At 38.7% G+C, this 144179-nt stretch overlaps 7 protein-coding genes, 1 long non-coding RNA gene and 1 pseudogene across 8 annotated transcripts in view; 7 read left to right on the top strand and 2 right to left on the bottom strand.

The window, feature by feature from the left end:
• Positions 1 to 25787: 25787 nt before the first annotated feature.
• LOC104455933 (subtilisin-like protease SBT4.15) lies at positions 25788 to 29870 on the top strand. The gene is made up of 11 exons (XM_039318331.1): positions 25788 to 25871; positions 26309 to 26415; positions 26503 to 26600; positions 26685 to 26831; positions 26946 to 27051; positions 27267 to 27771; positions 27877 to 27977; positions 28151 to 28378; positions 28568 to 28676; positions 28746 to 28959; positions 29163 to 29870. Exons 1-11 carry the CDS (start codon positions 25788 to 25790, stop codon positions 29717 to 29719), a joined length of 2256 nt encoding a protein of 751 aa, XP_039174265.1. The 3' UTR covers positions 29720 to 29870.
• A 195-nt stretch (positions 29871 to 30065) lies between these two features.
• LOC104438270 (IQ domain-containing protein IQM3) lies at positions 30066 to 37143 on the bottom strand. Its single transcript, XM_039318328.1, has 10 exons — positions 37138 to 37143; positions 34644 to 35203; positions 34431 to 34539; positions 34225 to 34290; positions 34004 to 34092; positions 32938 to 33025; positions 32651 to 32797; positions 32465 to 32557; positions 31308 to 31409; positions 30066 to 31003 (listed from the first exon to the last, which is right to left on the bottom strand). The coding sequence occupies exons 1-10, from the start codon at positions 37141 to 37143 to the stop codon at positions 30530 to 30532; spliced, it is 1734 nt and encodes a 577-aa protein (XP_039174262.1). The 3' UTR covers positions 30066 to 30529.
• A 13457-nt stretch (positions 37144 to 50600) lies between these two features.
• Positions 50601 to 68417, bottom strand: LOC120291125. Its single transcript, XR_005548983.1, has 3 exons — positions 68278 to 68417; positions 58452 to 58453; positions 50601 to 50611 (listed from the first exon to the last, which is right to left on the bottom strand). It is a non-coding gene; the product is annotated as an uncharacterized LOC120291125 (long non-coding RNA).
• An 11954-nt stretch (positions 68418 to 80371) lies between these two features.
• LOC104438277 (protein kinase G11A) lies at positions 80372 to 85175 on the top strand. Its single transcript, XM_010051388.3, has 3 exons — positions 80372 to 80591; positions 81275 to 83450; positions 84138 to 85175. The coding sequence occupies exons 2-3, from the start codon at positions 81442 to 81444 to the stop codon at positions 84979 to 84981; spliced, it is 2853 nt and encodes a 950-aa protein (XP_010049690.1). The 5' UTR covers positions 80372 to 80591; positions 81275 to 81441; the 3' UTR covers positions 84982 to 85175.
• Positions 85176 to 88099: 2924 nt separating this feature from the next.
• LOC104438285 (protein BUD31 homolog 2) lies at positions 88100 to 91279 on the top strand. Its single transcript, XM_039302826.1, has 5 exons — positions 88100 to 88262; positions 89500 to 89601; positions 89807 to 89994; positions 90565 to 90746; positions 91036 to 91279. Exons 2-4 carry the CDS (start codon positions 89508 to 89510, stop codon positions 90718 to 90720), a joined length of 438 nt encoding a protein of 145 aa, XP_039158760.1. The 5' UTR covers positions 88100 to 88262; positions 89500 to 89507; the 3' UTR covers positions 90721 to 90746; positions 91036 to 91279.
• Positions 91280 to 105950: 14671 nt separating this feature from the next.
• Positions 105951 to 113669, top strand: LOC104438307 (pleiotropic drug resistance protein 2). The gene is made up of 20 exons (XM_010051424.3): positions 105951 to 106330; positions 106481 to 106601; positions 106879 to 106967; positions 107232 to 107316; positions 107410 to 107700; positions 107790 to 107880; positions 108103 to 109003; positions 109148 to 109308; positions 109482 to 109585; positions 109679 to 109844; positions 109939 to 110025; positions 110248 to 110384; positions 110625 to 110957; positions 111090 to 111380; positions 111470 to 111553; positions 111660 to 111793; positions 111899 to 112126; positions 112278 to 112449; positions 112565 to 112819; positions 113152 to 113669. The coding sequence occupies exons 1-20, from the start codon at positions 105951 to 105953 to the stop codon at positions 113419 to 113421; spliced, it is 4380 nt and encodes a 1459-aa protein (XP_010049726.2). The 3' UTR covers positions 113422 to 113669.
• A 2121-nt stretch (positions 113670 to 115790) lies between these two features.
• Positions 115791 to 116368, top strand: LOC120296393 (annotated as a pseudogene).
• A 12214-nt stretch (positions 116369 to 128582) lies between these two features.
• Positions 128583 to 130746, top strand: LOC104438316 (tyrosine-protein phosphatase RLPH2). Its single transcript, XM_010051438.3, has 4 exons — positions 128583 to 129203; positions 129742 to 129809; positions 129956 to 130132; positions 130354 to 130746. The coding sequence occupies exons 1-4, from the start codon at positions 128636 to 128638 to the stop codon at positions 130525 to 130527; spliced, it is 987 nt and encodes a 328-aa protein (XP_010049740.2). The 5' UTR covers positions 128583 to 128635; the 3' UTR covers positions 130528 to 130746.
• Positions 130747 to 136870: 6124 nt separating this feature from the next.
• The window catches only part of LOC104438323 (1,4-alpha-glucan-branching enzyme 2-2, chloroplastic/amyloplastic), a 27359-nt gene continuing 20050 nt past the window's right edge, over positions 136871 to 144179 (top strand). Inside the window, 7 exon segments of the mRNA XM_010051450.3 lie at positions 136871 to 137252; positions 138205 to 138359; positions 140033 to 140283; positions 141232 to 141330; positions 141684 to 141726; positions 142191 to 142250; positions 142980 to 143060. Of these exon segments, the coding sequence (XP_010049752.2) occupies positions 137114 to 137252; positions 138205 to 138359; positions 140033 to 140283; positions 141232 to 141330; positions 141684 to 141726; positions 142191 to 142250; positions 142980 to 143060 (828 nt within the window). The 5' untranslated portion in view covers positions 136871 to 137113.

The raw sequence follows: 144179 nt of genomic DNA, 5'->3' as shown, positions 1-144179 counted from the left end.
TGCTTAGATTCAAGCCTGGTATTTATCAATGTCACAAGAAAATATAATGAATCCAAATGTAAGTATATAGTATATACTTTCATGTGCAACAAACATTTTGGAAAATGGTCACTTACATACATCAAAATGACCCCCCAAAAAGTGGCCCATACAGATGGTCTACATTGGCCAGCCATGCACCGGTGTGGATTGGCTCAACTTTTGGTTCAAGTTCTAAGCACTCTCATGGTTTACAAGAGATTTAAAGACCAAACCAAGTTGACCTAATAATATACTCCATATAACACTAATGAAGCTCATGAAGATAGATAACACATGTAAAAGAGCATAGCAAGTTAAACATGCACGACTCTTGAAGCTAGTTCAACATTTAGAAAAAAATTAGCTTCAGAAATTTTTTTGTTTTGCTGGTTTTCCCTAATTTTTAATAGTCAAACCATGGTCGAACTTGAATAAAATTACATCTAGGGTCCTTATCTTGCTTCCTAGTTGTTATATCACGCATTTCTTGGCCAAAGGAATCAAGAAATTACCTCCCAAAATCTCACAAATTTGGTCTCCTTGACTCTGGAAAAGGAAACCTCCTAATAAGAGAGTTTACCACGAGTGTGTTTTGTTAGAATCGAGACGCCTACGCCTGGACCTCTTTTGTCCATTCCCCTGCCACCTACTTCAACTATATGTATCGTAGTTTTATAACCTCCTCTTGTTGGACATCTGCATTCTCTCATTTCTTTCCAAATCTCATCCCTTCTCCCACTTTTTGGACCAACTGAGCTCTCAATACTTACAAAAAGATTTTTGGGTTTTTTATTATTTAAATTTTCCTTATTTATGGTTTGGAGAAGATAAGGGCTTTCTTCAAATAAAAGGTGGAAGATGGATATCACTATTCCCACTCTTATACATATCAAGAGCTACCTATTTTGGGAAGACAAAAGTTAATACTGCATTTAGTCTTCAAAGTCTTAGCATTTTCCAATGATATAAGATAACCTAATTTAAACCCCCGTACAAATGGTGCGGTTCAAAATCTCCTAAATTTTTGGTGCGGTTCTCGAAATGTCTTTCTTTCCCTTGTTCCCAACCAACCCCAACCTAGAACCCTCGCCAGCTGGTGACGTCAATTTCGAGGGGACTTTGCCTTCCCGACCTCCGTTTGGGACAAATTACTTACAATTAGAAAGATCTTGGAGTCTACTTTAACTCTTAATTGAAAGTTTTGGCTAATTTTAGCTTGAAGGTTGTGAAATTTTCGTTCTTTCTGGATAAGTCACTTTGAAACTCTCTAAGATGAAATTGGTTTTTTTTTTTTTTATTATTTGGTTTGTCCTTATTTTGATTTCTACATTGGCCACGGTGCCCTAACTTTGCTCTTCAACTTTCACCTGCAAGCTCTAGAGGATATTTTTAGAAGAAAATGGCCTCCCCCAAAACTCACACCCACAGTCCTATATTTAGTCCAATTGCAGCGTTTCTCTGCCTAGTGATTTTCCTCTATGTCTAATGGGCTTTTCTCTTGAATTTGTCACTTTAATCGACCCTGGAGAGACCTACCCAAGATTCAGCGCTCCACCTCTGCCATGGCCTCTTCCGCATAGTTTCTCGGTTTTATAGCTGCTCCAATTGCAACGGAGCAGGGAGAGGCAGCATCCAGTTAGACCAACCGATCTTTAGGCTCTAATTCTAGTTCTCTTCGAATTTGAACCAGATGGTGACTGGATTTAATGGTATAAAGATGTGAATAAAGTGCAAGATTAAGCGGGTAACTAGAGAGATGAAAATGGAAGATGTGCATCTTGAGTCTGGTAGGAGCAAACTATGTAGTGGCGTGGAAACGGTGATTTACGCACTCATTGTTCGTTGAATTGAGTTGAAATTTTGTGGGGATGAGCTAATATATCATCCTAGCTTGTTAGAAATTTTAGGCCAAACAAATAACAGGAAGTCCACTTCCAAAGCCCATATATCACCAATTTTCATTAGGCATCAATCAACACTGGCTCAGAAAAAGGCAAACCTGATAACGTAGCTCTTCAATGCAAAAACATACAATAGGATCTTTAACCTTCATGATTTTCACAATGAGTGGAATAAAGACATACCTTTATCCATAGCGAAACTTTCAAAGTATTTGCCAAAGAAAACTGAGAGAAACAAAGAAATTTTATTTCTCTCCCTTAACCCACTTTTTCTTAACGTATTTTGTTTGATGGAGGATAGAATACAATGTTCTTCTATCAACAGGTGCCTTCAATCGAAGTACCTTTAACTTCCATGAGAGTTGCACATCTTCAAAAGAATGGTAACTTCTTAATGAGAATTGTATCATTTCATTAGTCATAACTTCTCATAGTCAATATATTTTAGCATTAAATATTTATTAAATCATTAAATTATAAAATTATTAATAAAATCACGTGGGCCACAATCATTCTTACATTCTCTCACTTGACTCATATGACATTCTTTTTAGGATTTAATAAAGATTGTAATGTGCACAATAACATTATGCTAAAAATTTCTTAAATTGGGTATCACATAATAATCATAATTAGGTAAAGAAAACTAATGTAAGTCATAGGGTTATATGTAATTAATCGACATAGTCCCTTCCATGTACTACAACTATAACTCTCTACTTAACATAACCCATAAATGAGAAGTACAATAATTGTCCGACCATAATGTCTCTATTAGAGTCTATTCTGTTTAACATTCATGTATTTCCATAATATATATTAAAATATATATCATAAACACATAATTGAGCTCCGAGTATCAAATACATAAACTTAATACAATCATAATACAATCATTAATGACGTCTAATTATACCCATTATTTCAATATATTCATTAAATGTTTTGGACAGTAATCCTTTTGTTAAGGGATCTGCTATTATAAAGTTGGTGCTAATGTGCTCAATTGATACTCTATATTTATGAACTTCTTCTTTAATCGATAAATATTTGATTTTTATATGCTTAGCACCCTTAAAGTACTTGTCATTCTTAAAGAAAAAAAATACTATAGAATTATCACAATAAATTTTTAGCAGCCTAACAATACTGTGAATAATCACAAGTCCTGAGATAAAATTCCGATGTTCTAATCAATGAACAGTGACCTCAAAGCATGCCACAAACTCAGCCTCCATAGTAGATGCAGTAATAATTGACTACTTTACACTTTTCCATGATATTGCCCCTTCAGCTAAAAAAAAGAAAATAGTAACAAAACGTTAATTTTCTCGTATCAACACATTTGACTAAATTTGAATCTAAATATCCAGTCACCTCAAGATGATCGAATCTTTTATAAGTGAGCAAATAATTCTCTGTTCCTTGCAAGTATTTGAGAACTTTCTTTACAAATTTCGAGTGATCCAATCCAAAATCACTTTGATACCTACCCAAAGATTCCAACAACAAAACTAATTTATGATCTAGTGCAAGTTTGAGCATACATTAAGCTCTCAACAATAGATACATAAGGAATACTCTTCATTTGTTCTTTCCAATTCACTTTTTGGACATTGCATAAAGTTAAATTTATCACATTTCTAAATTAGAACTATTCCTACTGAACATTTATCGATATTGAATCTCTCTAAAATTTTCTCAATATAAGCTTTTTGAGAAAACCCTAAAAAAATTTGTGATCTATCACAAAATATTTCTATAGATCACAAAATATTTCTATTCTTATACGTTACCCCTCTCATATCTTTCATTTCAAAATTCTTAGAGAGAAACTTCTTGATTTCGTGTAACAAATCAAGATCATTAGCAACAATCAAAATATCATCAACATATAAAACTATAAAAATAAACTTACTCACACTGACCTTCATATATATACACCAATCAATGGTGTTTTCCTTAAACCTAAATGAAGTTATGATATCATTAATCTTAAGATACCGTTGTTGGAAAGCTTGTTTAAGTTCATATATTAATTTATTTAATTTATACACCATACATTCATTTTCTTAAAGACCGGTGAAAATGTCTCCTTATAATCAATACATTCTTTCTAAGTAAAACCTTTTAGTAACAAGTCTAGCTTTATACCGTTCCATATCGCCTTTTAAGTCGTGCTTGGTTTTTAAGATCCATTTACACGCGACCTTTTTACATCCTTAGACAATTTAACAGGGTCTCAAATTTGATTTTCATGCATAGATTTTAACTCTTCTTTCAAAGCATTAAACCATTTATTAAAATCATTACATTCTATGACTTGTGAAAACAAATTTAAATTATTTCCAATTCTTAAGTCAATTTTTAACTCCTGTAGGTAAACCACATAGTCATTAAAAATAGCTGACCTCCTTTCTTGTTGAGATCTTTTTAATGCTCTTTCTTTTGGCTCAATTACTATAGATTCAATATTGACATATTCATTATGGAATGCTTGATCATTTATTTGTTATTCTTGATTATTGTCGGGTTGAACTATAATAGCAAGAGCAACAACGTTAAAAGTTTTGGATATACAAACTTTCACCCTTTCTTCTTAAATGCAAGCATCACACATTCTTTAACTCCCATTGATATCACCATTTTAGTAAACCTAGCATTTCCAAATTTAACGATTCTCATACCATGATTAGGATAGTAAAATCTATATCCTTTGGATTTCTTTGCATAACCAATGAAGTAATTACCGGTCGTTCTTAAATCCAATTTCTTTTCATATGGATTGTAAATTTTTACTTTTGTTTAACCCCAGTTATGCAGGTATCATAAACTAGGTTTTCTTCCCGTCTGCAGTTCAAAGAGACTTTTTGGAATTGCCTTACTAAGAACCCTATTTAATAAGTATATAGAAATCTTTAATGCATGCATCCATAAAAATAGGGGTAAAGATGAATACACATTTCCATCAAAGTACAATTACGTATTTCTGCTATACCATTTTATTGCAGTGTACCCGACATTGTGTATTGGGCACAAGTGTTATGCCTTTCAAGAAATTTAGCAAATGCATCTAGACATTGTCCTGATGCATCATACTTTCTATTATATTCACCACCTCTATCTGACCTTACTTTTTTCACAATAAAAGTGATTGAGATTTATTATGCAATAGATAGATATACTGTAAGGTGAAAAATCAACAATAAAAGTGATAAAATAGCTTTCTCCACCAAAATATAGAACATTAAAAGGATCACATATATCAATATGTATAATATCAAGAAGTTTTGTGCTTCTTGTGACACATTTCTTAGTGCGCTTTGTTTGTTTATCTTCAATACAATCAATACATACTCCAAGGTTAGTAAAATCTAAATTCGGAAGAATTTCATTCTTCACTAATCTTTGCATTCTTGTCTTGGATATATGACTCAAACATTTATGTCACAAGTAAGCAAAATTCTCATCCACTAAATCTCATTCAATGCCAACATTATGATGTAAGGTCATTATGGTCTTAACAAAAACATTATCAAGTTTAAACTTGCAGAGACCATCACATGAAATTCTAGTTCCAATAAGATTATTATTTTTAAATAAACTGAAAGATCCATAATCAAACTTACAAGAAAATCCCGTTACATCAAATTTTGGCAAAGAAACCAAATTGAGGTCAAATGTAGGCACATAAAGGGTTCAAAATAAATCCAAATAATAACTAGTATCTAGGATCAAACAATAAGTCTCAATGCCTACAACTAGAGCTTTGTTTCTATTCCCCATGATTACATAACTTTCATTTGGCTTTGTGGTTTGGACCGTAAGTGTGGCACCCCTCGAACGGCCCCGATCTGTCAGGGTCGCCATAGTTCGCTTACCTTACTCGTTCGTGACCTGAAGGTCCATCAATCCTGGGGGTTTATATCTTTTAGGTCAATCCCTGCGCAATTTATATGGCGGAAGCATATCCAACAACTGCCTTCCCTATATTCAGAAAACAGTGGACACCAACTAAACATTTTATGTAAGTTAAAGCTGTACACTTTTATTTACATAACTTGATGGACATCATTTGTCGGTACATCAAAATGCCAAGGTTTTCTATACTCGGCTATATTTCAGAAGATGACCCACATCTCTTCCAACAGTCATATACTTAAAGACCATCGATCAGTGTCGGCGTCCAAAAATTCCTTCTTTTGATGTCCTCCTCGTCGCGGCCATATCCAACCACTCGGTCCATCTTCTGATGGTGGTGGCACCAGAGGTATCTTGTCTAGTCTAAAATGTTAGTCCCCAAACGAGGTGAGTACAACCACTCAGCAGCAAAAGATTCAACAAGATATATCGAGCTTAACAATCAGCATCTAATTTCATACAAGATAGACAAGGCAGGGAGATAAGAGATAAATGGATATCAATATCATGGAATTCTTCAATACTAAAGCAATTGCAATTCAATAAGAATCATATGCCACATAATCAGATCACAATCATGAAACCCTTCAATGTGATGACAACCTATTCAGACCCCACACATTTATAGTCGAATCATTCATTTTATCTTTCAAAAGGTTTCATCCTCGGAGGACCAATGTTTGCGTCCCTCCGGCATTCGCATCCTTCCAGGCATCGCGAAAGCCTCTAGCATTCAGCCATTTAAGGCCACCGGGCATCTGGAGTGAATCACGTCTCCAGGCATCTCGTACCCCACTTGGCATCACGAGGAACCTTGAGGGCCTCCCATGAAAATGGTTACCCTGGCCATCCGGATTTACGTACCGACTAGCATACTACCGGGCATCCACAAGGCATCGACTCACTCGATCCTTTGGGCATCTCGACTGCCGGGGCATCATTAATCCGAGGGTTCAATGGGTGACAAATCGCATTTTAATTTCACAAATGCATCATCATATGTCAAACAAGATATCTCATGAACCCTTTTATCAAACAAATTGCATTTTAATTCACAAATGCATCATCATATGTCAAACAAGACATCTCACAAAATTTTTATCAATCACAATATCCCACCATCAGCATCATCAAGTCACAAACCTCCCACCATCAGCATCACTAAGTCACATGGCAATTCGAGAACTATACTTCATATAGGACAATTCTATAGAAATCTCGAAACAGTAACTTAATTTCTACAATTGTGCAGTTTTAGCAAAACTTCCTAATTAATTACTAAACGAGCTCATAAAATTACGAAATTTTTACATGTTATCGATAAGACCTAGAGTAACAAATCTCAAGAAGAACACTAAGTCAGATTCCATAGGAACCGAGGGTAAAAACTTCGATTTTCTTCCTACCCAACATTCTGTAAAATTCCAGATTTCATATTTTTGTAGGAAAATTATTTCGAGGGTCATAATTTGTTTTTTTTCTCTGAATTTTTTATATGTTATTCATGAAGATGTGCTCTAAAACTTTCATCAAGGGTTAGAAATCAAATTGTGGTCAGATAATTACAGAAAATTTAAAATGTTGCCTGAGGTCACACTGATTTTCACAAAACAGTTCACAAGTTCACAAAACTCCTCCTATATATTAGATTTCGACCTCCCGTCATTATACTCTTTGTCCATACACACAATACACCTTACCACAACATGATTATCACTAAGATTCCTCATGATCAGAATCTCAAATTCATTTGGTTTCACTTGCAAGTTCAAAAATCCAGCACTCACACTTCATGAAATTTGAAATCCAGCACATGCACCTCATCCACAACCAGTTTCCTTGATCTAACACCCTCGTACATATCAAAGACTCCACATGCAGCTCAAGTACTCCATTCTCCTCACCTATTTCACTTCTTTTCTAGGCAAAACAGCTTGCAACAACATAGATTGAAGAACAATTGCTTGCCTTAAACTCTCTCACTCGGTAGCTGTCCGAAAATGGAGGTTCGGGGGTCGCGGCTTGGCCGGTCGGCGACGGGAACCGGTGGCGTCGATGGTGGCTGCACGGACACGGTGAGAGGCGGCCCTTCCTTCTCTTTCCCTCGCTGCCCACACCCACGATCAACCCTCCTTTTCTCCTTGCTTGGTTTCCTCTCAAACTCTCTCTCGTCTCTCTCTCCTGCCTTCGTACGAAACCCTCCCTCCCCCTTTGTTTTGCTCTTTTATTAATCAATAAGTTTAAAATGGACAGATGGCACAAGAGGAAGGACATGTGTAGGTACAACAAGGACAAGTGTAATTGTGGAGGAGACAAGTGTGTGGGGGGGGGGGATGCGATTTCCTCCCCCTCCTCTTGCTTCGTACAACGCCCATGGGGTGTCCTTGGGCTTGCTTGGGTTCAAATCCTTGGGCCCAAGAGTCCATAAAATAAAGCCCAAATTTTCCCCTTTTTTTTTTTACATATATATAATATTTTATCTCTATCAAATTTAATTTAATAAAAAAATTTCAGATTGCTTTATATACAAGTATATACACACATAAAATATACTCCAAATTCTTGCAGCCCGCTCAATAACCTCAAGTTCTAATTCTTTAAATTTTTAACGCATAAAATTCTTATGCAAGATCAAATCCCATCCTTTTGGTTCAAAGGATAAAATTGAAATACTATTCCAAATTAACAAATACAAATTAATGCCTATAAAATAAAGACAAAGTCACGGTTCGGTGACTGTCACCTATCCGAGAGTTGTCTAAAATTTTGGATGTCATAGTAAGAAATCCCTACATCGTATTTGTTACATGAGTAGTGACACAAGAATCAATTCACCAAGTATTATAAAGAATTTAAATTTGATTTAAAACATACTAAAGCAAAAAGCTTATCATTTTTTTCAAACCAAACTTTACGTTTCAAACAATCTTTCTTTAGGTGTCCAATTAATTACAAAAGTGACACTTAATAAGATCATATTCCTTTGTGTGGATTTAATAAGCCTTAAAATATTCATTTAGGATTTGTAATCCTTTCTTCTTACTTCTTCCATCTTTCCTTTTAGAATTCTTTTCAGCTTCTTGATGACTTTAGAGATAAACAGAATGAGCCTTTTAATTTTTTATCCTTGTTCCCTCGTGAACAAGTATACTGGCCAATTCATGTACATTCTACTTATCATTTATAGTATTATAATTTATCTGAAATGACCCATATTGTTCATGAGGTAATGAATTTAAGTATGAATTATACTAAAAAGTAACCATCCATGTTCATTTCTAAGGTCCTTAATTATGGCTGCTAAGTTCGTCATCTCAAGAGCATGACTGTGTTAGAGAAAACTTCCGTATTTATTTTGAAGCTAACAAAACATTTTCATCAGTCTAGTCTGAAGACTTGCAGACTCTTTCGTCAAAGTATGAAAACCTTCAAACCACCAGACTCAAGATTTAAAATTTACATTCATTGACAATTTCTAGACCGTCGAATAAGACTTATCCAAAGTTGAGTATTTCTTTAAGGATTTGATTCTATCGATGAAGAAGATCTCTCGGCTGGATATAGCATCTTGGATTCTATTATTTGCTTTAATTTCAATTCGGGTAATTTAGATCCGTTGATTGGTGAAGTATACTTGGAAGGTTTTACTTATGGAAACCTAGATTCTGATTGTATGGGCGAGCAGGATTGGTGGGCTATTGTCATATTCCTTAAATAACTCAAGATCTCCCTGATTGATTCTGTTCAACGGGTAGATTGGAAGAGCTCCTTTGGAAAGTGCCAACGGTTATGAAGGCATGGAAGAGTATATAAGGAAGATGTTCTAGTTATTCGAGAGTGTGCGCGATAGATAAATTGCAAAGTCTGAATCTCATTGTTCTTTGTCAATTCAATTGTTAATCGTAAACCTGTACTCAAAAGAGAGTTCATACATTTGTGAGACCTTGAGGAAGTGTAGCGAGTCTCTACACTGTGGAATCAAGGAAGTGATCTTATAACGACTTTTTTTGATTTATAGTGAAATCCAGTCGGTGGGCTGTCAGTGTGGGAGAGTGGACATAGGCTTGGATTAAGCTAAACCACTATAAACCTTGTGTTCTTATTCTCTTCCCTAAACTCTTTTACTTTACTCCTAACTTTATTTAATTGTTAGAGTCTCGGTTCTATTTTAAAGTCTACTGTTAAACAAACTCAGGTTAAAAGTAAAGTTTTATTCTGTCCTTCGCAAAAGTTTGTTTTCACACCTATTCACCCCCTCTAGGTGCTCATACTAGCATTCACAAACTGAACCATCATACTTCATGATGGTTAAAGTGTTTATTAACATACCGACAAGTGACTTATCAATAGTATGAGAACTATTTTCCATAAATTTCATAAATTCCTTAGCACTGTCAGTTTTGGGAAGCGTGATTTTTAAGTTGTTTGTAGTTGTCATTTATAGGAACCTTAAGCTTAGTCTATTTGATCTTTCCCAAGCTTTATGAAAAGACTTTTCATATCGCTACTCTCATCAGTAATAGCAGCCGGTTTCTCAACTTGAAGTGTTAAATCAAGGTCTAGGAAAGCTCGGTGAAACTTAACTTATTCACTCTAATCAGAGAAATTCATTCCATTGAATAAAAAAATAGAAGCATGTGAAATAAGTGAAACAGGTATAGATTCTTCAAATTTGCAAGGAAATACTCATACATTAATGCTTTAAGAACATCACCTAATCAAATTCAAACTAAATAATTCATGTACATCACAATTCTCCTTTTGCGATCCCAAGATATACAAAAATACATTAAACTATAATGATGCAAATAACTTTTATTTAATAATTATAAATATATCTTATTAAAATTTATTTACTATCTTGGGACTTACAAACAAATCTAATAATACATATTAATTATTGTTAAACAGACTCAGGTTAAAAGTAAAGTTTTACTCTGTCATTCACAAAAGTTTGTTTTCGCACCTATTCACCCCCTCTAGATGCTCATACTACCCTTCACAATTGGTATCAGAGCCTTTGTACTCATTTAAATTGAAGTGTTTTTACTTCAGAATTAACGATTCATGGCTAGTATGTTGGCTCCAGGCTTGGTTGAAAGGCAAAGCAACACCAGACCGCCTTACTTTGATGGGAAGGAATACAACATATGGAAAAACAAAATGAAAGCATTCCTAAGATCGAAAGACCCTTTTGAATGAGATGTGGTAGATAAAGGAATTATTCCTAAAACTACAATAGTCTCAGAAAGGGGAAAAGAAGCTATTGAGTCCAGCGATATAACTTAAGAAGAGATAACCAAGAGATAAGCTCTTGATGTAAAAGCAATTTATTCTTTATACTGTGCATTATCTCATACTGAATATAACATAATATCTTCTCGTGAAACAGCTAAAGAAGTCTGGGATAGATTGCACATCACCTATGAAGGAACCGATCGAGTGAAAGAAACCAGAATCAATATTCTGCTCGGTCAATATAAAGCATTTAGGATGAAACCAGAATAATCTATCACTGACATGTTTAGTCATTTTACAGAAATCGTGAATGGTCTTGAGTATCAAGGTCAACCAATCTCTGGACCCATGAAGGTTAATAAGTTATTGCGTGGACTTTCCAAAAGTTGGAATCACGTAAAGACCTCAATAAGGGAGACACAAAGAATCATGCCACTCTTTGTTGACGAATTGGTTGGCACTCTTCAGTCTTATGAAGTGGAGCAAATTAATGAAGATGAAGATCCCAAAGGTAAAAAATCAATTGCATTAAAATCTAATGATGATTCTGATGTTACAGATTCTGAAGATAATATGGACGATGAATAGCTTGCTCTCATGATAAGAAGGTTCAGAAAACTGAACAAAAATGGAAGAAGATTCAATTCGAAAAAACAAAGTTCTCAAAAGTTTCAAAACAAATCAGCTGAGGATGATGATTCAAATAAAGATATGATTTGTTTTGAATGCAAGAAAAAAATGGACACATTAGACCCAACTGTCCCATATTAAAGAAAAAGAAATGAAAAGTTGAGAAATACATAAAAGCTCTCAAAGCATAAACCTAGAGTGATACCGAATGTGAAGAGAGTGATGATGATTATGCTAATATTTATCTAATGGCACAATCAGACTCAGATTCAAACTTTGAGACATACACAGACTCAGATAGTGAAATCGAGATCACTATCAAGAAAAATGTTAAATGGTACTTGGATAGTGGATGCTCAAGACTTATGATAGGAGACTCAAATTGTTTCATAAAGCTAATGCAAGTTAATGGTGAAAAAGATTCTTTTGGAGGAAATAACAAAGGCAGAATTGTGGGATACGAAACCGTAAAGATTGGAAGTCTCACAATCAGTAATGTTTCTTTAGTGGAAGGACTCAATTACAACTTGTTGAGTATCAGCCAATTGTGCGACACAGGTTACAAAATCAACTTTCAAGAAGGAATATGTTCAAGAACTAGTAAAGACTCATCGTAGACATTCACAGGGCGAAGACATGGGAATATATATCTCTTGGATATTAAACCAGAAAAATCCAAATGTCTAATTTCAATTCAAGAGGAAGCTAATCTCTAGCATAGAAAACTTGGGCACATCAACATGAAGCAAATAGCCAAGATCTCTACAAAGAAACTTGTTTGTGGACTACCCAACCTGACATATCAAAAATATGATCTATGCACACCATGCGTGTTGGGAAAACATAACCCAGAGCATTGGAGGTAAGAAATATTACCTAGTAATAGTGGATGATTATTCACGATCCACTTGGGTATATTTCCTGACAAGTTTGTCTGAAACATTTTCTTATTTTATAAAATTTGCTAAGAGAGTTCAAAATGAGAAAGGGTATGTTATTTCAAGTATACGGACAGACCATGGAGGTGAGTTTGAAAATCAAGACTTTGCTAAATTTTATGATGAATCTGGTTTTCAGCATGTGTTCTCCTCACCATACACTCCAGAACATAATGGAGTTATGGAAAGGAAGAATAGATCGTTGCAAGAAATGGCTAGAATATTATTAATTGAAAGTAACATTTCTTCTCGTTTTTAGGCTGAAACAGTTTCTACAACGTGTTATATTATCAATAGAGTCTTCTTAAGGCTTATTCTGGAGAAAACTCCCTATGAGTTGTTCAAAGGAAAGAAGTCAATTGTTTCCTATTTTCATGTGTTTTGATGCAAAAGTTTTATATTGAAAAATGCAAATGATCGAATTGGTAAGTTTGAAGAAAAATCAGACGAAGGCATCTTCCTCGGATATTCAACCACAAGCAAAGCTTACAGAGTTTACCACAAAAAGACTCAATTTGTGGAAGAATCGATGAATGTCAAATTTCAAGACTTCATACAAAATTCAATGATCCAAACTCAACCTGAAGAATCTGAACCTGCTCTAGACTCTACAAAGTCTAAATCTCCAGAAACAGCTCAGACTTCAGAAGACCGGCAATGAATGATTGTTGACGAATCAAATAAATAAAAAGATCAACAGTCTGATAAACCAACCAGCAATTGGAAGCACAAGTCTAGTCATCCCAAAGAACTCATTATTAGTGACATTAATAAAGGAATTCGTATAAGATCCAAAAGGCGTGAAAAGTCTAATGATGTGGCTCTTATTTCTGAAATAGAACCCAAAAGTATAGAATAAGCTTTGACTGATGAAAGCTGGATTGAAGCAATACAAGAAAAACTCAAGCAATTCAGTATTAATGATGTCTGGGAATTGACTCCTAAACCGAAAGGTAAATCTATCATTGGAGCTAAATGGGTTTTCAAGAACAAGATGAACGAGAAAGGAAAAGTTATAAGGAACAAAGCAAGACTCGTGGCCAAAGGATATACACAAGAAGAAGGGATAGACTATGATAAGACTTACGCACCAGTAGCAAGGTTAGAAGCAATTAGATTATTACTTGCTTTTGCGTGTTATAAGAATTTCAGGTTATTCCAAATGGACGTCAAAAGTGCTTTCCTAAATGTATTTATCCAAGAGGAAGTTTATGTGGAACAACCTCTTGGTTTTGAAGACTCAAGGAAACTAAACTCTGTATTCAAACTAAAAAATGCACTATATGGTTTAAAGCAAGCACCTTGAGCTTGGTATGATAGATTAAGTAAGTTTTTAATCCAAAATTGCTTTGTTAAAGGTAAAGTAGATAATACATTGTTTATCAAAAGAGAAAGCAAAAACTTTTTACTTATTCAAATTTATGTTGATGATATCATTTTTGGATCACCTAACGAAAATCTGTGCAAGAAATTCTCTAAGACTATGCATGATAAGTTTGAAATGAGCATAATGGGTGAACTATCTTTCTTTCTCGGACTTCAAGTAAAACAATTGAAGGAAGGAATTTTCATTCACCAAGAAAAATATGCTAGAGAACTTATTAAAAAGTTCGGCTTGGAGAATTGCAAAAAGACTGACATACCAATGTCAAGTTCCTCGAAGCTGGACAAAGATGAAGGAGGAAAGAAAGTTGACCAGAAGTTATACAGGAGTATCATTGATGCAGACCTAGCAAGATGCAGAGTTGATAGAAAGAGTACTCCGGGCACCTATCAATTGCTTGGTAACAGGACAGTATCTTGGTTCTCAAGAAAGCAAAGTACTGTAGCTTTTTCAATTGTAGAAGCAGAGTATGTGGCTCTTGAAAGTTGTTGTTCACAAATTTTGTGGATAAAGCAACAGTTAAGAGACTTTGGAATCGAAGACTCATACACTGAGATCAAATGTGACAACACCAATGCGATTAATCTCACCAAGAATCCAATTCTTCATTCAATAGCAAAGCATATAGAGATTCGACATCATTTTATTAGAGACCATGTTCAAAATGGAGAAGTTTTGATTCAATTCATTGACTCAAAGAATCAACTAGTGGACATTTTTACAAAACCTTTGGAGAAAAGTCAATTCGAGCTTATTCGTTTCAGACTCAATATCTTAAAGTCTGAAGAAATTCAAACTCAGTGATAAAAGTCTAAAGATACTCAAACTTAGAAGATAAAACAACTGTAAGTTACTTTTGTTTTAGAATTTTATCTGTTGGATAAAATCTTGAAAAGGTACGTACATCTATTAATCTATAATTGATTGATGTTATCTTCCCCAGTTTTCGTGATTATTGCAATCATTCCTTTTCAAAAAAGAAGTTATCTTTTGAAATGACGGTTATCTATTTTTTTCAAAAAGGCAGTTATTTTTTGAAAAGGCATTTTCTATTTTTCCTTTTACGTCATTCCGTATACCTCGTTTCGACTGCCTTATATATTGATCGTCTTCCTCTCAAACCCTAAAAGCACAAAACATCACTTTCTTACTTTTACTCTCTAGTTTAATCTTCAAAGCTCTCGCCTTTTTCACGAATCAAGTTTCAAATCTCTTAAAAACTGTGAGAATGGCTTCCCAAAGAAAGTCTTCAAGGATCGCGAATAGGGGACCACAACACATGCGTGAGGGTCCTATGCATTTTGACCTCACCGAGGAAGAAGAATCTCCAAGACAGCAGCAAAGCCCACAACATTCTCAACCGTGTCAATCTCCTCAAGCTAGACCTCAGGATATTGATCAAAGAGTGGAGGAAGAAATCATTTAAGGAGAAGAACCAGTAAGAACTCAAAGGCCCGCTTTTATCTTTAAACTTTATTCTGTTTTGAAGAAGGGAGGCACTCCCTTGAACTATATTGATGAATTTTTGAAAGAGAAATGATATCAAAATGAAACCCACTTTTTGCGAACAATGGAACGATTGGGGATTGCTCCTAAGGGGTCGGCAAAACGAGCATTTGCGAATATTCCAAGCGATCCATGTATTGGAGGTCTTAGTTAGACTGATGAGAATGATGATGACAAAATGTACACTCATTTTAAGCCGAGAATGGGTGTTGCGGCGAATATTCGAAGCAACAGGACAGATTTGTTTCGCTCGGAGGAACACAAGCGACTTTACTCTAAGTTGCTAAAGCAATGGGTGATCAACCCAAGAAGTGTGGACTTTGATTTCCTTGTTTCTCTGAATGTGAAGCTGCGAGAGAAATTCACTCTTCTTCAACTTGAACAACTTTGCTCTGAATCAATGGTGGCTCATCCAGAACTTACTACTTACTTCTATTCTAATCTAAGTTTCTTGGATGCGAATAGATTTTCCTTTAGTGTTCAAGACCAGGACTATATCGTTGATATGGATAATTGGAGGATGTGATTGGAGTAGAGCGAGGGGCATTCCGATCAATTAATGTGTCTATTGGTCGTGCGACGGTAGAGCTTGTTCGAGATGGAATGGCAAAGGACGAATTTCATACTTGAGGATGAATGCCTCAAACATTTTGCTTCACAAGATCATGATCAATTGCCTTAGACCAAAATCAACTTCGAAGACCGACGTCTCCAACTCATAAGCAAAGTTGATGTATGCTATCAATGCTGGGAAAAATTTCTCTCTGCCTCATACTATCATGTTTCACATGTATAGAATGATGGTGAAAGACAAGAGACAACTTCCTTACTCAGCGCTTGTTACAAAGCTATTCAGACATTTGAATATTCAGCCTCCCAAGATTCTATGTGTTCATACCTGTGATCAAATGGTGGTGGAACTGAAAATGGTTTCCAAAATGCGTCTAACGGAGCTTAACAAAGCTTTGGAGCGATTTAAGGAGAAAACCCCTGTCAAGACTCACCAAGTTTCTCTGGCTGCAAAACGGAAAGGGAAAGAGCCAATGACTGCTCCATCCAGGAAAAGAAGAGCCCTCATCTTGGAGGATGAAGATGATGAGGACGATATCACCATTTCCACTCTTGCATTAAGAAACTTACATCGTTCTATTCCAGTGATAGAAGAGAGAGAGAATCAAGACAGAGAAGAAGAAGAGCAGAGGAGTGGAGAGAGAGAATCGATGGGAAAAGAAGCAGAGGAAGAAAGGACTGCAGAAGAAGAAGAGGGCAGAGATGAACAAGAGGAAACAGAGCATGAAGAATACTTCTCACCACCTGAAGGCAATGAAACAGGAGGAGTAACTAAGAAAAAGGTACATCTTCAATTGCTTTTACTAGTAAAAATGTTAGTCGTTCACCTGCAAATCCAGAAGATATATATGCCTCTCAATTTCCAAAGGAATGTCATGAGGCTTCATCTCCAAATCTAAGTGCCCATGCTGAAATGCCATCATCTGCAAATTCTCCTCCAACAAATGCCAAGGGTGAAGAAGTGGCTCAACTGAAGAAGGATTTGAAGAAGCTAGAAGAGATTGTCCAGTCGATGGGAGATTTCCAGCTCATTCACGTTCCAAAGCAATCCTAATTTCATTATCTTTTCGTCTCTACCTTTTTTACTGTTGACAAAAAGGGGGAGATGGTGCAGATTTGACTATTTGACTTAACTTTTGATTGATTTTACTTTTGTTTGGATGTTTGGTTGTGACTGGATTTGGATTTGGATTGTTTGATCGATTAAATGTTTGCTACATTATCTTAAGTATTGTTGGTATTTCATGGCAAAGATAGATTGTTTAATTACCGGATTAACTTTCTTATTTCTTGTGAATGCAAATTTAATGCTAAGCCAATTATCTTTTGTGAAATATTCATGTTTGCTTGAGTATTGTCTTGCAGGTCAAATATATCCAAATATGCAGGAAAGTTTTGTCACTATCAAAAATGGGGAGATTGTTGGAGAAAACTTCCGTATTTATTTTGAAATTGACAAAATGTTTCCATTAGTCTAGTCTGAAGACTTGCAAACTCTTTCGTCAAAGTCTGAAGACCTTTGAACCACCAGACTCAAGATTTAAAGTCTACCTTCATTGACAGTTTCTAGACCGTCAAAGAAGACTTATCCAGAGTTGAGTATTTCTTTAAGGATTTGATTCTATCGACTGAAGAAGATCTCTCGGCTGGATATAGCATCTTGGATTCTATTATTCGCTTTAATTTCAATTCGAGTAATTTAGATCCATTGATTGGCGAAATATACTTGAAAGGTTTTACTTATGAAAACCTAGATCCTGATTTTATGGGCGAGCAGGATTGGTGGGCTATCGTCATATTCCTTAAATAACTCGAGATCTCCCTAATTGATTATGTCCAACGGGTAGATTGGAAGAGCTCATTTGGAAAGTGCCAACGGTTATGAAGGCATGGAAGAGTATATAAGGAAGATGTTCTAGTTATTCGAGAGTGTGCACGATAGATAAATTCCAAAATCTGAAACTCATTGTTTTGTCAATTCAATTGTTAAGCGTAAACCTGTACTCAAAAGAGAGAGTTCATACATTTGTGAGACCTTGAGGAAGTGTAGCAGAATCTCTACACTGTGGAATCAAGGAAGTGATCCTGTAACGACTTTTTTTATTTATAGTGAAATCCAGCCGGTGGGCTATCAGTGCGGGAGAGTGAACGTAGGCTTGGATTAAGCCGAACCACTATAAACCTTGTGTTCTTATTCTCTTCCCCAAACTCTTTTACTTTACTCTTAACTTTATTTAATTGTTAGAGTCTCGGTTCTATTTTAAAGTCTACTGTTAAACAGACTCAGGTTAAAAGTAAAGTTTTACTCTGTCCTTTGCAAAATTTTGTTTTCGCACCTATTCACCCCCTCTAGGTGCTCATACTAGCATTCACAAACAAAACCATCATACTTCATGATGGTTAAAGTGTTTATTAACATACCAACAAGTGACTTATCAATAGTATGAGAACTATCTTCCACAAATTTCATAAATTCCTTAGCACTGTCAATTTTGGGAAGTGTGATTTTTAAGTTGTTTGCAGTTGTCATTCACATGAACCTTAAGCTTAGTCTATTTGATCTTTCCCAAGCTTTATGAAAAGACTTTTCATATCGCTACTCTCATTAATAATAGCAGCCGGTTTCTCAACTTGAAGTGTTAAATCAAGGTCTAGGAAAGCTCAGTGAAACTTAACTTATTCACTCTAATTAGAGAAATTCATTCCATTGAATAAAGAAATAGAAGCATGTGAAATAAGTAAAACATGTATAGATTCTTCAAATTTGCAAGGAAATACTCATACATTAATGCTTTAAGAACATCACCTAATCAAATTCAAACTAAATAATTCATGTACATCACAGTTCTCCTTTTGCGATCCCAAGATATACAAACATACATTAAACTATAATGATGCAAATAATTTTTATTTAATAATTATAAATATATCTTATTAAAATTTATTTACTATCTTGGGACATACAAACAAATCTAATAATACATATTAATTACCAATTATTATGTCCATGAATTATAATAAATTAATTAACCTTTGGGCTAATTTATAAATTCTTATAATAAATGAACTTCAACATACTCATAACATCAATAAAGATATGTAACATATCAATTTCAGTCATAGCATCAATTAATCATGGGTGATTGCATAAAACAACTTACAATAGCAAAAATTCAAAAGACCTTAAAATTTGACCATTTTGGTGACTAACAAACCGTTCTTAATTGAATTTTTAATATTGTAAAGCATAAACATTCATCAAATTGCACCTAAGGGCAAAACCATAATCAAAGCATAGGGGTAAAATTGTAAAATCATAATTCTAGAGGGGCAAAACCATAAATTTAGCATCCAAGAGCAAAATGGTAAATAACCAGCCAAGACAAAATCATAATTTTTCAATAGATAGGGGTAGAAATGCAAATAACCATCAAAGAGGGTAGAACCATAATTATACAGCAAAGAGATTGGTAGAAACATAAATAATGGCACAATGGCAAAGCTATAATTTTGTATAATGGAGCCCACTGGCACGTGCCGCACATGCACCAAAGTACCATGCTAGCGTGTGTCTTACATGCGCCTAGCTCTACAGACGCATGGCTCCCACACGTCTCACTAGCCAACGCGCGCGTGGAGGTGCATGGAGCATGAAATCCATGCGCCTAACCCTTCAGCATGCATGGGGGACATGTAATCCACACACCTTCTTCCCCTCCATGCCTGTTCATCGTTTTTCTTCATTTTTCTGCCCCGTTTCTACCGCGCCTTTCACCATTCGAATTTCCTTTGACAAAATCCCTCCAAAATCATTTCAACAACATCAATAACATGAAAGGATCAATGTCATTCCACCAATCTTTATCCATAAACATAATATTTTAATAACTGAAAAAATCATGAGATCCTAAACCATGCTCTAATACCAACTATAAGTGATAACGTAATTCTTCAATGTGAAAAATACATAATAGGATATTAAATCTTAATGATTTTCACAATGAGAGGAATGAAGACATACATTTACCCATAGTGAAACCTTGAAAATATTTGTCGTGGAAAACCATGAAAAACAAAGAAATCTAATTTCTCTCCCTTAACCAACTTTTTTTTTTTTTAACGTATTATGTCTGATAGAGGATAGAATACAACATTCTTTTTTCACATTGTGGGTGGAGAGATAACCAAACTCTTATTTATGCATGCTATCAATAGGTTCATTCCATCAAAATGCCTTTTAACTTCCACGAGAGTCACACCTTTTCGGAAGAACAATAACTTTTCAATGAGGATTATACCATTTCATTGAAATTGTAACTACTCATAACCAATACATTTTAGCATTAAATATTTAGTAAACCATTGATTAACAAAATCATGTTGGCCATAATAATTCTTACAAGCTACGCTTGGAGTTAGCACACGAGTCATAAACCATTAGAAAATAAACTTGAAGATGCTCGTTGTGACACCTAGTTTGCAAATTTCTAAGTTCGTTTGTGCCTCCAATTGATAAGGGAAGACAAGTCAAAATTGTTGGGGAGAAAGTTTGAGTCCAATTGTGGACTAGGTCGATCAAGGCTCTCCGAGATAGCCATTGACCAAAATTTAGCCATAAGCCTGAAGTTCTAATGCTACAATGCTCCTTGCTTAATCTAGGGTAAAAAATGAATGTAGAATGATGCAATATAGACGTTTTCAGTTTGGTGCCAAATGGCACTTATATTGGTGCAAATCGAGGCTAAGCTTTACAAGATGCACAGATGGCCTACATAAAATGAACCCTAGCTATTAATGAACTCTCGTGTTTATATTATATACGTGCAGAAGGGACACAGCGAGAACTTTTGGGAAAATCCTTTATGTTGTTATGACGATGACAAAGACAATCAAAGACTACATATGTGTTTATTGGTTGAGTTAACACCAAGTGATGTATACACAAGCAACAATATAGATGATGTTGTAGTCAATATCAAGTATGATCTCATTACTCTACCACAGTCGGGTATGCTCTACCAACATGGAAGGATTATTGCTAATATCTGACATGAACAAGGAACTTGATGTCGAGATTTCTACAAGTTGGAATGATTTCTACAAAGTGAACAAGTTAGAAAGACCTTAATCAAAGGTGAATGAGCTGAGAGAACAGGGATATTCATGATGGCTTAGAAAACCAAGATAAAGTGAACACTTGGATGAACCTTGGTAATGGTGAACAAGCCTAAAACAGTAATATTCGTTGAAGCTCGAATGGACCACTTTTGTGAAGGTGAATGACTTTGGTAGAATCACAATTGTCAATATGCTTGGAAGGACTATAAGATAAAATAGGCGAATCATCACTCGAACAACAGACTGTTGGCTAGAGTAGTCCTCTTCAAATGAGGTGGAAAGACAATGACATGCAATGGTCCAATGAGGTAAGCAAAGACTAGGAATTAACGGTGATGCCAATGTCCTTGAAGGTCTTTGGATGCTGACTCAGCTAATCAATGAAGACGAGGAATCAATGGGGATACTGATGTCCTTGGAAGTCTTTGGAAGCTAATGAAACCAAGAGAATAATCAGATGATTGATCGAAAGTCATTCCACACGAATTCGTCAAGGGACAGCATCAATAGACTACTAATAATCTGCACTCTTGATTACATGAGTTTGACAGTGCAGATATCAATTCCTAAAAGGTGCTGGCCATCTGCTCAACTAATAGGAACGTTGATCAACACCAATGAAGCCGTTACAAAGGCTTGGAGTTCACATCAGGAGCACCGGAGATGTATCAAAGTAGTTATGGCAATTCTAACTGGAACAATCACACTGGTTTGAGAAAATTGCCACGGTCATTAGCCGTTCTGATGTTGGCAAGCAACAAAGAGCCATTTAAAGACTGATTATGGTAGAACCAACAACTACTCCATGGAGATGAATTGCAAACAATCATCTAAGGATTGGAAGGCTATATATACTCAATCTAAGAGAAATATTGAGTTTGGGTGGAAATGAACAAACTAAATCTATAGCTCTTGAGTTTTCTTCTCTATTTTGCTTTTGTTTATAGCAACGGCATTGCTAATCATGTCTCTATGAGGTGCTACTGAGTTGTAATCATAGAAAGTCAAGTGTACAAGTGTAAGAGTAGTACTTGTGTCATGACAGTGTGTGATCTATCATATGAAAGGAACAACATTTATCAGTTGTAACTTGCAGTGTTAATCACTAATGGATTCCTGCCTTGTTGTAGATGTTAGTCTTGAGAGTGGATGTAGGTTTAAAGATAAAGCCAAACCATTATAAAACACAATGTGCAATCTTTTATTTCTTTATTATCAGCACACTTGATTACATTAATCTGTTTATAAGCATCGCTCCTGATTATGTATTTGTTCATCAGTAGCACTCTTGCTTACATTAAATTTATTATGCTTCTAATGAAGTTTCAACTTGTTATATTCTGCAAAAGATCTTCATAGCTTCTAATTCAATCTATTCACCTCCCCTCTAAACTATATTGTTAGCGTCAATAAGAACAAGGAATCTAAGGTCATTTTTACAAAGATTAACTCTTGCCATTACCGTTGAACTTGATTCCTGAATTGATTTTCTATAGAGGATGCATAATAAATTCATTAGTGAAATTTAGGTGCCAATAGCAAGGATCACATTGAATAAATTGAAAGTTCGGAAAACAAATTGCAATCAAGCCAAAGTTTTTAGACCATTTATGTAATTATCACATTTTACAATTATGGATTGAAGACCCAATCTATTTACCACGTTGGTTTAAATCTACATTGTCGCTTAATAGTTTTTTTTAGGCTTTGTGATCCACACCAGTCGACTTGGAGAAGGTCGGAACAATTTTTTTTCATTTTTGTTTAATAGAAGAAAGTTACCCTAAAGTTAACTTTCTTGGCTTTAGACAGAAAAAGTTAAGAACAAAGAAAACGATTTCTTATAAAAGAAATACTTCAATTAATGTCGTTTCTTGATTGTCTAATTCAAGATTCAAATATAATTGTTAAATAATTAACACGAGATTATTGTTAAAAGTTTATCAATTTCATCTAAAGAAAGAATATTGACAACCCCGACCTTTACGCAAAACACTTTTGAACTGAGGTGATTTACCATCCCTATACTACCAATGGGAAAAGCTTGTTGAGAGTATTATGCTAACGGCTAAATTTAGGAACCTTTTTTAGGTCACTTTTTGACTGTTTTTTGGCACATTTCTGGCCTTCTTTCTAATTCTAACCTAACATGGTGTTATTTTCGGCCTCATTTGATTTTTGCTTAGTTCTTATGGTTATATTAGGATTCCCAAGAAAATTTTATTTTTTTCTTTTTTTATTTATGAAATTCGAGTATATCTGGAATTCAAGATTATTTTGGCCCGTTCAAGACTAAATCGGGCTTCTCATGCTAACGTCTAAGAAAGTCTTGAGAAAATTTTGAAATAGGACTGAAATACTGATCAAGCTTCATTCAAGTTGGCGTCCACTAATAAGCTCACTTACACATCTCTCATCTCTCATCTTCATTTCACTTGTAAAAGGAAATAAAAACCTCATCGCTCAAGGTGAAGCTCTTGAGAAAGCACGAATGGATGGTGGGTTGAGGTGAATTGAAGTCCCATATCAAATACGCAAATCTGAGTTAAGTGACTCAAAACCGGGTTCCGCAGTTCCTAAGGTAAGCCCTTTTTAAACTGGCTTGCCAAACTCTATAAGCTCTTAACCCATTTCATATTCTCAAGTGGGATTCCACCTATAGATCTATTTATACTTATATCTTCTCTCTTCTTCACTTTACTTTCTAAAGTTGACCCTTTTAGGATCAGTGTGCTAGACCTTATGAGCTATTGGCCCATCTTGTATACTTGAATGGGCTTTCATCAACAAATCTACTGACAACTCTATCATTTCTCATTTTGCACTTTACTTACAAACAAAGAACTCACTTTCTGCATCATTCTTGAGATGGCTTAGAAATATCTATTCTTGACACTGAGAGGATGGCGAGTATAATAACTATTTGGGTGTTTTCAAACTGAATGATGGAATACATGTTTTATTAAAAAAAATGGAACGAGAATAAAATTGCTATTTCTTCAAATCAAATATCTGATAGTGAGATTTCTTTTGTTATAAATTATGTGACGATACATTTATCTCCACAAAGGCTAAAGAACATAGATGGTACTTTTTGCCCCTGAAGTTAGGCATGTTTTTTTCCTTTTCCCAATCAATTGCTTAAACTTTAGATTTGTTAACCAAATCCTTGAACTAAAACAATTTTCTAATCAGGTTCCTTAAGCAGCAAGTCCGGCTAGTTCGAGTATCGCAACATGCCGTAGTTTCACATGGAAAAAGCTCTTTCCACCGTGGGCTGGGGCTTGTCCATGGAGGCAAAATTTTCTGTGGCAATGGCTTGTTCATGAAGGCAAATTTTATTACAACGTCGTACTCTAGCATGGTCCAATGGCCACGTTAGCTCGAATTGTTCAGCAATGTTGTTGAAGGGATTTGACTAGAAAATTATATTAAATGTTCAAGAACTTGATTAGAAAAGATGCGCATATTCAGGACCAAAACAAGAACCTTAGCAAGAAAATATCAGTGAAGTCGTCCATTTCGACATTTCCAAATGAAGACAGGAACCCAAAAAGGGTCTCCAAATCATCTTCGAAAGATGGAGAGCTCTTATTGTGGACTCGTGTCTATGGTTGTGCAACTTGTCCGATTTTACTTAGGAACCAGATCGACTACTTATGGAACAGGTTTGATTCATAATTCTAACCCTTTATAACTGGTATATGAGGGTATGTTTCGGATTCTGGATAATGAGCCACTCATCCATCTGAAAAAATAAGTTAGAATTTCTTTTATGGAGTTGAAAGAAATTGATTTATCTAATCTTAAATGAGCTTAACTTCCTTATTACATTATATTCCTACTTGTTTTGTATTGATATTTTATTTTGAGTTATTTTGTTGCTCATTGTATTGTGATTCTATTTGTATTGATTTTTCAAAAAATAAATAAATAAATAAAAACCCGTTCCCAGTAGACCCTAGAACTAGACTCCGAAACAGATCACCCTTACTCCTGGCCGTGCAACTTGAAGCCCAAGCCCATCATCGTTCACGTGGGATTCCAAGTTTCTCGCACATGGTGTGACATTAATCCAATTCAGACAGATTTTCACATAGTTCAAAAGAAGCGAAACAGCGTCAAGACAATGCGTGCCCAGGGGCTTCAGTAACCACGAATTCACAAAACGCAACCTTATCAAACCTCTGGAGAGATCACCATTAAATTTCCACGTCAATTGGGCTTTTATATTGGAACAAAACCAACTGGCATTATTCTTGTGAAGGTGATCTCCTACATGATCGCTCAGCTACACGCTCGAGAATCAATCTAGTAGTTTCAGTAACGATCCAAATTACGTGCCTCTTAATTCTCTTGTTTCGAGAGGAAAATTTCTGTGTGGTTGTGCGCGTTGGAGAGTGAATCTTTTGACCGTCCAGGGCGTGGTTTTCCGCTCGCCTTCGAGCCCGCCTTCGAGCCCGCCTTTTTCTATATAAAACCGCGAACTTGTCTAGTTTTCTTAGTCGAGCAAACAGTGAAATTTGCGCTTTTGAACAAGCTTGAAGAGTTAAAGCGAGGATGTCGAGGGTATCAGCCGCGTTCCTGTTCAAGCTCTGTCTTTTTGCCACTCTCGTCCAAGGATTGCAGGGCGATAAGAGGAAGGTAGGTTTCGATGGTTGGTGCATCCGGGGCTTGAAAATCGACTCAGAAATGTTGAAAGTCTTGTTTCATGCAATCCACTATTTGGTTTCAACTTTCATTAACATGGTTAGCGCGTTTGGTCAAAGCTAGTCACCCTTAGAAAATCAATCTCGTTGCCCCGATATGTAAATCGAACTATTATATATATGGCCTAAGCAATTAGTACCACTCACATGCATGAGGTAAGTGATCCTATTTATGATAGATTAGGTGGGCGCAACAAATATGTAATTGTAGGCCATTAGTAAGCAAGTGCCTGTGTCCAGAAAATACATATGGTCAATTGAATCAATGCCATTGGCAAATCTAAACAATAATTCATACTAGAACTTTGTTATATGCAATGTCCATATGATTGTATTTCTAGCAAATTCCTATCTGATTCATGATTTTGTTTCTTACCTGTCGAAATGCAGCCATACATTATATACATGGGAGAACTGCCGGAGGCCAGAACCAGCATCGAGGACAAACACCACAGCCTGCTCATGGCAGCAATTGGAGAGTAATGATTCTTCTCGTAGCAATTAGAATGTTTTGATTGAGTCGTCGCTGATCTTACCTAGTGTAATTTCATATTTTCCTTTTTCAGTGAGGAAATAGCAAGACAGGCCAAGATCTACAGTTATGGTAAGAGCTTTAATGGGTTTGCAGCCAGGCTCTTGCCGCATGAAGTTCAGAAATTGTCAGGTACAAAAGCAACAAAAAAAATTGCTCCTTGATTTTTAGTATTGTAGTCTTCTAGATTACTCCACTTGCTAAATTCATCTCCAGATGAAGACGCGGTTGTGTCGGTGTTTGCCAACAAAAAACGGAAGCTTCACACGACTCGATCATGGGACTTCCTAGGAATGCCAGGGACCTCAGGGAGCAGGAACTCCAAGGTTGAGAGTGACATTATCATAGGCATTCTAGACACTGGTAAGGACAAAGTTGTATCAAATGTACACTTAAACAAATTATATTGCAAGGAAGTCAATTTTTGTTTGTATTTTTTGTCTTTTGGTGATGTTTCTAAGGATTTGAATGATGCAGGCATCTATGTAAACGCCCCAAGTTTTGATGACAAGGGCTTTGGACCTGCCCCAGCCAAATGGAAAGGCAAATGTGTGAAGGGTGCCAACTTCACTGGCTGCAACAAGTGGCTTCTCTCTCTCTCTCTCTCTCTCTCTCTCTCTCTCTGTGATAACAAGTTCCTTCTTTTGTCAAAATTGAATATGTAATGTGACAGCACTTTGTTATGCACAAGATCCTCGGGATTCTACTCCTAAAGATCAATGTTTCGGGCTAAAATATGTCCCTGCAGTTTGGTTTTCCCTAGGATTTTCATGTCCTGTCCTATTGTGATATGAACAGCAAGGTGATCGGTGCAAAGTACTTCAACCTGGAGAATGCCGCGACTGGATCGGTAACCCCTGCTGATGACGACGGCCACGGGACCCACACCTCGTCCATTGCGGCAGGCGTAGCTGTGAAAGGAGCTAGCTTTTACGGCATAGCCAGGGGGACTGCAAGGGGAGGCGCCTCATCGGCCCGCATTGCCATGTACAAAGTGTGCTGGGAAAACGGCTGCTCTGACATGGATCTTTTAGCCGGTTTCGACGAGGCGATAGCAGACGGCGTGGATCTGATCTCGGTGTCAATAGGCGGGCCGTCGAAGGACTTCTTCAGCGACCCCATGGCCATCGGCTCGTTCCATGCCATGAAGCGGGGGATTCTGACTTCTTGCTCAGGAGGGAATGACGGGCCCACGGAGTACACCATCGAAAATGTTGCGCCGTGGATTATGACAGTTGCCGCAAGTAGTATTGACAGAAAGTTCCAGACAGAATTTAAGTTAGGCAATGGCGCATCCTATGATGTACACTCTCTCCCTCTCTCTCTCTCTCTCTCTCTCTCTCTCTCTCTCTCTCTCTCTCTCTCTCTCTCTCTAACATTCATAACCATATTTCCCGTTGTATGACAGGGACTTTCAATCAATACTTTTGCGCCGAAGAAGCGGATGTACCCTTTAATAAGCGGAACACTCGCTGCCGATACCAGCCACCAGAGCTATCTAAATGCAAGGTAGGAATCTTGCGCAACTCATCAAATAACCAGAACTGATCTTGCACTAAATCAAGTAACATAAGTACAAGGAAAGTGAAGGTGATTTCTTGTTTTAGTAGTCTCACCAAAGTCTCTCTATCCAATTGTACAGTCACTGGCCAGTATTTCACTGACAATCATTCTTTCGACAGTGCTTGTGAATATGGGAGTCTAAGCCAGCACAAGGTGAAGGGAAGAGTAGTATATTGTGAGGGGTACTTTGGCCAGGATGATACAATCAAACAACTGGGCGGGGTTGGACTCGCAGCCTCCGGTGATAGCTTAGCAGACGTCGACGTTGCCTTTGTCATGTCTATGCCCGGAACTACAGTTAGCAACAAGGACGGTGAAAAGATAGACCGCTATATCAACTCTACCAAGTAGGTTTTACCTGATCTGATTAGGTTATTCTTCTGCATTTCCTGCACCCACTTGGATCATTCCTAGATAAAAGTCGATGAATGCTCATGGAAGTGTGTATACTAGCAGTTTCGCAACGATAGAATTTAGTTTTTCCATATTTGGTAACAGTCTGAACTCATATTCTTCAACCGACGACCGTCATCCAGAAATCCCCAGGCTGTCATATCCAAGACTAGAACGGCCAAGATGAATGCACCGTTCATCGCAGCTTTCTCTTCCAGAGGACCCCAGCTAATCGCGCTCAACATCCTTAAGGTAGAAACCCTCTCTCTCTCTCTCTCTCTCTCTCTCTCTCTCTCTCTGAGATCTGTGCATATTGCACAGCCTGACCTTGCAGCACCCGGAATCGACATACTAGCTGCTTATTCGAAACTTCCACCAGTGACAGAGGATCCTTTAGACAAGCGACATGCCACATTTAACATATTATCAGGAACATCCATGGCTTGTCCTCACACGGTAGCAGCAGCGGCCTACGTGAAGAGCTTTCACCCAAATTGGTCACCGGCCACGATCAAGTCTGCTCTAATGACCACCGGTGAGTTTATCTCAAAAACCTTTCGAACAACCCCAACCAAAAATTACTTTTAACGGGACTCAAAGAGTTAAAACTCGCCCTTTTGGATATAAGTCTCAGATATTCAAAGAGAAGGTATTCTTGAGCGAATTTGCCATGAGGATGAGGCTTTCACTCCTTTCTGCGTTCCTAGGCTTGTCTTACTAACCAGTTCCTCCTTTCAGCCGTGCCTATGAAAATCAAGGACGAGTTTGCTGAGCTAAGTTCAGGGTCGGGCCAAATAAATCCGGTCAAGGCGGTGCATCCCGGCCTCGTGTACGATATCACCATGAGATCATACATCAGCTTCTTATGCAAGGAAGGATACAATGGCACAACCATCGCCTTGCTCACCGGCGGCAAGAAGAAATTCAATTGCTCGAGCTTCAGGCCCGCACATGGCACCGATGGCCTGAACTACCCTTCCATGCATCTCCAACTCACGGATACAAACGCTAGCATCTCTGCCGTCTTTTACCGAACCGTGACAAACGTAGGGTCTGCGAAATCGTTGTATAAGGCCAAAGTGACTGCTCCAGAGGGTGTCTCCATCCAGGTCGTCCCGGACACTCTGAAGTTCGACAAGTTGCATGAGAACCGGTCGTTCAAGGTCGTGGTAAAAGGTGGTCGGGTAAAGAAGGGAACACGCATCATGTCAGGGTCGCTCGAATGGAGCGACTCGAGACATAGGGTTAAGAGTCCGATCTTAATTTTCACCACAGACCAACCAATTATGGTATAGAGTAGATAAAATCTTGTCTTCTGATCTGGCTATGTTGTCTCAACCCCAAGGCTAATCCTGTTCTGGAGCTAGAATTCGATGCAGGTTTCCTTTTCTTCCCTTTAATTTTCCACATTAATGAATGGTTGACGCCGCAATGCGTCAGGGAGGAAAAGAAGATTCCTTTCTCTTGATCGATCCAGTGCTCTTCCTAATCCAGATCTTAAAAGGAACAGCCGCGATGATGGGAGCAGAGATGCCAAATGGAACTAATTTCTCAGGATAGACGCATTGGTAATAAAGCAGAGCGCCTACAGGCTACAGTCACAGATAAAACTTCACGATACCAGTAACACTGAATGCCCCAAAGTAAATTGGTCTTCGATGGAGATGAAATACCATATGTGCCGAGGGATATTTTCCTAACAATTCTCTAGAAGAAAATAGGACGAAATACCATATTTGCCAAGAGATATTTTCGGCCTAACAATTCTCTAGAAGAAAATAGTAGTATGCGCATCAAAGTTACAATGATTTCCGAATGAAAAACGTGTCATGTCACTTTGATCACATGATACTAAGTCTCAGGTTATAAATACGCCACCTCGCCATCAGATATCAATGTTGGAGCACTTAAAAGTTCACGATACCCATAGTGGATGAGCAGTGACTACCAGACAATTTAAACAAGTGTATTGTAATGCTCTGCGCACTTGGGAGAGGTTAGGAGCAGTAGGTAGAGAAATATTTCCATCCACAAAAACCTTCCAATACCGCAGGACGGATAATGATTATTCCGATTCAGGTAGAGGATCCACAGCCATCGCTGAATCATGCAGAGGGACATAGTCTCGAGGGGGAGAGAATGGGAACATCTCGATAGGTCGAAGGAGTAGGGGAACATCTAGGAGAGAGGTTAACGTACTCCAGTGCCTGCTGCCTTAGTTCTACTGGGTAGTCAGCAACACATCCAATTCTAGGACCGGCGCCTGTTGACCATTTGAGTGAGAGTTGATTGCCTAGTTGATACGATTTTGCTGCACTCTTGGAATTTATTCTTTCCAAGATTTTAGTCTTGGGAACCTCAGTTCTGGGGCTTTGAAGACCCCCAGACAAGGTCCTCTTGTAATTGATTTTTTCTTGAGGGATGGTGGATTCTGTTGACTCGCTACATACGTTCTCCATCTCTTCTTTTGGAATTTCAGGTTGGGAAAGTTCTGGGGTTCCTGAAGTTTCAACCAATCTTCCCCTTGCACTCGGTTTGTTATCTTCGTATGATTCAGAATCTTCACTGGCCTTACGTATCTGGAACATGTAACAAACCATCAGAGAGAGTTACACCAACTGGGATTACTAGGTGTCAAATATAAAAGAGGGAAAGAAGAGCAATTAGAATGCTTTCCAAAGGCATTAGGTGTGCAAAGACCAGCCAATTCTGAATTGGGCTGTATACTATATTGAAATCATGAGACAGTCCATGACTTTCACCGGATGCTTCACCTCTCTGAAAGAGTTGAATTCTGTGGATTTCAATATTGTCCAAAAGAAGAAAAACAAACCTTTCGCATTTAGACAGACAATTTTCAGTGGAACAAAGGAGAACAACTACCTCAACTTCATCCAGGTTGACTCCATTTTCCTTCAGAAAGGATATGAAGTTGTCGAGTCTATCTTCAGTTGGTCGGTAATGTCCACTATAAGCAGAGATGGACTTGGAAAAACAAAACAAGCCAGTGTCAGGCACCATAAAAATCAACACAGATGTCATGCCAGCTTTAGCAGTCATTATGTTGATGGTAAGACTGCATAAAAAGCTAAAGCTTGAGAGCTGATAATTTATCAAGAAAACAATGAATGAAATTAATGCTCTATCCTGAACTGTCTTGACTTGCCCAGAGTCAGTTCACACCGACAAATAACTCCAGACTAGCCAAGACTCTTGACATTTAAAAAGATCATTAATGCTTTCCAGCACACCAAAGAAAGCATGAGAAACTTTCAGATAGATAAATATCAAGTCCCTAACCAACAATTCCTTTTAAAAATAAATGCGTGTCCCATTGTTGATTCGGTTTTTGCTTTGCCATCCAGTAGCAGGATGCATTATAAGGGTACAGGTAATAGGAGGTGATTCTTCTTTAGGAAATATTGGAGAAGAAGCTGCATGCAGGATCATTTAAGGAAAGACGACATGATGGCTCAAAGATCTATTTGTAGATTTTACGTTAACATAACTATCATGTGAAGCTTAGTTGTTATAGAGGATGAGATAGGTCTACTGAACATGCTTCTCAGGCAGCTTTGGACAATATAGTTTGACAATGCCAACAGTTCAGCAAAATACTTGTATATCGCATAGCAGTTTTTAATTGGCTCTCAATGACCTTCACCTTGTTGCATATCTCGGTAAATGGAACAACAAGAAACCATTTCTAGACATTAAAGCAGAGAGAGTATGTATAACAAGAGCTACCATAAGGCATGACATGTCATTTTCAATCTCTTTTTCAACGGCGCTCTGCGACTAATTCATAAGAGCTAACAACATCTATATGCAGTTAAACTCAAATAAGGAGATATTTATTTTAAATTTCTGTGAATGATCCAATGAAAATAACAGGGAAAAAAAGAAAAACTTGCATCTAGGACATGGAATGTAAAAAGGGAGATTGTAATTGGAACTAAAACTAGAAAAGTGCATATCAAAATTTTAGAAGAATGTAAAGAAAAAAAAATTAAAAAAACACAACAAAATGCGCACTGTACCTTAAGTACTCCATGCTCTGCTGCTATCCTTCCAGCCGCTATAGTGACTCCTCCAGCCAGAAAGCTGGAATGATGAAATACTCCTTTCTTTTTCTAAACAATTCAGGGGATCAGCTTCTCATGACACAAACGTCAGCAATCAAAATGAAATCAGAGGTTTGCGTCTTTATAATAATATCAGCTTACCTCGCCAGCATATAACCTTTTTGAAGGACTCATCACAAATATCCATTTAGCATCTTCTGAACCTTTCTTTGTATGAAGAAGTTCGCCAGTTTGTTTATGGACGATCTTCCCGTTGATGACAACATATTCATAGTGTTCTCTCTCTTGCTGATTTCAGTGAGGAAAAAGAAGGAAAGGGAGAAAGCAAGCAAGCGTTAGTCATGGTTGAAGAGACAAAAGAAATACTAATACTCCATTGCAAGACCAGTCAATCAATAAGAGAATGGCTACTAAATAGAGATACACACAGGTCCAAGGTACTTAATGCCCTGCTGTCGGAGTTTTGATCTCGGGCACTCTTTAAGATCAAGCTCTTTGCCATCTCCAATGTCCAACCTGGAAAATTCAAACAGAGAAACTTCAGAACACATCCATTCTACTTAGCCTATGTTTGGGAAGTTAGGGAAAATGAGAGGAATGGAAAATCGGGTGCAAATTTTTTAGATTTCTGTGAGAGGGGTACGGAGGACAAAGTATTTCATTCTTCACCCCACTCCCAAACATTGATGGCTATGATAGATTGCACCACAAAAACACAAAGGAGAAACAAACCACAGCATAATACCCAATCATTGGTACGATCAACTTCTATGACAACTACAGTCCTCATAATTTCTTAGGGAATGGAAATTGAGCAATTAGTGAACCAGCCTTGATATCATGAGAGTCCCACATTAAGCATGCATGATCATATGGCTGAGATGAACTTCATACAAGAAAATTTTCTTATAAAGGGATTGCCCATTCAGTGACTCAGCATCTCTTCAGTATCACCTCTGAAGAGTTTTTTTTTTACCAGAAGTAGATCCCAAGTGACCTTGCACCGTCATCCTTCACTAGGAGTTACTCAAGAAACATAGCATCATCGAAGCATGTTGGTCTCTCGCATAAGTCCAAAACTACTACACTCCAGACTAGTATCTCTGAATCATCACGAGGGGGGAGAAAAACCCCCTTAGATTCCTAAGTCTGTTCAACATGTTAATTCAATCACTAACATAGAGAGTAAAGACCTACTTAATTATAAACCAGACAAGAAGCCTTGACTCGAAATGACCAAAAATCCAAAAGCAAATAACAAAAAATATGTTCAGTGTTGATATATTTTGATGAAACAGAAGAGAGAGAGAAACTGCCATCCGGTCCACGGACAGAGGCTCAGCTGAGTCAAGTTCAAATAATATCTTAGAAAATCAAGCTCTGTTTGCAGTAAACTCCGAGCAAAACCAAGCTGGAAGCTTCTGCCATCGAGAAAATTGCTTCCACATATTTATAAGAACCTCCCATTCTTAGCCTGATGAACTTTTTACTAACCAGTAAAAGAACGGTTGTCCTGAATCCGCTTTGCACCATTCTTTATAGTACAGGTGCAGGCTATGGCCGTAGCGATGCCGGGGATCAATCTACACAATCCAGAAGATGATACGTGCATATTGAATATCAAGATACAAACTTTATCTCAACCTTCGAGTTGTCAGGCCACTTTTAAGTGATGTAAATTTCAAACAAAGAAAACTGAGAAGGCGGTGAATTACAGCTTCAATCCAATGCTGAAAAGCCAGTATTTGTGCTTTAGCGTCTTTGGACAAACCCTTTCCCACCTGTCCAAGAAAGTCAAAAACTGTGTTAACAGAGACAAATTTGGCATTAGGTAAACAGTCCCCTGTACGTCCGATTTCGCGGCGCCGACAGAGAAATCCAAACGAATTGTTCTGGACATGGACGAGGAAAAATTATTAACCTTGGAAGCAATCAGGCCGACACGAGACCACCTCGAAGCGGCACTTTCAGGGAAATTGAAAAACGAAATGGTACTGCGATTCAATCTCGCGAAATCCAGTGCTTGCCACCTACAAAAAAGTTTATTTTACAGCCATCGTTTCATGAAGGTTCGAGACCAAGAAGGAGGAGGAGGGAAAAGCCGACGAATGGCACGAAATTCCGGTGGGCCTACCACAGTTCCTCGGCCACGACGGCGGAGTCCGCCAACCTCCGCCGCGTGCGGTAGCTCCGGTACACCTTCTGCACCTTCACCGCGGCGCTCGACTCCGGGGGCGCGCTCCCCGGCGAGCGGAGCACGTTCCATCCCGCCTCAGCTCCCGGCTCCTCCAGGCCGCCGACGACCGCCGCCGCCACCTTCTGCTCCCCTCCCGCGGCCACAGGCGAATCGCCGGGACAGCCGCCGGCCGGAGCGCCAGCACGCGGCGGCGGCCCGAGGATCAACTCCCCGCCGCCGCCGCGAGCGGCGGAGAGCTCGCCGTCCGCGCCGGCATTGCCCGGCGACTCGGGGGCGCTGGCGATGGAGACGTCGGTGGTGGAGCCGCCGCCGGAGGCCGGGGAGTCCGGGGTCCGAGGTCGGGAGGGGAGGGAGGGAGGCCCGCGGTGAGGGAGCGAGGGAAGAGGAGCTTGTCCCGGAATTCGAAGTCCAGCGGCGATCGGAGGGCGTCGAACTCCATCGGCGACCGCGGGGAACGCAAGGGGGGAGGGGGGGGAATGAGGTCGCCGAAACAAACCCTAAGGGTGATCGTCGCCGGAGAAAAGCTCCAGCAGGATCGAGCGCTCGAGCTGGAGATAGAGTAGAGAGATAGAGTAGAGAGAGAGAGGGATATGGAGAGGAGTTAAGTAGGAGGAGGAGGAGCAGGTGGGCGCTGCTGATGCTGAGTGGTGGTGACTGGCGGTGGTGGGCCGAGTGCTTTCCCGGCAAACTGAACGGTCAACGGCACTGGGAAAATCCCAAGACAACGGTTGTTAAACTTCGTCCTCAGATTTTTAATTTATATTAATATTTGGTGTCGTCGTATTCTAAAAATTACTCCGAATGTTTATCGATAATGATAAATTAAAAATATGAGTGTTACATTACATATTAAATTTATTAAAATTTATGGATTATTTTGCATAAAATTAAGAATTAATGAATGACATTACATGTTAATTTAAAATCCGGAGATTATTTATTTTTATTATTTCACATACTTTTCTCTGCGTGAGAAAATAAAGTCTGAAAGGAGCCATAGAAAAAGAAAAAAGAAAAGGAAAAGTGGTGAAAAGAGGAAGATGAAGAGGAAGCAGGCTACGACCGACCATGGACTTTGAGTGCGCGTGTGGATCACGTGGGGATTGAACCGGGTTCGATCCTTTGTGTCGGGGGTTCTGTCCACCACACACAGATGAATAAGCCGAGCGAACCGGGCTGTTCTTTTGCATGGTGCTTTGCTCTCTCGTCACGACAGTTACCACGTTGTGATCACGGTCTTAAGTCCATGACGCACCCACATTTGAGTGCGCACACCAAGCCCCAATTGATGTCTTGATGCAACACTTTAAGTTGGAAATCTCTTTCGACCAAAAAAAGAAAGTTGGAAATCTGAATTTTGACTTTATGAAAAAAATTGTAGGAGATTTCGTTAAAGTATATACGACCATTTGATTATCGTAAGTAAATGATAAAATCGATGGTATCGACCGTTTGAAAGTCGAAATCGTAGCTAAATATCGTAGTGTGATTAGAGGGTGGCTTTTGACTTTTGAGCCTTAAGCCAAACCGCACTGAATTTCCCTCTTGATATAAAAATATAATGCTTTTAACCCAAAGGTGTTAAAAATGATGCTTGTTCTTTTATTTTAGTTAAGTTTGCATAAGGATGATATTTATATTTTATAACGTATTAATGAGAAGCGTAGTTCGAGAAATTTCTTCCAATCTAATATGGAGGTAAATACTATGCATATGGTCAACTTTCAACGCTTATTGGATTCATCGAACATGTCATTAAAATTTGGAATTGATTATTTCGATACGGCTGTTAATACGACATATAAATCTCACTCGACACGTACATAACGCATTGTCTAGCGTGTCATCTTAAGCTTAAACGAATTCTTATCTAAAATAAGCCGACACATTTTTATACATGAATTTTAGGGATGCCAGGCTTAAATTGACTTTTTTGTGACCCGTTTAAGACGTACATAGGCACATTTAGTTATAAATTGTCAACATGCCATTTATGTTAATCTAACATGTTTAGATGTGATTATACACGTTTGGACATCTTTGTCGTACATGCTTATACATGAGAGTTCGTATGTCGAACATGTCGATGGTGTCGTGTCATGTAATTAACTTAAACATAAGTAGCGTGTTAAAGTTACGAAATTATATTTTTTTTTAAAATGGCGTTCGGATTAGATCTATAAAAATAGTAAGAAGATTTTGATACGGGAGGACGAGAAGTACGAGGCCCCACCTCATGAAAAAAGGCAGATGGGAAAGAAAGAAAGGCCCCGCGTCTTTATCAAATGTCAGAACCACCATCAGCAGCACCAGCTGTGCCTTCCATCTCTATAGCAATAAGACAAACTCGAGAAGAGATGCTTTATCCCCCGGTTGTCTCACTCTCTCACAAAGTCAAGGTCACGTTCTCTTCTTTCCATTGGTGATTTACCTTCATTATGGAAATTTGCACTTTTCAAAATCATTGTGTTAATTGTGGGTAGTATGTTATCACGTTTTGTGTCTGTTCAATCGAATTACGTTTTGTATCTATTCAATTGAATTTTCTCGAACCCATCATAAAGCTCAGAAAAGCCTCATAGATTGTAAGTTTAAAAATTCGATATCGTCTTTATAGTTGTACAATTTTTCAACATCATAAATCTGTTTTTGAATGGATCAAGTGTATTGTTCTTTTTCAAAAATTGAATTCGCAGCTATCGATGTAAAGTCATCTATGAATTGTCTTAGCATCATACGCAATCCCTGACGTGCCTCCACGGAGTTGACTCATCCATACATCTCCGTCTATGCTGTAAAGAAGTGATTTTCGAAATCCACACCTGCCCCTCTTAAAATAACTAGAAATGGACCCATGACTATTCCCTCGCTCCACAAGTGCCACCACAGGATTTCTTTCGTCGCATGCTTTCAACTAGTATCATCTCATTATTTTACCATATATCTGAAATATAATCAAGACCATGCGTTCTTGCGAATTGCGTCATCGCCCTTTAAAACCATCCATCTAGAAAGGTCAATTTTGATGTTCATCGATTTCTCTATGTGTTTTTTCACTTCCATGGGATTTCTTCGAAGTATGGTAGCTTTAGAATGATTTCATTGCTTTAACTTTCCCACCAAAAGCTTATTTTGGCAGCGCTTACTTCCAAGTGGTCACTTATCGCAAGGATTCTTTATCGCCTTAAGTTTGAAAGGTACATCAACATATGTTGAAAATATAGAGATTATAAAAAAGATTAATATCAAGGAAAATTTATAAATTGATACGCTTACAATAAATTTATTCTAAACTAATTTTTTTATCATAAAAAATCCTCAAATTAGTATAACTGTGAAAAATTTACCCTTGATTAGTTTCCATTAAATTTTATCATTGAATTACTGAGTTGAATAACATGTAACAATTGATAAACATACTAGTTTGGAATTTTACCCTCCATTTATCATAAGCATACTAGTTTTTATTTTTCTTAGGATTAACCTAATTAAATGGAAACTAATAGAAAGTAAATTTTTAATAAATATAATTTTGAGTTTTTGGTGGTCAAAAAATTAATTTGAGATAAATTTGTCACACACACACACACACACACACACACACACACACACACACACACACACACATATATATATATATATATATATATATATTAATTTAGAGTTTTATGTGGTATAAACCCTTATGAAAATCTTATTGATACAACATAAAATTTGGAAATAATTGAAATACTTATATTCGTGCATCTTGTAAATAGCTATGACTTTTTGCCTTTGTTTTCAATATTCACTTTGCATGGTGTAGCTGATTTTCTTTTATGAAGTTTGACACCTGAAAATGAGCCATAGGCAGTAACTTGTAGTTTTGATTTTCTCGTGTATTTTTATTTTTAAATATTTAAAACATTTACTTGTGGAAAATTTAAAATTCACTCAAGTTTTTTCTCGCGACCATCTTTTTGTTATCTTTTGGTTGGTGAGTATATCTATACGCGTTGTCTCTTGTACGGGCCAATAAAGACATAATCAAGATGGTTGCTTCCTACCCCAACCACCCCCCTCAAAAATAATAAACACTAGAGGTTAAATTGGCTGCTGAGGCTAAAAAAAGAAAAAAAAAACAAAATGGAGCAATTACATAGGGGTTCGATGTTAAAGTGCTTATCATAAATACATAAAATTATAATACTACCGGTACCTTAACCAGCCCATACTTATATTAATGCTTCCCTAAATTAGATGTGTGCAAAATAGATCGCCTGAATCAGATTTGGACCGAACTAACTGGTTGGGTCTGATTATCAACTCCTAAAAGTTGAACCAGTATCTAGGCAATCTGGTTAAACCAAACCAACTAAATATATTCTTGTTTTAATTTCTTTAGAAAAAAATAAAAGTGACTTGTTTATTTTTCTTTTCATAATGTAAGGCATCAAGTAGTAAACAAATAAAATAAAATGGATGACCGGTTCTATTGGACCCGACCGGAACCAGTTCTCGGTCCTAGGGCCAACTAGTCTGGTCTCCGATTCTCAATTTTGGGAATCGGATCGAAAATCGATCGGCTTACCCTAGATAAGAAACCAAGCTATTAACACATATCCAAGATAACCTCGAACTTCTTGCAAAGAACGAGTAATAAGGGACGTGCTCTAATTGCTCAAAACCTTGTATTTTATGGTAATTTCATTCTTAACTGGAGACGTATTTTAGGAGGGATCTCTCGATAGGCACGAAATTACCAACAAAAAAAAAAAAAATTGCTGTGACAAAAACGCAAAATGTGCATATTGCGTGGAAGAATGCATGACGAGATTCGACCTGTACTATAGATAAAGAAACTATCTTGTTGCTGTTTACATGGGTTAGTGCGGTAAATAAAGTTGTAGGGCTTTCTGTCTCGGAAAGCTAGATATTCCGAATCCAGAAGGGTAATTTATTTTTCCCCCTTTTTTGGCCTTTCGGTACTCCTTCCAACATTAAGAGACAGCTTTCATAAGATTAGATCCTAAGTTCCCTCTCGCGATGACGATGCATATATTTTGTCTTCCGACCAAGTTGGCTTATTAGGCAGAAGAAACGGATGAGACAAATGCCCTGTAGAAATCAGACAAGAGGTTGGCTGACATACGTTGATTCCTCACTTACAAAATTGTGATTACTTACCTCTGATTTCGTAAGCGTCTCATATAATACTCGATTGCCCCGACCATTAGAAACCCGTCGTGTCGTTTGTTCACTATTGTAACTTTAGATTAATTGGTTCTCTAGAATCGACCAGCACCTAACTTTTGCTTGTCGACGATTACATTAAAAAAAAAAATTCCTGCCACCCCGCTCAAGATTAATAATTACCGAGAGAGTGGATAAGAACAGACTGTTCCCGCTCGAGATTAACGGTTACCGAGAGAGCGGATGAGATTAGACTGTTCACGCATAGTTTTTCTTCTCAGAACTGAGGCGTGCTCTCATTTTCTCTTTTTTTAATCTTTTCAGTGCCTTGAACGACGGGGACAAACGAAGACTGCCGTGACATGCACTTTTGAAACATAAGATTGACCCAATATTAAGCCATGATTATCACCATCTCCCTCACTGTCGATAGTCAAGTCAAGTGGCCTATGCAAAATGAAAATGAATTCCCTCAAAGTGAGCACCGGTCTATCATCACATCACCATGCCATCACGTCGCAAAGAGGGGAAACTATGTAGGGCAGACGGCTCCACACGACTATCTTTTTGGTGTGAAAAGTCTAGCCACCTTTTGGACGATAATATAGGACAGGTGATTAGATTAAGGTGATGATGATATATTTATATAGTTGCATGAGATCCATGAGAGGGTTATTTTAATAGCCCCGTGTAAAAGGCGTGGATACGTTACTGCAAGGAGACAACTTGGGGCAACTAGAGAGTTCTTTACAGTCAAAAAGGGAGGGGAAAAGAGGAATAAGTATTGTCATACTCCGTGTCACGTGGGTTGGAAAATTTCGAGCACTGCTGTCAACCCACCTTCCAGGTAATCTCGTGAAGAATTTTCACCATCGTGGTTCATAAATCAATTCCGTCTCACATAATATCAAAGTCGGTGCTATTCATTTTGCGTCTATGTGTGATCAAAATTTCACGTGAATTTATAGTGTCAAAATTTTACATGCTTCTCATAATCTAGCTTGCACATGAGGGGGAGTACTAAAATATCATCTCACATTGCTTGAAATGCTCTTTATATTCATGCGATCTCTTCACCTAATAATTTAAATTTTTGAATTTGACTTTCTAATAAATTGATCAATATTGATTTTTGCATCCCAAACATTGTTCACTTTAGTGGCAGATAACGGTGCGAGCACGTGAACCAGAACAAACCAATTCATTAGGCGATTCTCACAATAACTCATCCGATCTCAATTCCTAAAATTTGGAACCGGTAATGATTGATCCGATTACCGATTCTAGATGCCCGAATCACTCAGACCTGACCAATATTTTTTTATTTCTTTTTTATTGCCAAAAGGTCAGAGAAGAGAACAAAAACAACATTCATTGACATCCTCACGTTTTGCAAGTGTGTTCCATTCCCTACGAGAATTCAAAAATAACGTTCTTTTTTTATCACTTTCCATTCCTTACAAGGAAATAGGGAAAAGCAGAAAGAAAGCACGCTGGTTCTTAAACCTACTTGAAACCCCGACTAGATCAGTTGGTCCAGTTCCTAGATTAGGTAGGCCAAATTCACAAATTAAGAACCAACCTTTTTAGTCCAGTTCTCAATTCTTGGATGGGAATCAATCTTTTTAGAACCAATCACCCATAATTGTTTAGTTCATTGTCTTTGGTTTACCTAATGACTATAAATAAAGCAGCGCATAATTCACATAAATGGCCTCCTCCATTCGTTGTATACAGCATTTCACGAGGCAGAGGCGTTTAGGACAAAAGGAAAAAAAAATATGGCAGAGACGTTTCACTAAAAAAATCACAGTAAGTACGGGCATGCAATGGACAAATGATGTTTAGTTTAGACATTGATTGCTAGAATTTAAATAATTTAGTAACCAAGCTTCTGGCTGTCTTTATCTTATTTTTATTTTATTTTTCTTTCGAACCCTCATTCATTTATATTATTACCAAGCATGACCAGAATGAGTCAAAGTCCGCATGCACGTGTTTCATATCAACTCTAGTAGGCCTTCCCTGTTTTTTTCTTCTTTCCTTCTCCACCAGAAATAATTTCGTATTTAACACTTCATTGACTGTTGACTTAAAAGAAGAAGAAGAAGTTGACTTTATTATATTAGTAGGCAAAAAAGAAGAAAATATGTAGTAATAATGCACTCTTAATAGCATTTATGTTTTTTCTTCAAATAATTAGGGAGCACCGCAGTAATTAGCTGGCTATTCGACGGGGAATTAGCATGGTAACCTAAAATCGTGCCCCTCGCTTAAGCCCGAGTTTTGTTGCCCAGGAATCGGACCTTCAACCAATGGTTCTTGAGCTGAAAATATGAGAACGTCCTCACCTTGCTCCAGGGTGGGTAATAGCATTTTTGTTCACAAAAATTAACGCAGCTAATTATTTCAAGCCATCTTTTTTAAGAAAATATTTTAAAATCACTTATTTTCCACAAAACAAATGAAGTTAAGTGATTATTTAGCTCTATGGAGCCCTTTTAAAGAGTCGCCATGACATTCAAGTCTCCCTAGGCCCATTCCTATCCATTTGACGTGGTCCGCTGAGAAGCCCTCTTTTCCCTTCCCTTTTGGTCTCTTGAGATGATGAAGTGAAATCCTATCCACTCGTTTTTGGTGTTTCCAAAATTAGAATCTTTGAAAGTGTAATTCTCAAAATTATCAAAATGATTTCTAACATTTTGCGCAATCTTTTATTATTTTTTGAATTAATATATCACATATAATTAGAATCAAAATTAAGTTGCATACGACCGGCAACTTATTTCAATTGAGTCTTGTTAAACAAGTGCCTCCTTCCGAGCACATATTGAGTATACTTAATAGTGATGTGTTTTGATTTTCATTGTGTCGATTACACATAAGACAAGGGAGCCAATGCACTAATTTAGATTATTTTGAGAATTGTCGGTACCTAATTTTTGTTTGACAAATCATCCACTAACCATACGATAAAAAAATTTCTACTAGTAATGTCCATAGTCAAAGTCATGATTATCATTACCAATGCTTTTTGAAACACGAGGTTTGACACTGGATTAAGCCACGATTATCATCACCTTCATCACTGTCCATAGTCAACTCGAGTGGCCAGTGCAAAATCGAAACGAATTTTCTCCAAAGTGAGCATCGGTCTGTCATCACCTGGCCATCACCTTGCAAAGAGGGGAAACTACGCAGGGTGGACGGCTCCACATGACTTTCTTTTTGGTACGAAAAGTCTAGCCACCTTTTGGACGATACTTATAGGACAGGTGATTAGAGAAAGGTGATGATGATATATCTATAAAGTTGCATGAGATTCAACGAGGGGGTATTTTAATAGCCCTTCTAAAAGGTGTGAATATGTTACTGCAAGGAGACAACTTAGGGCAACTAGAGGGTTCTTTATAGTTGAAAAGGGAGGGGGCAAAGAAGAATTAGTATTGTAATACTCCTTGTCGAGCAAATCGGGAAATTCCAACTATTGTTGTCGACCCACCTTCCGAGAAACCTCGCGATGGACCTATGCCTCGTGATTCATGAATTGTTCACTGTGGTAGTGAATATTATGTTGTTAGGAGGGGTGTGAGCACGAGAACTAAACCCTCCTGACTAGTTCTAAACAGTTCCCATGGAAACCGATCCCATTCCTAAAATTTCAATTTGTTGATAACTGGTTAAGTTCCCAATTCCAGGCATAGACTGAACCACTCAAATCGGATCGATGGTTTTTTTCTTCTTTTTTATTGCCAAAAGGCCAGAGAAGAGGAAAAAAAAAAAAAAACAACATTTATAGGCACTTTTGCACTCTGCAAGAGTGTTCCATTCCCTGCAAGAGCTCAAAAATAACATTATTTTCCAATCCCTCGTCCGGTTCCATTCCCTGCCAAGGATTAGGGGAAAAAAAAGGAAAAAAAGAAAGGGTTAATACCTTAAAAAAACCCCAAACTGGTACACCTGTGACAAATTTATCCCAAACTATTTTTTTGACCACCAAAAACCCCAAACTGGTACATATATGGTAGATCTACCTCCGTTAGCTTCCGTTCGATTTTTCCGTTAATTTTGCTGACGTGATTGCTGACGTGGCAAGTCATGTGAAAATTCATAAGTTTAATATCATTAAAAACCCCAAACTGGTATATTTATGACAAATTTACCCAAAACTAGTATATTTATAACAAATTTACCCCAAACTGGTATATTTATGACAAATTTACCCCAAGCTGATATATTTATGACAAATTTATATTTTTACGACAAATTTACTCTAATTAATTTTTCCGATCATAAAAAACCTAAATTGGTACACGTGCGGCACATTTACCATCTTTCAATTTTCCCAAATTTGACTAAGTTGTGATGTACAATCAATTTTATTTTCCGGATTACTCTAACATTGCCTCGATATCATTAATACTTAATTTTTTTTTTATTGGAATCATTATTAGAGAATATTCAAAGACTACAAAATGTGCACTTCATTCTTGTGCCGAGAGGATGCCCATTAACTAAAAGATGGACAGATCACTTGTGCACATATACAAAAGAAGTGCACATATTGTGATTGCTTCACTCGTTTTTGGTTTGTGACAAACTTGGCTTTATGTTTATATGTCTCAGCCCCACATGGTTTACTACTTGTTCGCAATCTGTTTGTACGCTTACATATCACTCTTACTTTGCTGGTCTTTATTAGCGTTACGTAGTCTTTCATAAGTGTCAAAATTTTAACATGGAACTTGCATGTGAATGGTATGAGTGACTCGTACATCACATGCTTGTTAAAATACCGGAACCAAAATCACTTATGTTTGTCGCTAATTTCAGGTGTGCTTTGAGTGTGATTCTTTTGTATATGTGCGCAAGCGATCTATCCATCTTTTAGTTAATGGGCATCTTCCCGGCACAAGAATAAAGTGCACATTTGGTAGCCTTTGAATAGTTTTCTAATAATGATTCTAATAAAAAAAATCAAGTATTAATGATATGAAGGCAATGTTAGAGTAATCCGGAAAATAAAATTGATTGGACATCACAACTCGATCAAATTTGGGAAAATTGAAAGAGGGTAAATGTGCCGCACATGTACCAATTTAGGTTTTTTATGATCGAAAAAATTAATTTAGAGTAAATTTGTCGTAAATATATCAGCTTGGGGAAAATTTTTCATAAATATATCAGTTTTGGGTAAATTTGTCATAAATATACCAGTTTGGGGTTTTTAATGGTATTAAACTTATGAATTTCCACATGACTTGTCACGTCAGCAACCACGTCAGCAAAATTAACGGAAAAATCGAACGGAAGCTAATGGAAGGTAGATCTGTCACATATGTACCAGTTTGGGGTTTTTGGTGGTCAAAAAAATAGTTTGGAGTAAATTTGTCACAGGTGTACCAGTTTAGGGTTTTTTAAAGTATTAACCCAAAAAGAAATCAATCCAGTTCTTGGACCCATCCGAGCATTGATCCGATCTAGCTCTAGTTGTAGGACCAGGTGGACCAATTCCCAAATCCACAAACTAGAACCGATCTTACTAGTCCAATTCCTAATTTCAACGAGAATCAATCCACCTTAAACCGATCATTCTTATTTGGTAGGTTCAACGTCATTAGGTAAATAAAGCAGCGCGTAATTGACATAAATGGCCTCCTCCATAATATATAGCATTTCATAAGGCAGAGACGTTTCACTAAAATTTCACAATAAATACGGGCATGCAATAGACAAATGATGTTTCGTTAGACATTGATAGCTGGAATTAAAATAATTTAGTAACGAAGCTTCCAGCTGTCTTTATTTTTTTATTATTTCGAACCCAAATTCACTTATATTATTGCCAAGCATGAGCGAAATGAGTCAAAGCCTGCATGCACGTGTTTCATATCAATCCTAATAGGTCTTCCCTGTTTATGTTCCTTCTCCACCAAAAAATAATTTCGTATTTAGGATTTGATTAGCTGTTGACCTGAAAGCAAAAGAAGTTGACTTTATCATATTAGAGAAAAAAGAGGAAGAAAATATGTAGTAATAATGCACCCTTAATAGCATTTATGTTTTTTTAATAATTGGGAAGCACGACAGTAATTAGCTGACTATTCGAATGGAAATTAGCACAATAATTTACTTAAGTCCGAGTTTTGCTGCGCAATAATCAGACCTACAACCATCGGTTCCTGATTCAAGAATATAAGAACTTCCTAGCGTTGCTCTGGAGTGGGTTATAGCATTTTTGTTGCTATATCCAGTAAAGAATATTAAATATTTTTAGGGTAAGAAAGGGGTGACTTAAGTGGTTGTTTAGTTTGAATTTACAGTTAAAATATGGCAGATAAAAAAGAAGTTGTTTAGTTCTATCTAGCCCTTTTGAAAAGTCGTCAGCACATTCAAAGTCTTTCTAACATTTTGCGCAATCGTTATCATTTTCTGAATTAATATATCATATATAATTAAAAATGAAATTAAGTTGCATGAAACCGACAACTTATTTCAATCGGGTCTTGTTAAACAAGTAACTCCCTCTGGGCACTTGTTAAGTGTACTTAATAAGGGATGTCTTGACTTTCATTATATTGATAACGAGGGAGCTAATGCATTGGATCCTTCAATGGGCATTTAATAAGTGTTCTCAAGGCATCTGTTAATAAAAATTTTTCTTAATACGTTGATTTGTTAATCTCTCGTGAGTTTAACAAAAAGTAAAGGTAAAATAATAATGATAATTTGAAACTCACTTAAAACATATAGCCTATGCTAAATAATTCTTGTTTATGTTCTTTTGTTTCTAGGAGTAGATTTGAAACAAAAATGCGTTTGATAAAATTTTTATTCCCGCTTTTTTTATTCTTAGAAGTGGATTTGTCGTAATCCCCATATAAATAAAGGAGAGTTTTCAGTTGTAGATGAGAGTTTTTGGTTGTAAGTAGACGATTATGATGAATGAAAATACATGAGATTTTCCCCAAGATTGAATGATTATCTTTTATATATATATATATTTAAAAAATGATTTTAAGTAGGAATTGAAATTTTGCTATATATAGTGGATTTAGTAATTTTATAGTTTATTTAGTTTATTATTTACGTATCTCTTTTCAATATATATTTGAAAAGTTTTCCTCTGATTGCTTAGTTTTCAGTTGTAGATGAGAGTTTTCGGTTGTAAGCAAACAATTATGATAAATGAAAATACATGAGATTTTCCTTTGATTGAATGATTATCTTTAGAGAGTGGATAATTCTTTATTTGATCTCTTTTATATTTGAAAAGTGGCTTACCATTTGATGGTGAGTTAAGAAGCACTTTATCCCCAGCTAATGATTTTTCCTTGTGAAAGTATCATGTAATGAATCCATCTAATTCAAAACTTTGTAGATGACGAGAAAATTTTGATTAGTAAATGAAGATTTTGCAAATTGTAGCGTGGGATTAATTTCCGCCTTACTTTTGAATTTATAAAGCAAATAGAAATATGTTATTTTCATTGAACAGAAAATTTAATAATCAAACGTGTCTGAAATACGTTCAAATCGTGATTGCCGCGGGAACATCACGCTACTGAGAACCTCAAGATCCGCAAAACGAAAGGAGACTTTCGGCCCATGAAGCAAAACAATGGCCCAAGTAGGCCCAAATTCATATTCTCTTTGGCAATGACGAAAACTCCGCGACGCCATATAAAGGCCCGTCCTTTTACCGAGGGCTGTCAAAAAAGCCCGGCCCGAACAGATCCGACCCGAAATTTCGGGTCTTTTGGGTCGGGTCTGTCTCTTTCTGGTAACAGTTACAATGGGTGGGTATTGTTCCGGATCAATGTTATGTTCAGGTAAAAGTTTTACCCACGGCTCAGATTACTTGCGGCCCGCGAATCAGTCTCCACGACTCGATTCGACGCTGCATGAATCTTTTTGAGTGTTTGTGTTGGCGATTGTGTCCATGTCTGTGCTATGTTTCTTTGCAGTGTACCAAGATCTAAGTTTCACGGTTTAACCTAGTTCGCACGACCACAGCCGATAGTCGCCTCTGATCGCCATTGATGCTCGCCTATGGTGGACGCTGGCGAAGCTCGCACAACCCCTGCCTCTGCCAATGCTCACCCAGATTTGTTCTTCTTTGTTTTTTCCTTTTTTCCTTTCACTTCAAAGTTACTTTATAAAATATACACCAAAATAAGTTATCCAAATGCTATTATTTTCACAAGATACTTAAAGAAATGGCTTTGCATTTTCCTAAAGTTGAACGAAACGCACCCAGTGTGCACGGTAGAAACTTTGTGCTGACAACGAGGGTATCGCACTTGTAGACTAAACCCGATCGCATCAAGCTAGATTAGTTCTATAACCACTGGCCTTTTCCTCGCTGGAGTCACCACGGAGACCACAGTGCAGGATCTCATGTTGGACAGGGGGTGGGGAACTTTAATTCCTAGTCAAGTATCGAGACTCAATCTCAGAAAAGTCGGTGGATGAATCGTCTAATCTCTACATCAAGTAATGCGACATATAAAATGAGAATTTCCGGCTCGATCAACTGGTTATTGGTTTCTGGTGTTCTAAAACATGGACTGCTGGTGGACGAATGAAGATTTGAAGTGGATTGGATTAAAATGGCCGTCTATCTTCTTCTTTAGTTGGAGCCGAAGCTGATGATGGTAGGATCGAACTTCTTATGTTGGAGATGAAGGGTAAGGACATGATTGAGCTTCCGTGCCTTCTGGTGGGGGTGCTGCAGCTCCAGTCGCTGCTAGCGACAGTGGCGGTGCACCTGCTGCGCCGGGGGCTTCAGAGCCGAAGAAAGCGGAAAAGGTGGAGGTGAAAGGAGAGTCTGGATGAGCCAATTCGATCTTAGCATTGGCAGTTTTTAGTTCAGTTGGTTGAAACCCTTATCTCGAGGGCTTTGGCAAATTTTCACGTCGGCTAGCAACGCTTACGCCGTTGCACCTTTGCTTTATCGCTCTTTATCAGTTCGTTTTCGTTCTTTCGCTTCGCAGGACTCGGGTTTCGGTCCCTTCAATTGAGGAATAGCAAGCTTCCCTTCTCCACTGCAGTTCGATTTCATCGGAGCTTTTTCTTCTTCCATGGCTACATTTTGTTTGGTCGGGACCGACCACGTGGAAAATGATGGTCGTCTCTGAATAACGGACGCTTCCAACTTTACGTAATGCTGTTGAACAAAGCAGGCCGTACAGAATCTGTGAATCCCGAGTACAGATTTGGGCAATCTAGTGCTAGAAAGACGACACAGATCGGCGCGCGTGAGATGGAATTAGGGGCACTGTTCGGGACTCACGGTTATGGTACTAACCTCGTTCATGCCAAAGAGAAAGAACTCACGACACCACGCGAAACCACTCCTTTTTCTGTAGCTCGGGTCGCGTCGGGCTTTTCGAGCACCCGTCTGATCCGCACCGGACGGGGGGACGGTTTGGCGGGAAGGGGCTTGTCGCGGAGGGTGCAGAGAAGAATCCAAGAAGAGCGATGGATGGATGGATGGAAGGCGAGGGGAGTTGGAGGGCAGAAACGTGGATGGGCCCGGCGAGCGTAAGCAAATTCGGCGGCCGTCGAAGCGTCCAATCGAAGGCACAGGGCCGGGCCATGGCACGCGAATCCAAGAGACGAGACACAACATTTCAAAAACGAGCTGTTCGAATGGCCTCCTTTGCCGATCAATTATTGATGAGGATATGAGATCGATCTTAAATGAGCCCCAGGAGAATTGGATTTTTGCAATTGTGTTTTAGCTCGATTCATGACAGAAGAGGAGACCGATGCTGCCGCCATCTGATTCGTGCGGCGGTACTGCTGATGAAGAGGTCGATGTAAGGAGGGGTATTCGATAACAAGTGTTCTCGGAGCATTTGTCAACAAAATCCATTATATCAAGCTCTAGGCGTCCTTCCTTTGAAACGTCTCGAGCTATGCAAAATAAGCGGTTACAAAAGTGAGCTCGACGAGGTAGAAGCCATAGTGGAGTAGTCGCTATTTTTACATGGTCCGTGCCTAATGAACCGTCAGTAAAAAAGAAATGCCGTGAATGGGCAATCAACATCAGCAACTCCCTAGGATGTGTCGGTGTAAGAGTTTTAAACTTGTTATCAAAATGGTCGGCTTAATTTGAAAGAAAGGATTAAGCGACGGCGAAGAGATTATAGCCGTTCAAGTCAAAGTCCTCTATTTTAGCAATAGCTTTTGAGAGATTGTGTCAACTCATTTTATTTATCTTATATCAGAACTTGCAACTTCATTGAAAGTAACTCTAAAGGCCTGTTGGGTAATCATTCCGTTCTCGATAATAATTTCTATTCAAAAATAATTCTTTTTTATTTTGTTCCCTGAATGAGTTTCTGAGTATTTGAAAGCGTTTGGTAACTATCTAAAATTTTTATTTCCAATAAAAATGTGTTTGGTACAACCCTTAAATTTTTTTATAACTTAGAATTTCTTTTAATTTTTAATACTTTTATTATACTTTTCTCTTTTCTCCTTTCTTGTTCCTCTTTTTCTTTTTCTTTTTCCTTCCCTCCTTTTCTTCTCTAGCCAATCATCGGCTATGACAATGGTTGACAACCGGTTGGGTGAAGTCTAGCAACCTCATCTGAGCCTCATTAGGCCAAGGCGAGGTCCGGTGAGCTCATCGATGGTTGGGCAAGCTTGCCTAGCCATCGGCGTGCCTCAACCTTGCCAACTAGTGTGAGGCCAGCCTCAACCTGGCTTGGAGAGGCTCTTCCCTAATCACTGGCAAGGCCGACCCCATGTCGGCCATCACCGTGGCCAACAATCGACAATGAGGAAGAAGAAGAGGAAATGAAAGAAAAGGAAAAGAGAAAAGAAAAGAGAGTAAAAAAAGAAAATAGTTTGCCTTGACTTTGGAGTTGTTCCCAAAAACAAAACAAAACAAAAAAAAAACATTTTTCTACTTTTTTATTTTGTTTTAAATCTATTCTTGAGAACAAAAAAATTACCAAACATATTTTTATTCTTTTTTTAATGAATAAAATAATAGAATTAGACGATGTTTGGCACATTACCAAACATACCTTAAGTAGTATTTGCAGGGTGTGGATGGACCACCAATCCAATTTGATCTTTAGGTAGGTCCATGAAATCAACTATACCTTTCAAGACTCCCCAATCGCCACTGTAACGAGTGAAACATGGAGCGCTATAAGTGAGAGGCGACCAAGTTGAAAGTTGAGCATATTTGTGAAAAAGAAGAGAGCGAGATGAGGCATCTGAGCTATGTAGCACGAACACGGACAGGCGACACGCGACACGACACGACACGACATAACACGACACATCGACACGGCATTTCTTAAAAATAGAGAATTTTGACACGTTCCGACACGTTATATATTAAATATATTTTTATATATAAAAAATAATAATAATAGCCTAAAATTAATTTACACAAAAATATTAAATAATATCATTCGTTATTTTAATTTGTTATAATAATACATAAAACTTAGAAGAAAAAAAAATTGTCTAAAGAAAAATGCTGAAACAATATTTTTAAATTTATTTATTTATCATATATAGCATTTTTTATTACTTCTTTCATAGTAAAAGACTTTTAAAAAAACTAAAACAATTATAAAAAAACAAAACTGGAAAAAAAAAAATTGACCCCGTGCGTGTATATTTATAGCAATTTTATTACTTCTTTTATTACTTCTTTTGTGTATATTTATATTTTGACCCCTTAAGTATTATAAATTTTTAAAATTGACCCCGTGTGTGTCGGAATCGCATGTTGGAATTCTGGACTCGCGTGTCGGAGCGTGTCGGAGAGAGTTAACCACGTGTCGGATTTTTCGACACTCGTTGATCGCGTGTCGGACACGTGTCGGAGTGTCGGATACGACACAAAGGCTTCCAGAGAGTGTCCGTGTTACATAGTCTGTGAGTGTCACTCATTAAGTGAGATCACTAAATTAGGGTTATATATGTACAAATCCAGTTTGGGTGAGTAGTTCTACACCTAGAATTAGGAACAGGGATTGGTCTCCCTGGGAAATGCCCTAGTTCAGTTTGGTTTTGGGTGGTTCTCGACTATTTTGTACACCTCTAATAAGATCACTAGTTTTAGAAGAGAGGACTGGACGTGAGCCACCCAACCTCTATTTAATAGTTTGCTCAGCTTTTCTTGTTTCTTAACTTTTAGGTTTTTATTTACTACGTAACATCGTCCACCTTGAATATAACATTATAAATTTGACTATTGCACAGTATATGATTCCTTATTTCATTTTTCAAAAATAATCGAAAGCACCATTCTCAACCAAATTCAACCTTCCCCCTCATGGTATCGAGGCAAAGACACACCAATATTGACCAAAGAGGAGACCGAAAAGAGGGTACCAAGGCAACTTTTAAATTTTTAGTCACGACGATGGTGACCATGATGATCAAGTTTCCAAGACACACTCGTTCTCAACAAAGAAAAGAAAAAGAAATAGAAAAGAGAGTATACACAATCCAAATTTGGTCTCTGAGTACGACCAAAAAAAAACAAAGTTTGGTCTCTAAGGGAGACCTTAAAGTGCAAATGAAAATTTAATCGAATTCAAAATTCTATGGTCCAGTCCAGTAATTTAAAATTGCATGGTAACAATTCCATTTCTTTGTTCTTTTGTTATTCGGAATAGAAAAAGAACAGATTTAGTAACATCGGTTAACTTTTTTATTCCTTAAAGTAGAAAAATGGATAGGGAATAATTTGAAACGGAAACAATAAATAAATAAATAAATAAATTGGCTTTTTGTTTCCCAAAGTAATTTTATAAATAAGGCATTTTTTTCTTTTTTTCTTCTTCCTCATTGCCGCTACCCCCGCCAGCCACCACCGGCCGCCGCATGCTACCACCCGCTTCATGCCATCGTCTACCACATGCTGCCACTCGGCGACCAGCTAGAGAAGGAAGAAAAATAGAGGAAAAAAGAAAAGAAAAAAAAAAAAAAAATCTCAAAAAATTATTTAAAAAATAAAAGAAATTATATATCACAAAAAAACTTGTAGGTCATATCAAATGTATTCTTGTGCTTTTTTTATTCTAAAAATAGAAATTTTATACAGTGACTAAACGCGATGTTTTACTCAGAAAATATTCCATGGAGTAAAAATAGAAAACATATTTCTAAAAAAAAAAAATTATTCCCAGGAATAGAAATGTCACCAAACACACTCGTATTGACTAATTCCATATGAAATACCAATTGTTAGATCAAAAGAAATGGAAATTTCAACCGTCGGATGGTTTAAAAGAGATAGTGAGTCACAAGTTTCTTTGGTAGGTTACTAACTAGTTACTCAAAGATTGTCAACTTGACCATTGATCGAAAAAAAAAAATTATGATCTATGAGAATAATTACTCACTGATAGGGGCTTTAAATTTGAGAACTCTGAAGGAAGGGTCGTGATCATTGAGATGAGTTATTAAAACTAGAAAAGAAAAAGATTTATGATAACTTTAGATTGTTTACGATTTTTCATGAAAAGTGACAAATGTCGAGATGTTCGGCCACACTCGACTTTAAGGGAAACTATTATGTATGAATAGTAACTACTGAATTTACAAGGACTTTCAGAAAAATTGTATTGATAGACAACGATTACAAAGCATAGGAATCCTCAATTACTAAGTGTCGGCATTTTGACGTTACGTACTCTATAATTTTAATTTTCATCTATTAAGATAAATCACCGTTATGATCATTACATATAAATTACAAGCTTTAATCATTACAAGTAACAATCTAAAAATCAAATTATCAACTCTAAGTGTGACAGACTTCAATACTTTCTATCCGAAAGGGGTAGTTTTCTCTCTTGCTTTTGCAGAGTTTCTTTCTTCTGTTCAGCTTAAACCTTAATCCTCTTTCCTTCATCTGGTTTTCCTTGATGGATTCTCTCTTCTCCCAGTAGTTATTTTCGGTGCCCTTCCGTATTGTTTAACTTTTCTGCCTCCAATTCTTGTTCTATCTTGTTCCTTCGTCTTTTTCTCTCTTCCTTTCGCCCCTGCTTCGCTCTGCTTTCCCATCCTCCGGACCTTCAATCGGTTGCTTGCATGTTCGAATCTAACCTTCATTTGGTTCTCTTGGCTTTTCTCTTTGGTCCATCTCGCCTATCCAAGCTTTCCCAGTCTCTGATTCTATTTTCGACTTCATTTTCTTGCTCCTAACTCTGTCCGCAGTAGCTATGGTACATGCAGATGATGCCAATTCCCCCCGTCTGGCTGCCCTGCGTAAGCGCTTGGGAAGATTGTGCTCGCCTCACGATTTGGAGGTCTGGAACGATGTGCCTTCACCTACGAAATTGGATGAGTACCGATTAACCTTGATCGGTAAGATTTTCGTTGACTCTCCTATAAATTTCCAGGCCTTCCAGAGTACATTGAAACAAGTCTAGCGAACAGAACAAGTGGACATCTCTCAGAGAGATGATGGTCTCAATGCGGCGAAATTCAAATTACACACTAATAAACAAAGGATTTTAGATGGGGGACCTTGGGTCTTTTCTGGTCGTCTGGTTGTCTTTAAGGCTTGGATTCCTAACACACCGCTTCACTGCTATGATTTCTCCACTTGCGCTATTTGGGTGCAAGTTTTTGGCCTTCCACGGAATGGTGCAATGCAATGACTTATTAGAAAAGCAGTTATGACAGTTGGTAAAGTTTTGGAAGTTAGGGCAGATGGTCAAGATACGTTTACCATGAGATTAGGGCGTGCGCGAGTTGAACTTGACTTTCAGCATCCTCTGCAGATAGGTCGTTTGATTAGAATCAATAACAAAACTATTTGGTTGGACTTTAGGTATGAGCGCCTTGCTCATTACTGTTACTTATGTGGGAAGTTGGGGCATTATGCTACCTCGTGTACAGCTAGTCCTGTTGATGTTGATCAATTAACTGGGGATGACAAGCTACCGTATGGACATTGACTGTGCGCTGAAGTTAAGGAACTCAGTCCGTATTGGAAACTCTATTATGAATCGACGGAGATGAAGGACATAGTGGAAGAAATTGTACCTGAAACTCTCCCTATAGCTGCTCACCCCTTCCTTTACTGCCGCCAATACCTACCTCTGAGGTCTCTCCCCTGCTGCAGCCCTTGGTTACTGACATTCCTGCTGCATCCACCCCTCTGGCCCCTCCAACGCGTGTGTCCTCTCAACAAGGAAGTCGTTATCACACTGCTTTGATACCTGCATCAGCAAAGCAAAAGGGTGTTCAGTTTCAATCAAGCAATATAAATCAGGACAAAAAGCTGAAGAGCTCTCGCCATACAACGAAAATTGGCCCTGTTAAGAAGCTTAAGAGATATAACCCCTATGATATGCGAAATGCATCGCCAGACGACCTTGATGAATCTTTATTGATGGATACTCCCATTGAGGAAGCTACTGGTGATGGGAGTTGGGCATGGGTGGCTGGCCCTCAACAGCCCCCTCGTCACAAATGAAATTGATCAGTTGGAATTGTCAGGGTTTGGGCAATACCCTCACAGTTCAAGCTCTAAAGGACCTGGTAGTTAAGGAAAAACCTGATCTCTTATTTTTTATGGAAACTAAAAATTGCAAAGCTGTGCTTTGTCGTCTGCAAACTCGGTTGCGTTTTTTGCATCTTTGTGTTTACAACCCGGTTGGTTTTGCAGGAGGTTTAGCAGTTTTATGGAATGATTTTGTTTCTCTTTCTTTTGTTGGTTCTACTCCTAACTATTTTGATATGACTTGTACGGATGAAGTGGACAGTAACACTTGGCGCCTTACATGTCTTCACGCCCCTGCTGTTGCTCGTTTGAGACACGAGGTTTGGCAGGATCTCATTAACATCAGCCTTGTAAATACTCTTCCTTGGGCCTATATCGGTGATTTTAATGAGATTCTTTATCATTGGGAAAAGCAAGGAGGTAGACCAGCAGATTTTAATCGGTTGGCTTCTTTTCAATCTATTCTAAATTATTGTTCTTTAATGCCTATTGAAGCAAAGAGGTGTGCTTTTACGTGGATTAACAATCGTCAAGGGGATGAGTTAATAAAGGAATGTCTTGATCGTGCCATTTGCTCCTTGGATTGGTGATTACTATTTCCTTGGGCTGAAATTCAGGCTTTACCTACTGTTGGTTCTGACCACAGCCCTCTTATCTTAAACACTTTACCAGTTGTTGGCTCTAGACAACATTATTTTATGTATGAATCTTATTGGAACCAGGATGTGGAGTGTCAGGAAATTATTAATACTTCCTGGAATTCTGTCCGCAGCAAGCATGCATCTCTACTCAACAAGATTCAAGCAGTTTCGTATGCTCTAATGAAGTGGAGTCATTCTAAATTTTCCAACAATAAACTCAGGGTTAATGATTTGCAGCTCCAACTACAGCATCTTACCAACCAACAACATGTTTTTTTATGATCTTTCTAGGGCAAAACCTTTGAAGGAGGAACTGCATAGGGTGTGGAGTCATGAAGAACGGTATTGGACTATTCGATCCAGAGTTAATTGGTTGAAATGGGGTGATAAGAATACCATTTTTTTCATGCCACAACTATTCAACGTCGTCAACATAATCGAATTACTATACTAAAGGATGATGACAACTATTGGGTGCGGGATCCTACAAGACTAAAGGAGATGGTGACAGGTTTCTTTTCACACCTATATACCTCAGTTGGAAGTCGCAACTATGCTCCTATCTTAGATCGGTGTACTCCTTTGGTAACACAGGAGATGAATAATAATTTAACTGCTGTTCTTACCATTGAAGAGGTGCAGCAGGCTACTTTTCAATTAGAAGCATCCAAAGCTCCGGGCCCTAATGGTCTTAATGGTTTATTCTATCAGACGCACCAGGACATGATTAAATCTGACCTATTTGCAGCAGTTAGTAATTTTTTTTACTATTGGTATTATGCCCACATCTTTAAATAGAACTCCGATCGCTTTGATTCCAAAAATTCCTCACCTAGAAAGCCTGGATCAATATCGTCCAATTAGTTTGTGCAATTATGCTTATAAAGTTATATCTAAAATTATTGCCAATCGTTTAAAACCCATCCTACCGGACCTTATCTCTGAGGAACAGTCTGCTTTTGTGGGGGGCAGGCAGATTTAGGATAATATTTTACTAGTCCAGGAAGTTCTACACCTACTTAGAATCAAGAAAGGAATGCGTACTTATCAAGCAGTTCTGAAAGTAGATATGAGGAAAGCGTATGACAGGGTTGAATGAGATTTTCTCCAAGATTATCTTCTTAAATTGGGTTTTCACTCTTCATGGGTGAGGTGGACCATGCAATGTATCTCGACTCAATCGTCCTGTTAAAATGAATGGAGAACATCTTAGCTATTTTCACCCTACTAGAGGTCTTAGACAGGGTGATCCTCTCTCCCCTTATCTTTTTATTCCAATGGCTAATATCTTATCTACCCTTATTAAGAAAGCTATCGACATGGAACATCTTAAATGTATTAAACTCAACAGGTGGTGCCCTTCTTTATCGCATTTGTTTTTTTGCGGATGATGCTATTTTCTTTCTTGACAATACTGTCAATGAATGTCAGAATTTATCGAATATCTTACAGCAGTATTGTCTAGCAACAGGGCAGGAAATTAATCAGAATAAATCTGGTATCTACTTTGGAAAAGACTACCCAGTTAGTTTGCAACAGAATTTGGCTTTGGAGCTGCGGGTTCCTATTCTGCACAAGTCTGGAAAATATTTAGGGATACCTTCTGATTGGGGACGTTCTAAAAAAGACATGTTTTCGTGGATAATGGGAATAATTCATTCCAAATTGGAGAGTTGGAAAGCTAATTTGATTTCAAAGGGTGGGAAGGAGATTCTTCTTAAAACTGTCATCCAGGCTATTCCTCAATACGCTATGTCTATTTTCAAGTTACCTGTGTCTATTTGCAGGTCTATAGAGAAAAGCATAGCCAGATTTTGGTGGCAAAACAATAGAAATAAATCAGGAATCCATTGGCAGAGTTAGGAAGTTCTGAAAAAAAGCAAAGCAGATGGTGGTTTGGGTTTTAGGGATCTTCTGAATTTCAATAAAGCAATATTGGGCAAGCAGGCTTGGCGTTCATTTAATCAGCATTTATCTCTCTGGAGTAAAGTCTTTAAAGGACTGTATTTTCATTCCAAGTCTCTTTTTAATGCCGATAGAGGCTCTCGCCCATCTTGGGGCTAGCAGAGTATTCTGCTCGGTCGGGATGCCCCAAGATGCCTTCCTACCCAACATACGTTGGTCTGTAGGTGACGGGAAATCAATCAGAATTCGTGGTGATCATTGGCTCCCTTTTGGAATCTTAGGTGGCCCTTCAGTCCGTGAAGAACCTGTTTTGGTGGCTGATCTTATTGATCAATCCACCAGTACCTGGAATGCCAACCCGCTACACAGATTCTTTGACAACCAGGTAATTGACCAGATCACCACTATCCCACTGCAACCAAATTCTACCAGAGATCAGCTTATTTGGACCACTACCAAAGATGGTTATTTTACTGTTAAATCTGCTTATCGTTCATTCACAGCAACAGCAACAAATCAGACAGTAAGTACGACTTCCTCTTCTTACTAGAACCCAAGTTGGTTATGGAAAAAAATCTGGAAAATGCATTCCCCCCAAAAATTCGAGCTTTCTTATGGTCGCTTTGTCAAAATGCTTTAGCTACAAGGGCTAATCTTTATCAGCAGCATATTATTAACAACCCGTGTTGTCTACTATGTGATCAGAACCTCCCTGAAACCCTAGAACATCTGTTTTTATTATGTCCGTGGACTAAAAGGGTTTGGTTGCACCCCAGCTTCAACATTCAGATTTCACCTATGCAGCTTTATAGAATAGATGAATGGATAGCCCAGCAAGTTCAGTCAAGAAATTCCTTACCTGGTTTGGAGACTTTGGCCTCTGTTCTCTGGCAGATCTGGTGTGCTCAGAATGGATATATTTTTCGGCGTGAAGGCCTTTGACCATCTCGGGTGGTTGAGGCTGCTCTGGCTGGATCTCACGTAGCTCGTCTGACGGCTTCTTCTCTGACGAGTAAGGGGCACTCGCTCTAGAGCAAGGGAGCTCTTTGGAAGCCCCCAGATCCGAGTACCTTGAAGATCAATATCGATGGATCGCATCAATTAGGCTCAAGAGAATGTACTATGGCGTGTGTATGCAGGGATCATCTCGGAAGACTTACTGATGGATTTTCGAAATACTTTGCTGCATCTTCTGCCCTACAGGCCGAGATCCAAGCTGTGTCTTTAACTCTTCAGCATCTGCAACGTCGTGGTTTCACAAATGCTCTGCTCCTTCTTGAATCAGACAGCTTCCTGGTGGTTGAGATCTTGAATTGCCGCTGCAAGCCGCCATGGGAGAATTGGCCTCTCTTCATCGAAGCCACCTCCTTGCTCTCATGTTTCCCTAATCTTTCGCTCGTGCACTGCAGAAGGGAGGCCAACGTTGCTGCTGACTAGGCCACAAAGGCCCATGACCGTACTTCTTCCGTTCAAAGTTGGGCTGTTTTTTTCCCCATTTTACTTAATTGATCTTATTTGCGCGGATGCTTTAGCTGCCGGCTGTAATGGTTTTATTTCTCCAATATAGTTTCCTGTTTTTGACCCCCAAAAAAAAAAGTGTGACAGACTTCACAATAATTTTTGTTTTTTGGTCAGTCACAACAATTTTTGTTTAAATTACAATAAATTTAAGAAAGTAACGGCTAAAAAATCCTTTCTTTTGTGGCCTTCGGGATCCTTGAAGGAGCTAACGAGGGGAGGTGGATTTGGAAGGTGAGAAATTGATTGGGAATGAAGTTTCTTCGATGCTTCAAAGCCGCGAAAGAGTCTTTTTCATGTCACTTTAACTCCTAAGAAGAAACCGGGACATTCCCCTCTCAATCTTCAATCAGATTTGCCTCGTCTTTTATTTTTTTGTCTCACTCTTCTATTATATGCATATGTGCAGTGCCCGCGAGAATCGAATTTCAAACCGAGTACTCTTCGGCCCCATCCCCAACCCCTTCAATCGGACACCAAGATGAGCTCTCATTCTTTCTTGATGCTGAAAAAAGTGAACTCGTTTTTATCACTCAATTATGTTCTCGATGAGACATGAAAAGCATAATATTGGGTAAGGCGGGTAGAAATTCTGATTTACAAAATGGCTAGCGAAATGATACGACGAATTCTAGATAGAAATTGAAATGAACGAACCATGTTCAAACACGTGCAAAAGTTTGATAGTAGATTTGATAATGGGATAATTTCAAAAAATCCGCCCCATTATTTTGCATGAGCAAAGTGCATCCCTTGACTTTTGAAACCTATCATCTGCATCCTGCGACTACAAGTGCATTGGTTTACACGAATGAGTTTTTCATAAATTAGTTTTCTAGAATTTACCTGTTTAATTTGTTGAAAATGATCAGTTAATGAAAAAAACATTTACGGTCAAGAAAAACACACCTTAAGATTAGGGAAACAAATTCTCCTCAATAAATAGAGGAAATCATTTTCTCGAGCATAACAAGTCTTTTAATAATGGCTCAATTCTTTGTCTTTTTCAATACCCATTATTTTAAATGACGTTCAAACACTTGAAAATAATTTGCATTACAATTTTTTCGACGCATCACATAATTTTTTTTAACTAAAAAAATTTCCACAAAAAGCAATTTAGTTTTTCATAATATTTCGCACAAAACAAATACGCCCTACATTTCAAATTGAATCTACCATCCATCGTGGGTTTCAGTTTTGATATCTTGATCTTCCAAATCACCCCTCACGCTTTTGGAAACTCACCCACAATGGAAAGAAGCCCGTCAAACCACCCAATGCTCCGCCGCTTTCTCCTCCCCATCTCTGACGTCGCGGATGACCGCCTCGCCGTGGTTCCCTCATGTTGCGCCGCCACCTTGCTGTTGCGTTGCCGCCTCCAGCCCCTCCGGCAACATCAGTCATCGGTGCAATGCGAGGGGTGGCAGCCGGTGGTGACAGAGGGAGGAGAGCGAGAGGAGAAAGCGGGGTTTGTAAATTGATCCTTTTTAAGCTTGAGTTTTGACTAAAAGATGCAAAGACAAACCGCTAGAATTTCAAAAGCGGTGGATGCGAATGGTTCTTAACGGAAGAAAGCTGGAATAATCTCCATTTCATTTCTGTTTTTTATACACGAATTTTTCGTACAACTTTAACATCATCCCAGCATGAAAATATCTCAATCACCTACATCACCAGCCAGTCGCTACCGGCGTTTCCCGAGGTTATGCACAACTCGCAAAACCACATTCACGATGTCCCCGCAGTACACCAACACATCACCATCGTGTCCCTTCCACATCCAATAATTGAAGGCTTCTCATTTCAAAACCACGTCTTATCAACATCCTCCTAAGTTAGGGTCAAACCCACGACCCGTATCCGTATCCTCTGTGGTGGTCTTCATCCTCAGTCCAAAGCCATATTCTAGAGTTATTACATAAACGGCCCATAAATATTGACTTAGTATATAACTGCGTCTCTATACTTTTAATTAATTTAAGATGATTCATGAATTTTAACCCAATAAGCAATATCATTATTGAACTTTTAGGAATCATTAAATCCTCTAAATGATTGTTCATATAATCCCTAAACTCATAATAAATATTCAATCTAATCTCCCAATTATAATAAATGTATCAAATATTATCTCTCAATTACATTAGTTTATTATGTTTAAAAATTCAAGAATCACATAAATAGATTAAAAATTTTAAAATAACATTGCACATTGAGCTAATATTTAAAGATCATGTTCAACAAAGTAAAAGTTTAACAATGATATTATACATTAAGTTAAAGTTGATGAATCATTTAAATTATTTTTCTATTTTATAAGGAAAAAGGCCGGTAAGAGAAAGGGCAACGCGGTGTGGTCAGGAGCTCCTTAATCCAGATCCCGCGACTAGAATAGTTACATCTGGCCCCCAAGGCAAATTATTGTTTATTTTTTGGCCCCATTACTTTTGAGCCATTTTAATTGCTTTTTAAGGATATGCAATTATTGAATCCTCATTTTGCTGGGGTCTCCTAACTATTTGTTCTTTTTCTTTTTTATATATGGGCATCTCTTTTCGTGCGGCTCAATCTTTTTGAATCTTTTTGACGAAGTCAAGATTGAGCGACGTGATCGCTGGCCCATCAGTCGGACAAAAAAGGTGGAAAGGGATAGTAAGGAGTTTGTGTCGCTTGATGGTTCGCCATGAAGGCCACGTTCTTGATGATGATAACGTGAAGGCCAAAAAAAGGCGGGGGGGAAATCCCGAATTAGGTGCACTTTCTCAAGAGATATCCTAGAGTGATATTTGCCTTGTCCGAGTTTCGAATTGGACCACCACGTTCTAAATGAGCCCCTGCCTCATTGCCGGAACAAAAGACCTACAAGGGCCATGTGATGGCAGCCGCGTGCTCGTTTGTTACCAATACCATTAATGGAGGACAATTTTTGGTGCTTTCAATCTCCAGTGACAAGAAAAAAAAAAAAAAAAAAATCTCCAGTGACAAGGTGAGGGGAGGCCATTTGAAACATGGCGGTCCGATCAAGGGGGTTTGATCAGATAAATGCCGTTCTCGGGCTCTTTTGAGAAAATGCGTCTTTTTTTTTTTTTTTATTTTCATTTTTTGGGGGCCCAAAGTCACCTGAATGAACAGTGGTAAATCTAATATGATGACAGATGAACAGTGGCAAATGCAATTTCTTCTAATACAATCGACATTCAATGATGCAGTTGAGGATCGGTTGGGTTTGGCAAATCTATCATGATGACAGCAAATGTTTGTTTCCTTCTCCCTTCTGACTTTTTTGTACGAAGTTAAGTGCGGCGCAAACACGTTTCCATTAGACACGGTGTTGCCGGTCAATTAATGCATTTTCACAGCACTTTCCTGTTTAGAAATTGATTGGATTTGTTCTTCCATGGATGAACTCATAGATGAATCTCATCGACAAGTTAGAGTCGAGACACGTTTTTAATGATCAAACTGGTTTCAGTTCAGAAATTTAGTTTGGCATTGCACGACATAAATCTTATCGACTCTTGTTGTACCCGCCATGATTAAACTGTTGAGCTAAAATATATTTAGCAAATCAGATGTAAACATTATCTTTACAATTAAACGCCTTTTGGGTGAGGGAATTTGTGATTTTGACATGCTCCTCTTATTAAACTTAGGTTTACCCATTATGTTTTAAAATGTAGGTTGTTACGTAGGGATGTGAAGTCTTACCTCTTAATGACCTTTAATTAATTTAGTATATTTATAGTTCCTAATTATAAAAAGCAAACTATTAAATTTGGTGTCCACCTCTATATTAAATAAAAAATGTCATTAATTTTTCTATGCTTCATTATTTTGTCGAGATCCATTACCGTAAATCAAATTTTTATCAAGAAATGTATGCCACGTATTCATATAATTTTTTTCCCTCAACTAATCCATAAATTAAAAAGATAATATTTATTAGGGGTGATCAATTTCAAATTCAGTCGATTTCTAGTTTGTGAAATCAGGAACCTGCCTACTTGATCTTGGAACATGATTGGCCGGTCCGGTCTGGTTCTTGAGTGGGTCTAAGGAACAGGCGATATGTCTTTTTTTTGTTTGTTTGCTAAACTTGATGAATTTTGAAAGCAAATCTCACTCCTTCAAGTAGCATGTAGTCCACTGCAGGATCTTTATCGGCAATAGCCTTGCAACACGTGGGTTAGTGCGAATTAAGGTCTACTTCCAAACCCACTCTTGTCCTGAGCCAATTGAAGATGCTGAGAGATATTGGAGGGTCTGTCTCGATTTTGCTACGGCCTCGAAGGAAGAGAGATGGGTTTAAGTGAGAAGAGAAATTGAGGGTTTCAAGAAGAGGGACCTTATATTGCCTCTGGAAGAGGGTGAAGGTCTGGCCGTCCTTGTCCCGGTCGTACAGGTCGAAGGCGCCATGGATCTCTACTTCCGAGGTGGACTAGCTGGACTCTCAGAAGGTCATGAACTCGGCATGGTTGCAGGGGGAGCAGACCAACAACAGAGAGAGAGAGAGAGAGGACTCGGGAAAGAGGAAGGCATCGAGGTGAGAGGTGCGAGAGACCCGCGAGCCATGATTGAGCTGAGGTTTGTGAAGGATGGGAATTAGGACTAGGGTTTTCAAGTTCTTGAGCGTGAGTGAGGAATGAGATTGGGATTTTCACTTGCATAGTTTGTAAGAATTAAGAAAAAAATTGATTCAATTCGAGTGGTTCAAGTGAATGAGTTCATACATGAAATCTTAATTAGACCGATATTCACCAATTCTCTCGAGAATTGCTTAATTATCCATGATGTTTTGTTCGGTCCGATGAGGTACGCCATTATCACTACATCTTAACTGTCAATTGCCCGCGACTTTCCATTGCGCAAAAGGAGCATGAAAGCAACCCACGCGCGAACGCAGCTCATGTTCGAGAGCCAGTGATAGCTAATCGATACATGCCACCCCACGTTCTAATCCATACTAGAAAACCAAACCTCAATATCAGCAGCCAAGTTGGAAAAGGCTGAAATGAGCAGTCGCATCAAAGCCACCTAATTTCAATACTTCTTTCGTTAGGATCAATGTGACGTCAAATCTCATAATTCTAAAAAAAAGTTAAATCGTAGCTCCTAACAACGTCAATTTCAAGTGCCAAAAAAAAGCTGAAAAAGGATAGAAGAAAGAAAAACCCAAAATAGCCAGAGCAATAATCTGTTCCTCGTTTTGTACACATTACAATAATTAAGCAATATTCACCAAATTTTGACTAATATTTAGAATGGACAGACCCCCCATCGGTCAACGAGAATCAGCCAGCGATTCTGATGGGGTAAACAGATAAAAAGATGCTCCTTCATTTACCTCTCTGCAGGCAAGGAACCCAAAAAATATTATATACGTCAGTCATGTCAAAAATAAAATTAATTAAAAAATTAAGTTAAAAAAGATTCCTCTCATGTCTGTCTACACTGTACAACGCGAGATCCAAAATACTTCCTAATTTCAATAAAATATTTAAAAAAAAACAAACAAACAAACAGATGCAGATAACGGTCATCAGGAACCCGAGGCAACTTAAGAATTCTGAAATGGAAAATAAAAAAAGAATACTTTTCACCAAATCTGATTTTCGTGTCCCCCACCCCCAAAAAAAGAACAGAAAAAGAAAAGGCCGAGAATATTTCTCTTATAGCTCGTTTGAAAGTAGAGGTAAGTAGTTGCGTGTTTCGTATAGATTCTACTTAAAATTTATTCACTAGAATAAATTTCTTAATTTTTTGAAACCTATAACCTATGATACATATTTGGAATATGGAATTTTGAACCTACCTTATCATAGGTTTCGAAGTTGATTTTAATATCTAGCTAAGTTCCACCTATATTATTAGTGAGATAATTGTAATAAATCATCACCTTTAATGACCGCCACTTATTATTGTAATCCACTAATCATAATTTATATTTAGATTATGAAGAATATGAAAACAAAATAATAGTCTCAGTCATAAAATGAAAGTTCGGATTAAAGATTCCAAATTATACATTCACTATTAGAGAAATACCGCAGGATAATAGGAAAATAGACACACAAAAAAAAAGCATATAAAATCTTATTTCAAGTTCCAAGTTCTAGATTTCACCTACTTAAAACCTGTAACCTATTAATTTTTGGAAACGAAACCATGCACGCACTAGTGCAATTTTCAGTTCTAGGTTTCATCCTAAAACCATGTTTTTACCTCGAGGAATAATTTAAAAGTAAAAATTTAATTTAAGCTTTTAAATGTCAAACTTGTTTTGATTAAAAAAAAAAAAAAAATTGAAAAAAACATTGAACCCGCTCATTGCGATTCCAACGTTACTGTCCCACGACCACGAAACGCTAGAATTCATACATAAGCTACTAGCCATAACCCAAATCATAGGACCTTGGAAATAATATGCAGCTCTTTGAAAATGCTGTGGAAGCTGTAGTTATTGAAAAGTAAATTCTATCAAAAAGATGAAAAAAGAAACTGGAAATTTCCAAGAATCACTCTATTATCTTGTAACGAAAACTAAAAATGTAACCAAGCGTCCGAAACAACTCGGAAAAGTTGGTGGATAAGTGATCTAATCTCCACATCAAGTGATGCGCCATTTAGGATGAGATTTTCTGGCTCGATCGACTGGTTATCGGTTTCTCATCTTTTAAAACATCGACTGCCTGCGGACGAATTGAGATATGAAGTGGATTGGAGTAAAATGGCCGTCCGTCTTCTTCTGCAGTTGCAGCGGAAGCTGAAGACGGCAGGATCGAACTTCCTTATGTCGGAGATGAAGGGTTAGGACATAGCTGAGCATGTTGCCTCCGGTCAGGACAACCTAAACCTCCGTGCCTCCTGGTGGCGGTGCTGCACCTCCAGTGGCTGCTAATGGTGGCGGTGGTGCACCCGCTGCCCTGGCTGCTTTGGAGCCAAAGAAAGCGGAAACGGTGGCGGTGAAAGAAGAGGCAGGATGAGCCAATTCGATTTTAGCATCGGCAGTCATTAGTTCAGTTGGTTGAAACTTTCATTCGAGGGCAAGAGCAAGATGTTGGAACATTTTCACGTCGGCTAGCAACGCTTACGCCGTTGCGCCTTTGCTTTTTCACTCTTTATCGGTTCGTTTTCGTTCTTTCGCTTTGCAGGACTCGGGTTTCGGCCTCTTCGATAGAGGAATAGCACGCTTCCCTTCCCGTGTTACCGACAACGAGCTCGTCTCCATTGCGGTTCGATTTCATAAGAGCTTCTTCTTCTTTCTTCTTCTTCTTCTTCTTCTTCCATGACTACAGTTTGTATTTTTGAGTTCATCAGGACCGATCCAATCCCATTCTGTTCATGTCAAGCTCGGGCAGCGTTGCTAACCTGTTGCTGAACGTGCTCTTTTTTTGGTTGGGACCGACCATGTGGAAAATGACGGTTCTCTCTGACAAACAGACGCCTCCAAATGCCGCCTAATGCTGTTGAACAAAGCAGGCCATACTGAATCTGCGGATCCCGAGTTCAGATTCGGGCAATCTAGTGTTAGAAAGACGACACGGTTCGGCGGGCATGAGATGGAATTACGGGCACCGTTCGGGACTCGCGACCATAGTACTTTCCTCGTTCATGCTAAAGAGAAAGAAGTCATGGCGCCACGCGAAACCACTCCTTTTTTTCTGTAACTCGGTGTGGCGTCGGGCTTTTTGAGCACCCGTCTGATCCCCACCGGATGGCGGACGGTTTGGCTGGACCGGGAGGGGAAGGAATTTGTTGCGGAGGGTGCAGAGAAGAATCTAAGAAGAGCGATGGATCGATGGGAGGACGGTGAGGTGTGTCGGAATGCAGAAAAGCGGATGGGCCCGGCGAGCGTAAGCAAATTCGGCGGCCGTCGAAGCGTCCAATTGAAGGTACAGGGCGAATCCAAGGAGACGAGATACAACATTTCAAAAACGAGCGGTTCGAATAGCCTCCTTTACCGATCAATTATTGACGAGGATATGAGTTCGATCTCGAACGAGCCCCGGGAAAGAATTGGATTTATGCAGTTGTGTTTTAGCTCAATCGATGGGAGAAGAGGAGAAGGACGCCTCCTCGCATCTGATTCATGCGTCGCTGCTAAAAATGAAGAGGACTCGGGGACCGTCCATATTTGAAAACTCTAAATAAAAGATCCGTTACTCTAGATGTATTCGAAAAAAGAACTGGATTTGTGTAATGATGAAAATAAAAAAGAATACTTGCCTAAAATTTATGATCCTTTTTTGAATGGGCCCTTTGGCAGATCAGTTAATGCTGAAGCAGAACCATCTGCAGTGGAACAGAATTGATTGAGTGGAAGAGTCGTGGAAACATCTCTTTCTTCCCTATTTTGGACCTTAGCTCCACGAACAATATGTTACTGCCGAAACGCAGTTAATATTTGGTAATGGATCAAATAAAGAATTTATATTTTATACATGAACAGTTTTCAAATATTTTGAAAGATAAATTGATTTGATAACAGAAAACAAAGTTGAATTTTGATTGCTAGTAATAGTTATAAAGATTTATTATTGAACGAACCCCCACCAGTCAAAGAAACTACACGTAAAATGAGGAAATGCTTAATGTATGATTGTTGTTCTATTTCAATGATAAAGTTTTTTGGTTTTTTGAAAAAGATTTTGGATCCGTCAGTATCCTCGTACATTACATATATCAATACATATATCAAAAAGATACATATTGTAGATTAATCTATATTAAGATTCTTTCTTTTTTTTATACAGTGCAACTTGTTACATTCCAATAAATTACAATAAGAATAATAGCTCGTATGGTAGAAAGAAATACATGAATCTTTCTACCATACTATCGGATCTCATAGAATACTATACTGCTAATTCGAGTCCGCTCATTTCATTTAAGACGCGAGATGAAAATCCTTTTGATTTCTTCTATTTCTTCAATCATTGACTAAGAAAAGAAGTTAAGTTTGATTCAAATTAATCAAGCATTTGTTAACAAAATCAAATGGTCAACGTATTAGTGAGTTTAGCGTAGCATTGACCAAATCATAGTATAGCAGTTGCCATTTTTACGTGGTTCATGCCTAACAAAAACGTTGCATACAAAAAAGTGATAGACGCAAAAAGAAAGAGCATGAATGGGCAATTGGCGTTGGCATGGCAACACCTTAGGATGTGTCGGCATAGGAGTTTCAAACTCGTTATCGGAATGTTAGGCTTAATTTGAAAGAAAGGATTAAGCAACGGCGACATGAGATTTTGTTCGCTTATTTCGTTGTTCTTATATAAGAACTTGCAAATTTCATGGAGAGTTACTCTTGAGACTCTGTTCCTTTTTTGCGAAAAATGTATTGTTTGTAAAAAATGTTTATCCAGGATATCATTTTTTGGAAAAATGATAATATTTTTTTATATTTAGCTAAAACTTGGTGGAATTTGATTTGATTTCCTCAGTGCATTCATTTCGATCATTTTCTATTTTTATTATTTCTATTCTTTTTTTTTTTTTACTTTTTATTTTTATTTTCTTTTTGACAACTACAAACTTTTAATTTATTTTTCTTTTCTTTTTTTTTTTTTTTTTCTTTCCTCAGCTGGTTGTTGGCCATGGCCATGGTCAGCAAGTTGAGGATGAGCTCATCGACCTTTGGTGACACTCGAGCATTGCCAATTTGCAAGGTCCGAGCATTGCCGATCTACGAGGCTAGAGCTTCACTAGCCTCTAGCGACACTTGAGCTCGCCTATTGCTAGTCGCTAGCCCTCGACATGGTTGATGACTAGTCAAAGAAGAAGAAAAAAAAAGGAAAAAATATATAAGAAAAATAAAAATAATTAAAAATATTGAATTAAAAAACCAGAAATAAGAAATAAAATTAATAAATAATTTAAATGAGTGGTGAAATAAAGAGAAGGAAAAATGATTTCCTTTTTTTCAATAAGAGGAAATCATTTTCCACTTAAAGATGTTTTTTTTTCTATTAACGGAAAATGTTTTCTTGACTTGTTTATTTTCTACGAATTTGTTGAAAAATATTTTTTTGAAAGTTATTTTCCTTGAAATAAGTAGAGCACAAGTAGTTTTTGCAGGGAGACTCTTTCTATTTGTAAAGACAAACTAGAGGGCATACGAGGGAGATACTAGGCTTTAGTAAAACTTACAATACAGTTGGAACTATTGCTACTATAGCAAGGAAGCTTTTATAATTACTAATGTTATGTGAATCATTGGTTGTCGGTTACAACTTGTAACTCCACCATAAAAGAGAAGTCGAAACTCCCACAAGGGCCTCCACGGCCTCCCCATTTGATAAATAGGTACGATGAACTTCACAGATGCGTTTTTTATTTTAACGTATCAGTGACAATACGCCTACACCCCTAGTTGGTACATTATATTTTTCTTGCCTTGCACCTGACCATACACTCTAAGGGTTTTACATTTGCGGGATCCTGAAATTCGAATGATACTTCATGTAGCCTTTTAACGTCATGCTAAGGACTAAGCAGCTTTTGTAAATGGAATTTTTTTTTTTCCTTTTATGGTATAGGTACCTTGTGATCTACTCAAGTTGGTAATGGGATTCAACCTCTAGACATGATAACATTTATGGGTGATTAATTCCAGGATACAGCGATTCCCACCCTAAAACCGGGAATCACTCATGAAGGGTTAATTCCACAAATTAAGAACCAAGAACCACCTATTAGTTCCTAGACCCACCCAAGTTCGGTTTCCAAGTGGGTCCATGAAACTGGCCATGCCAATCTAGACTCCCCAATCCCCATAGTAGAGAGCAATCGATAGAAGGTCAGAAGTGAGAGGCGACCTAGAGTACCAAGTTGAGACTTGAGAGGATTCATGAAAGAGAAGAGAGCGAGATGAGGGTTTGTGTGCGTTGCTCATTGAGCGAGATTGCCAAATCGAGGTTTTAAAATTTTTAACATAAAAATTAAATATATGTATATGTACAATTCTAATCCAAGTGAACGGTTCCACACTAGAAATTGGGAACCAAATTAATTGCCATGGAAACCGCTTAGGATTGGTTCATATCTAGGCAATTTTCGATTATTTTGCATACCCCTAATAAAATCATTACTTGCGTTAAAAGAGATGACTAGACGTGAACCACCAAACCTCTATTTAATAGTTTGCTCAACTTTTCTTGTTTCTTAACTTTTACGTTTTCGTTTGCCACATAGCATCGTCGACCTTGGACATAAAGTTATAAATTTGGATACTGCGTAGTATATGATTCCTTATTTCATTTTTCAAAAATAATTCGAAGCACCATTCTCAACTAAATTCAACCTCTCCCCTCGTGGTTGCGTCACCAGCATTTTAAATTCAATGTCGGACGCCATCACTAATTTTGACCATACAGTAGACCAAAAAGAGGGTACCCAGACAACTTCTAAATTTTTAATCACGTCGATGATGACCATGATGGTTAAGTTTCAAAAACATACTCTCATTTTCAACGTAGAAAAGAAAAAGAAAAAGAAAAGAGAGTTCATACACAATCCAAATTTTGTCTCTGAGTAAGACCAAAAAAACAAAAAAAACAAAAAAGAGTTTGGTCCCTAAGGGAGACCTTAATGTACAAATGAAAGTTTGGTCGAACTTGTACTTCTATGGTCCAGTCCAATAATTTGCAGACCGGTTCCATATGTGGTATCAATCGTTGGATAAAATGAAAAAAAAAAAATCAACCGTCCGATGATTTTAAAAAGATAGTAGATCACGAGCTTTTTTGGAGAGATATTAACTAGTTACTATAAAGATTGTCAATATTACCATTGATAAAAAAAATTATGACATATGAGAATAATTACTCACTGACAGGGCCTTTGAATTTGCGAACTCTAAAGGGAGGGTTACGATCATTGAGATGAGTAACTAAAAAAAAGTGGATTTACAACAACTTTAGATTATCACGATTTTTCACGAAAATTTACAAATGTGGGATATTCGGCCGCCTTCGACTTTAAGGGAAACTACCATGCATGAACAACAGGTACTAAATTCACTCGGACTTTTAGGAAAATCGTATTGATTGACAACAATTATAAAGTATAGGTATCCTCAATTACCAAGTGTAAAAATTTCACGCTACGTACTCTATAAGTTTAATTATCGTCTACAAAGGTAAATCACCAATTATGATCATTACGGATAAATTACAAGTTTCAATCATTACAAGTAACAACTTATAAAATTAAATTATCACCTCTAAGTACGACCGACTTCACAATAATTGACTTCGCAATAATTTTTTTAAATTACAATAAATTTAAGAAAGAAACGGCTAAAAATCCCTCTCTTTTTTTATATTGCCTACCGGACCCTAGAAGGATCTAACGAGGGCAGGTGGATTTGGACGGTGAGAAATTGATTGGGAATGAAGTTTCTTTGATGCTTCAAAGCCACGAAAGAGTCTTTTTAATATGTCACGTTAACTCCTCCTAAGAAGAAACCGGGACATTCCTTTTTCAATCCCTAATTAGATTTGCCTCATCTTTTTTTTTCTTTTTAATCTCGCTTTTCTTTTTTATGTATGTGTGTGCAGTGCTCACCGGAATTCAATCTCATTCTAGTAGGGTGCGCATGACAAAATTTCTAAAACAAAAATTAATTTCTGGCTAGAAATTGAGAAATTAAAAATTTTAGATTCTGATTTCTTCTTCAAATCAATTTCCATAATAAAAATATGTTCCAAATCTCCTTGTGCTTCAGGACCCCATAGTAACAACAAAGAATGTGCTAAACTATTAGCGGGAGTAGAAACTGCGACGGAAATAGAAAAATCAAATTGCGTTACCAAACGGATTTTTGTTCCAAACCTATTCCGGGAAACAGAGAAATCAAATAAATAGAGAAGTAAAATTTTATCATGTACAACGTACTCACTAGCCCCATCCCCAATTGCTTTACCAATAGGGCCACATGCCTGTCTATTATGCCCAAAATTACTGCATTTCCTCTTTCAGCACGCTATGCAATTATATAGATTTTTTTCTTCTTTCTTTCAATTTTTCATGTTCACCCTCTATTTGATCCTAGAACCGAACTCAAAAATAGCTCTCATTCTTTCTTCATGCTAAATAAAGTGAACCATTTTTATCACTCAATTACATTCTTGATGAGTTGTGAAAAGTATAATGTTGGGTAAGGCGAGGTATGAAAGTTGATTTATAAAATCACTAACAAAATTATTTGACGAATTTTAGATAGAAATTGGAATAAACGAATCATGTTCAAACGTCTGTAAAAATTTGATTGTAGATTTAATGATGGGATAATTTCAAAAAATCCACCCCGTTAGTTTGCATGATCAAAGTTGCATCCCTTAACTCCACCATTTGCGTCCTTAGTTTGCAACCACAGTTTTGCATGTTCATCAAAAATAATTAGTTGCATCCACACACTTAAAATTAGAAAAACAAACTCTCCTTTGTAAATAACTCAACATATCACACAAATTTTCATTGAAAATGATTTACACAAAAATCATTTTATTTTATCATGAAATTTCACACGAAACAAACATGCTCTACATTTCAAATTGAATCCAACATATCGCCGATATCTTGATATTCCAAATCAACCCTCTCGCTTTTCGAAACTCTCCTGCCTCCGCCGCCGATGGTCACCTCACCGCGGTTTTCTCATGTCCGCTGCCACCTTGCTCTCATGCTGTTCCGTTCAGCCCCTCCATCGGTGCAATGCATGGGGCGGCGTCCGACGGCGACAAAGCGAGGAGAGCAAGAGGGGGCAAAGGGGGCGTGGGGTTGTATAAATTGGTTCTTTTTAAGTTTGAGTTTTGACTAAAAGATACAAAGACAAACCGGTAGAATTCAAAAGCGGTGGATGCAAGTTGTTCTTGTCGGGGAGAAAGCTGGAATGAAAATCTCAATTTCATTTCTGCTTTTTCATACACGAATTTGTCGTACAACTTTAACATCTTCCCATCATGGAAAATATCTCAGTCACGTACATCACGAGTCAGTTGCTACCGACGTTTCCCGAGATCAGGCACAGCTCGCAAAACCTCATTCACGGAGTTGCCGCAGTACACTGAGACATCACCATCGTGTCCCCTCCACGTCAAATAATTGAGGAATCCCCATTCCACAACCATGTATCATCAACATCCTCTAGATTTTTCCTCCAAAAAGAAAAAAAAATAAAAAATCCTCTAGATTTCGTGTCAAACCCAGGAACCATATCCGTTTCCATAGTCGAGTGGGTCCAAAATCATATTTTATAAAGAGTAATTATGCAAATGACTCATAAACTTTGCCTTAACATATAATGTTATCTCTAAAATTTTAATTAGTTCAATATGATCTCTAAACTTTAGCCTGAAGTAATGTAAGCCCTAAATTCTTAATTTGTTCAATAAGATCCCATTATTGAAAAATATTCAATTTAATCTTTAAATTATATGAAAATATGTAATTTTATTTTTCAATTAATTCAATTCTAGGAATTACATTAGTCTAAGAACTAAATTAAATAACCATATCGAACAAATTGAAAATTCAAGAGTGACATAGTGCATTGGGCTAAACTTCAAGATCAAATTGAATAAATGAAGGCTGCGTTTGATTGTTTAAATAACTGAATACGATAGGATATGAAATTTAGAGATTTCTTCATATCCTATCCGCTGCTTAGTGAGCTACAAATTTAAAGTTGGATATTCGCATATCATATCAAATTTATTGTTTGGTGAACTGTGAATTTAAAGTCAAATATTTTCATGAAAAATTTATGTTCTTGAAAAAAAAATATAAAATTAGGAAAGGACAAACTAACATATTAGATTATAGCAAAATCATCCAAAATGAAATATATTTTTTCAAATCAACAAATTCTCAAAAAATCCCACAAAATCAATCCATGATTATGCATTATATGCTAAATGCATAAAGAACCGACAAGTGATATTACGTATGCTAATGTGAGATGAGTCAACTAAGACTAACAAGAGAGCATTAGAAATATGAACAGATAAGAAGCCAAATCATTTAATAATATCAAATTCTTGAAGGAAAAATATCCGTGGCACAATTCTAATTGCTCATTGACCTGATGGCTGTAACGGCGATGCAATAGATGTAATTCGTAGGGCTAATCCACAAATCAAATGTCAAAGAGACTCGAAAGTTTTTCGCTGAAAACATATGCACCGATAGGACACTTTCCTCTTGGTACAGCAACTTGCAGTTTCAGATGTTTAGTGAAGTCAAAGGGTTGCTTGGTCGCAAGAAAATAACATAGAAGCTCTCGGTTGATTCTCCACGCTCGTCATACTCGAATGTGCATCCGGCTACGCGTGCTTGTACTCAAAGAGCCCCCAACCTCAGACGTCCCTTCCTCATCTTAGTGTTGCCGCTTGGCCCATCCCACTTGACAATTTGCCTTTTAAAACGCGAGGTCATACAACCAGCCTTCTTGACACCATTGACATCGATTTCGAGCTAGAATATCTTCCATACACCATACGTTCTTCCCTGTAAAGACCGTACCACAGTTCTTCGGTGAGGTACTAGCTTTAGGCGTTTGCTTCTGCAGCTCCTCTCACTCGTTATGTCTCATTGTTGATTTCGGCTTGTCGCGGGGGCATAATGCCCGCGATGCTCCATTGAAGTTCGTGGGCGGAAATGCTTTGTAAATTTCAAGAATGATGGGATTCGTCAATACCGGCACAATTCTAAATATGTAATGTTCGCAAGATATGTAATGTTGATAGTAAGTTGCACGAGAAAAAGAATATATTTAAATTTACATTGCATATATTACCGAGCCAGTAGACAACAAGATATGAGATTTGATTTTATAAATTTTGAATAAAAATATATGTAATGTTTGCAATAAGTCACATAGGGAAAAGTAACAAAAAGTTTGATTATAGTCACAAGATCTGATTTTAAGATTTGGTGGAAAAAAAGTCTATCCTGAAAAGCAGTAAAGCACTTCCAGAGCACTATGTCAACAAACATACTGGGGAACAATATATTATTGAATTGAATTTAACCACTATCCAAGACAAACCATAGCATAAGAAAAGCAACACACTCTCAAGTTCAAGATGTTTCAAATTAAATATATTAAAGTTTAGAAAGGATATTGCATATTGAACCAAAATTGATGAATTATATATGTCATTTTTCCATGTCATGACAAAAAAAAGTTGCCAAGAAAAAGGGCAACAAGGTATGGTCACGACTCCTTAATTCACGTCCCACGACAAGAATACCTTGCATCTGGCCCCCACGGCAAATTATTATTTATTTTTTGCCCCCCTTACTTTTGAGCTATTTTAATTGCATTTTAAGCATATGAAATTATCGAATCCTCATTTTGCTAGGGGCTTCTCACTAATGTTCCTTTGCTTTTTCATATGGGCGTCCCTTTTCGTGCGGCTCAATCTTTTTGACGAAGTCAAGATTGAGCGACGTGATCGCTGGCCCATCAATCGGACAAAAAAAGTTGAAAGGGATGGTAAGGAGTTTGTGTCCCTTGAAGGTTCCCCGTGATGGCCACGTTCTTGATGATGATAACGCGAAGGCTTAAAAAAAAAAGGTGAGGGAAAATCCCGTACTAGGCACATTTTCTTAAGAGATATCCCAAAATCACATTCGTCTCGACCGACCTCCGAATTGGACCACCACCCCCCCGCCTTATTGCCAAAAATTCAAACAAGGGCCATGTGATGGTGGCCGCGTGCTTGTTTGTTACCATTAATGGAGGGCAATTTCTGTGACAAGGCGAGAGAGGGCCATTTGGAACATGGAGGTCCAATCAAGGGGGTTGGTTGTGAGATGAATGCCGCTCGCGGGCTCTTTCGAGAAAATGCGTCCAGTCTTAATCACATTTCGAGATTTTCCTAAAAGACGAGAAGTACTATAAGGAGTCGCTAGTAACTTTTTTTTTTTTTTTTTTCCTTTTTTTCAATTTTTGGGGGGCCCAAAGTCACTGGAATGAACAGTAGTAAATCTAATATGATGACAGATGAACAATGTATGCATTTTCTTCTAATACAATCAACATTCAATGATGCAGTTGAGGATCGGTTCGGTTTGGTAAGTCTATCATGATGACAGCAAATGTTTGTTTCCTTCTCCCTTCTGACTTTTTTGGTACAACGTTAAGTGAGATCCAGTGCGTTTCCAATGGACACTGTGTGGCCAGTCAATTGATGAAATTTTACAGCAAGTTCCTGTTTAGAAATTGATTAGTTTTGTTCCTCCATGAATGAATAGCAAGTTTAGCTCATTTTTTGTCCTTCATAGAAGTGTTGTTAATCTCACCGACATGTTAGAGTCAAGGCACATTTTTTATGATCGAACTAGTTTTGGTTCATAAATTTGATTTGGCGATTTATTTGTTGTTGATTCTTGTTGCACATATTTTAGCGTTTGCCATCGTTGAGCTATTAAGCTAAAATATTTCAAGTGGGTGAAATGTATTCACTCTCGAACCCTTTTTCAAAAGATGGCAAGATAAATAGGTTATACTTAATTATCTTTATAATTAAACATCTTTTGGGTGAGGGTATTCGTGATTATCACGTGCACTCTCTCTTTTTTTGGTCATATATGACATGCCATTATTTGTTTTTAATGTGGATTGTTATGTAGTGATGTGAAGTCTTTACCTCTTAACAACCCTTAATATATCTAGTATATTTCTAGTTCCTAATAAAGCAAACCATTAAATTTGATGTCCATCTCTATTTTCAAAACAATATTGTTAACTTTTTCACACCTTTTTATTTTGTTGAATTTCATTACCGCAAATCAAATTATCGTCACCCTTAAAAAAGATCAAAGCAATTAGACAAAAAGCATGCCATATATCCATACAATTTCTTCCCCTCAAATTATCCATAAATTTAAAAGATGATAAACATTGGGAGTGATCAGTTAAGAGTTGGCCGATTCCTAATTTGGTGTCGAGAACTGGACTAGGATGGTTGATTCCCAGTTTGTGCAAAGGAGAACCGGTCACTTGTTCTTGGAATCAAAACAATCAGTCAAGTTTGGTTCTTGGGTGGGTCTAAGGAACTATTAGAATCGACATCCTCCACAATGCGGTGGATGTTGGTAGGGCACCAAAAATAGAAGAAGAGAGAGAATCAAGAGTTAAGATTCAATATGGGATTGTGAGGGGCACACGATTTGGGCAAGAGGACTAAAGCGAGATAAAGGTGTTGAGGCAACCCTATATCACCTTTAGAGGAGGGTGAACATTAGGCCATCCTTGTCTCAATTGTACAGGTTGAAGGCACTGTGAATCTCTATTCTAAGGATGATTAGCCAAATTCTCATAAGGTCATAAACTCAGCGTGGCTGATGAGACCATATTTGATAGAATCGACATCCTCCACAGTACGGTGGATGTTGGTACGACACCAAAAAAAAAAAAGAGAGAGAACATAGAGTTAAGATTCAATATGAGACTGTGAGGGGGACACGACTTGGGCAAGAGGACTAAGGTGAGATAAAGGTGTCAAGGCGAGAGGTGTGAGTGACCATGAGTTGTGACTGGGGTCGAGGGTTTGTGAATAATAAGAATTGGGATTAGGGTCTTTAGGGTTGTGAACAAGAGAGCGCGAGCATGATGTTTTGTGAGGAATGTGATTAGGGCTCTCACTTTAACATATTTGTAAGAAATTAAAAGAAAAAGGAAAAGAAACCGATCTGGTTTGAACGGTTCAAATTGATATTATCACAAATCACAAATCGAGTTGATATTATCATTGCAAATTCTTCACACCAGAAAAATAAAAAATCATTACACGCTCAAAACCGGTCGTCTTGATCTGGCTCAGGCGGATCATTCTGCTCACTCCTAATAAATATACCCACCGTGTTTTGTTAGGTCTGCTAGGGTACGCCATTATCACTACTACACGCTAACCGTTAATCACCCGCAACATTCAAAGGCGCAAGAAAAGAGTCACGAAATCAACCCACGCGCGCACGTCAGCGCGTGTTCCAAGAGCCAGCGATGGCAAATCACGACATGCCACCCACGTTCTAAATTCTAAAATCCATACCATACCATACCAGACACCAAAACCTCAACATCACCACACCAGCTAAGATGGGAAAGGCACTCCAACGAGCGGTCGCATCAAAACCCACTTCATTTCAGAACTTCTCTGCGTTCGGACCGACGTGACCTCAATTCTCATAATTCTATAAAAAAAAAAAATATTAAAAAAATTGTCGGTCTCCCAAAGCTTTTGTGAGATTCAAATTATTTTATTCTTAATTACAGCTCCTAACGACGTCAATTTCAAGCGCCGAACAGAAAAAGCTGAAAAGGGATGGAGAAGGAAAAACCCAAAATAGCTTAGGGTCGCTATATGGCTAGAAGGGGTTGTCGCTAAATCTGTTCCTCGTTTTGTACACATTACAATAATTAAGCAATTATGACCAAGTTTTGACTTAAATTTAGAAATGACTATCAGTCAAAAATCAGCGAGAGATTCTAAGGGGGTAAACGGATGAAAAGACTTCATTTACCTCTCTGCAGGCAAAAGATACCCAATAAATATATTTCCATCAGCCATATAAAAAAATAAAATTAATTTGAAAATAATTTCAAAAAATTAAGTTGAAAAGATTCGTCTCATGTCTATCTACACTGTTTCTGACCAAGCAAAATAATGTCTATCTACACTGTACAACGCGAGATCCGAAATACTTCCTAATATCAATAAAATAAAATAAAATAAAAGTATTCGCAGGTAATGGTCATCAGGAACCCGAGGCAACTTAAGAATTCTATAGAGGAAATTAAAAAATAATAATAATACTTTTCACCAAATTTGATTTCCGTGCCCCACCCCCTCCCCCAAAATAGAATAAGAAAAACCCCTAGAATATTTCTATTGCAGCTCGCTCTTGACAGGGTTCTTTTTTCTTTTATCTCAAGAAATAATTTGAAAATACCAACATGTTTTCAGTTTGATTTATGCTTTTAAATGTCGAGCTCGGTTTGATAATCAAACAAACGAGCCCATCCATTACTATTCTGATGTTATGGTCCCACGAAACGCTAGAGTTCATACACAAGGTATAAACTATAATATCTTGTCGGTAGAAGAAAAGAAAAAAGAAAAATTGCGCATCATTTGAAAATGCCGTGATGAAGAGCACCTTCCAAAAAATTACAGTGCCCCAGTTTCGAAGCTGAAGTTATGGAAAAGTAAATTATACTCAAAAAAATAAAAGTGAAAAACTCGAAATTCCCACGAATCATTCTATTATTTAGTAACGAAATTAAATATGTAACGGCTGAAATTTTGAAAATGGGGAGTTGTGTGGCGGTCGCCCTCATCGCATCGTGTCCAGCAACTCCTCCCCTTGAGAAAATAAAAATCCAAAATATACGGGGAAAGATAAAATAAAATAATACCGCGGGCGTGCTTTGAAATAAAAATAAAAAAAAAAAAAAAGAGGAAAAAGAAGAAGAAGAGGGGGAGCATAATAAAAATGATTTTCTTTTTGAAAGTTTGCGCCCCCCGCATCCTTATCGCCCTTGTCCTTTTCTATCAATTATATTTTTATTTATTACACATATCATTTTCAGTCAGGTGTTATTTTCACACCGTCTCGCCCCATCTCCTCGCCATCCATTTTAAATTTTCTCCGCCTCTGCCGAGCTCTGACCTCTACAGATATAGAGAGAGAGAGACGCGGGTCCCACCGGCGGCAGACAGGGTGGGCCCCCACCATCTTCAAAATAATCAGAGCCCCAGTCATGGCAGAAAAAAAAAAAAAAAAAAAAAAAAAAAGGAAAGAGAGAAAGAAAGAAGAAGAAGACCAGGACAGACAGGCACCCACCACCACTCCACCGTCCTCCCCCTCCTCCCTCCCTCTCTCTCTCTCTCTCTCTCTCTCTCTCTCTCTCTACATTTCTTCTTCGCAAACCCCCTCCCCGGCCCTGTCGCCCGCCTAGGGTTTTCGGCCCCCACCGGCGCATCTCGCTCGCTTCCGGCAATGCCGCCGTCCCCCGCCGCCGACTCCTCCCGCCTGCGCCGCCGCCTCTATCGGATCTCGGCGCTCCCCGCAGCGTGCTCGCTCTCGCTCTCGCTCGTCCTCTGATTCCGGAACAACTCGCCGCGGGGACTCCCGGTACGCCTCTCGCGAAAGCTTTTCGGTCCTCGCCTTTCTCGTTGTCTTGTTCGTCGCTGAGCTAATCCTGGTTCATGTAGTCCGCGCTCGGGATTCCGCGGCTCATCGATTGTTCTTCGCCTCCCATTTCTCCTTCATTTTCTCCTCTGTTTTTCCTTTTTTTTTTTTTCTTTTTTAAGTAATCGCGGTTGGGATGACTTCCACGGCTTGATTGATCCTTGACCAGCAGTGAGTCACGCCTTGCTGGTTTCTTTGCTCTTCTACGCCGTCGCAGAAATTTTTTTTTTTTTTTTATTGCGGGATTTTCGGCTTAGCCTTTAAGCTGGATTTGACAGCTCTCCTTCTTCTGCTCCTGATATAAATAGTAGCGTTAGCGTCTACGGTTGAATCTTTTTGCGGTACTGAACTGGCAAACCTTGCGGGGGGTAAAATCACGAATCTTTCCTTATGGGATGAGCAGTATGATACCCCTCTCGCTTCTTCTTCGATGCGAAAGCGTTGCGCAGATTCTTGACCGAACGACGAATTTGGAGGGGGCTCATTACAATCTATTGCTTGCAAATCGAACTTCTCAATTGGCAGATTTATTAAATTTGTCCGCCTGGGCTCCGTAGATTAAAATGTTTTTGCATATTTTTGTTATTCGATGTCGGTTGTCTTATATTCGGGATTATGGGTTGCAGGGGTTTTGAAATCTTGAAGAGGAAAAGGAAGGCTGTAAATCCTTCTGATTTTTCTTCTGTTTGAGGCCCTGCACTTCAAGGGGACTTCGTCAGAAAGACTGCCAAAGTTGTTCGCGTTCGACCTCCCTGTTCTACTCAGAGGATTCGGTTCCGTAGCATACTTCGAGATGGGTTCGCTTTCCAGAACTTGCGAAATTTCTGAGGTAATGGATGAGCCAACTTCTGTTCAGCATTCTAGAGGAAGTTCTGGATTTGGGATGAATGATAGAGATGGAAAGCTGCCCGTGCTCCAACTAGGATCCAGGGATTCTCTGGAAGATGATATTAATCAGCTCTTTGAATCATTTAATCTTAGAAGTTCCTCGCGGTGTATGAGTCCCGCGAACCAGCTAGGCTCGAGTCCTCTTAGAAAGAATGCTTTGAAAAAGCCCATCACGGTAGGAGTGCCTCAGTCGCCTGGATTTGGTCATCCTGAGCCTGTGTCGATAAAGCAAGCTTTGAGAGATGTTTGTCTGTCAAAGGCATCAGAAATGGCTGCCATGAAACGATTGTCGAAGCGTCCATCTACTTCAGGAGTCTCTGAGGCTGGAAGGATTAAGACATTATACAATGCCAAAATTGTCGAAGTCAGTGGTTCAGGACCTTCCTCACGTGAAGGGAAGGGGAGCATGGTGGAAATATCTTTGGTGCCCGAAGAGGGCAGCTCTAACTATTCTGGGAAGGTGTCTCAGCAAGTTTGGATGCCTGAAACATCAAATCGCAATGCTCAATCTTCACTCCAACATGTGGTTGGGGTAATTCCTCATGGTTTTCGCAGTATGGAGCCTATAGTAAGTAAAAACGAGGTAGTTTCCGGAACAAAGAGAATTGAAAATCAATCTCGAAATGCTAAATCCGTGGATACATATAGTCATTCGACACTATCTTCTTTCACAAGCTCTTCAAAGGATGTATCCAGGGATGTTCAACCGCCCATGTTAAAATCGTCCAATCAGACACCTCGTTCCCCTCGATTAGTAGCTCCAACATTGCCTAAAGGTACTGCGAGTATTTCAATGCAAAGGGATGCTGTCAGTAGGTCGAATAAGGTAGGAACTGAAATACTGAAGGTGGAGACATCACATGAGGAGGAGTGCACACAGGAATCAACATCTTCTCAAAATTTTCCTGCTGCAGGGGGTCAAAATATTGAGCTACAGCAGGATGTTGCCATCTCAGCCAAAGCAGGTAACAAAACTTCACCATCGAAACCGGGACGTAAAGGACGAGTTCAGATTTCGCCTTCATCATCTAATTCAGTAAATGGTAAGAGAGTTGGCAGATTGGCTAGGAGTACACCTCGCACTGGCAAACCTGTCATCAGAAGTAAAAGTATTGCCAAAAGGAAGTCGAAGTTGGGTAGTGCTGTTGTTGGCAACACCGAAACACAGGCTGAAGCCAACAAACACACGGTTCCCAGTACAGATCACCTAATTTGTCAGAGATGTCAGTGTTCTTTGGCGGGTTCAAATAATGAATCTAATCAAACTCATGTGTCAGCTGAGGGCCCCAATTCAAGATCTGGAGCAAATATAACAAACATTGAACAGGGTGTGAGCAGGCCAGAATTCATTCCTAGCATTCCCGATGGCAGCAAAGCAGATGTGTTAAATGCAAAAAAGAGCCCGAAGCTGAGAGACAAGGGCGAGTTTTCTCAAAGTTCAAAAAGCAGCATAGGTGACTTTAGTAGCAGTACCACAAGTATGAGTGATGAGAGCAATCTCAGCAGGTCTAGTTGCAGCAACAGGCCTCACATGTCAAAGGACGTCAGATGGGAAGCCGTCCGTCATGTGCGTAGACAACATGGAACCTTGGGGTTGAAGCATTTCAACCTTTTAAAGAAACTTGGTTGTGGAGACATTGGCACAGTGTATTTGGCAGAATTAATTGGTACAAATTGCTTGTTCGCTATAAAGGTGATGGATAATGAGTTTCTGGCAAGAAGGAAAAAAATGCCTAGGGCTCAAACAGAGAGAGAAATATTGAGAATCCTGGATCACCCATTCCTTCCAACATTGTACACTCAATTCACATCAGATAATTTATCATGTCTAGTCATGGAGTATTGTCCGGGTGGAGATTTGCATGTCCTTAGGCAAAAACAGCCAGGAAGGCATTTTCTTGAACCGGCAGCTAGGTGGGTATTTCTTGAAAGTTCATTCATTATATCATTTATGATTACTCAGGCAATTTACCTCACTGGAATTTTTCCCTACTTTGTCTGTAGATAGCACACATCGTAAATCTTTCATTTATCCTAAAGTGTACGTACAGGAGATTTACTGACTTCAAGTTGTGATTGATCTTCTGTTTCTTTGAATAGTTATATATATATGCTGCTATTTTTATTTACAATAGTCTGTCTAGATGACTACTCCCTTCCTTTCAATTGAGTCAAATCCTAACTAGGTTGTACCTGGCTTAATTTTCTTATTAATATGCAATGTGGTGGCCATTGTCTCCATCTTGATCGTCATCTGTGAATTCTACCATGCAGCCACTGATTTGATGCCTAGTGGTCAATTCCTGTCTTATATTTTCAGTAGATTGTTTTCCCACCTGCACTTCTAACTTCAAATAATGTTGACCCCTTATGGAGCCTTGTATTCCTGTTTTATGCCATGTCACTTTTAGATAGGTTTAAAATATAAATTAGGTTTACCTATCTGTGGTAGCTGCAACGTTAGCTACTATTCCTTCCCCCCCTTGAATTGATTTTGTGGGGCAAGGTTGTCCATTCCTTTGGTAAGAGGCATACCCCACATCAGTCTTATATTTTACTTTGTTATTGAGCATGTGCTTCTGGCTTTTCTTGGATTTGCAGGTTCTATGTCGCTGAAGTCCTTCTAGCCTTGGAGTATCTGCACATGCTTGGAATTGTGTACCGTGACTTGAAGCCAGAGAATATTCTTGTCCGTGAAGATGGCCATATCATGCTTACAGATTTCGACTTGTCTCTTAGATGCACTGTCAGTCCAACTCTCCTTTCATCATCTACCATTGCTGAACCTGCTAAGGTTTCTGGTCCATGTACAGAATCGAGATGCATTGAGCCTTTCTGCGTGGAACCAGCTTGTCGAGTTCCTTGCTTCAGCCCAAGGATCTCACCTGCTTCAGCTAAGACGCGGAAGGCAAAAGCTGATGTTGGAACCCATGTTAGATCATTGCCACAGCTTGTGGCTGAGCCTACTGACGCAAGATCCAACTCTTTTGTTGGGACCCATGAGTACTTGGCCCCGGAGATCATCAAAGGGGAGGGTCATGGAGCTGCAGTGGATTGGTGGACGTTTGGAATTTTTCTCTATGAGCTTCTCTATGGTAAAACACCCTTTAAAGGTCCGGGGAATGAAGAAACCCTGGCAAACGTGGTGTTACAGAGCCTCAAGTTTCCAGAAAGCCCATTTGTGAGCTTCCAAGCTCGAGACCTCATAAAGGGATTGTTGGTAAAGGAGCCTGAGAATCGCTTGGGATCGGAGAAGGGGGCTGCGGAAATTAAGCAGCATCCCTTTTTCCAGGGCTTGAATTGGGCTCTAATACGTTGCGCCGTTCCACCAGAATTACCCGAGTCATTTGAATATGGAGTTCAATATATGGGGCCTCCCGGAATGAAGAGCAAGTTCCTAGATTGTAAAGCTACGGCAGAGCATTTGGAGTTCGAGTTGTTTTAGTGGTAAAAACTCTGGTCCGGGTGAGGCGAGTGTGAGTGGAGTTCTGTTTGAACTTCTTCCTACTCCCGAGAGCTCGAGTTCAGCTCTCGTAAGTTATGCATAGCTCACAATGTAAATTCGGTCGCAGATGTCGGAATGATATAAAGCTTAGAGCACGGAATCTCAGAGGAGAGTTTAGTCGATGATTGCTCTTATTTATCTGCTGTAAAATATTCGAGGAAGCAGCTTTCCTCCCCTCTTGGCGGTGGGTTTTTGCGCTCACGGTTTTGCTCGTCCTATGGCTTTTTCTCACCCCCTCGACTCCATCCAATGGCTTGTCATCCAAGCTTTTGGTCATTTCAAAATGCAGGGACGATCAGAGTTTAACACAGGAGAGGGAAGAGTTCAAAATAGGCACAAAACCCATCCTGGTCGCCCTTGGTCCTACTCCATCTTGTTCAACCAAGCGAAGATTGCAAAACTGACATTGCTGGAGTTGCACAAATCATTCTTCTCGCTGTCATCCTCTTCTTGCCAATTGCCCATCAATAGGTGCAACTGGCTGGTTTCCCCACAAACATATGCATCACTTCATACCAAAGTCATTATCACTGTCCAAGCACAGTACCTCCCTTGGACTCATAGCTAGTGGGGTGTGGTTTGCCCAATCTTTCTTGTAAATCCACAAATCCTGAAGCTATCATCTTCTCCGATCGACCCTTACAGCTCTGGGGATTCTATTGAGAGAGCGTGCGGATCTCATTGCCTTTCGCTTTTTCTTGTCTGACGACATTACTCTTGCCCGAAATTCTAAATGCATTGCTCCAATTGTGAAGTAGTAGAGGAAATGTGCACGTCGATTAATGTTTTCCAGTGCAATCTGAGCTGTTTGGACTGGCCATTTCCCGGGCTGTTGAGACTTCACATGAGCCGCATTCATATTTCATTTGCAAAATGCGTAGTTACTGACTCAAACGCCTTCCCTTTCCCTGGGCTATGGTGCATTGCCACGATTCAAATCTTAAACCGTTCCAGGAGCTGCCGCGAAACATTCTTTAGGCCGACCGGAAAACTCCCACGTCGCTTTTTCGATATGAATATCGTGACATTTCCTAATTATGTGGTGCATGTGGTTTTCTTTTAGGCCGTGAAAACTGAGAACTTCACAGCTCGCCCTCATGTGAAATCGCTACATGACGAGGCGGATGGCGATTCTTTCGTATACTGCGCGATCAAACGTCATTTCAAAAATATGCAATGCACGCATTCGGCCAAATTAAAACAGACAATGGACGTATCCAATCCATATCAACAAAGCAATTCGAGGGACAGGCATGAATCCAAATGTCGAAAAGCGCACAAGCCAACCAGCACAAACTGTTGACACACCTAATGTACGACAAAATATATTCTAAATCAAAACACAGGATGATATCTACAATGCAAATAGTGGGGACAAGTCCAGTCCGCGAGTTTAAATCAAAACCTGGAGGACATAACAGCTTGCAAATCGGTCAAGTCGATCAGAATTTCATTCAGACCGGCATTCGTATCAATCAATTACTCAATCATAAGCTCGAATTTGATCAACAGTAATCTAAGGAGCTGGTTCTATTTAATAATTCAGATTGGTGTAACCGACATTCAAGGTGCTATCAAATCACGCATGCTTATTTCAACCAATATGCTATTTCACTGTGTTTTCATTCAAATTCGAATGATGCTTCACATGATAATTCAACCAGCATGCAAAGACAATCAAAGCGTCAAGCACACAATTTGCTGGGACTATGATTTTGTTGCATGAATGCGGTTTTGAAATAAAGGAACCGGTTTTATCATGTCGGATTTGAATTTTATTCTTTCTGCCGGTACATATTAAAATAGCCACCTGACACGGGGCCTTGGTTCACGGGCCAACGGCCCTCGTGGGTCTCCACCCCTCCGGTCCATCCGACCGAACCCCTCTTGTATATGATCCAGCGGGCCAGCTTTAGCTAATAGGGCTTTTCTAAGATTAATGCGAGTAGCGAGAGTAATGACTACATGCGATGCCTATTTATTTAAAAGAATGAATTTTCAGGACCCTCCTCGAGAGCTTCATCACTCCAAGAACTGCAAGACAAAATTCAAACCACGGAGAATTGACATGATAAGCTTATAACTTACAATAACACAAGCATAGGTTAGAAAATTCTTCAAAATGGAAAAGTCCTTAAAAGAGGGGGAAAAATGGAGCTAGACCGGGGGTGAAACTGGCCCAACTCAGCGAAATTAGGCCACTGGCTCGGTCCAATTGGGGGTTGGGCCTGGCTCGCCTGAGCGCTGCACACCTCTGGGACTGCCACGTGGCTTGCCCCTTGCCTTGCTGCGATGCGACGCCGTGTGGGTTTTTTGTTTTCGGAAAAATCATATATACTATCTTAAGTTTTGACCTAACTTTTTCATCCGACGTGTAACCGACCTAATTTTTGCAAAATAGCAGTCCAATCTCTTGAAATGTTTGTGATTGCTAATCTGTGAAAGGGGCTGAACTTACGATTGAGATAAAATATGTCAATATTGATAATTAACTTGATTTGGTGAGGAGCTCGGGCCTCCTCACAAGCTGTCGAGGACCGGCTGAAAAATAAGAAAAATAAAAATAAAAATATTAATAATAATTAAGAAATCGAATTTTTTAAAGAGGAAACTTTAAAAAATATAAAAAATGTGTTTGGTGAAAGAAAATCCTTATTATGGAAGTAATAGAGAGACGATAGAAAATGTTTTCCGCTTTCTAAAAAGTTGAAAATATTTTCCCTACCTACTTTTTAAAATATTTTTTTAACTGGTAGAAAATTTTCTTTGACTAGTTTTATTTTTCGTGAATTGAACTTTAGAAAATTGATTTTTTTAAAAATGCTTTTCGTGAAATTAATGGAGTTTACATACTATCTAAAAGTCTCTCTCTCTCTCTATTTTTTGTCAGAATTAAAAGTTTATTGAGCGACATATAAAACATCAATATCTTTTGAAAAAAAAAAAAAAAAGACATTTAAAACATCAAAAAAAAAAAAAGACAAATTCCGCACGTGCGCGAGAGCCGCTGTTTTCTAAAACGCAAAGCCGAGATAAGCAGTTCAAACAAAAGCAGAAAACTCCTCAGAAAAACCATTCGGTAACAAGCTATCCTCCTCTCTCTCTCCCTCTCTCTCTCGATCTTCCAAAGCCGCTGTTTTCTCCAGTAAAGCAGCCGATCTTGTCTCCTCTCACTGTTAGTTCCCGATCTCCTTCCGGCAGAAAATCTCTCTCTAGACAAGGTACCCTCTCTCTCTCTCTCTCTAGCGGCTGCCGTATCTGGCTCGCCGACGAGCTTTCGCCGGGAATTTTCGTTTCCGATTTCGCTGTTTAGATGAGGGTTCCGATCCCTGGCTCGTTCGCGCATTGAAGGTCGTATGGTTAAAAAGTACCCTTTTTTGGGCCCCCGATTTAGGGTAGAAGTCGCTCTCCCGCGACCATCTTTAGGGTTTTCCCCATCCTCTCGTGCTGAAAATTAGGTCACCCGACGTGGGTTCGTCGCGTCGCACCCCGATTTCCGTGTAGCGACCGTCCGTTGACGTGCTGATGCTGCGGACGTCTTGATTCTGGTGTCGAGAGTGTTCCGTATGGTCGTCCGCCTCTGGCGTGGTGTGCCCTCCCTTCGCTGTCCTTTGGCAGTATCTTCGTTTGGGGGTGACCGCTTGGCCTATGTGGTGCTGGGGAATTGAGTTGAAGCACCGAGGACAGAGAGTTCTCCGTTGTCCCCTTTTGCTTGGCTCTGCGTATTCTCGTGTATCGCTCCGCAAAGGTGCTTTAGCCAGTTAGATTCGTAGAGGTCTCTAGTTTTAGTCAGCAAAAGCAGTACTGGTTGCAACGGTTGATGGGAGTTTATTGGAATCATGATATTAGTAAAGTAGAGGACAGACCCCGTCAGTGTAAAAAATGTGTTTAGCCAGTTGAAAGGTTGCAAGTCGGAAATGGTGACAGTTTCAATGACTACCTCCATAGGAGCTCCATTTTTTACTGGATGAGATGCTTTTAGGCTGCAACTTTGATAATCTAGTTTCTGTCTATTCCTTTACTTATTGGGTGCATTCTAGGATATGTTTTCTATTTTTGCTTCAGCCATAAAAAGATGTATGCTATGTTGCTTATGGTTCGAATGGAAAGTAAATTCTGCTAGGGCAGGGTTTCCATGGAAATTACTGTAAACGCATTCACTTTAGCTGTCTAGTCATTCTTTGTGCTGCAGTCATTGTCCCTACCGTTTTCTGCAATGCTTTATTATGAATGCTTTCGGGAAATCTTCCCCAGAAGACAATTCATATCAGTGTTTCAAAAAATAGGCATGTTAAAGAAGAGTTTTGAGGAAATTGTTAGTTAGTGAGTCAACACTTCATGTGCTGTGATAGTGCTGATATGTGGAAGTTCCTGGGAACTTTTTGTTAGTCAATCTAGAGGTGAGAAGGAAGCTGAGAGGATGGATCCACTGATTTTTTACTTTTGCATTTGTTGCAGGTATAAGTATGCCGAAAGTGAAGACCAACCGTGTCAAATATCCAGAAGGATGGGAACTGATAGAACCTACACTTCGTGAATTGCAAGCAAAGATGAGAGAAGGTTTGTTGCTTTTTATTCCTCTTGTTCTCCTTCTGTTACTTGTAAGAGAATGTTGGTGATCATAAGTCGTGACCGAGAATGTTGATACTTCTTCTGCAATTTAAGTTTATGATGTTGGGATCTTCATTTCTTCTCTCTTTGATCGTAGTCCTATATGGTTCCTTGTGAATTTGACATCTTTATGCTTATTTACGTGTTATGACAGCTGAAAATGACCCTCATGATGGAAAGAGAAAATGTGAGGCTCTGTGGCCTATTTTCAAGATTGCTCATCAGAAAAGCCGATACATATATGATCTGTATTATCGGAGGAAAGAAATCTCAAAAGAATTGTATGAGTTCTGCTTGGACCAAGGATATGCGGATAAAAACCTGATTGCTAAATGGAAGAAGGTTGGTCTTGCTTCATCCCATGCTAATGTGGCTGGTGTTTTCTTCTTGTGATTGTTTGGTTTGAATTGTGTAGTCATTTGTTGAACATTCTCTTTTTCTGAGTCTTCTTTTGCATGCATTTTGTGATTGCTGAGGACCCGATTTATATGTTTATGAACTGATGACAGCTTAGTCTTATGTATCTGCAAATGATAAATTAGTAATTATAGGCGATGAGTTTGTGATGTGCCATGAGATGATATGACTGGGAAAACATCGTCATGAAAGAAAGAGGTGAATGCAATTTTCTAATCTTTCTTTCCTGTCTTGCTCTCTAAGGCAAATTTGATTTCTGCTTATTTGGCAAATGTGTCAATTTTATTTCATGGTGAAGACTGAAGGGTAGCATTCTGGATTTGAACATTTTCCCATCTCATAAATTGTTTCTTTAACCCAAAAAATGGCATCCTTTTCTCTTTCTTCTGGAGTTACTGTAATTGAGTGTAAACCACATGATGTGCATTATTCTCGCGTCAATCACTCAATTGTGGGTGTTTAACTTTAATTTCATATCCTTTATTTGCTGTGCAGCCTGGTTATGAGCGGCTCTGCTGCTTACGGTGCATCCAGCCACGCGACCACAATTTCGCTACCACATGCGTGTGTCGAGTGCCCAAGCATTTGAGGGAGGAGAAGGTGATAGAGTGCGTCCACTGTGGTTGCAGGGGGTGTGCGAGTGGAGATTGATTACTCACCTCCAATGTGCGCAATAGGTATCTAATTTGTTTCTGCATGCTCTTGGGGGACAGGCTAGGAGTCATTAGGCTTTCCATAATTTTATGTTTATCTCCGCGAAACTCTCCAGTGAATGGAGTGTCGTATGCTTAGCATTTGACAGGGAAGACTGTGGACCGACCCGAGGCAAACTCAATAGACTTTGTCCTGCTTGTCTACTCACCCTTTCCAATTTGCAGAATATTAATTCTTCTTGGAAGTGCTTATTATAAAAAACAATGAAATCCATATTGTAATCCATTTTGTTCATTTCTTCCGGTTGAGAAGGGACTTGCCAGGAAGGGCGTAACGCGGAATTCAGCTGAGATTGTTCATCTTGTTCATTTCTCCAGGCCCAGGGGTGCGTACGCACGAGGTTTTTAGCATTTGTTTGGGGCTTATATTGCCTTTCATCTTTGGTCGAAAGATTTTTTTTTTTTTCTTAAATTACCCCAGAGTGTTGGGCTGCAGATTGTGGATATAACATTTGTGCAAATTTAACAATATATGAATGTAGACTGCTTTTCCTTGATTTTTTTTTTCTCGACGGCAACGCTTCAGCTGTATTTCTTATAGAACGAACAAGATAAAACGCAAAGAACGTGTTTCCAGTAAACATTTGATCAACCTGCCTTTCGATGCGCCTGCTAAAGTGGAGTACCCCCATTATATTACAAAATCAAACGTTATCTAGTTGGATCTATAGTACCGATCTAAGGCGTCACGTGTTGTATGTATTTATACAAATATGTTTGAAGCCGACAAGCTAGGTTGAGTATATGGTAGGGGTGAGTGGTTTCCGATTCTTAACAGGTTACATCTGGAATCTATTATCGAGTACAAGTTCTTCATTTTTTGGAGCCTGAAATTTACCCATCAGAATCAAAAACCTCTTATTTTTGGAGCCTAAAACCTATCCGTCAGAATTAAAAACTTGGAACCTATTTTGTCACACGTTTTAGGTCGGTTCTAGGTTCCAACAGCTTTTATTTTCTTATTCTTTTTAGATTTGAATTATAATGTTGATTCCAGGTTCCAATAGGTCATCCTTTTTTTTTCTTTTTTTCATTTTCAAATTTAAACTATAACGAAGAAGGAAAGAGATAAACCAAAGCTTCTATGTCCATAAATTGCCAAAAATAATTCCTCGGGAGTAGAACCATCCCAAAAAGAAAATAAAAAAACACGTTTATGTCCCTTTGACTAATGTTGCTCCATCAACAAATTGAATTTTCATGCTATTAGAATACCAAAGTCCACAAGCCCATACATTATGGGTGGGTTTGTTTATGTTTCCTTTTAAAAATTATTTTAGGGAACAAAAATAAAAAAATAAAAAAACTATTTCTGAGGAACAATTTTTTATCAGAAAAATGCGTTTGGTAAACTTATTCGAGAATAAAAAAAAGAATCAAATACATTTGGTAAATTTATGTTCTTTTTTTGTTTCTTTTAATTTTTTAATATTTTTATTTTATTTTTCCTTTTTTTTTTTTTTTTTTCTTCTTTTGGCGTGCCGTCGGCCTTAGCTATGGTCGGCGATCGGCCAACGAGGGCCAACGGCCTTGCCCAGCCACAACAAAGCTTGTCGGCCCCCGGCAAGGCTAAACCTCGCCGTGGTTGGGCAAGGCTCGGCCTCGCCTTGGCTAGGCGAGCTTGGGCTCACCTAGATCCGGCGAGGCCAAGCTTGCCTAGCCACCGGTCGCCTAGTGGTGACCTGGTGAGGCCGAGCCTCACCGGTGGCTGGGCGAGCTTGGCCTCGCCTTGGCTGGGTGAGCTCGGCTCACGACACTCAGCCTCACCGGGGGCAACACACTCGGCCTCACCAGGGGTCGGCGACGCTCCGACGATGTTGCCGGCCCTTGATGGCATCACCAGCCCTCAACGGCTCGACAATCGGCCAAAGAAAAAAGAAGAAGAAAGAGAAAATTTGTTTCTCCAAATTGTTCTAGAAACAAGTTTTTTTTGTTTCTTGTTTCTGTTCCAAATTTGTTTCCGGGAACAAAAAAAAATAGATTTGGAACAAAAATGCAAACAAACGCATCTCTATTCTTTTTTTTTTTTTAACTGGAACAAAAAAACAAGAATTCTGTTCATGAACAAAAAATAAGAACACAAACAAACACTACCAATCAAGCCTATACCAAGTCCTAGGAAAATGTATGCATTATTCGTTTGGAATAGAAAAAAATAGTTAAGTTAGTTGTTGAGATTTCATGTACTTGCATCTAGAGTTGAGTTGAGATATATGCTATCCGTTAAAGACCTGCCAGGCACAAGAGTCTTCCCCTTGAATTCAACAGGAGCAAATGGGCTCCCACTGGCGAATATAGCACGGCCCTGCAAGAACAGAAATCACATTAAACATTAAGCAAACAAGTCTGGTAACGAGTATTTATATTTTGGGAAGAAAGAGATTGGCAAATTTCAGTAAGATAGAACCTGCGTGACGATGTTACCTGACTCCATTTATAAGCTTCTTCTGCTGTATATTCAGACTGAAGTTGGGTTGGAAAGAGCAAGAATGATGGATTTCAAATTTTGGACAAATCTAATTCAGCTGAGATTGTTCATTTCTCCAGGCCCAGGAGTGCGTGCGCATGAAGTTTTTAGCATTTGTTTTGGGTTTTTTGTCCTTTGATCTTTAATTGAAAGATTTTTTCTTTCTTAAATTACCGGAGTGACAGGCTACAGATTATGGATATAACGTATGTACAAATTTAACAATATATGAATTCAGATGTTTAAGTTTTTACGCTACCGATCCAGAAATTGACTGGAAATTTACCTTAATCCCTTTTAGTTCTTCAGCCATGCATGAAGGATTAGTTCATTAAAGCTAAACACATGGCCTCATTCCTAGTTTGGTTGGGCCAGAGGCCTGTTCTGCACTGTCTGGCATCAACCCAAATTTTTGGTGCTTTTTAGGAGGGAAAATTACCATAAAAAACCCCAAATCTATTGCAATTTTTTCAATTTAGTCCAAAACTATTTTTTTTCCATTCAATTCTAAACCTTTTGTAATTATATTAATTCGATCAATTCGATCAATTTTGGCCGATAAGTGCTAACATGGACGCAGTCGGCTAACTGACGCCGGCATGGTAATTTATTAATAATATTTTATTTTATTTTGAAGTTTTGAATTATTTATTATTTACTTTCTTTTATTTTATTTTTCCTTTTCTTCTTCTTTTTCCCCACATTGGCCCACAAGGCTCGCTAGGGCTGCAAAGCCCTTGCCAACAACTAATAGCCCTCGCCCAGCCTCGCCTGCGGCTACCAAAGCCATGGCCGAATAAACTAAATTGAAATGTTTATGATTAAATAGATTAAAAAATGATTTAAGATTAATTTTGAAAAATTATAATAGCTTTATGACCTTTTTGTTAGTAATTTTCTGGCTTTTATTGTACAAGCGGGGAGGAAATTCACTTGTTTTGCCGGTGCTAACATTTATTGGTTGGGACCTCTAAAGAGCAGGTGATTAATTCAATCGGGTCTTCGTAGTTTGTGGTCCTCTTTTCGCCGAGGCAAGAGCTGTCTGGATTCCTAAAAAAGAAAAGAAAAATCATATTCATCGGAACTTAGAACCCAATGCATGTCCCATAAATTCATAGCCGAGGTTGCGAATTATCTTCGCGTCTTTGCTTCCGATTCGCCACACAACGAACGCGGGCCGTGGGGGGGAGGCGCGACAGGAGAAAGGACATCCCCAAATTCCTGTCAATAGCGATGCAAGTCAAAGGGTACTACTATTGCTGCTGAGGTGGCGTCCTTACGCAAGATGAAGTTGTCAGGAAAGTACCTTAAGACCCACCCAATATTTTCTCGAAGTCCTGAGTTGGAGTTGGAGACCAAACTGATACAGTTGAAAAGAAAGGATCAACTACGACGCACCAAAGTTTTTACTCCGTCCAGTGGAAAAAGGAAAAGGAAAGAAGTGCGCACAAGACAGAGAGAAGGAACAGAGAAAGTTCTTGACCTCCTCCACTCGCCCATTTCCTGCTCATCAAAGCAGTCAGTGTTGGGTGAGTGTGCTCGCCACTTCATCGTCCCCACAACCACCCAAAAAACAGAGACCTAAAGAGACCACACTCCGCAACTTGACTCTTGCTCAAACTCAGCACTCCACTACCATAATAATAATAATAATAATAATAATAACAATATTAATAAATTAGACAAATTTCGAAATAAACCAGATTCGAGCTGCAAATGAGTGCTTGTGTAGCCCCTTAGGCCCCGTTTGTTTGCACTTCTTTTTTGTTTTTAAACAGTTTTTCTGTTTTTTTGTTCCTTTTTTTTTGTTAAAAAAAAAACGCGTTTGGGTGCGTTTCTTTCCTTTTTTTTCTTTTGTTCCCAGAACAAAAAGAAAACAAAAACAAGAAACACAAAAATTCGTGTTTCTTGTTTCAAACACAAATCGAAACACTTTTTTTTTCTTTTTTTCTTTTATTTTCTTGTTCTTCTTTCATGGCCGAGGCTCTGGTCGCCGGCCTCGGCCACGGCCCGACGGCCGACGAGGGCCGGCGGCCTCGCCCGGCCACGCGAGGCTCGCCGGCCCGGCGAGGCCGACGCTCGCCGTAGCCGGGCGAGGGTCGGCCTCGCCATGGTCGGGCGAGCTCGAGCTCGCCCAGATCCGGCGAGGCCGACCTCGCCCGGCGGCGGCGAGCCTCGGCCTCGCCGCCACCGCCAGCGACGCCGACTGGCGGTGGAGGCTCGGCCGAGGCTCGCCGGCCGGCCTCGGCTCGGCCATCTCGAGCTCGAGCTCGCCTCCATGGCGAGGCCGACCTCGCGCCGGCCGGGCGAGCTCGGCCTCGCCGGATCAAGGCGAGGCCGACCTCGCGCCGGCCAGGCGAGCTCGATCTCGCCCGGATCCGCCTCGAGCTCGCCCGCCGGCGAGGCCGAGCTCGCCCGGCGGCGGCGAGCCTCGACCTCGCCAGCGGTGGCCGCGAGGCCGCGCCTCGCCCGCCGGGGCGAGCTCGGCCCGCCGGCCGGCCAAGGCCTTGACCAAAAAAGAAGAAAAAAAAAAAAGAAAAAAAAAAAAAAAAGGAAAAAAAGAAAAAAATAGAAAAAATAAAAGAAATAAAAAATTATCCAAATTTACCAAACATGTTTCTGTTTATTTTTATTCCCTAACAAGTTTACCAAACGCGTATTTTTGTTCAAAATTGTTCCCCTGGAATGCAAATACTTTTTTCTATTTCTGTTCCCTGGAACAATTTTTAAACAGAAACACAACCAAACGCGCCCTTATTCTCTCTCTCTTTTCCCCCTTTTCTTCCTTTTCTAATTGACTTGCCGGGCAGCTGAAGTTCATAAACCAAATAGTTTCGAAGGGTTCCACTTTTTCATAGCCAGTAAATGATGGGAGGTGCAATTTAGCAGACATCATTTTTTCCTTTTTCTCTGAGTGACTTCCTCGGCCTACTTTCCAATTGGTCATACTTGACGTGCTAAAAGCTGAGTGTCGATTTTTGAGTTGTCCCCCCTCTCCTTTCCTTTCTTTACGGGTCTTGTAATTCTTTCTTTTTGCCCTTGTTTTAGTAATGCTCCAAGGAGGTCGTTTTATTGCACACAAGTGATGGAAGACAATAATAAACAAATTAAGGAGATGGATTGCATGCTACATTAATGTGATTCAATCAATGCGATTTACTCAATGAAGAGAGGAGCACATGAGTCCACTATATATCAAGTGATATATCGTACATTATAATTGAAATCAAGTAACTCAAATGCTCTTGGCATTTCCCAATCCTAACTAAATAATTTTACAATATTTAACCCTCACAATTCCTTCTTAATCGAATTTCATTCACAGGTTCAAATCCGAGGCATAATTCTAAATATAAAAATATTGACATATAAAATTATTTAGAACTCCTTCTCTATTTTTATAGAGCCTCATATATGTATAATTTTTTACTTTTAAAATTCAATGAGAAAGCAAAAGACCAAGATTCACTTGGACAAGAAAACCCGTATGGCCAAACCCTTATGAGTTGTACAGAGTATGCCTTATTCAATCTTATGTGAAAGGGAAAAAAAGTCCTAAATTTTCATATAACGATGTAGTGATATTTTAAACTAACTTTCTTGAAATGCTTTCATCAACAGGACGATAAAGATTTGAATGAAGCATATTCTTTGAGTTTGATTTGAATTAAGCATATTCTTCGAGTTTTTTTTTCTCTCAGCCATCTCGACTTAATAAAAATAAATCCAATTAAATCAACGCCTACCTTTTTCATCTTTGCTGAATAAAAATAATTAGTGGTTAGTAAAGTGCTAGCTGCCAATCTCGTGCACAATGTATATATTATACACATTTTTCCTCGATTTTGCATGGTCATCTTATCTTAGCTGTTTTTCAAAGATGGATGGCCGCAGCCAATTTTTATGTCCCACTTTTCTTTATATTTTAAAGATGAACACCTAAGCTCGAAAGCGAATCTTTTTTTATATCCACGACCACTTTTCGAGATTTTATTAATTAATATATTATCAAAGACGAACGGGGTCGCTAACCACCATTCACACTGGCAACAGAATCAAATCCTAAAATGGGGTCAATCTTTCACGGACCAAATCTCGAACATTTCTTGATTAATTAAGGGTTCCTACGTTGGGAACATTACCTTGGCTAACGCTTTTGGGTGCTGCACCAGATTTTCAAATACGGGTTATCTAGTTTCCTCCTCTCTCACATTGAATTTGTCCACCGAGACTAGGTTACCTCGGTCTGACACTATTTAATTCGGAAAAACCCTGTTGGAGAAGCTTTGTTCTTCCGTCCTGTGTCCACGATGCAATCGGCTAAATCCATCAAGATGTCGGACCCACGATTTCCTTTCTCGATTAAAGATAGACCGCATTTTTTTCTGTCAGCTTCGAATTCTTCTGAACTTTTTACGGGTGTCAGGACGAGATTTGAAATTCAAATTTTTACGGGAGTGGTATACAGTTGAACTTCGGATGGAAGAGAGGAAGTCTTGAATGTGGTTGAAGGAGAGATAGTCAAAAAGCGGATCGTGCCCGTCTCTTCCTTCGGCTTTACCCGATACCTACGTCACTGAACAGTCGGGATCAAAGCATCAACAATTTGCTGTCGAGCCGCGCTGGGCCGCGTTCGAAGATCACTCCACACTCCTTGATTTTTTTGCTCGACGTCAACGCTTCAGCTGTCGATCTGCTTCTAGAAAGAACTCAAGAAAACGCAAGGAACGTCTTTCCTGGAAACATTGAACTAACCTGCCTTTCGATGCACCTGCTAAAGTGGAGTCCCCGCTTTATATTACAATATTAAAAGTTATCTCCTTGGGTCTATATCACCAAACCAGTACCTGATGTGATATATGCGTTTATACAAAATATGTTCGAAGCCGAGCCATTTGTTCAAGATGAATAAATGCAAGCTTTTAGGGAGAGAGAGAGAGAGAGAGAGAGAGTTTATAGAAAATATGTTTTGAAGCCAATAAATACGCGCCCCTTTTTAAGATGAACAGAGAAAAGGGGGTTGGGGGGGGTGTTGGTTGGAATGTTTGATCAGGAGGTAATTAGTTGTATCACACTACGGCAAATAATATAGCAAAAGATGACGGGAAAATTACCAAAAAAATTCTAAATTTATTGTAATTGTGTCAATTTAGTTTTTAATTTTTTTTACCAATTTAATCATAAATTTTTTGCAATCATGCCGATTTAGTCTTTCCAACTAAAATTAGCCAACTAACGTTAATGTGGTTGCGCGGCCGCCAACTGGCACCAACAATGATTTTAATAATAATATTTTTATTTTTTTGAATTTATTTATTAATTAATTTATATTTTTTTTTCCTTCTCCCTCCTCTTCCCTCCTTCTTCCTTTGGCTCCGGCGAGGGCTTGCCTCGCCGTTGCTAGGCAAGTCGCTCACCCAGCCACTAGCGAAGCAAGCCCTTGCCAGATTTAGTGGGGTTCGCTCGATCGCCAAAGCCAAAGGAAGAGAGGGAGGAGGAGGGGAAAAAAAGAGAGAGAGAGAAAAAAAAGGAAAAAAAGAAAAAATAATAATATATTTTTTAAAAATAAAATATTACTAAAAATTTGTCGTTGGCACCGATTAGAGGCCACACCAGTGCCAACAAGTCAATTTTGGCTGGAATGATTGAACTGGCACAATTACAAAAGGTTTAAAATTCAATTAACCCAAAAAATAAGTTTATGACTAAATTGGCATAATTGTAATGAGTTTTAGACTTTTTTGGTAATTTTCCCGAAAGCTAACAATACAAGTTGGGTTTGACGCAATTGGCTTCTTCTAAGCCGAGATGCGACAATAACCTACAAAGAGTTTTTTAGCCCTCAGTGACCCCTCAAAAGTGAAGTAAGGTACAATTTTTTAAACCATTCCTACTATGATGGGAATGTAATGTATATTGGAGTTCATGGTCCTAGGTTCGCAGTGTTATCCAACCCAACAAGCCCTCATTCGGTAGCTAGATTTAGCCGCCAAAACTTTCTTGGCTTAAGATGAGCCTATGTGAAGCTTGATGAGCCGAAACATAAGGCCAGCCTTCCTTCAGTTGGTCATTTCGAAAGACATTATGGTGAATCATGTCTTGTAATATAAACATACTTTGCTTATGTTAATTTAGGCATCCGATTCCTTGAGTGAGATATACATATAACTTTCGCACAATAATAGGTTTCGACCATCATCAGGGAAGTGGCTTAAGCTCCTAATCAATTGTGCACAAGAGGCCAATCTTGCTTTCAGAGTTCCTCTAAGATGATCATCTTACCGTCCCTGAATCTCTAGCACAAACAAACCAACACCACTTCTACGAATCAGTTGTCTCAACTTTTTATATCTCCACACTTCATCTTCATGCTACCCCACTTTTTAGTCCTCATGAGTATGGAAGAAATCAAACCCTGATGTTCTCTCGACCCAATTACCAAACACCCTTGTGGCAGGCTATTTTGTCACTTCCTTGTGTTCTTCAATCATCAGCCCTACACTCCTTTAGGACTTATATGAATGACAAACACTCACCCACTAGATACGGCACTCCATTCCATCAATTGCTTCCCTTGATCAAAGTTGTTTGCCATATTCCAGTCACTTATGCTCTCTTTGACAAGTGTGGCATCTTGAGCCAATTATACTCCCTCAACAACACTAGCCAATTATACTCCCTCACCAAATTCTTCCACCTACTAGACTTCTCTTGAACTTAGCAAACCGTCAAAGGTTTCTTTTATTGTGGGAAATGTGACAACAAATTTTTTCTTAACATCCATCCATACAACTTTGAATACCTTCTTTAATACCATTTGTCATGGGTTGAAAGCTTCCTAGCCAAATACAAGCTTGAATGGTGCTTGATGAGCTGGGACACCAAACCAACCTTCCCTTAATAGATTGTTTCCAAGAATGATATAATAAAACACGTCCTTCTAATCAATCATATGACGCCCATATTATCAAGCAGTTACATCGAGATCGCATAAACTTCACTACCTTTACAGTTTTTTCAACTCCACTATCTCAACAGTTGTTTTATTCCACTATGTTAACGGTTTTTTATTTAATAGTTGAATATGAGATTCTTGACTCTACTTTTTGTCGATCCATCAAGTTGTTGATAATTTTATTTATAAATGACCAAACTTTGTTCTCATTAACTAATTATATTACCAGTGGATAATAATCAAAATTGTAAACGATTCTATCTAATTTTTTTATCCATTAAAAGTATTTAAACAATCAAGTGCAGCCAAAGACCGAATATGAGATAATTTTCCTTATAGTGAGGATATCCACATATCAAAAAGACCATAAATGAAATTAATATACGTAGAGTGCATGTCAAATGATGTTCTAGATGAAGATGAGCTCATTAAATTCTAGATAATTGATGATCTCAAAACGTTGCGAGTATCTTCTTAAAATCTCCCATGAACATCGTCAGAAGCAGAATTCGCAAATGCCAACTAAAGCGTCATACTATGTTATCTTGACCCGGACATGCTATCCCATAAAGATCGGCAAACGAATCGTAGGAAGTGCATAAAATATCGGGAGACGTGTGAGCGGTAGTTGTACGTCCTTGACACGTCCCGTTTACGCTATCAAGTCTATTAAAAAAAAAGAAAAAGACGGTTTCGTGAGAAGAAAGTGATCCTGACTGAGCCTGCCGCGAGAAAGAGACCGCACTACTCTGTGACCTGGACGTCAGTGTCCAACGATGTCGCCGTCCGTAGGGTTGCCCAACCAACATTTCTGCCTATATTATAGGCGTTTGCTTAATATGGTTGCGTGTGCCACTGATATTTCCTTGACTAAATGGCTGTAAATTAATGATTAGTGTGAAGAATAATACCTCTCCCAACGGTTTATCTCATTTCTTTGAGAAGTTTCGTCATTTTTATACACCTCGACTCTCCTTCATATTAAAGATCACTTGTGACGCAATTAAAGGGGAAAAAGAAAAGGCCAGCCACATCCAAATGCATGGAATAGATGGGGTTATTACAGATGATACTAAACCAGTATGGAAAAAGTGCTATAGTATGGAAGGAACTTTCTCTTACTAATTTGGACAAAATGAGACATAATAGGAGCCGTCCATATCAAAGTATAGAGGATTCGTTATATTTGTCACAAATAAAGACCCAATCTAGAGACCGTACTTCATTGATACTCCTTATAGGTAGTGATAAAGTCTTATGACTTGATTTAATCAAATTGAAAACCTAGATCTTGACTGCATTCTGTACACCAAAATTAAGAATTGTGGTGTAAATTGCCCTTCTCTTGTCTTACTATTGCCAATATGCTTCAATTCTTTCACTTCGAATTAATAATTAGCTGCATTCGTAGCAATACGCCAACACTTGCAAGCAAAGTTCTAAGTGTAGAGTGTTGCCCAACCATGTAGGACATCATGAGACTCATTCAAATGATTTGCGGTGAGCAAAATGTGTTAGGATATTTAAATAATAAATCACGTATTCATTTAACAGCTTCAATTTTTAGAACAATTGGCGATGGTCGAATATAATTTCACATGTTATCAGAATAGGAGGTCTCAAATTCAATTTTTTTCAGATCCTTATTTACCTCCCTAATTACATATTTCCATGATTTACACATAGATCAAAGTTTGACCTAAGCATGAGGGGTAGTGCTAAAATATCTGAAAATACTAATATTGTTTTCATTTAATAGATTAGAATTTCATAATAATTACAGTGATCTTATAAAATTTCACAAGGTAAGTTGAAAAGCTAACTATTACACTTTAGGTTGAGAACATGCGAGGTACGGTAAGGAGATAGATCTCTACCTCTAGAGTTTGCGAATGGACTTTTAATGACACTTATACGAGAGTAACATGTGAAGCTACCGACTAATAAAAAATGAATGTTCGACAAAAAAAATAAAAAAAAAAGGGTAAAAAGGCCATTATAAGGAACAATATATCTCTTGATTTAAGAGTGTACTTGTTTGGCGAAAAAAAAAGAATGATTTTAAAAATATTTTTCTAAAAATAATCACTTGAAAATATGATTGAACAAAAATATTTCCGTTGTCTATTAAAAGTATGACTTGAGCTTGAGCCTGAAAATTAAATTTTCCTAATCCAAGTAGGGTTCTTAATTGCAAAGGTTGCCAAGTTTAAATGGTTTCCTAAAGAAAGTTTCCCATTGTGGAGCCAATTTTCTTCTATATAAGAAGCGAGTTTTCTTCATGAAAAGCATTCAAAAGGAGCTTGTGCTCGTAAATTACACCCCGAGGGTTTGTAGCCATGAATATCTTATATTAAGATTTTTGTGTAATTTGTGCTAAGGGTGTGCAAAAGAACCGGGACCTGCTCAGACCGCCCAGAACCAAACTGGAACCGCCCGAAACTGGTGGTTCTTGAGGGAACCGATCCGGTTCCCGGTTCCAATTTATGGGAACCGGTGGGTACCGGTCTGATTCCTGGTTCCATGGGCGGATCCATTCACCCACCCACTTGGACCGGACCGATTATATTAAAATAATATATTAATTTTTAATATTTAAAAAATGAAATTACAAATTAACAAACTCAAATCAAATAATTTAAAAAAATTAATTAAAGTGGGAAAAAAGTCCAAAGCGCATTAAATGGAGAGGCGTTGATCTCCAGTCAAACCAAATGGAGAGGCGCTGAAGCTAAAAAGTCCAAAATGCACCTAAAAAAAACGTTGAGCATTTGGTGGGCAAAAAGCAAGCACATGAAGAAGCAGGGCTACGGGAGGAGGAGAAGAAGAATAGGTCAGGCAGCGAAAAACCAGCAATTTTGGTTGAAAACCAAAGTTGTTTCACGTCAAAATCGGAGTTTTCGAGAAAATGATATTGTTATTATTGTGTGAGACCGGTTTCATGGATTTACCCGGGAACCGAACCGCTGGTCCGGTCCAATTCCTTGGGTGGATCCATGCAATTAACGGGTGGATTCCGGTTCCAATTTTTCGGAATCGGTTCTTAACAAGCGGTTCCCGGTTCTAGGTCGGGAACCGCCCACCCGGACCATGCACACCCCTAATTTGTGCTACTCTCCTTATAGATATATGTCTCATCGATTAAACTACGTAAATCCGATGTTCAATCTATTTTCTTATTTTGTCTATTCATTATTTGATTTTTTTTTCACGTCCACAAATATTCTATTAAATTATTGTCGATAAGAGAAATATTTTCTATCATTAATTATTTCTGATTTTACTTTTATTTTTGCATTTTCGCGAAACAAATGGAACGTAAGATTAGGATCACGTGAATTAGACCGGTGCTAAGCGACACATGGAAAAGACCAAGTGATCCCAATACACATAACCAATGCAGTCAAACATTCGATATCAACAGTTTTCAAGTGGAATCGGGATATGCTCCGCCCCTGGGTTTATCTGCATTCGGTGCATCCTTAGATACCGTAGGCCAAGAAAACACTAAAGATGACACGACGCTCAGGTGACAGGTGTCGACCCACCCCCTATTAAATGAGGATTCCAGCCGCGCCGCAAATCCGGTTGGAGGAACGCTTTGAATGGTGGTCAGGTCGTGGGCTTCTAGAAGGAAGCAAGCACAGCTGGGGGATTGCGGTTCCGTGAGGCTTTACGGAGTGCGCCATACAAGCAATTATCAAGCAGCCTTTAAGGCTTCGACCGAAAAAAAGAAAGAAAAAAAAACAGCCTTAAACGCATCTCTCTTGAGTTTCTTCTAGAAGGGAGAGTAGGTCTTTCTCCACGTGTTTCAATCATTTTCTCAGTCGGATCTCCAGAAGAGATTCGCTCCCCCACTCCTACAATTCCATTGGACGTTTTTACCTCTGAAACCCATCCTTGATTTTGCTGTTCAAACAGCTACCAAATTCAAATGATTTCTAGAAAAGTTAGGAAAGGAAAAAATCGTGCAAATTTTTTTTTTGGATTGGGAATGCAAGTTGATCGATTTTATAATTTGGACCAAAATCGGTTTTCGAACTTGTGTTTTACCTCAATAAAACCTCTTGAGATCTGGTTTAAAAAACTAATATTTCTTTTTTACTCCAAAAAAATTGGATTGAGTGAACGAACGAACCCGTTTCTCTCGCAAATTAAATTCAATGTAAATCTTTGGAATACTTATTTGTTATACTGTCCTACACAAATTAAGATGAAAGATACATACTACCGATCGTTCAAAATCACAATAAAGTTTATGTAGTCAAGCAAAAGTTGGAGTTATTAATTTATAATTAGAAGCATAATTATCAGTTCTCAAGTCGAAAACATTGTCGCTTGGCCAATCAAAGGTCTGATTGTTTTGAGTTATGTTGATTGGGTATATTCAAAAACACCTGAGTTTTGATTTATTGAAAATAGTTGGACTCAAATCGTAAGGAATTTCTATTCCAGTATTGTAATGCCTCTCATTAATTTAAAATGACAATGCTTAAGCCCTACTCAAAGCATAATTATTCATGCCCATTTTAAGATAAAATATTGAAGAATTAAAAAAAAAAAAAAAAAAAAAAAGGTATAGGATACTTTCCACAAATCAGGAATCAATTGAGGACTTTGAGGGGTATCCGACACGACGCACATTAAAGCAGCTTTCGTTATATTCCCCAATTATGATCGGATTTATCCCACTAATTCACACCAGAGGCTTGACTAACGCAATTTTTCTTTTTTTGATTTTGAATAGGAAAAGGGGCAAACCCCAAGTGTTGCAATTTTTGTAAAACTAAAATAAAATAAAATAAAACAACTCGATCCAATCCGATCTTCTACCGTATAGTCTACATCACTCAACTGAAAGACCCAATCTACCAATCGATTTGCAAAAGAAATCTTTTCATTAAAGCATACGCAATTTCGAGTGTGCCAACAGTCAAATAGTTTTCCAATCTAAGAAACGCGAAACTCGTGCATCGTTACTTACCAATCGTACCGATAACATAATCAGAAAGATCGGAACAGCCAAGAAGCATGGGCTTTTGGAGTTGCCCCCACTCGTCAAGAATAGCGCAACAGCAATCATCCATGAAGCTTCACGGCTCAAACTCTGAGGTGCACCCATCACCACCCTCGCTCAGCTCCGTGAATTTGACCTGATGCCCCTTGATTTGACCGCAGAATGCGTGCATACTTCGGACTTCTCCCTCCCTCTCTCTCTCTCTCTCACTCCCTTTATTTTATGTTGTATCCTCCTCTCTCCTCCACTTGCTCCACCACCATCTTGTCTCTGGCTTCCGGATTTCCTTTCTCCGACAAAGCTCACGCAGGGTGCTTTGAATTCCTTCTCATTGCAACCTGCGCCTTTTTACCGGAAAAGGGTCTTCCGAGAAGGCATGAATTTAGCCACTCGAGAGAAGTTCGCATTGTTATTGGTTCTCTCGGATCAAGATTCGATGCGCTTTTTTTTTAATTTCTTTAGCGTTCTGAATACGTGAAAGAGAGAGGCTTGGAGTGGTCAGGACTCTTATTCCAGAGAGAAAGCATCAGCGCGGGCTGTCAAAGCTTCAATGAACGTATAGTTTGTTAGTGAAGCGGAGATAAAGGAGAGAAAGATCCGTCGACTGCAGCGCAAGCAAAGCTGGTGCTTTTTGTGCATCTCCATTGACTTGGCCATTTGGTCCATTGATAAGTTCGGCAACTCAGGCGATTCCTGGCTTTGCGTCGGTGAGTTCTTCGTGATCTGGCAATGGCGTCGGCTCTAGCCGGCGATGATTTGGCTAGATCCACGAGCAGCCGCCGGAGCTGGGCCTCCGGGAGCCACCGGAGCTGGGCCTCCACGAGCTTCCGGGAGGCGTGGAACGGCCCGCCAGATGTGTTCGCGCGGAGCGGGAGGCAGGACGACGAGGAGGAGCTCCGGTGGGCCGCCATCGAACGGCTGCCAACGTATGACCGCCTCCGAAAAGGCATGCTGAAGCAAGTACTTGATACTGGGAGGGTGGTCCAGCAAGAAGTGGACGTGACCAACCTCGGAATGCAGGACAAGAAGCAGTTGATGGAGAGCATCCTTAAGGTTGCGGAAGAAGATAATGAGAGGTTCTTGAGGAGATTGAGAGACAGGACTGATAGGTCAGCGAATTGTTTTTTGGGGTTGATCATATATGAATTTTGTTCAGTGTTACTTACCAAAAAAAAAAAAAAAAAAAATTTTGTTCAGTGTTGTTCTTTTTGCATGTTTTGGGATTGAATTGGGGCGTGACACTTCATTATTGAGTGCAGGGTCGGGATCGAAATTCCGAAGATCGAAGTCCGGTGTGAGCATTTATCTGTAGAAGGAGACGTGTACGTTGGAAGCAGAGCTCTCCCTACCCTTCTTAATGCCACTATGAACGCGATAGAGGTACTCTGTCTTAATCAATTTTCAAGTTCAAATTTTGTGATTTCATAGGCTGGTGGTAGTTTTTGGAGCTGGCAAAAAGAGTTGCATAGAGATGGCTTCTGGAATTTCTGAAGTTAAACCTTGTGTATGTGTTCTTGATAGTTTAGCATTTTTAGGATGAGCTTTTACATTCAACTGACCAGACAATTGGTTTGCCTGGTTTAGTGCTGTAGTCATCATATGACTGGAAATATTTGAATTTGTCGATGACCCTTTCCCATCTTGTGTGTGGCAACAGAGTGTTCTTGGACTTATTCGGCTAGCCCCATCGAAGAAGAGAAAAATTCAGATACTCAAGGACGTGAACGGATTGGTCAGGCCTTCAAGGTATGTTCATGCTTTTACCAACATTACAGAATCCTTTTTGGACGCATTAGACCAACGATTGGAAAAGGAAAACATCTTAAATGGTCTCATGGGGCCAGTTACCGGTTGAATGTGCCTCAAGTCTGCACTAACTAGAATATCAAATTCTGTATTCTTTTCTCATTCTGTCATTAGGCAAAGTATTTTATCTTTTCGCCCATTCTTTTGTCATGTTTCAATTTTGATGCCTTGTGATCAATCCTCAATTGATGCTGCTAATTTCAGGATGACCCTACTTTTGGGTCCACCGGGAGCTGGGAAGACAACATTGTTGCTGGCACTTGCTGGGAAACTAGACAGCGATCTGAGGGTGCCATTTCTGATTTCCGTACCATATGATTAGCATGGAATTCCAACAAATACTATCCTTTTTGTCACATCCATTTGTTTAAATTTTTGACAGGTAACAGGAAAAGTCACCTACTGTGGTCACGAGCTAAACGAATTTGTTCCTCAAAGGACTTGCGCTTATATCAGCCAACATGATCTTCACTATGGGGAAATGACAGTTAGAGAGACGTTGGACTTCTCGGGTCGCTGTTTGGGTGTAGGGACAAGGTATGAGATGCTTGCAGAACTCTCCAGGCGAGAGAGGGAAGCCGGAATCAAACCTGATCCCGAAATTGACGCTTTTATGAAGGCCACAGCTCTGTCGGGTCAAGAGACAAGCTTGGTCACTGATTATATACTCAAGGTTGGTTTTCTACAGTCTCTTTTTATAGTTGATTCCTTCTTGGTGGGAGGGGCTTCATGAAAACCAACCTCCCAAGTTACATGTCGCAGATTCTTGGAATGGATATCTGTGCAGACATTATGGTCGGAGATGAGATGCGAAGGGGCATTTCAGGTGGACAAAAAAAGCGTCTTACAACCGGTATGTCTTTGGAGTTTCTGTTCCATTTCCTACAATAGTTCTCCGTTTATCAATTTTCCTTAGGATTTGTTAGTTTAAGCTGGTGATTAATAACCTTTGAGGTTCCTATTGGTTTATGAAATGGCAACTGCTAAAATTTTGGGATTTTGCTGGCGTTACATTGCTCGTGCTCCTCCTTGCACCATTCTCCACACTTAAGGCTTCTTTGTTGGTTGCTTGCAGGAGAGATGTTAGTAGGACCAGCAAAGGCTCTTTTTATGGATGAAATATCCACAGGGTTGGACAGTTCCACTACTTTTCAAATTTGCAAATTCATGAGGCAGATGGTTCATATTATGGATGTCACCATGATCATCTCATTGCTTCAGCCGGCTCCTGAGACTTATGATCTCTTCGATGACATTATCCTTCTCTCGGAGGGTCAAGTCGTTTACCAAGGTCCACGAGAGAACGTCCTCGAGTTTTTCGAGCACATGGGATTCAAGTGCCCTGAAAGGAAAGGAGTTGCCGACTTCTTGCAAGAAGTGACATCTAAGAAAGATCAAGAACAGTATTGGTTCAAGAAGAACCAACCTTTCCAATACGTTTCTGTAGATGATTTCGTGCATGGATTCAAATCTTTTCACATTGGCCAACATCTGTCATCCGATCTTAGGATTCCTTATGACAAATCAAAAACTCACCCAGCTGCACTAGTCAAAGAAAAATACGGGATTTCAAATATGGAGCTGTTCAAGGCATGCTTTGCCAGAGAATGGCTACTAATGAAGCGAAACTCCTTTGTTTACATATTCAAGACCACCCAGATCACTATCATGTCGCTTATTGCTCTGACGGTGTTCCTTAGGACTGAAATGCCAGTAGGGTCAGTGCAAGATGGAGGGAAGTTTTTTGGAGCACTTTTCTTCAGCTTGATCAATGTCATGTTCAATGGAATGGCGGAACTTGCAATGACCGTTTTCAGGCTTCCTGTGTTCTATAAGCAGAGAGATTTCTTGTTTTACCCCGCTTGGGCTTTCGGCTTGCCTATTTGGGTCCTCCGAATTCCATTGTCATTCATGGAATCAGGGATATGGATCATCTTAACATACTACACCATTGGCTTCGCTCCAGCGGCCAGCAGGTATGTGGAAATTTGGTATTGGGTTCTCCATCGTAGATAGTTATTTCGAGCTAATATTTCTTGTGATATTTACTCATAATATCTGGGCGCTGTGCTTGATAAGAAGGAAATGTCCAGGGAACTCATCAATCTTACTCTTATCAGGTTCTTCAAGCAATTCTTGGCATTCTTTGGCATCCATCAGATGGCACTGTCCCTCTTTCGGTTCATTGCTGCAGTTGGGAGAACTCAGGTTGTCGCAAACACCCTGGGAACCTTCACTTTGCTAATGGTTTTCGTTCTTGGAGGATTTATTGTTTCCAAAAGTAAGTACAAGTTACCTTACACTTTTGCCGCCATGTCTATTTGTTGAGTAAAGCATTTGTTTCTGAGTGGCTCATCGATTCTCGTGTGCCATGAAATCGATTCTACCAGTTCTCTCGCACCAACAATAATATTTAATTTAATGTGGACATGTTTCTTTTCCTCGCATTTGCAGACGACATCGAGCCATGGATGATATGGGGATATTACGTATCTCCTATGATGTATGGGCAAAATGCTATAGTGATGAATGAATTCCTCGACAAAAGATGGAGCACGGTAAAATCAGTTTATTCTTTCGCAAATCAGTTGTCCTTCATAATACGCAGGTAATGCATTATCGAAACCTGATTGCCATCATACGAACTGCAGCGTAACGAGGATACTAGAATTAATGAGCCCACAGTTGGAAAAGTGCTTTTGAAGTCTCGAGGTTTCTTCGTACAAGAATATTGGTATTGGATCTGCATTGGAGCACTGTTTGGGTTTTCACTCCTCTTCAACATCTTGTTTGTTGCAGCATTGACTTGGTTAAATCGTAAGTCGGCTAAATTAGAATATCCGTGCTAACCAGAGTCTTATACGTAAGTGATGCGATAGTGTTGACATTCCCTTTGTGAAATTGCTTGCAGCTTTGGGAGATGCAAAAGCAGTTGTCTCGGATGAAGAGGCGGATAAGAAGAAAAACAAATCATTGTCTTCGCAACTTGCGAAAGAAGGTCTGCACATTTTCAAAATTCATTAGTTGCTCGATGCTTTTTTTCTTTAGGCTACTTTAGTTGATAAACTTGCTAGACTCTGGTCACGATCATATAGCTGATGGAGCAATTCCAGAAAAGTAGGGTCAAGGAATCTCTATAATTGACTTCCAAAATAGGTAGCCCGATTAGTTGTCAAGAAAAAGAGTTGCCTAATCTCTGACTCTCGTCATGAAATTCCAGGAATCGACATGCAAGTGAGAAGTTCTTCTGAAATCGTTAGCACTTCAGAGAATATACAGAGAAGAGGGATGGTTCTGCCATTCCAACCCCTTTCTCTTGCGTTCAACCATGTGAACTACTACGTGGATATGCCTGCAGTGAGTCCCTTAATCCTAAACAATCTATTCTTTTATTGGGAGTAGTAACTTCTTCCTAAAAGTAGCCATGATCTCGTACGAATCTGTAGTACTGCATATCATTGTTCCTTGTCATTCTTTTTCTTTTGTCTGGTGTCACTCTTGTCTAATTTTACTTAGACTGTGATTTTGCTGGATTGTGTTCTTATCATCATCAGGCAAAAGAGTCGGGATAATAGCTAATATGTTTCATGATACCAGGAAATGAAGAGTCAAGGAGTTGAGGAAGACCGTCTCCAACTGTTGAGAGATGTCAGTGGCGCTTTCAGACCAGGGGTACTCACAGCATTGGTCGGGGTTAGTGGTGCTGGAAAGACAACCCTCATGGATGTGCTAGCAGGAAGGAAGACAGGTGGTTACATAGAAGGAAGTATTAGCATCTCCGGATACCCTAAAAACCAATCGACGTTTGCTCGGGTCAGTGGTTACTGTGAACAGAACGACATTCACTCGCCTAACGTCACTGTCTACGAATCCCTCCTATACTCAGCCTGGCTTCGTCTTTCTTCCGACATTAAGACTCAAACTCGCAAGGTAGGGAATATTTGTCTCTCAACACGTCCAACCTTTGTTAGGCCCTAGTTCACACTCTCCTGTGGAAAAACTTGAAATCAGATAGTTTAATAGTCTTTCTATTTTGGTCTTGTGCTTCTAATTTCATAACAGATGTTTGTGGAAGAAGTTATGGAGTTGGTTGAGCTCAACCCTATCAGAAACGCGCTTGTCGGGCTTCCTGGTGTCGATGGCCTTTCGACTGAGCAAAGAAAGCGGCTGACAATAGCTGTAGAGTTGGTGGCTAATCCATCTATTATCTTTATGGACGAACCAACCTCCGGCCTTGATGCTAGAGCAGCCGCCATCGTGATGCGTACGGTGAGGAACACGGTGGATACAGGGAGGACTGTTGTTTGCACGATTCACCAGCCGAGCATTGACATTTTTGAAGCTTTTGATGAGGTTTGATTGCTAACCCTTCCATGTTAGTATCTTTATTGTTTAAAATGCCTTGCTCTTGTGTAATTGACTCAGAAACGTGCCGATTGCAGTTGCTATTAATGAAAAGAGGCGGGCGGGTCATTTATGCTGGCCCTCTTGGTCGCCATTCCCACAAGCTCGTAGAATATTTTGAGGTGAGCTTATTCTGTTTCCAAAATACCTAGCCTCTTCCTGTTTGCCACTTTCCCTCGGAATCTTGAGTTTATTCTTGAATTCTGCTAAACATGTGTATTACACCAGGCTGTCCCAGGGGTTCCGAAGATCAGGGATGGTCACAATCCAGCCACATGGATGCTTGAAGTGAGTGCTCCGGCAGTTGAGGCTCAGCTCGAGGTCGACTTCGCAGATATTTACCCAAACTCTGACCTTTATAAGTAAGTTTCTTAAAGATTCAGGTTTCAAACTCGTAATTGAAAATAATGTTGCTTGCAAAGGCCAGTGTCAATTTAATAATTGCATGTTCTTTGAATCAATTTCAGGCGGAACCAAGACCTGATCAAAGAGCTTAGTACCCCAGCCCCAGGCTCCAAAGATCTCCACTTCCCTACCGAGTACTCACAACCTTTCCTCACTCAGTGCAAGGCTTGTTTCTGGAAACAGCACTGGTCTTACTGGAGAAATCCTCAGTACAACGCCATCCGGTTCTTTATGACCATAGTCATCGCCATTTTGTTTGGTTTAATATTCTGGGATAAAGGACAGCAGACGTAAGTTCTCAGTTCTTTCGTATGTGTTTTGCCAAGTAAATTCTTCAAAATGACCAAACAGAAATAGATTCCACATCATTAGATGATAGAAATGCAAGCCATTTATTGTACCTGCACTTTGAAATTTTGGCTAAGATTAATCTCTTGACAGGACCAAGCAACAAGACCTGATGAATCTTTTGGGAGCCATGTACGCAGCTGTGCTTTTCCTTGGGGCCACAAATGCTTCTGCTGTGCAGTCTATAGTCGCCATTGAGAGGACAGTCTTCTACCGTGAACGAGCAGCTGGAATGTACTCTCCGCTGCCATACGCATTTGCTCAGGTATGAACACAGTAATTATCAAGGCTGAGTCCTCTTTGAAGCATAATAAAATAGAAGAAAACAATTACCACCCCTATGATGTAAAGGCTGAAGAGCATGAGATGATTTTTTGCAGGTGGCTATTGAGACAATTTATGTAGCGATTCAGACATTGGTCTACAGTCTTCTCCTTTACTCGATGATTGGGTTCGAGTGGAAGGCGGGGAAGTTCTTGTGGTTCTACTACTACATACTGATGTGCTTCATCTACTTCACGATGTATGGAATGATGGTTGTAGCATTGACACCAGGCCACCAGATAGCTGCCATTGTGATGTCCTTCTTCCTGAGCTTCTGGAACTTGTTCTCTGGCTTCCTTATCCCTAGGCCGGTATGTCAGCTTTCCCTTGGTAACTTTGCGCATTACATGTGTCCTGAAGGCATTTTCAGTAGCTCACTTTCAAGAAGTTCTAGCTTGTCAAATTAAGTACGGAGTTTTTAGACAAAACTTATTTCTTCCCGGTCTTGATGGCATAATCCTGTCAAAGGACAGCAGCTTTCGGAACAAAACATCACAATCTGAACTTATTCCACATTGCGAGCTTCTTTCTGTGCAGTAGATTCTTTAGCTCATGGAAAAAGAAACATACTTTAGAGTTCAGTATCATCAGCAAAATGAGAACACTGTGTTGATCTTTTTCTGTTTCATTTTAACAAATGCAGCAAATTCCTGTATGGTGGAGGTGGTATTACTGGGCTTCACCAGTGGCATGGACGCTGTACGGTCTTGTCACCTCTCAAGTGGGCGACAAGAATGGCAATCTCGAAATACCAGGAGCCGGCAACATGCCGTTGAAGCAGTTCCTGAAGGTAGAACTGGGTTTTGACTACAGCTTCCTCCCAGCTGTCGCGGTTGCTCACATCGGCTGGGTCCTTCTCTTTTTCTTTGTCTTCGCTTACGGCATCAAGTTCCTCAATTTCCAGAGGAGATAAAACCGATGGCAAACAGTTCTCACTTTCTGGCTAGATTTTGAAACGTTAAACGTAGGCCCATCATGTAAATTAAGGATGATAGGCGACTAAAGAGTCTCCCTCCTCCTGTTTTCTTCACTTTTCAGTAAGTCTTGCTTTTGTAACACTAGCATTCTTTGTCACCGCTGCTTCATTGGACTTAGAGCGTCAGTTAATTGTAAGAGACAAATAATTAATTTGAAATGCAAACGAGTGGTGTGGTTCTCTTACTTCTCCTGATTTGAGCTGAGAATTGCATTCCTTCTGTGCCATATTCCTTGCATCATGAAATATTGCAGAGCAAAAGAACTCCACCGAACAATGTAGGTGACGAGGCATTGCGTCGTTCACGATTCTAGGGACTTGTATCTAGGACAACACTTGTACAAAATAAAGGTCGAAGAGGCCTTTCGAATGAAGTACATTCCAAAAGTCCGGTCAAGAATCAAACAGGAGTGAACTTAAGCGTCGGGGGCTAATCGCAGATGGACATGCTTTCGGCCAGAGAGAGAGAGAGAGAGAGCAATATGATCTAATGACTTCAGCATGTAAGTCGTTGGTAATTTAAAAAGTGGTATTTGGAGAATAGCGATATTTATTTGCACCTCTAGAGTATCCTCTTTATTTTTATTTTTATTATATTTTGTATGGTAATCTTGTTAACCTTCATTAGTCAAAAGGTTGTATTTATTCAATCAATATCTTTAGAAATTATGAAATTTATAATTTTATTTTGTTAAAAAATTATTTATTATTATTATTAAATTATTTTATTCCCAATGTGTTTTTTCAAGATAACATTTGAAATTATACAAATTCAATTTGCAACATTTCTCGAAGGGTTGTGTTTGTTCACTTTGCAACATTCCCAAATGGTTGCCTTGGTTCACTTTGCAGCTTCTCACGAAGGTTTCCTTTTTTCTGATGATAAATATTTCTCAGAACATGGAGTGTGGATCAAATCCATGTTTGTATGTCCTATTCTTCTATCTTTTCTTGGAAATTGATAACTATTCATAACTTTTACCTTAACATCAAAGAAAAGTTCGACCCAATACTTTATTTCCATGATCCTAAATTGATATTGGGTGTGTTTGTTTCACGGAAAACATAACGTTTTTGGAAAATGTTTTCCGGAAAACCATTTTCCAGGAAAATGGTTAGTTTTCCTTTGTTTGGTGATATGTGATTGAAAGTATTTTCTGGTGTTTGGATTGCATTTCAAAAATGATTAAAGGTATAGAAGATGTTGACAAAGAGGAAGAAGAGGGAGCGAAGCCAACAGGAGTGCAGGAGGGGCTAGGGTTGGAGGAGGCGGCGGTGACCAAATGGAGGGGGCGAAGGAGAAGGAGAGAGGGGAGGAGGAGTTAGGGTTTATGTTTACAAGCAAAGAAAGAAAAAGAGAAAACAAGAAAAGAAAAAAGAAAAAAGAAAGAAAAAGAAAGAAAGGAAAATATATAATAATAATAAATTCAAAATTTTTAATTATAAATTATTTTTAATAATAATTTTTTCATTAAGCAAGGACCTTAAAATATTTTGGAAAATGTTTTCCGGTTTTTTCAAAGGGAAATTGTTTTCCTGAATTTAAACTTTGGAAGGAAAATATTTTCCGTTGACTCATTTTCATTAATGAACCAAACGCTGGAAAATGAGGAAAACATTTTCCTGGAAATTGTTTTTCGCAAAATAAACACACCCTAAAAGTATATTGATTTTTCCTCAATAATATAATACTTTTGTCTGCAATCACCTGGAAAAAAACAAAAGATTTCACTCGCATAGTATTTTTGATCAAAAAATCAATCTTTTATACCCTTCACTTAATGAGGAAATGGGCTAGATTCTATAAGATCAAACATATGGGACTTAAGGAATGATGGAAGGGAATAAAAAAAGAGAAATAAAAAAAGAAAAGACATAAAAAAAGAGAGGGAAAGATAATTAAAAATGAAGTAGAAGAACCCAGATTTCAAATGAACAAATTCAAACTTGAAAATGATCTTTCTAATTCTCGAAGAATGAGGGGTAAGGAGATTGATCAAGAAAGATCTCTTGTTCTTATTATAAAATTGTGATTGAATCCGCGGATGTTTGGTAAAAAGAAGAATCTTCTCCTTTGAGAATAATTCAAAATGGAAAGTGTCCAATTGGAACATGAAAACGTAATTGAATTGGTCCTACTTACTCTTCAAGACAAAGTGGAAGTAGGGAGGAGATTCTTGAACGAGAAAAATGACTTAATGACTTTGAAAGAATTGAACGAGGAGCCGTATGAGATGAAAATCTCATATACGGTTCTGTAGAGTGGTAGTAAATGTGACTTATATGTCAATTTTTCCACTATCACCATGGGTTTGCCTTGGTATCATGTTCATATTGTCATATTAAATGATCCTGGCCATTTGCTTTCTGTCCATATAATGCATACAGCTTTGCTTGCTGATTGGGTCGGTTCAATGGCTCTATATGAATTGGCAGTTTTTGATCCCTCTGATCCTATTCTCGATCCAATGTGGAGACAGTATGTTTGTTATACCCTTCATGACTCATTTAGAAATAACCAATTCATGGGGTGGCTGGAGTTATCACAAGAGGGACTATAACAAATCAAGGTATTTGGAATTACGAAGGCGTGGCCAGTGCACATATTGTGTTTTCTGGCTTATGCTTCTTGGCAGTTATTTGGCAATGGGTGTATTAGGATTTATAAATATTTTGTGATGAGTATACAGGAAAACCTTCTTTGGATTTGCCAAAAAAAATTGGAATTCTTTTATTTCTTTCAGGAGTGGCTTGGTTTGGGTTTGGCGCATTTCATGTAGGAATCCAAATCTACCGAATCACTTATGTTATGATCTTCTACATCCTAGGTCTTCCCGTTCCGTCATTTGGCTTATGTTCTTCATATTCCTTCCGATTTGTGTAATAGAATAGAATGATCAGATCATCCATATAATAAACAAGAAGATACATTTGTTCACTTTGCAACTTTTCCTAAAGAGTTGCTCATGTTTTTTAAGATTGATATATATGTCAGTTGTTGGCTTAAATGAGAATAAAGTCTTTTCAAGTCTTTTTTTTTTTTTTAAATTACAACCATCATTTCAATTGTTTTCTAGAAATACCCTAAAAAAATGCTAAAATCGCTATATAGTATTCTCAATCAAGATTTTGTTGCATCTTGAAGAATATTTGCCAATGGTCATTAGCAATATTGGGGGACAAATAAATTTTTTGAAAAAAATGATATCACGTTTCAAAATCTGATTTGATTGTTCTATCTAATTCTAAACTATATTTTCCAACATGTATTTGCCAATTTTTCTAAAAAATCATCGATTCTTTTGAAAATTACTAACTATTCCAATTATTTGCCAACATGTATTTGCAAAGTCTAGGCTAATGATTTTTATATGAAATTACCAACTTTTATTTATTGTTTCAAAATTACCAACTTTTACTATAATTACCAGCATATATTTAGGCAGCATAATTTTTTTTTGAAGAAAGGTAATAAATATTGAGCAATGACCAACTGTACAAAAGATAAACTTACACTCAATACGACATATCATAATGAGTGGAAGGATTCCGGGATGTAAAAGCCACAGCCGTGGCAACCAAAAAACAAACACAAGGGAAAAGCACGGCATGAACAACTGCTGTTCCAGAAATGATTTTTCTGTTCCAGACCAATTTCTGGAACAGAAACTTGTTTGATAACGCTTATCAAATTTTCTATTTCTGGAATAGATTTCTATTCCGAAATAGAAATTGAGGAGAAATCGAAATAGATATTTTCTATTTCGATTTCTTCAAATCAATTTCGATTTCTCCTAACCTAATTTCACTCTTCTCCCTCGTATGCCTCTTCTCTGCCTCCTCCTCCGCCTCTTCTCTACCTCCTCCTCCTCCTCCGCCTCTCCGCCTCTCCTCCGCCTCTCCTCCGCCTCTGCACCGACGCCCTCCGCCTCTTCTCTGCACCCCCGCCGCTCGTTCCCCGCGAACCGAAGCCCTCTCGCAATGATCCGAGCACCGACGCCCTCCGCCTCTTCTCTCTCGCACCCCCGCCGCTCATTCCCCGCGAAGCTGAAGCCCTCAACGAGATCCGAGCACCGACGCCCTCCGCCTCTTCTCTCCTCTCCTCCTCCTCCGCATCCGCCTCGCTCCGCCTCCGCCTCTCCTCCGCCTCGCTCTCCGCCTCTTTGCTCCGCCTCCGCCTCCGCCTCCGCCTCTCCTCCGCCTCTCTTCGCCTGCTCCGCCTCTCCTTCGCCTCTGCTCCGCCTCCGCCTCCACCTCTCCTCCGCCTCTCTCCGCCTCTCGCTCCGCCTCCGCCTCCGCCTCTCCTCCGCCTCTCCGCCTCTCGCTCCGCCTCCGCCCGCCTCTGCTCCGCCTCTGCTCCGCCTCTCTGCTCCGCCTCCGCCTCTCCTCCGCCTCTGCTCCACCTCTCCTCCACCTCTCTACTCCGCCTCCGCCTCCACCTCTCCTCTACCTCTCCTCTGGCTCATCAAACGAATTTCTATTTTTGAAATAGAAATTCTATTAAGTTATCAAACAGTTTTTTTTCCTTAGAAACTCGTCCAGAAATAGAAATCGAAAAATTCATTTTTGTTCCAGAAATAGTTTCTGGAACAGAAATGTTGTCATGCACCCCCTAATGATCCCCAGAGAAGATGACCGGGTCAATGCCCCAGCTCCGCTGCATCCTTCTATTCTTAAAGTTATCTTCAACATTCCTAAAAGTGATTGTCTTATCTCTGACCACTTTAAAAAGATGGTTCTTCATAGCCGGGACAGGAAGAGACTATTCTCTAAAAAGAATGTTGTTCCTATTTTTTCAAATAAGATGACACAAAATGTTATATGAAATTATCAATCTTTTTATTTTTGAATCCACGTACCAACTTTTATCATATATTTCTCAAAAGTGCCAACTGATAATTTTCACATGATTATCTGCGGAGCTTAACGAATGGGTTAAAGAGACCTTCTTTTATATGAAGATACCAATATATTCTAAAATTATTGACTATATTATAATGTAAAAACATTTCTTTGCCAACTCTTTTATCTAATTACTCAATTTTATTTAAGTTAGTTACCACTTTTTACTAATTTACCAATTTTTATTTGCACAATTTACTAGTATGTTCAAGAAGCCATAAGTTATTATGGGAATCGCCATCACTTCTTTAATGGCAAATGTTCAAGTCATCAACCGTCCTAATAATTTGCAGAGATTATAACGAATTAAAATGACTAATTTTTACACAAATTTTTCAACTTGTTTCATAATAACGATTAGTCTAATAATTAGCCAAGATAATTTTGTGGAGTTTAAGTAAACAACTCATTTATCAAATTATAAGTTTTCATTTGAGTCAGATGCCAAGGTATATTGGATTATTTCCAAATTACCATCCATTGTAATTTACCAATAATTGTTTTCGCAGCTTACCAACTAATAAAGCTACTATCTTTTATATGAAACCACTGACTCTTAGGCTTCATTCGTTTCGCGGAAAATAATTTCCAAGAAAATGTTTTTTGAATTTTCCGACATTCGTTTCATGGAAAGTGAACTCCTTGGGGAAATGTTTTCATTGAAAGGAAAAAAAGTATTCTAAATTAGGGAAAATGCCTTCCACTTTTGAAAAGTGAAAAACATTTTCCTCACTTAATTTCTCTTATCTCACATCTCTACAAATCATCACTTCCTCCTCCCATTTCTTCTTCTTCTTCTTTTATTTTTTTCTTTTCGAATTATTTTTAATTTTCTTTTTCTTTTTTAATTTCCTTTTTCTTTTCTTTGTTTCCCATCTTCTTCTTTATTGGCTAGTCATCGATCGTCGCTAGGCAAACCTCAAGCTCATCGATTTCAAACTCGCGCGTCAATCGGCGAGCCTCAAGCTCGATGCTTGCGCTTGCCAATCAGGTGAGCGGCAAGCCTCGCCGAGGTCAAGGCTTGTTAGTGCCCGATCACGAGCCATCGCTGTGGCCGTGACCAACCAAGAAAGAAGAAGATGGAAAACAAAGAAAAAAATGAAAAATGAAAAAAAATTAATAATAGATTTTAAAATTAAAAATAATTAAAAATCAATTTTTAAAAATATGAAAAATCCATTTAAAAAAATAAAATAAATGAAAAGGAGTATATGGAGGAAAATATTTTTCTTCTGAATAGCGAAAAATATTTTTCACTTCATTTTCAGGTTTCATCCGAATAGTGGAAAATAATTACATTTTCTTGGAAAATGACTTCCCGAAAAATATTTTCTAGAAACACCACATTTTCCGCAAAATGAATGAAGCCTTATATGATTTCACTTACCAACGTTCCAGTTATCTTGACAACATTTGTTCGGGATCTTATCAACGGGCTAAAGGTCTAACTTTTTAGAAATTGTTCCTTTCGAGATTAAAAGCTATTTCAATAATTATAAATTATTTGCAAAGCTGAAATTACCAATTATGATATGAAATCACCAAGTCCTTTTGGAGCCAAATAACACTTATTGCCTACCGTTCAAATAACTTATCAAACTTACCGACATCATAGAGACACCGACTTCTATATATCATCACTAACCCTTATTTGACTCCAGTTACTAATATCTATTTGATTGTTTCGAAAGAACCATCTGTTTCAACTCTCTAACTAATTATTTGCGACGTTTACCAACGAGTTAAAGTTACAAAACTTCTATACAAAATTTCCAACACCTTTTGGAAACTTCTTTCTTTGAAAACTGCTTACTACTTCTCTAACTTCAACAATTTTTAAGGCGCTTGAGTTACCAATTCTTATGATATACTATTAACTCTTATTTGAATCAGTTATCGATATTTCTTCAATTATTTTTCTAACTATCACTTGTTCCAACAATTTCCAAAATCTATTTGTGCAAGTTACAACTTATAAAACTACCGACTCCTATACGAAATCATCACCTCTTATTTGAGTGCGCTTGCCAACGTTTATTAATCGTTTCTAAAGTACCCACTATTTTAATCATTTACAAACATTTATTTGGAAATAGATTAAAGTTATTAACTCTACTAAGATTTATTTGCGAAGCTTTAAGAATATTGACTTTACAATACATTAAAGCGCTTGCCCGTGCGGATCTTCTCCCGGGGAAGCCGCGTGTCATCCGCACATTGGTAGGACAAAACCACTGTCTTAATTATGCTTATAAAAGTTAAAGGTGTAATACTTTAGTTCATTAGAGAATAATCCAGTTGGCTTTGTAGAGGAGTCACTCCCACAACAAGGTGGAATCGAATTCCACTGACCCCATGTAGCATCTTTTATTGTTATTATTGTTTTCATTTTATTTGTGTATTTTTTTCCATAAAGTATAAAATAGAGCTAAAAATGTTAATAAATATATTTGATAATAATAGAAGTGAAGGACATGAAAAATTAGAAATATATTATCAATACTTCTTAGGAGCAAATTACCAATTTAGTCATAAACCTATTGTATGGATTAAGTTTGAAATATTTTGCAATTTTACCAATGTAGTCAAAAACCTTTTCACAACATTTCAATATAATCTTTCAAGGTCACTTGCCGCAAATTACTAATTTAGAGAGCAAAATTTCTTCTCAATTTTGGGCAGAAACAGTTTCTACTGCCTGCTATATTATCAACAGAGTATTCTTGAGACATATTCTAGAGAAAACTTCTTATGAAGTGTATAAAGGAAAGAAGCCGAATGTTTCATACTTTCATGTCTTTTGCTGTAAATGTTTTATTCTGAAGAATGTGAATGAACGATTTGGAAAGTTCGAGGAAAAATCAGACGAATAAATCTTCCTTGGTTATTCAATATCAAGCAAAGCTTACAGGGTCTTTAACAAAAAGACTCAATCCGTAAAAGAATCTATGAACGTCAAGTTTCAAGATTATGTGTAGATTCAACCAGATCAAACTCAACTTGAAGAGTCTAAATCTGTTCCAGACTTAACAAAGTCTATTTCTCCTGAAGAGGTTCAAACTTTTGGAGAACAGCAACAAGCAGATCGAGAAGATTCAAACGAAGCAGAGGATCAACAAACTCTCAGACCAAATAGCAACTAGAAGCACAAGTCAAGTCATCCCAAAAAACTCATCATTGGCAACATTGATAAAGGAATTCGCACCAAATCCAAAGGAAGAAAAGAGTCTAGTGCTTTAGCACTTATTTATGAAATAGAACCAAAAGGAGTAGATGAAGTCTTGTCTGATGAAAGCTGGATAAAAGCTATGTAGGAAGAACTCAGACAATTCAGCATCAACGATGTATGGGAGCTGATTTCAAAACCCAAAGGCAAATCGGTGATTGGGACGAAATGGGTTTTTAGGAACAAGATAAATGAGAAAGAAAAAGTGATCAGAAACAAAGCAAGACTCGTGGCAAAATGATATACATAGGAAGAATGGATAGACTATAACGAAACGTATGCACCAGTAGTAAGGTTAGAAGTAATTAAATTATTACTTGCTTTTATTTGTTTTAAAAAATTTCAGGTTATTCCAGATAGATGTCAAAAGTGCGTTCCTAAATGGGTTCATACAAGAAGAAGTCTATGTGGAACAACCACCAGGATTTGAAAATCCAAGAAAACCAAACTCAATCTACAGACTGAAAAAAGGCTTTGTATGGACTAAAGCAGGTACCTCGAGCTTGGTATAAAAGATTGAATCAATGCAGGATGAATTCGAAATGAGCATGATGGGTGAGTTAACCTTCTTTCTGGGATTGCAAGTTAGACAATTGAAGAAAAGTATATTCATTCACCAAGAAAAATATGCCAAAGATCTCATAAAAAAATTTGGATTGGAGAATTGCAAGAAGACTGAGACACCTATGTCAAGTTCATTGAAACTGGACAAGGATGAAGAAGGGAAGAAAGTAGATTAGAAGTTATACGGAAGTATGATTAGTTCTCTTCTCTACCTTACTGCCTCTCGATTTGATATTCTATTCAGTGTGTGAATCTGTGCAAGATTTCAGTCTGATCCAAAGGAGTCTCATCTAAGTGCTGTAAAATGCATCATCAAATATGTTGTGACTTCTCCAAAGCTGGGTCTATGGTATCCAAAAGAATGAGGCTTTACCCTACTTGGATATTTTGATGCTGATTTAGCCGGTTGTAAAGTCGACAGAAAGAGCACATTTGGCACTTGTCAACTGCTGAGAAATATGCTAGTATTTTGTTTCTCAAGGAAACGAAGTATTATAGCATTATCAATTGCAGAAGCAAAATATGTTGCTCTTGGTAGTTGTTGTTCTCAAATTCTATAGATAAGACAATAACTAAAAGACTTTGGAATAGAAGAATCCTGCATTGAGATTAGATGTGATAATACAAGTGCTATCAATTTCACCAGAAACTCAATTCTTCATTCAAGGGCGAAGCACATAGAGATTCAACATCACTTTATAAGAGATCATGTTCAGAATGGCGAGATTAGGGTTCAATTTGTTGATTCAAAGAATTAGCTAGCATACATATTCACGAAACCTCTTGAAAAAGGCTTAATTGAGTCTATTCGCAATAAGTTGAATATTATCTCTCCTAAAGTCTAAAGGTGATCAGACTCAGAACTTCAACTTGAAAAAGCCACTTCAGAATGTACAAATCCAGGTATTCTATTTTTAGAATGAAAATTTTGAACAGGCATGATTTTATTTGAATTGATGCTTGCCTATTTTATCTTTGGCAGTTATTATTTTTGCTAAAATACGATTTCGAATTTTAGTAGTTATCTTTTTTGTTTTTGAAAAAGCATTTTCTCCTGTGACGATTTGGTTACCTCGTTTTGTCTTAGTTAAAAACCCCAAGTTTTCTCTTTTTCGAAACACGGGCATTTTCTAAATCTTAACAACGAATCACCCTCACTCTCCCTCGACTTTTCTTCTCACACCAGCGAAAGTCTTCTCAAATTACCAGTCAAGGTCCTTGAAGCATGACAGAAGGACCAACACATTTCGATCTCATTGGGGAAAACTCTTCGCACAACTCTCCAGAGAACCCTCCGCACCAATCTTTGGAAGAGGAGGTTGAACAAGAAGCAATTCCTCTCAGAGTCTTAACACCCCAGGTTCTTTATAAGCACTATACTTATCTAAAACAAGGTGGCTCTCCAATGACTTTTATCACTGATTTTCTAAGAGGACACGGGCATGGTAACGAAACAATGTTCTTAAGAGCAATGGAACGTTTGGGTATAGTGCCAAGAGGTTCAACAGAAAAAGCTTTTCTTTATTTTCCTTCTAATCCTAGATTTAGTTCTGAGCATCAGCTTGAAAATAAGGATGATGATGAGCGGATTTATTCGAATTTCCAACCCAGAATGGGTGTGGCTGATGATGTTCCTAGAGAAAGAACGAGATTGTTTCATTCTAAGGAGCACAAAAGGGTTTATACCCAGATGTTGAACAAAGGAGTGATAAACCCTAAAACGGTGGATTTCGATTTCTTGGACTCAATCAAGGTTGACTTAAGGGCAGAGTTGGCTACTCTTCAACTTGAGAATTTTTGTGCTGAGACTGCTGTGGCTTATCCTGAGTTGACGACATATTTCTATTATAATCTATCTTTCCTTGACTAGACTCCCATTCAGTTTACTGTCTATGACAAAGCTTTTATTGTGGATGTTGACACTCTAGCTGACATTATGGGAGTAGAAAGAAGCAGTTTTCAACCGATCAGCATTTCTATTGGTCAGGCAACTCATTTCTTGGTGAAGGACAGGATGCCTAGTGAGAGTATCACTTACTCTCGTTTGCCAGCAACCAGTGTTCTATTGCACAAAATCGTCATCAATTGCTTAAGACCCAAAGCAGCATCGAACACTAATGTGTCCAAATTCGAGGCACAAATCATGTGGGCCATTTGCAATGGCATTCCTTTTTCTCTGCTCCACACTATTTTCTTGCACATGTACAAGACAGTTATGAAAGAGGAAGGGCAATTGCCTTACGCAGCGTTGATTACCAAGTTGTTCCGCTACTTTCAGATCCAATTTCCTTCTCAGCTCTGTTAAAAATCTATTAGTCCCATGGAGATTGGACTAAAGATGATCTCAAAGATGAGGCTGAAGGATTTGAGCAAGGCCATTGAGCGACTGAAGAAAGAATCCACAAGCAAAACCAAGGCAGAATCGACTGCTACAAGAAAATGAAAATGGAAGAGTGTTGCCCAAGCAAGTTCAAAGAATAAGAGGTTTGTCCTCCTGATGGATGAAGAAGAGGAGGATGATTTGACCATCTTTGCTCTTGCCTTGAGAAATCTTCAATGAGTTGATTTTGAAGAAATAGAGGAAGAGGAAGTTGAAGCAGAAATAGAAGTTGAAGCAGAAACAGAGGTCAAAGCAAAAACAGAAGAAGAAGAACATGACAAAGAAGAAGAACAAGAAGAAGAAGAATAGGAAGATGATGAGCACGAAGAAGAAGTCGAGCCTGAAAGATCACTAGAGAAGGACCATGAAGATGAAGACTCTGATGGAGCAAGTGGTACAATACCACTATCATACTAGACTGAGAAAAGAGTCTCTGAAGAAGAAAGGGAAGATACTGCATCTAAAAGAGCAGACAATCAACAAGGGAAGGGATCTAGTGCTGACCAAGAAAAGGCTAAAGAATGTGAAGTCTCATCCCAACCTAAAGGCAACAAGTCAAGGGGAGATCATGAGACAACTCCTAGATCATGAGACAACTCCTTTCATAACACATACTGCTAGTGATGGTATTATCAGATCTCCTGCAGATCCTGAAGATGACTTTACATCTAACTACCCTGAGATTGAAGAAGAAACTCCCAATCAGGACAAGCAACAAGCTGCTCATGTTCAAGTCGATGTTCCTCCATCTCTTGATACTGCGCAAATTCACTTCATTGAAGCCAGTGTTCAAACTGAAGCTGATCCCAACTATCCAAGGTTAGTTGAGTTCCTTTTGAAGATTAAAAGCTTAGCAATATGCAATGGAGTACAAGATTTAGAAGCTTTACACCGCCTTAAAGTCCTCGACAGACTCTCTCGATGGCAAGGTACAGTCTCTTGACACTAAAGTTGAGACTTTGAATCAAAAGATGACCCAAGCTGTAGCCAAAGTAGAGGAGGCAGTGCAGTCACTTGAGGATTTCCAACTAGTTCGAGCTCCTAGACAAACCTAATTGACTTCATCCTTTCAATTATATATATATTTTATTTTAATTTCTCTTTCTTTTTGTTGTTGACAAAAAGAGGGAGATTGAGGAGCATATTCAATTTTTTTTTTTTTTTTTTAAACTGGTTGTGTTTTTGTGTTGAACACTTTGAACTGGTTGTGTTTTGGAACCCTTATATTCTGCAGTTAACCTTTTTGTGGTTGTGAATTATGGATGTGGATGATCGAATCTTGTCTAAGTTTTTAAGATTAACATGTTTTCTGTGGTTGCAAAATTGATGTTATCCAAATCCTCAACAATCTGTTTTTAAAAGTTATTATGTACTGCTAAAGTGTTGTTTTGCAGGATATAAGTCCTTAAATTTGCAAAAAAGTTTTGTCACCATAAAAAATTAGAAGATTGTTGGAGAAAACTCCTATAATGTTTTGAAGCTGACAAAACTTATCTAAGTTTTATTATGAAGATTGCCAGATTTTTGTGTTAAAGTCTATCTTACAACAGAAATCCGTCCACTTTGATAAATTCCAAACTGAACACAAGTGAAGAATGAAGACTTAACCAGACTCGAGATTATCTTTCTTTCTTCAAAGGTTCGGTTCACACATGATATATATGGTCTTTTGGTTGGAAATATTACCTACGAGATTGGTTATCTTTATTGGAATCAATTTAGATATATCAAATCATTTCGGAAGGCAAGTTATTTTGGAAAGAATCTATTTATGGAAATCAATATCCTGATTGTATGGGCGAACAAGATTGACGGGCTTTCATCACAATCTTCAAACGGCTCGAAGATCTCCTTGATTGATTCTGTCCAATAGATTGATTGGAAGAATTCCTTTGAAAAGTGCCAACAGTTGAGAAGGCACAAATGAGTATTTAAGGAGGCATCTCCAGCTGTTCGATAGTGTGCGTGAAAGAAAAATTCCAAAGTTTGAAGCTTCCCACTTATTTGTTATTCCTTATACTGTGCTCAAATTTGTACTCAAAAGAGAGAGAGACTTACACTGTAATTTCATGAGAGCATTAGAGACTCTTTACTGAGAAATCGAGATCGAAAAATTGTAAATTCTCTTTTGATTCTTAGTAGAAACCAGCCAGAAGGCTGTCAGCGTGGGAGAGTAGACATAGGCTTAATCTAAGCCGAACCACTATAAATTCAGTGTTCCTTTTCTCTTCCCTAAACTCCTTAACTTTATTTGTTGCGATATACTTCTGCGATTGAAAATAATTGTTAAAGTCTAACTCTTTCTGCAAAATCTGTAGTCAACTAGACTCATATTAAAAGTAAAGTTTTTCACTGCATTTCGCAAAATCTGTTTTCACATCTATTCACCCCTTCTCTAAGTGTTCTTACTAGCCCTTTCACTTAGATCATTGGAGAACACAACTCAAGCATTCGGAACCCTATTGAGCAAAGAACAGAACCCATCCACCCATACAAGTAAACTCCCAGAACCTCACTTGATCGAGATTCAGTTGAGTGACATGAAGAAGAAAACTAGTAGGTATAGAGGAAAACAATAGATTTCTCAGAAAAAACATATTGCTATACCGATCATATCCAGGGAGCAAGGCGATCATTTGAAAACCACACATTTAGTCCTCTTAAGACCTATCTTAGCATAACAACAACTTAATTATCAACATTGATTTGAACCATAGCCCAAAATTCTACCTCTCCCAAGTTCTTAGATCATCAAAGAACCCCCAAATCAACCGTTTAGCACCCTATTGAGCAGAGAACAGAACCCATCCTCCAGTACACTTAAAGACCCAGAAACCTCACTTGATTGAGATTCAGTTGAGCAACGCAGAGAAAAGAACCATCAATACAATGCCAGTCACATCTAAAATCTGCATCAGTTCTATTGGACTAGATTTCACCAAAGATTAAAAAGAACAAATTCAACATGCAAATGTTGCTCCAAATAGGTTCTTAATCATCAGAAGGTCAGTGAGACACGAAAACCAACCTAGAGAGAGAAGAGGCTGCGTCACCCATAGTGTGAGCATCAAAAGCGGCGATGCAATAGATTCACCCTTCCTCATCCTTAGATTGAGATACGGCATCGGGCGTCTGCAAAGCTTCCTCATGATAAGCAGACGGAAGCGTGCCTGTGACAATCATATCCACAGGGAACAATGATAATGATGAGCAAGGAGAATGACAAAACCTTCGAACAGCTCAAGTAAACGAAACGAGAGGACATAATTGCACATCGCAGATCCTTCTCAACGAAATCGAAGAGGACAAGCTGCTAATCAAAACCAAATCCAAATCCAAAACTTAGAGGGCAGGGGGAATCACCGTGGATGAAGAAGGAAGAGGAAGGCCAACCGTGGGGGGTGGTAGCGGCAGCGGAGTCAACAACCAGAGAAGTGAAGAGTCGGCGATGGTTTGGGTGAAGTGAAGAGTGAAGAGTGAAGAGTGTTTGGGTTTGGGACTTTGGTTGAGAGGCTAATAATGTGTTTTGGCCGAACAATGTTTTGACCCTAACTTGATCCAAAACATGTTTATTTTCTTGTTTCATAATAAATACCGGAACAATTTTAAGACCCGAAACATGTACTCAACTTGTTTCGTGTTTGGGTCGTGTTCGGGTTGTGTTCGGGTTGGGTCGGGTTTTTGGACACCCCTAATCCCACCGGTGTTGAGGCAGTGGCCACAAGTAGGAGGGCTAACGAAATTTTTTTTTCTTTTTTAAAAACTTTTAGCTTTCTTAAGTTTTAATCTAATTTAACTAAAATTTAGATTAAAATTATTTTAGGACAAGAATACTGTTGATCGTCCAGAACATTTAGCTGACCAGCAAGGTGAGACTCTTAATTGAAATTATCATGGTCATTTCAAATTCTTTTCAAACTCTTATTTGGAAAAATAAAGGTGGTTCACGCTTTCATTTGAAATTTTTCTTAGAATAGTATGCGGTATCTATGATTTCTCAAACAAGACAAATAGGCTTCTTAACGAGTTCGAAAATCGCCCCACTCGTAGTGTCTCCCATCCATCTCATCGTCTCATCAATGGCCAGCGGGAACCCGGAAACAGCGACGAGCGCTCCCGACCCGGATCCGAACCCGGCCGCAGCGCCGCCGCCGCCGCGGACCGTCGTCTGCGTCGGCGACGTCCACGGCCACTTCACCAAGCTCCGCGCCCTCTGGGCCAACCTCGAGTCCTCCATCCCGCCCCACGCCTTCCGCGCCGCCCTCGTCATCTTCCTGGGCGACTACTGCGACCGCGGCCCCGACACCCGCCGCGTCATCGACTTCTTCCTCTCCCTCCCCTCCGCCTACCCGGGCCAGACCCACGTCTTCCTCGCCGGCAACCACGACTTCGCCTTCGCCGCCTTCGTCGGCGCCGTCCCCGGCGACGCCGCGTCGTTCCGGGAGGGGTGGAAGGTGTACGAGTCGTACGAGGAGAGCGAGGGGTGGTACCGGGGGGAAGGGTTCGAGAACATGCACCTGCAGGGCAGGCGGTGGGCCGGGAAGATCAAGGCCAGGTTCAACGAGGCCAAGGGGACGGAGTACAAGGGCTCGATCTTCGACGCCGCCCCGACTTTCGAATCGTATGGTGTGGCGCATGGATCTGCAGGTATGACTCCCGGGTGCCCGGATGGGGAATTGAAGGGGAGTATCAGTTATGCTGGATTCATGCTGAAATTGGATATCTTGTGCTGTTCGTTCGATTCGATATGCAGCTGGTTGTCTTTGTTGTGTTCAGTGCACCGTTAAAATCGATTGATTCGATATGTTTTAGCTGGATTGCTCGAGTGATTTGTGCTTCTTGACCGCTGCTGGTTGGGGAAATGGACCTAATGGTGTTCACTGTTTGATTTGTAAAGAAATGCTTGTTGCCGTTCAAAGGGGTTGTTGCATCTTGAATGTGAAACTCGAGTGTTGCTCAATTCAGTTCTTGGCAGTTCATATCAGTTAGTAATTAGCGTGCAGCTGGTCATGGATGTTGTGTTTAGTGCATTATTAAGGTAGACCAGTTTCGGATGCTTTGATTGTACTCCATGTCCTGGTTTTGTGGTTAGGGACTAGCAAGGGTCATCTGTGTTGCTTCATGGTAATTAGGCCATGGCATTTAATTATTAAAACGCTAAAGACTAAGTTGGTTTTCTTGACAGATTTGATTAAGGCGGTTCCAGAAGAACATAAAAAGTTTCTTGCCAATATGGTCTTGGTCCATGAAGAGGTCGGGATCGATCCAATTTTGTTTTCTCTGCTTCTGCAGAATTACAAGGATTAGTCACTGGGTTTTTTCTTTCCTTTGTCATGAGTTTCTTACTGTACATAATATTACTGTCAAAAACCAAAATTAAGTGCTCTTTCTTCGGACAGGATGATGTTTGTATAACAACTCCGGAAGGAACTAAGCACTGTAGATTAATTGCTGTCCATGCTGGGCTAGAGGGAAAAGATGTTGGGGAGCAACTGAGATCGCTGAAAGCCAAGGACACTTGGATGGCAAAGATAGAGGCTATTGCTGGAAGGAAAAATGTCTGGGACATTCCAGAGGTGATGAATTTTGTAACTTATGATGAAGCATTCTAGCATAGCATTCCGGGCTTAAGAATTAGAATTTTAGCAACCCTTCTTCATTCAGAAATGTTGTTTCTGAAGATGCGTATTCTTGGAAATTGCAGAGTAGAAATTTGCTTTCACCAGCTGAAGTTTGTTTGAGGTTGTTATAAGTAATGTATCAGTTGGTCTGATGCTTGGTTTGTAAACTTCTTCAGGAGCTAATTGAACCTCCAACGATTGTGGTGAGTGGCCATCATGGAAAGCTTCACATTCAAGGTCTTAGACTGATAATTGACGAAGGCGGTGGGTATCCGGATAAACCTGTGGCGGCTGTTGTGCTCCCTTCACTGAAGATCATACGTGACACTGACATTCTGCCAACAGAGTAACTGAATTAACAGTAAATGGTTTGCATAATTATTTACAGTTATTAGGTATAGCAAGGAATAAAATAATAATAATTTCTCTTCTTGAAGGTGGCCGTGAGATGGTATCCTTCTTTGATTGTAATCTTTTACTTCTATTATGTAAGCAGTCGTATCAGGACACCTTAAATATTTTATTTTATTAATCTCTATACTAATAAATGGCATTGATCCTTTCTTGAATTCTTCATATTTTAAAGATGATTTGACATGGGTGGACAGAATTTTTAGAAATTCTGTAATGTTTGTGCACATTCAAGTCTTTCAGTCAGCTAGGTAGCAGAGGAGCTGCTACTTAGATTATCAGCACAAAATACAAATATTCAAGTAGAACAAGGTGATGCTTTCTGCGGTAAATCTAGAATCTGGCTTCATATGGTCTTATCGAGCAATCCCACTAAGCAAGTAGTAAGTATCATTTCACTGTTCCTTCTTGGTTCAATAGTTTTATAGCACATATGATGGCCTGTGTTCAGAGGCTACTGACTTGAATTTTGGTTCCTCTGGCAGTACATGGTATTATTGAATGTGAGATGGCTTTTTGTTCCATTTTGAGGCATAATAAGATTGATATGGAATCGCTCTTCCACTATTTGTCTAATTCAAGGCATGCTTTCTTCCATAAATCTTGCCGTCATGATCCAAGTTATCTGGTGCAGCTGATTGCAGCACGCACACGTGAGTGCGAGTCGGTGTTTGATAATAGGACTAGCATATTTTCCTTTTCTATTTGGCACGTGATCGAGACCTTGTGGCCATAGAGTCAATTTGGGATTTGGATTTGATGAATTCTGCTGATGCCTACTCCTTTTGATCTAGGATTATGCAGTAGCGAATGGTTTTGGTTAACGAACGGTTCCAACTTCTGATGAAAGCCCATCTGACAGAAGTTGCTAGACTGGGTTGACACTGTCTAATCTACGGCTTCCACCAATGCCATGTGCTGATCACCGTATCATCATTTTCATTTAGGCATGTCATCTTGGTCATCATTCTTGCCCCCTTGACTTCTCTGCACTGTCTTCTACCCGTGACGGAATCAAACTATTTTAAGTGGTAGCTGCGTTGAATTTAACAGTGACGATGGCGCACGCCATGGGCCATGCGGTTTGCTACAGGAGTCTAGTGACTGCAAAAGTCATGTTCATTGAATACTCTCGTGGAAAGATTGCGACTGGAGTAAAAGTCCTCAACTAAAACCATCACGCGGAGCTCGCTTTGAGTATTATTGATGTTGAAGCTGGAGTTGGACTATGCATCATCATCATGTAGGCTGACTAATGTTGAAAATCATGGGGCGACGATTGTACTTATTGAACTAGTTCGGCACTTAAGATGTTGGTCGAGCTAATTGACGGCACGAAATAATGACACTCTCCCAATCCGAACCCGGCCATGGCGCTGACGCAAACTGTCATCTGCGTTGGCGACGTCCATGGCCACTTCACCGAGCTTTGTGCCCCTTGGGCCAACCTTGAATTCTGCACCGCCCTTGTCATCTTCCTAGGCGACTACTGCGACCATGGCCTCGTCACCCGCCAAGTTTCCTTGCCTGCATCCATGACTTCGCCTTTGCCACCTCCGTCAGCACCGTCCCTGGCGACGCCAGAGACTATCAGGGAGGGCTGGAACATGTGTGAGTTGTGCGAGGAGAGCAAGGGCTGGTAGAGGCGAGGGGTGCAAGAACATGCACTTGCGGGCGAGGAGGTGGGCCGGGAAGATCAAAGCCAGGTTCAACAAGGCCGAAGGGACAGTTTTTTTTTTTTTTTTTTTTTTGAGGAAAGGGATTGGGATGGTGATTTGAATGTGGAGTTTCAGTTATGATTGAATCATGCTGAATATGAAAATTTTGTGCAGTTCATCTGAGTCAGTATGTAGCTCATTAGCTTGTTGTCTTTACTGCATGGGATATATGCAGTAAAAATTCGGAAATTTATTGCGAAAGTAAAAATAAGTCTTAAAATTTTTATCTGACATTAAGGTTAACTAAACACTTTATTGGATGTCGTTTTGATCAAAATATCAATTTTTTAAGCTAAATTTTAGTTAAATTTAGATTTGTTTTTGTCAGGATAGTTAAACTAGATTAAAAATACTAAACTAGTTTTTAAAACAAAAATAAATAAATAAATAAATAAATAAATAAATACAAGCGGCTCAGCCCTTCAGCTGCCCTGTTGCCGGTGGGGCGCCAGCCATGGCCGGCAACCCTTGGCCAAACTCGCCCAAATCCGGCAGAGGGTTGCAGCCCCCGCTTGTGGTCGGCAAGGGTCGCCGGCTGCTGTTCAAATGCTGAAACCGCTGCAACCCAAGGACGGTCGGATCGCAAAGATACTGGCCATCGCTGGAAGGAAAAATGACCAGGACATTCCTGAGGAGGTGATGAATCTCGTGACTTATATTATAGCAATCCAGCGTAGCATTTCTGGGTAAAAGAAGTAGCAATTCTTGCAAGCCTTCTTCACTGGGGAATTTGGTTCCTCAGGATGCACTTCTGATGCTTGTTTTGTGGTCTTGATTGGGAGCTAATCGGACCTCCAACGATTGAGGTGAGTGGTCATCATGGAAAAGCTTCACATTCAAGGTCTTCAACTGATAATCGACAAGGGTGATGGGTCTCCGGATAAACCTGTGGCGGCCGTTGTGCTCCCTTCACTGAAGATCATACGCAACACCGACGTTCTTTCGATAGAGTAATCGGATTAACAGTAATTGGTTCCGGTAATTATATATAATGATTAAGTATAATAAGGAGTAATCGTAAAGTCTGTACCTGGACACACTGTTTGGGATTTAAGAGAGTATTTGGAAGGGTTGAGCTGGAACTGCGCTAAAAATGAACCACACTCCCAAATGTGTGATTCATACTTCCGATTATTTACATCAATATAAAAGCCTCTGTTAATTATTTTGGTCAAAAGGAAGAAATTGCAAGCGATTAGCTTGGAGGCATCTATTCAATCTTTTAGAAAAATTATGATAGGCGTCTTCTTGTCGAAATTGTGCCGTATCATATTAGTGTCGCATTACATTTAGATCTGATTTGGATATGACGGGTTTATTATTCACATAATAGTTGTGAAATCCCGTAAGTGACACGGCGTTCTTAATACATTTAAGACATGAATTCCTTAAGTACGACTATACAAAATATGTCAAGACCTGAATTTTCGTCACGGAATGACCCATTTAAAATACCGACAACATTTGTGGGTCGGGTCCGCCAGAAAATGTCCAGTTTGGGGGTGGACCTGGCCAGCAGGAGAGGAGGAAATATCTTGTCATTGATTTTTCAGGCCAAGGACTCCTCCCCATCAATCGGTGCTGTCGTTTCGCACTTTGTTTGGTCCGGGTCTGTGTGTGAACCATGATGCATGATGCTATCTGTCCAGATTGGGTGAACTCTCTCTGTTTCCCAAAAGAATAAGGTGCCTTTGGGATTCATTTGGCTTTTTAAAGCATATTCCTTTGATGCTATGGAGTGAACTAGAAAATGAATTTGAGGAGAAAAAAGAGCATCTCCAGCTTCTTTTCTTGGTCGTCAGAAAAGAATTCAAGCGATATTTGTGAAAATAGTGAATGGAGAGTGACTAATGCAAGCTAGCAACCCGCTTTGAAACTCACCTTAAGATGATGACATATGTTACGGAATGTTTGAATTGAGGCACGGTTATTTTGCCTATAATCCGAAAGTTTAAGATTGGTGAGCCTATTCTATCAACTGTGTCTCTCTCTTGGTCTAGTCTCATTCTTGTAGTCCAGATTCAAGGACCTGAATTTATGCCTAATTTTTGCGAGGGATGGGTCATACTTGTCTGATTTTTATGATGGATGAAATAAAGTAATAGAGTATGTCGGTCTATTCTCGGCGGTAAGGCTAGTGATTGTAGTGATTGAGCCTGGTTAACCTCTCTAATGTGTTGTGTTTTAGTCTTCCTACTTGCCTGCAAAAGGGCAGTGTCTTTTAACTTGAGTAAGAGCTCTAGCCATGAATGTATTTTTCTTTGTTTTGTGAAATAGTCCTAGTTGGTAATGTAGGAAAAACCTCTTTATTTAATCCAATTTCTAGGTATCTTATTTGATTAGATGCTTATTTCTAATGAATTTCTTCATAAGGCATACTGTAGTTAGGCTATGCAATGCGAACTGTTTGGGATTCGTATCACTTAAATCAAACTCGTGACTTCTTTACCAAAAGGCCTATTAATACCTTGGTAGCCTCAGAGGTGTTTACTTGCCATTGGAGAAAGATTTTCATTTTTTGATTTGAGTCTATGCATATTTTATCTCAAAGTAAACTAGAATTTTCACTAAACACAAATATGAAAATGAACATTCATCCAACCGAAATTTGCATTTGCTCTTTAACAAGTCCTTGTGAAGAATTCATTAAATAGATGTGCTCTATCGAGCCACATAATTAGTAGAATCATTAACAGAATGATGGTAGTCTTGGGGGAATATGAATTAAGCTTCTTCGACTTTTGATCAAGGATTCCAAAAGCTTTTTTTATTTTTATTAATGGTGCGTTTCTTTCATTAAAAAATGGATAATTTAAAAAACCTTTCCTAAAAAGTCAATCATATCGCTTAAAAAAATGACCTAAAAATATTAGACATAAATTATTGTCAATAATGAATAACTTTTTATTGACTTTTAAGTAGTCATCTTTATGAATATATTTTTCAAATCATTTTGCAAAACAAATGGAAGTTAATATAATTAATCTTGTCATGCTTGATGGGAAAAAAAGGTGGGATTTAGTCCATGAGCCATAAATTCCTAAATTTGTCATGATTTATTGGAAATCATTGCCGACTTGTAATATAAACTTATGGAGTGTAAGTCATTTTTAGTTATCATTAGCAATTCATCTTTATATACGGTATTTGCACTATAGAGTTTGTAACATGGCAATGTTAACACCTAGTAGTTGTTCAATAGCATAATGCCACAAGTTGTCGTAGTTTGAAACGTGGCAATGTCAACACTTAGTAATTATTCAATAGCATAATACCACAAATTGTTGTTGATGATGGAATACCACAAATTGCCGTTGATTATAGCTTGTGTACTTAGTAATCTTCCTCATTAACTGTAATTAGAATGTAAATCCTTGTAAACAACAAGTTAGTAATTATCCTTAAGAAAATAGTAAGTTATCATAAACTCTTGTGAGGTTGAATTTTTTGATGTTCATAAATTTCGTGAAATATCGTAAAGAACTTATATTTAATCGATTTTCCCCTGCTCTTAACTTGCTTTAACAATTGCGACATACCCTTTTCGATTAACCAACAACATGCGATCGGTAATTTTTTTTAAATATTTATGAAATGACATTTTCTTCGAATTGTTTTAATGATTGAAATTTGTACTCTTAAGTTAATAGCCCAGATTGTACGGTTGTCGTATCATCTCGAATAGAAATCTAGATTTTTTGAAAAGTTGCTTCTATTAAAATGAATTATAATTGGTTTACCGTACGATGGGGGGATCAATAATGTGACCAGTTGGGTGATAAATAATGATATGAAGGCCAATACCATATATCATATCATAGCCGGCCGCCACAAAAAGGGGAGGGCCTCCTCTGTCTCTCTCTCTCAACTTGCATTTTCCGTGACATGACAAGATAGAAAAGAGGGCAACCAAAGCCTTAGCAGAAAAGATCCATAAAAATAAGAAAAAGGAAGGAGAAAAGAGAGGAAATTATAGTTATCCCCGACAATGTCAACCACACACGGGGATCTCCCATCCCCCCTCGCCACGTGGCGCCCCACGGGCCCCCCGCCCTCGCTCTCGTCCCCGAAAAGCACATAAAAATCCCCGGGGGGGGGGTAGTAAAAATCAACGGCGCAGAAAGATCCTTAACCCCCCGAGCTGGGTCCCACCGCTATGGTGAATTAACGTACGAGGGATTTACTAAGGTTGAGAAACAATGCTTAATAAAATGAATCCTTGCTTCACAAAATATTTAAACACAAACCATTATCAATAATGTAGATATTTTTATTAATTAATTATTACAAGTGACCATTTTAAAGAAAATATTATAATTATTTTTTTCGCTAGATAAATAGAAACGAAACATGTTATTTAATCATAATCCGTGTTGGACTCGGAATGTTAATTTGATAATCACGGGATGATATTAGATTAACCATGGGGATCAAAGCCGAGATGCACCGTCGTTTCTCGACCGAAGAACGCAGCAGCAATCTCCATGCAACTCCCGACTGCACACGTACTCCACCCCTTCCCTTCCTTGAGAAAATCTCTCTCTCTCTCTCTCTCTCTCTCTCTCTCTCTGCGCTTCTGCAATTGCTCGGTTCTTGTCGCCTCGAGAATCGTTAAAAATCGTCTCTTTTTCCGTTTCTTCACCCTCCCTGCCTCCCTCCCTCTCTCTCCCTCAGCTGGAGTCGTCTTCTCTAAGCAGTCTTTCGGTTTCTAGATCTGTTCACTCTCTCCCTCTCTCTCTCGCTGCGTTCTGGTCGCTCCGTTTTCAGCCTGTCACGAGGAGGATTAGAAAAAAGGGGGGAAGAGGAGATGGTGTACACGCTCTCGGGGATACGGTTCCCCTCCGCACCGTCGGTCTGCGTCTCCCCCTCTCCCTCCGGCTTCAATGGCGACCGCCGGAGCTCCGGCGGCGTCTCGCTCTTGCTCAACAACAAGGCCCCTCTCTCACGTATACTCTCTCTCTCTCGCTCGATGGTTTTTTTTTTTTGCCTTTTTGCTGATTCGGGATCGCCTTTTCCTCGTGTTCCCTTCGCGGTGGAGTGACGAAGCTCCTCGCTTTGCTTCGGAAGTGATTTTTTTTATTTTTATTTTGGTTGCGGTTGTTATTGCAATCTGCCCGAAGTCGATCGAGAATGTAGCGCGAGTGAAGTGAAATGGAATGGTTCGTCTGATCGAATGCTTAACCGCCCCTGCTCTGCCTGCTTAATTTTGCAACGCGTTCGTGTTGTGCGGGATCATCAGCTGCGGGAGTGATTTTTTGTATCGTTGGTTGGTTGTTGATGTCTCTCTCTTCTGTCCTTAGTGCCGAGTGGCGTGCCATTGCCGGAGAGCTTAGCGTGCGGGTAGTTTGGATCTCAGGCGGTTTTATTCGAACCTTTAACTTCTCTCGACTCGGCTCAAATCATCTTTCCTGGAGAACCATTGCTTGAAACTTCTTTAGATATGATTTTAGAGTTCGACGTCATAAATTTACTGGACCACGGTCTGCAGAGATGGACTCTCTGTCTCCGCATATTGGGAATGGAATGGAATCGAATCGAACATGATTCATTGTAAGGACGTCGGCGGTGGTTCGAAAAAGGAAAATAAAAACTTTGGCCAAAGAATATAATTAGAAAAAGTCGGGCTAGATGGCTTAGATTGCATGCTAAAACTTCCTCATGATATGTGGATACTGATTGTATCGTGATTATATATAATGATGAAGATTCTCGAGTCTAGTTCCCAAAGCAATGGTGCTTTGGCCTTACGGTCCGTATTCATAGATCAATAACTTTCTAAATTGTGAAGGCTGATTTTCTTATCAGGAGCTCTACTATTTCCCAAAGATAGTCTTCCATCTATGAGTGATGACTGGTTTCTTAGCTTACATATGAAGCTAACCTGGTGCCTATTTGTAGGGAAGATATTCGCTGGAAAGTCTTCTTATGATTCTGACACCTCATCCTTATCCTTAGCTGCATCTGAGAGAGTACTTGTTCCTGGTGGCTACAGTGATGTCCCTGCTTCCTCAACAGATCAAGTGGAAACTTCAGAAGCAGTTGCTGATTCCCAGGTTCGTGATCAACATGCTAGTCCATGTTGAATGTATTGAGTAATGGAGCCTCGTTTAAGTGACATTGCTGGAATGTCATTCTTCTTCCATCATGTATATATTGTTTTGTGGTGATAATATGGTAGTAAGTTGGCACTTTTTTTTTGTTTTTTGGGGTCGAAAAGTAATTTGGCACTTATAAAGAACAACGTGAGATAGCAATTTGGACTACAAGGCCAAATTTGGAGGGTTCATAGTGACGTTACAGAGGGAGACTATGAAAAGCTGTTGAGTATATGTTGCCTAATGATCAATCTAGAGTCTAGACTACTTAATTCTTAAGACCTCATGTGTTGGTTCAACTATCTAAAATTTCTATGTAGATAATTTTCTGCTCAAGACTGCCTCAATCTGAATGCTTTTTTTTTTTTTTTTTTTTTTTGCCATGCATCTGAATGCATATGGATATTAGACATTTTTAAAAGAAAAACAAATGAGAGGTGTGCACTTCAGAATTCTGAATTGATTAAGAATGCCCTCTGCCATTTCAAAGTTAAAAAATCATAATATGTCACTAAAAGTTACCATTTACATCTCTGTATAAACTGAGTTTTTGTCATGCATGGTGAACTTGCTGTCACTCCTACAAGCTGTACATGTGTCTTGGTGCAGGTTTGTATCTGTGGGTATAGGTGGGCGGGTGTAATTGCATAGATGTAAATGTGTTCATTCTCCCATGTAATTGCATGGGCAGGACCATGTGTTTGTCGTCCATCTATGGGCGTCTTCTCTTTGGTTTTGTGTATGTGTCTGAGTGTTGGGGGTGGGGTTGGGTTGGGTTTTTTTTCCTTTTGAGGGGAGAAAAGGGAGAGAAGGAGGGGGGTGGGGGGCATGTGAGCACTTTACATTTTTTTTAGGACCTACAGCATACTCTGCTGTTTAGGGAAAATTGATAATATGGTTTTTCAGAGTTTTTACCTGTCATATTTAGTAGTGAAGGCTGATCCTCAAATATGTTCTTTCACTAGAATAATATTACTTTAACTGGTGCATGACATGTATGGAATGCCAGTCATTGTACAACAGAAAAACCAAGCCTTTCCCACCAGGTTGATTTTATGGAACTTTATATGTACATGTTCTATGTTCCGTGTGAAATTTTCCACAAGCTCCCAAACTCAAGATCTTTCCTTTTGTTCTCCTTTGTACGTCCTTTTAGCCTTTTCTTAACCTCTTTTAACCCACATTCCATCCTAGAGTCGCATCTTCTCATAACAACGGCCAAAGGCGCTATTCCACGGGTCAGATTGTCATTTATGTGTTTAGAAAGTTCTTTACAGTGGAACTACTGCACTTCCTATAGGCTCACAATCAAAATTACTACAGATAGGCAAATAGCTTTCCCCCTATGTTTATGGGCTCACAATTGAGATGCAACCATTGTATGAATTTGATGAAAGAATTATATAATTATGGATTTGTAGATTGAAATCTGTGATGCCAGGTGAACTATCATGCTTAATTTTTCTTGCAGACATGGCTAGTGATCGGTATATCTTATACTCATTATGACATCCAAAACCAAAGATAACCTCATGTCTCAGTCTTTGATTGTGCTTGAACTAAAATTAAATTTTGGATTTAATTTGGAGGTGTTTAAATACCCTTTTCTCCCCTCTATGCTGTTGTTTTAGGTGATTCATGATTCCAATGATCTAACTATGGAAGCTGAAGAGGAGATTGAGGTGAAAGAGGAGCAAGATTCTGTTTCTTCATCAGTTATAGGTGATGGAGACGCTTCAGAGAAATCTGCTCCCTTACAAGATGCTGCAGTAATTGAGAAAGAGGAAGTAAGGAAAAGGACAATCCCTCCACCTGGCTCTGGCCAAAGAATATATGAAATAGACTCACTTTTGCTGGGTTATCGTGAGCATCTGGACTACCGGTGAGATGCTCTGGCTCTCTACCTATAATTATGTAATACGCAATATCCTCATCCTAAAGTATGCATTTACTTTTTAATTTTTGTTGCATTGAAGTTAAAATAACTCATAATTCCCATGTGCCACCGGGCATACTTGACCCACTTGGCAATGACTTATCTCCCATTAATTGTTATGTGAGGTTAATTCCGGATTTTCATTACCCTCTTCACCATTTTTTCCTGTAAGTGGTATTTTTGGACGTTCCCGTGCTGACTACCAACTAGCTGTAACTCTATCTAATTCTTTATTTCGAGTCTGTAATTGTATTTTGTAACTGAAACGATTGGCCAGGCAGAAGTCATGTAGATGGAAAAATGGAGAAGTAGAGAGGGTTATAGGAAAAAAATAAGTAAAGAGTCAGACGATAAACTCAATAAAAATTTCAATAGATAGGATGTTTGAAGAGTGATTAATGATTCAAAAATAATTTCAATGTACAGAAAAAAATTATTTTTTTGTGAATTTGCACCTGTTAAATCTATCACAGCATCTTCATCATTGACTTGACTTGGGATAGAAAGCAGGATAACTTATTTTATTGGGACATATTATTATTCTTTCATTGCTTAGTTTGGTTTAGCATTCAATGATCATAATGGATGGATCTTTACTGGAAAAAGTAACAGCTTACACTTTGCGTTTATGGATAGTTTGAATCTTGTGATGACAATCACTTCTGGACAAATCAGTGTTTGTCTCCAATATATGGAGTTAGCAACTTTTTCTTCTTATGAAGCTCATTTCTCAAGTCAAAAGGGAGTGCTTAAGGAAAGAAACAAATTACTTGCAGTGTTGCAGTCTTCACTCGTGAATTCCATAGTACATACATATTTGGTTATGTTGATTCAGGTTAAGTTCATAGTAAGCACTCTTCTGTCAATTCTAAATTTTGCATTTCATAATTTCAGTTTTGGACAATATCGAAAAATGCGTGAAGCAATTGACAAATATGAAGGTGGGCTGGAGGCATTCTCTCGGGGTTACGAAAAGTTTGGCTTTACCCGCAGGTCTCAGTTTTTGTTTTGGTGCAATATGTTCTGCATATGCAGCTCTCTGGCATTTTGATACCTGGATGCACCAATGTCTTATTCTTTCTCATGACCCTCAGTGGCTTTGTATGAACTATATGTAATAGAGCATAAAGGAAATATTGACTCAATAGAAAGTACCAAAAAGTAAGATATTGCATGCATATTCATAAACTTATTATCTGTGCAATTGGTAAGCATTTATATTGTTCACAGCATTCATGTTGTCCCTGATCATTTATGTATGTATGTACTTATATTGTATGCATCTACATGCTTCGTCTACAAGAGGATCTGGCAGTAATTTAACATGGTCTATTAAAATTTTCCAGTGCTGATGGCATAACATATAGGGAGTGGGCACCTGGAGCCAAGGTTTGTTTCTGCTTGTCCCTTCTCTTCACTGTTCTTTAATAAATTATAATGAATAGCGAATTACATACTATGTATGACACAATCAAGGAATAGCTATGCATTATTTTCGTATCAATGTTAAAAGTTCCAAAATGCAACTCCATACTTATAGTTGCAGGATATCAAGATGCCCTCTCCCTCCAGACTACTATTTGTTTCTCTCCCAGACTAGCTGAAATATTCTAAAAGACCAAGTTTGACTTCCTTTTATCTCTAGAACTACTTAGTCCTTTTTATGACTTGACAACAACACCAAACCTTGAGTCACCCACTGTGTTTTCTACTTTTAATGAATGCTCCCTCTCTGATCTTAGATGTGCACTTTGATTGTGTGTTCTTGATTTTTTCTTCATCAATGCTTTGGCTGAAATGTTGATCACCTTTTTTGCTGTAATTCTGAAGCATGTTGGTTCTTATATTTTCAGTGGGCGGCATTGATTGGAGATTTTAACAATTGGAATCCAAACGCAGATGTTATGACTCGGGTATGCTCTTTTTGCTTTTTTATTGCATTGTCATATGTTATGGATATAAATTGTTTTCTCTCTCAGCTGATGCTGGTGAATAAGGATTGCTCTGTCAAATTTAAGTGAAGGGACGAGGATGTTAAGAGTGTTACAGATTTTCTTTTGCTGCAAGGGGAATGACTTCATGCATCACATCATCTTGTTTGTTTCTGTACTTCCTTTGTGTTATGTTTATATGTAGCTTCTTCATGTTCTTGAGGACAGTGGTATTTAATGCAGAAAAGATGTGAGGCAAGGCTTTCGAGTAACTGAAGCTTTTCACTTGATGATATTTAGGAAGCACAGCATATCTTTTGCTGTTTAATGTATTAGAGGATGCATGACCATATCTGTCTGATAACATGTGCATAAAATAGACAAATTGTCTTTTGGATTCTTTTGTGATAGAAATTATGAACTTCAAATTTGCTTTTGTTTCAAGAGAATGTTTTAAGGGCTTTCTTATGACAATGATAATTTACTCTTGCTAGTAATGAATGATTTTTTTCATGGATGCACTGTGTTGTATTGTGTGAAGTAGACATGATCTGATAAATGGGTGATATAGGTCATTTTGCTTTGTTAAGATATTTGTGTAAGAATCTTGATGGTACTATAACTTAGTTGTAATAGAACATATTTGTTTTTCAATTTTATGCTAATAGTCATCTAATCTGATGCTTAAATGCATTACTAATTTGCAAACAGAATGAATTTGGCATCTGGGAGATCTTTTTACCGAACAATGCAGATGGTTCCCCAGCAATTCCTCATGGTTCTCGAGTAAAGGTAGTCTCCTTTCGCATGAACTCTTTATCTTCCTTCATCAAGTTGGGTGATTCATGAGAGTAGCATGACCTTATTTCCTGGAAATATATATCTAGATGTAATCAAGTCTCAGCAGCAAATGCCATGCAGCTAATTGAATTTCCACCCTTAAAATAGATACAAGGATGGGTCAGCTTTGTGAAAAGGATTTCAATTCAGATCATATAGTTGATCTTTACCCAATCCTCTCAGTTTAATTTGGAGTTTAGGAACTTGGGATGTGAGATTCTTTAATAGGATATAATTATTGATCTTACAGCAAAACTCTTGCTTAAGAATTATGTGGTATACACAAATTTTTAAGAGTAGTTTCAGGCTGTGAAGGAACGATCGGAATGGGCTCTTGTGCTCTCTGAAGTAGGTCATATTCCATTCATACATCCAAGTTGTTGATGCCGTTTATTATGAAATAAGTAGAGCCACTCCTAGAGGAATTGTTTGATGTAGGATTGATATGTGGGTTGATTAAGAATGCTCAGAATACAAATTAAGAAACCATATCGTTTCACATAGACTCAGTGATTCTTCAAGCATCACTAATGAAGATAGTCCATGATTAATTATAGTGATTTGGTAGATGAATTGTTAGTCAATAGTTACTTCTAATGAAAGTTGATTATGACAAAGTTAGTTCTGTAAATAATGACTGTTATTTTTTGCTTCATATGGGAAGATTGAGTTTTTTATTTTTATCTTTTGAAGTTAGCTTATATTGTTCTTCAATTTCGAATTCTATGACTTGTTTTTGCAATCACAGTCCTGGAACTAATGCACATATAATGAAAGTGCTACTTCTTATGAAACTTATACACATCTCTTTAGTTTTCTACCATGCTTGACTTATCTTTTAAAATGTTTTGTTGCCAAAAATTGGTTCCAACAATTACTGGTAGGCAAACTTTCTCTTCTGCCTTTGGGTATTTAATCAATTACTGGTTTTACATGATAATTTCGTCCAAGTCTGATATGTAGAAGTCTGAAGCAGAAGTTGTTCAAGATTTGTTGTGCTTATGGTTTTTGAGAAAAATTGTCTATTAAATTATTGAAATATTGCCTTAAACTGGAATAATCTAAGTCGCA

The sequence above is a fragment of the Eucalyptus grandis genome, chromosome 1 (assembly GCF_016545825.1).
Source record: "Eucalyptus grandis isolate ANBG69807.140 chromosome 1, ASM1654582v1, whole genome shotgun sequence".
In the NCBI taxonomy this organism is placed as follows: Eukaryota; Viridiplantae; Streptophyta; class Magnoliopsida; order Myrtales; family Myrtaceae; genus Eucalyptus; species Eucalyptus grandis.
Note: the sequence above shows the minus strand (reverse complement) of the source record. Positions and strands in the feature narration are given on the sequence as shown.

Excerpts from the sequence above, each read along its gene's own strand:
- LOC104438285 (XM_039302826.1), top strand. The coding sequence starts at position 89,508 with ATGCCGAAAGTGAAGACCAACCGTGTCAAATATCCAGAAGGATGGGAA. Across the intron at positions 89,602-89,806 it reads GCAAGCAAAGATGAGAGAAG|CTGAAAATGACCCTCATGAT; the intron begins GTTTGTTGCTTT and ends GTGTTATGACAG. Across the intron at positions 89,995-90,564 it reads TGATTGCTAAATGGAAGAAG|CCTGGTTATGAGCGGCTCTG; the intron begins GTTGGTCTTGCT and ends TTTGCTGTGCAG.
- LOC104438307 (XM_010051424.3), top strand. The coding sequence starts at position 105,951 with ATGGCGTCGGCTCTAGCCGGCGATGATTTGGCTAGATCCACGAGCAGC. Across the intron at positions 109,845-109,938 it reads AGCATTGACTTGGTTAAATC|CTTTGGGAGATGCAAAAGCA; the intron begins GTAAGTCGGCTA and ends AATTGCTTGCAG. Across the intron at positions 111,794-111,898 it reads CCAAACTCTGACCTTTATAA|GCGGAACCAAGACCTGATCA; the intron begins GTAAGTTTCTTA and ends AATCAATTTCAG.
- LOC104438270 (XM_039318328.1), bottom strand. Across the intron at positions 34,093-34,224 it reads TTCAGCATTGGATTGAAGCT|ATTGATCCCCGGCATCGCTA; the intron begins GTAATTCACCGC and ends TGGATTGTGTAG. Across the intron at positions 33,026-34,003 it reads GGACAACCGTTCTTTTACTG|GTTGGACATTGGAGATGGCA; the intron begins GTTAGTAAAAAG and ends TGAATTTTCCAG.
- LOC104438316 (XM_010051438.3), top strand. The coding sequence starts at position 128,636 with ATGGCCAGCGGGAACCCGGAAACAGCGACGAGCGCTCCCGACCCGGAT. Across the intron at positions 129,204-129,741 it reads TGTGGCGCATGGATCTGCAG|ATTTGATTAAGGCGGTTCCA; the intron begins GTATGACTCCCG and ends TTTTCTTGACAG. Across the intron at positions 130,133-130,353 it reads ATGTCTGGGACATTCCAGAG|GAGCTAATTGAACCTCCAAC; the intron begins GTGATGAATTTT and ends AAACTTCTTCAG.
- LOC104455933 (XM_039318331.1), top strand. The coding sequence starts at position 25,788 with ATGTCGAGGGTATCAGCCGCGTTCCTGTTCAAGCTCTGTCTTTTTGCC. Across the intron at positions 25,872-26,308 it reads TGCAGGGCGATAAGAGGAAG|TTACCTGTCGAAATGCAGCC; the intron begins GTAGGTTTCGAT and ends TGATTTTGTTTC. Across the intron at positions 26,416-26,502 it reads CTCATGGCAGCAATTGGAGA|TGAGGAAATAGCAAGACAGG; the intron begins GTAATGATTCTT and ends TTCCTTTTTCAG.
- LOC104438277 (XM_010051388.3), top strand. The coding sequence starts at position 81,442 with ATGGGTTCGCTTTCCAGAACTTGCGAAATTTCTGAGGTAATGGATGAG. Across the intron at positions 83,451-84,137 it reads TTTCTTGAACCGGCAGCTAG|GTTCTATGTCGCTGAAGTCC; the intron begins GTGGGTATTTCT and ends TTGGATTTGCAG.